The sequence below is a fragment of the Lepisma saccharinum genome, chromosome 5 (assembly GCF_977018435.1).
Source record: "Lepisma saccharinum chromosome 5, izLepSacc3.1, whole genome shotgun sequence".
Classification (NCBI taxonomy): domain Eukaryota; kingdom Metazoa; phylum Arthropoda; class Insecta; order Zygentoma; family Lepismatidae; genus Lepisma; species Lepisma saccharinum.
In genome coordinates, this window is record NC_139233.1 from 36,825,250 (window position 1) to 36,969,428 (window position 144,179).

At 38.3% G+C, this 144,179-nt stretch overlaps 4 protein-coding genes across 4 annotated transcripts in view; 3 read left to right on the forward strand and 1 right to left on the reverse strand.

Annotated features, from left to right (window-relative positions):
* Positions 1 to 30,706: 30,706 nt before the first annotated feature.
* LOC145987760 (acetylcholine receptor subunit alpha-type acr-16-like) lies at positions 30,707 to 60,411 on the forward strand. The gene is made up of 9 exons (XM_083122434.1): positions 30,707 to 30,942; positions 39,703 to 39,827; positions 44,743 to 44,787; positions 45,506 to 45,615; positions 47,200 to 47,416; positions 50,749 to 50,920; positions 52,543 to 52,695; positions 56,131 to 56,300; positions 58,657 to 60,411. Exons 1-9 carry the CDS (start codon positions 30,888 to 30,890, stop codon positions 58,855 to 58,857), a joined length of 1,248 nt encoding a protein of 415 aa, XP_082978560.1. The 5' UTR covers positions 30,707 to 30,887; the 3' UTR covers positions 58,858 to 60,411.
* An 895-nt stretch (positions 60,412 to 61,306) lies between these two features.
* On the forward strand, positions 61,307 to 65,728 carry LOC145988326 (uncharacterized). Its single transcript, XM_083123192.1, has 3 exons — positions 61,307 to 61,479; positions 62,972 to 63,179; positions 64,636 to 65,728. Exons 1-3 carry the CDS (start codon positions 61,315 to 61,317, stop codon positions 64,857 to 64,859), a joined length of 597 nt encoding a protein of 198 aa, XP_082979318.1. The 5' UTR covers positions 61,307 to 61,314; the 3' UTR covers positions 64,860 to 65,728.
* Positions 65,729 to 66,984: 1,256 nt separating this feature from the next.
* Positions 66,985 to 100,441, forward strand: LOC145987986 (uncharacterized). Its single transcript, XM_083122826.1, has 13 exons — positions 66,985 to 67,060; positions 67,960 to 68,047; positions 68,637 to 68,785; positions 72,837 to 73,100; positions 75,756 to 75,932; positions 79,313 to 79,472; positions 86,086 to 86,204; positions 91,642 to 91,759; positions 92,180 to 92,328; positions 94,305 to 94,553; positions 97,159 to 97,353; positions 98,730 to 98,886; positions 99,208 to 100,441. Exons 1-13 carry the CDS (start codon positions 67,018 to 67,020, stop codon positions 99,620 to 99,622), a joined length of 2,283 nt encoding a protein of 760 aa, XP_082978952.1. The 5' UTR covers positions 66,985 to 67,017; the 3' UTR covers positions 99,623 to 100,441.
* Positions 100,442 to 126,837: 26,396 nt separating this feature from the next.
* LOC145987988 (uncharacterized) overlaps positions 126,838 to 144,179 on the reverse strand; it is a 108,910-nt gene continuing 91,568 nt past the window's right edge. The window contains exons 11-15 of the mRNA XM_083122827.1: positions 138,903 to 139,051; positions 135,754 to 136,002; positions 133,643 to 133,867; positions 131,040 to 131,199; positions 126,838 to 127,289 (exon numbers count right to left, since the gene is read on the reverse strand). Of these exons, the coding sequence (XP_082978953.1) occupies positions 127,244 to 127,289; positions 131,040 to 131,199; positions 133,643 to 133,867; positions 135,754 to 136,002; positions 138,903 to 139,051 (829 nt within the window). The 3' untranslated portion in view covers positions 126,838 to 127,243. The remainder of the gene's footprint in view (positions 127,290 to 131,039; positions 131,200 to 133,642; positions 133,868 to 135,753; positions 136,003 to 138,902; positions 139,052 to 144,179) is intronic.

Sequence of the window (144,179 nt, forward strand, 5' to 3'; positions counted from 1 at the left end):
TCAAAACCTATGTTCACCCGAAAACACTAACTCTTACAGTGATAGAATTTATTACAAAGGCCCTTACAGTGATATAATTTATTACAAATGGTCAAAACGTGTGTTTTTGAAGCCAAGGAGAATTTTATTTTGTATTTCTCTGCATAGTTCAATAAGAGTGTAATGTGTGTCTGAATGTTTACATTCTATGAGCACTTTCTTGGAGTGTAAGACGTAACACAGATATCATAATGGAAATCCAGATGAGGAGGTGACAAGGGGAGTCACAACCCTCCCTGGAAAATTAATGTCAATTCAAAATTATATATTTCACATATTGTAACGGTATATTTTGTGCTTTTAAGCTGATTCTCAGCAACATACACATTATACACTACCATACATTTTTGAATCCTTGTCCCGAGGTTCAAAACTTGCAGTACCTGAAGTTCTGTGGATGCTAGTTTAGGCAATAGACACGTACCTCTTCAAATTACAACTTAACGCCCATTTCCTTTTAGATATATATAGGTTTATTCATAATATATTTACAGAAGTTAATTCTTGGCCGTTATTCGCAAAATTACATTCCGGTTTACCCTGTCCCCCCTTCCCGAAGAGAGTGTGTAGACTCGCGTAGCCACTGGCTCCACGAGTAAAAAAAAAATATAACCCTCAGTACCAAAAAAGGTGGCTGAAGGTATGTGTGCTGTGTACCCGGTTTCCCACATGAAATAAACTATTGAAATAATGTGAAAAGAGCAAGTGTGTGTATTAAAAGAAAGAAAGAAAGTTAAAATATCCGCCTATTCATATTATCAAGAGAAGTCTTCGTTTCGCCCCATAGAGAAGAGACACCTCTTTACCTCGCCGTATCGCACCAAAACATCTGAGGCCGACTGCTGCCTTCCCTTCCTTTTATAGGCCCCGCTAATGACCTAAACCGTTACTGGAAACTTACCGCTCCCCAACGGCCAAGAACTCAAACGTACAGGACATAGACATACACAATTTATAACATAAAAAAGGATCCAGTAATGATCGCATCATTACATAGTCCCCCCTTCCTGAAGAGAGAGATATCAAAGTTCTGTAACCTACAAAAAAAAATAATAATAATATACACAAAACACTTGTTCGCAGTTTCTGTTCACTTAACAGTTCACCCGAAATTCACAGTCAATGTTCACACGAAGCTTTCGGAAGTCCCACAGTTAATATATATCACTTGGTCCGACGCACAGCACATCACTTCACATACCTGGATGTCGTTCCTTCGTTGCTGAAGATCAGAACAGCTTCCTGCGGGCACTCACTGCAGTCTCTCCGTACTTCTGAAGCACTCCTATTTCTGTCCAAGGGATAGATTTTCCTGGAAATCCATCCAAGTCACCAAGGCTGCTGGTTCGACTCCCGGCAACGCCACTGCTCTGCGCTCCTGCCGAGATCGGAAGACACCGCTTCGACCGGCTTCCACATGAATGGGTCTAAATGGCTCTACATCCAGAGATGTCACTGCTATTCACTGGATTTTCTCACCACCGAACTGCGGCTTCTCGACGAAAATACGTGGTAAAAAAATACGCACTAACTTTGCGTTACTTTTGTTGACTGCGGAACGAAACGTTTGCAGGAGTAGTGTGTGAGGTATCAGAGAGAGAAAATAAATGAAAGATAAAAAATAAAGAAAAGATAGATAAATCCCTATATACAATATTTACAAAAATCCCCTTTTGAAATTAGATCAGAATCTGTTTCTCAGCTTGTAACGCATCTGGGGTACATCTTCATTCTCGTCTTCTGGAGAAGATACGTGCGCTCCCTTCGCTGAATTTTGCCCGGCTACTTTCTTCGCGAACTCAGGCGGCGAAGAATAAGGTTTTAACTGATCGCTGTTGGCTCTCAATATTCTTCCGTCCTCGCTGTGTTTTAGTTTGAAAGTATTTGCTGAAGTTTGCTCAACAATTGCGTGCGGTCCAGAGAACTTCCCAGAGAGTTTACTAGTTACTCCACGGGCCTTATCAGAGAGAGGATGTTCCTTAAGCCAAGCTTTTTCCCCCACCTTAAACGTGCACTTGCGGCGTTTCTTATCATATACTTTCTTCTGTGCATTATGCATGCGCTCTTGATTGTTGCAAGCTATCTTCTTGGCCTCTTCTATCCTGAATTTCGTTTCTTCCACGAATTCCAAGATGTCCTCCTGTCTGATTTCAGGTCCTTGAGGCAAAGCGTCCCTGGCCTTCTCGAAAGGACCCCTCACAGAACGTCCAAAATGCAAATATGCTGGACTGAATGTGGTCGTGTTGCAAACTTGGGAATTCAATGCAAACTGCACGTACGGTAACGATGACGCCCACTCGTTGTGCGACGAAATTAGTGTGGAAAGAGCACGTTTAGTTGCCTTTACGTAGCATTCTGCGAGATTGCCCTGCGGGCGATATGGAGAAATTCTGATCTGCTTGGAATCAAACATCTTCATCATCTGTTTCCACATTCTGGAATTGAAAATGCTTTGATTATCAGTGGAGATTCTCGGGTAGAATCCATGGATCGAGAATATATCCAGTAATTGTTCTAGCACAGATTTCGCAGTCACAACGCGAAGAGGGCGCAAGATAGTAAATCTGCTAAAACTATCAACGCATACTAGAACGTATTGGAAATTTCCCTTTTTCGAACGAACGACTGGTCCCAGAATGTCACAGTATAAGTTCTTGCCAACTTCTGTTTCCTTATTACTTGCCATGAAGCCTTGCTTCTTAGTAGTGTCCCCTTTAAATACACAGCATGGTTGGCACGACTTACAGTATTGAATAACGTCTTTTGTTAGGCCTAACCACGTGTATTGTTCTCTGACCTTTGCTAAAGTTTTTAATCTTCCAGGATGAGAAGCGAATGCACTATCATGCAAGGACATAAGAATTTGCGCACGTAGAGAAAGAGGTGCCCATATTTTGCCAGTTCCTTTCTCTTTGTACTTTTCTGCAGGCAAATTTCTCCTAAGGATTCCATCATCGTCGAAATACGAAGATTTGGCCAGTGTCTTCAACTTTTCCTTGTACATCTTCGTCCCTTCCACCTCCTCGTTCCTAACAGTCTTCGCTAAGTCTGCAAGAAAATTATCTTTCATTTGCTCTGAAATGATTGAAGTGGTGTCCAGAAGCCTGCTCGGATCCAGCGGTTCGTGTTCTTCATTCCCCTCGGCCACGGAGAAAGGCAACAATGAAAAGCCCTGCATCTTTTCACTTTTAGAGAGACGAACCTTGGGTAGTTTGATCCCTCGAAGCAAATTTTCTCGTCGTTTCTTCTTTATTTGCTTCGCGCTTTGTATAGTGCACAAAGCACTGAGGTCAGCAACTGGTTTCTGTGCAATATCTGACGAATCGATCACAACTCCGTCTTCCATCTCGAATTTTACGTAGCCTTCATCATTTTCATCTTCCAGGGGGAATGTTTCCTGCGCTGCGGGTAACCCGTCGTACTCAGACGGATGGGTGTTGCATACTTCATTTCTCGATAGAAAGTCTACCAGATTTAGCTCTCCTTTCACGTATTTGATGAGCAGAGGGTAGCGCGAGAGACGAGCTGTCCACCTTGACATCTTTGCGCTCTTGTTTTCAGTACTGAATATCGTGGTCAGAGCACTGTGGTCAGTGAAAACTTCCACTGCCGGAGCGTGGCAGATGTACTTGTCGAAAGTCTCGACTGCAAGGAGCAAAGCGAGGAATTCTTTGTGCGTTGTGCTGTAGTTCTTCTGGGCTTGTGAGAACTTTTTACTTCCAAAGGATACAACATGCAGTTTCCCCCCTTGGTCCCTCTGTCCTAGTAAGAAACCGGCGCAGTTATCGCTCGCGTCGCTGTAGATGACGAACGGCTCATTCAGTACGGGAATGTACAAAGAAACGTTATTCTTTACAGCTTCCTTCAGTTTGGTCAGGCACTCTTCGTGAACATCCGTCCACCGAAAGCGAATTCCCTTACGTAACATGTCAGTGAGAGGACTCGTCAACTCTGACATGTGGCTAATGTGACCTTTCAGAAATCCGAAGAATCCTAAAATGCTCTGGAGTTGCTTCACATTCTTCGGAGCCCTTATCTGGTCCAAATACTCAATCTTGGATGGGTGGCACATCACTTGCTTGTGAGAAATTCTGAAACCCAGGTAATCCACTTCCGAAGTAAAAAGTTGGGACTTCGATGGTGAAAGTGTTAAGTTCGCCTTGTGTATTCTCTCCAAAACTTCTTTCAGCGCGAGCAACAATTCTCCCTCCGTTTCTCCATAAACCAAAATGTCATCGTAAAATGCAATGCATGAGACACCCTGCAGCTCTCCAAGGACAATATTCATCAGTTTCGCCAGTGTGTTAGGAATCATGCTCAATCCATAGGGACATCTCAAATAGCGAAAGATTCCTCGTGAAGTGTTGAATGCCGTGTATTGGCGTGAGTTTTCTTCCAATAAAAGCTGGCCAAAAGCGTTTACCAAATCTAATTTACAGAAATATCTAGCCTTGCCTAATTTACTCAAAGATTCAAACATATCCGGGACTTCATTCCTAGATTTCTTTGTTACTGCGTTTGTCTTTCGAGGATCCAGGATCACCTTGTATTTATCCCCTTTCCTGATTAACAACGGTGAATTAATGTAATTAGATTTGCAGGGCTCAATGAAACCCCCAGCTAACAGCTCATCGATACAGTTATCCATTATTTCTTGCTTTTCTGGAGTCAAAATACGAAGCTTAGAATAGAATGGTGTCCTATCGGTTAGTTCTATTTTGTGCTGTAAGATGTGTGTAACGCCAGGTTTTTCAGAAAAGACGTTACTGTAGATGTTTAAAATATCTGCTAATTTCTTCTTTACTTCTGGTGAACATTCTGCACGCTCAATCAATTCTGCTATTTCGGGACGTCTTTGGCAATATCCCATCGTCGCGGTTGTTGCATCAGATGTTTCACTTTTTCCCATCGTCGCGGTTACCGTCGCGGTTGCCCCAGCTCCAGCCTCCACAGTCGACGTTATCCCCTGCAGAATCGGAAGACTCATCCCCGCTTCCCTCTCCTCCGCAGAAAACAAATAGATGACGTCACTGTCTGCAAAGCTGTAGCCTCCCTCTTTCAAGTGCAGAGATAATCCGGCTTGCCTTATGAACCCACGACCTGCGATGAATCCCTTGAAACAATCGCGCAAAACGACGAATTTATGCCTAAGTTTCACCCCATTCAAATGTACAGTAAGATACATTTCCCCACATGATTGTACAGAGCCTACTGCCAAAGAAATATTGATACGTTTATTGTTAATCTTATTTCCTTGTTTTTCCAGTTGTTTTGCTATCTCTAAATTTACAGTGCTCACAGAGGCCCCTGTGTCTACGAATAAGGAGAAGTCCTTTCCATTGATTTTACAGGGGACTAACGGCTCTTTGTCGCCAGAAGTGAAATTCCTGCAGTTGCGTATCTTCCTACTCCCCCCTTTGTTTTTCTTCCACGCAGCGCCTGCTACGATGGCGGTGTCGCTCTGTTCGGGCCTAACGAGTTTTTTGGAGCAGTACACATGGCGGCTTTGTGGTCAAGACCGTCACACCGAAAACAACGGATCCCCCTTCTCTTCGTCGGTTCTTCTGCTCTCGACGGGGTCCCAACATTCCCGGAAAAGCTTAGCCGGTTGACCAGTCCAGGATTTATGGCGCTCATTGATACTTCTGTTCCCACGCGGCCGAAAGTGTTCATTGTCCCCGCGGCTGCTAATTGCCTTGTGCCACTCGCTGAAGTCGGCATGGCAGACAGATGCGGCGAACTGTTGTCCCTCAGTTCTGGACAATAGTACAGGGCTTCTGAATACAATCTCTTTTGAATGTCCATAGAATGGGTTTCCAAATCTTTGATTGTTGCGAATGTTCTGTTGTACAAGTGTGTTCTGAATTTAGGATGGGAAAATTTCAAAACGTGCTGGATGACCTCGTCTTCTGTCCCCCGTTTCTCCCTCATTGCGAAAAGCTTCCTGGTGTGTCGAATAAATGCAAGAAGAGACTGGTCTGGTGACTGGTAATTGTTCTGAATGATCCTTGCTATTTCCGAGTCGTAATCGACACTAAAGAATTCTTCCAAGAACGCCTTCTCAAATTCCCTAAAAGTGCCGAATGGTCTCGAAAATCTGAACCAATCTGCAGCGATTTCCTTCAACGAAAGCGGCAAGATTCTATCTAAGAGAAAAGTATCCCCAATTTCCATGATTTCCTGATAACTGCGTAATTCATACAAATAATCGTGTGGACTTACATCGCCGACGTTTCCCTTAAAGATCGGAATGTTTATGTTGCTTTTTTCCAAGATTTTGTTCATTTTCTCCTCGCCCGTCCTTGCCGAAGTTCCTTGCGTAAGGTTTAGAGAAAGTCTCTCAAGTTCCCCAACAATATCTTCCTCAGGCCTTCCCTCCAAGTTCGCATTGCCTAGCAACTTGCCAATGAGCTCCCTGTCTATTTGAATTGCCATTTTGTCTTCTGTTACTTTCTTTCCACTTCGCAATAACATATGCCTTCAGTACTTCTTACAAAAAATATCCCGACTATGAGCCCCCAGTATGTAACGGTATATTTTGTGCTTTTAAGCTGATTCTCAGCAACATACACATTATACACTACCATACATTTTTGAATCCTTGTCCCGAGGTTCAAAACTTGCAGTACCTGAAGTTCTGTGGATGCTAGTTTAGGCAATAGACACGTACCTCTTCAAATTACAACTTAACGCCCATTTCCTTTTAGATATATATAGGTTTATTCATAATATATTTACAGAAGTTAATTCTTGGCCGTTATTCGCAAAATTACATTCCGGTTTACCCTGTCCCCCCTTCCCGAAGAGAGTGTGTAGACTCGCGTAGCCACTGGCTCCATGAGTAAAAAAAAAATATAACCCTCAGTACCAAAAAAGGTGGCTGAAGGTATGTGTGCTGTGTACCCGGTTTCCCACATGAAATAAACTATTGAAATAATGTGAAAAGAGCAAGTGTGTGTATTAAAAGAAAGAAAGAAAGTTAAAATATCCGCCTATTCATATTATCAAGAGAAGTCTTCGTTTCGCCCCATAGAGAAGAGACACCTCTTTACCTCGCCGTATCGCACCAAAACATCTGAGGCCGACTGCTGCCTTCCCTTCCTTTTATAGGCCCCGCTAATGACCTAAACCGTTACTGGAAACTTACCGCTCCCCAACGGCCAAGAACTCAAACGTACAGGACATAGACATACACAATTTATAACATAAAAAAGGATCCAGTAATGATCGCATCATTACAATATATAATTTCATTTCACAGTAATTTACGTTCATTATTATCAAAAGCAATGCAGGAACATTATAACTTCAAACTGAAGTAGTGTTTTTTTTTAAAGATCGACGCTATTAGGGGGGAAATCCTTGTTTCATCTCCCTGCAGAAAAAAATCCCGATCGTTCATGTATGCCATTGGCCCCCCTTGAACAAGCTGTTCCTTTCAAATTTCCAAACATGCCATTGTTGTGCAAAAAACAAGTAAAAATGAAGCAATTGGCATATTATCATTGGTGATTGGTATTTAATTTAGCCTAATGGTTAAAACATGCATGTATGTTTCATGTTTGCTTTATTATCAATATCGCACCCCCTAAATTTCATTCCGCACCCCATCAGCACCACTAGATAATTAATCCTGGCGCCGCCGATGCTCAGCTGAGGAAAAATTGTTGATTTCTTCTAGAATACAGTACAGCCTTTTCTTTTTAAATACGTGTAGTACTGTATGTAATTTTAAAGAAGTAGTCTACAATTGTATAATTTTTAAAATGTGTACATACTGTACAGAGTCAACGAAGTTAGTAATAAGATGTGTTTTATACAGCGTATATTGATACACTTGTAGGTTGGATTGTATATTCTGCAAATATGCTGTATAAAGAAGGAAACTGCCGGAGTACTAAGTAAGGTGAGTGTATAGTGATACATACATACACAATAGTTTTCTGTGCTTTTTCTCGGCTCATCTTGTGAAGTGAGGTTGTGATGTTTACTGTATTCCATTACATAATTAGGTTTAACCGGTAATTTCGATATACGGCCATGGGCCCGGTTCCGTGGTGGCCGATTAAGAGGGAGCGCACTATAATCATAAATTCGCTCATTATTCAGGAGAGTATTTGGTTCAAGGTGTTGCACAAATCTGACATGCAAAATAACTCTTAATTTCGGTACTTGTTACCTACCTAATCTACTCACATAAGTTTTGATACTGAAAATAAATATGTGAGTGTGTTAGCCAGAAGCGAGTCCCCAGAAAAGGCATAATAATTTTTCAGACAATGCCTTCAGAATTGCCCAGTTGATAAACCAAACAGATGTTCTTCGATAAGAATAAACTTTATTTTTGCATCTCAAAGCACTTACCTTGTGTACAGGAGGAAGGAGACTTCCTCCTGCATTGACTTCGCTTCTTGAGGCGTTCGGCTGATTTCGTAAACTCCGAAAGCTATCAGGGCACCAGTTGCTGCTATGAGCATACGGTCAGAAGTTTCACTGCGTCCTTCGTGTGGCTGAGCACAAGTTTTATTTCCTGACATAGAGCAAAAAAATGTTTGTTGATTTATTTATCCTAAGAGAGAGAGAGAGAGAGAGAGAGAGAGATGAAAGTATCATGGTTTTCAACATTTGCTTTCAGAATTTCCTTCCGTCAATGAAACATGCATTTTAAGACTGTTAGTAGCCAAATACAGGTAAAATGCTCGCCTTGTGCAAACTTTTACAGGGCATGTAAACAGGACAATCCCATAAAAACAGGACGTACGGCAACCCAAATTTGTCATAAACTGCAACATAAAATGTACAAATTTAAAATTTGGAATAGTTTGAAAATAATGTGTTGAAGAATTGTAGCGAGGCGAGAATGAAATTAAAATTGAGGCCAGAGGGAAAGGGAAGACAAGCAGATAAGAGGAACAAAAAAATCTCAGAAGTTCGAGAATTAATACAGAATACTTCGCATGGTAATGATGCTTCCTTCCATTATACATTGATAGTCATTATATTTTTGCTCTAAAAACTGACGGAGGTACCAGAAGCAGATGTAGTCATCCTGTCACCCTGTCCCAACCCCTAGGACCGCCACTGTTAGACACTGCAGTATACATACGGGATGGTCGAAATCAAGGATGACGGAAAGCTTCTAGGTTCTCACTCTAGGTATATTATTATTCACACGTTCACAAATTTTAAAGCAAAACACATTGTCAAATATGTAGCTATTGTGTATTAATTTTTACAATCAGTGTTCAAATTTGACAAAAATGTGCAGGAGGAGGGGACTTCAGAAACTTGTTTTTCCACAATTATACACACACACACACACACACACACACACACACACACACACACACACACACACACTAACACACACACACACACACACACACACACTAACACACACACAGACACACACAGACACGCACACACACACAAGCACATACATACATATGCACACACACATATACATAGTATACATATGTGTATATATACGAGTATATATATATAAAAGAGGTATGAGTTACCTAGTAAAAGTAATTTCAAATCATGGCATTACAATAGCAAGGAAGATTGCTATTTCAAGTATATTCTTTCAAATATGAAGAACATATTTGTTCATAAAATACAATTTTACACAAGTAAACTCACACTTACGGGATTTCCATTCTTTTCACAAAGATATGATACACCAATAGTTCAATTATCACTTTCTCACCTCTAAAATGTTTATAAAAGTGAAAATTAATAATGAATAATACAAAATAACTATTATGGTACATACATTTTCTGAGGGAAGGGAAAAAAGATTACATCCTTTCCGTTTGAAATGAATGGGATGCGAATTCACTGGATTCTTTCTCACTTTTCAGTTCAGTTCAGTTCGAAAACTACATCTGCTTTACTAACACAAAAGCCATTAGTGTAGAAAAACAATATTCCGACATTTTAATCATAGTTTAATTAATTTTGTGTAAAACGTATTTACTGCTAGAATAATACAATCATGTAATAATGAATTACTGAATACAACTGCTTTGTTAGCAAACAGTTTTGTTTTTTCCAAAACTGCAAGTATATCGAATATTATCCTTTTTTGAGTCAGCTTTACAGCTTGAAACTATTGACGGTTCTTACTTCCTTCGTCTGCTGAGGACGTCATCTTTTAAAAATTAATTACTCTGCCTCGTTCGCAACTTTCTTATCTACATGAACATCTTGTAATCTTCTCATAAATAGATGCAGCTTTTGTTGAAGAACACTGTTGGCGTGACTATCAGAAAAATCTCCCTCACGCAAGAGAAGGCCCAGGCACAGTCGCGTGTCAAATATGGCAAAATGCCCATCACCACGTTCATTCACTTTGCTTTACACAGCGCAAGGTTCGAGAACTGGAAGAAAAGAGCTAACAAATCGAAGACAGTCTTCGTAATGATACTTTTTGAAAGTTACTTAGCTACAGTTACTTAAGTCAAAACATAACTGTTAGGCCTACATTACTTTTAAAATTAACTTACAAACCTGGCAGAAAAATGTCAATATGGTATATATTTGAACATGGTAACGACGTAATAATGATGCACATGCTTTAAATACAATATAAGTATTATTTAATAATTGCGAACGAATGTCTATTTTCGGAGTGGTGTTGAGAGGGCGCTGTTCTGGTGAGCTGGTCCGATCCTTTGACAAAGAGGGAAGAACGAAAGCTTACTGTGAGGAAAGGTAGGATCTACCTTAGGATCTTAGCTTTGAATGGAGAAATTAGTTACTTTATTTTAGACAACATACGACCAGAATATCATGTTTCATTCATGAACTACAAGCAGTTCTTTTTACTGATATGACCGCATAAAATTAGCATTAACTTTCAGTAAATTATATTAACCTAGGAGAAATTGGCGATGAAATTCTGTTTTCCGTGATTAACAGCTCGCCTGAAAGAAATTACTTTTGATAGCAATTTTACGAGTAAAAGAACACACTGAACGTGCTTTATAAACGTGCACTATTTTGATCTTTGAACTTTGAAAATAAGATTTTTTTTTTTTTAAAAAAAAAAAATCCACATATATCAGGATAATATCACCCAACTGTAGGAATGAGTAGCGTAACCAGGTTACGGAAACATACAACAAAACAACGAATGGGGGTTCGTCGTGCTGACTACACATCACCCCGTAACTGGTTGGATGATCACCCATATCTGATGAGTAGACGTCGGATTTTTAGGTTCTAAAAAGTGTGCTTTTAGGTTCCTAGAATAGGCTCTAAAAATCCTAAAATAGGTTCTAGAAACCTTAAATTAGGCTGGAAAAATCCTAAAATAGGTTGCAAAAAGACTTCATTTGGTACACAAATCCTGAAAAATACTTATTAGATACATTCGTTATAAACAAAATTTTACAAGAACCGTAATAACTAAATATTAATTTTCTAAACAACTTTTCATTTTTTTATATCATTTTCAAAATTATTTATAAATTATTATAATACTGCACTTGTGCTGTTAGAAAAGTTACATTGATATGAAAAATGAGTTACGTATGTATAATTTGCTGCACAATATCAGGGGGACTACTAACTTGGAATTCCTTGAATTCCGGGAACTACAAGTGAATTATTGGCTTCCGAAATTAAACGTGAATTATTGTCTCTGGAAATTATTCATGAATTTTGGCAAAACATGAAAAAAGGTAAAAGCGGATATTTTCTCTATTCAAAATTTTCCTTCGTAACTAACTCTCTAGCCTCTTAAACCCGAAGGTTCATGGCTGCAGCAACACAGGCCTTCCATCTTTCCTATCTTGAGCAAGTTCTATATACTCTTTTCCATCCCTACCGATTTCCCTTAGGTCCATCTCAACGTTGTCCATCCGTCTTCGTCTTGGCCTTCCTACAGGTCTCTTACCATCAGGTTTCCCAACAAGAATCCTGTAAACTCCTCTTTCCTCTCCCATTCGTGCCACATAGCCTGCCCAACTAAGTCTTCTTGATTTAATCATTCTAATAATATCTGGACATGAATACAAATTATGTAGTTCTAAATTATGTAACCTTCTGCACTCATCTGTCTCCTCATCCCTTTTAGGTCCAAATATTTTCCTAAGGATCTTATTTTCAAATACTCTCAATTTATGTTCCTCTTTCAATGTCAAGTTTCGCATCCATATAATAATACAGGCAAAATTACTGTTTTGTATATTTTAATTTTTAGTTTCTTAGATATTAAACGAGAAGACAAAAGTTTATGAAGAGAAAAGTAACATGCATTTCCTGAATTAAGCCTGCTTTTATTTCCTCTTTACTATCATTTTCATTTGTTAGTATTATTACTAAGTACTTGAATTTGCAAACTGGTTCAATGAGTTGTTATCAATAATTAGATTTTGATTATTAACTAACACTTGATTTCGGCCTGTAAGCATATATTTAGTTTTCTCTTTGCTAACTTCCAAACCTATCTCTTTAGCTGGTTTGAAAAATATTTTAGCATTATTCTTAATTGTATTTATATCATCCCCTAATAAGTCTACATCATCTGCATATGCTAGCAACTGAGTCACACCATTAAATTTTAGTCCTTCGTTAGTTTCTTTTACCTTCCTAACAGCATATTATAAGGTAAAATTAAAGAACAATGGAGATAATGCATCTTCTGGCTTTAACCCATCATGAATTGTAAATTTGTCAAACATATTGATACCCACACAAATTTTACTTTCTGTTTCACTGGTGCATACTTCTATCATATTATCAAGCTTCTTAGGTATTCCAAACTCGACTAATATACTATTATATAATTTATCTCTTTTTGACTGAGTCATATGCTTTTTTGAAATCAATGAATAGCTGACGGACGTTTTGATTATATTCCCAATTTTTCTCAAGTGTCTGTCTGATGTGAAAAATTTTATCTGTAGTTGATCAGTTACGTTTAAATCCACATTGATAATCACATATAATTTCATTAGCATATGGGGTTAGTCTTGTTAAAATAATGTTAGATAATATTTTACATGTTTCTGAGAGTAGAGAAATTCCAAGGTAATTATTTCAGTTCATTTTATCACATTTTTTTAAAACACAGGAACAATTATAGATTATTTCCATTGTTGAGGGATTTCTTCTTTATTCCATATTAAACAAATTAATTTATGAATTTGACATATTAACGAATATCCACCATATTTAATTAACTCAGCTGGTATTAAATCAACGCCAGGTGCTTTGTTATTCTTTAGCCTTTTAATAGCATCTTTAACTTCAGTCAAGTTAGCTTCTGGAACTAAAGGTTCTGCTGTGGGTACTTCATTTACTTCTGATTTATCTCCTACATGGACATTTAAGAGGTCATGAAAGTAGTTCTTCCATCTATTTAAAATATCACTTGGATCAGCCAAAAAAATCACCATCTTTATCTTTTATCAAGTTTACTTTAGGTTGCCACCCCTTTCTAAATTCATTTACACCTTTATATAAATCTCGGATATTTTTGTTTTTGCTGTTTGTTTCAATTTCACTAATTTTGCTTTTCAAGTAATCTCTCTTTTTACTTCTAAACGTGCTGTTAACTTCTCGCTTTATTCTATTATAATTGCTTAGATTTGTATCATCAGAGTTATTTAACCACCTAAGTATAGCCTGATTTCTTATTTCTATTAGATTATGACATTCGTTATCAAACCATGGCTTACTTTTTCTTGGTTTATGGTATCCTATACTTTCTTTAGCTGCTGATTCTATTGCATTACGTATGTGCTCCCAATTCTTATTTACGTCTGTTTCATTTATATTTTCATCATCATTTAAATCCTGCAAAACATCAAATTTATTTGACAGTTTAATTTGGTAATGTTTCTTAATTCTTTCATCAGTAAATTTTCCTGTATGAAATTTTTGAACTTTTAGATTTTGTTGCTTATGATTTATCACTGCGAGTCTTTATCTTAATTTAGCAATTACTTAATAATGGTCACTGGCACAGTCAGCACCTCTATGTGAACGAACATCAATTATACTAGTATGCCTTCTTTTATCAATGAGAATATGTTCTATCTTGTTATGAGTTTTACCATCTGGAGAAGACCAGGTATATTTGTGGATTTCTTTATGTTTAAAAGTGGTACTTTTTACAATTAAATTCTTTGAGGTTGCAAAAGTAATTAATCTTATACTATTATCATTACTTAATTCATGAAGACTTTCTTTACCAATCGTGGGTTTAAATGTCTCTTCCTTACCAATCTGTGCATTACAGCACCTAAAAGAATTTTCATATCATACTGGGAAAATTTATCAAAGACCTGTTCTAACTCTGCATAAAAAACATATTTTAGTACTGTATTATCATTTTTATCTTCCGTTGGTGCATGTAAGTTTATTATAATTCTACACCACCTACCCTGTAAAACTGCATATGATATCCTATCATTAATAAATTCTACTGTTTTAAGAGCAGAGATAATTCTGTTATTTGTGAAGAAGCCTGTTCCAAAATTATGATTTTCAGCAGCATCATAGAAAAAGTATAATTTTTAGTTTTACAATTCTCCTCTCCTGGCCACATAACTTCCTGGACAGCTAATACATCTAATTTATACTTAACTATATCATTAACTGTACATTAAAATGCCCCAGGCCGGTAAAGGCTCAGAACATTCCAGGTGCCTAATTTAATATCCTTATTCCAAATGTAGATTTTATCCTTAGACCAGGGACCTCCCAAAGTAGTCCCCGCCCGGAGATCCGAATGGGAGACTATTTTACCTCCGGAATATTCTCGTACCTTGGAAACATCCATGGCCTCATATTGCTGTTTCTTGACATGTCTTTTTACAGTGCAGAGTTGTCAGCTCTTCGCCTAACCCCCAATATGAATGGAGGACCGCACCTGTCATTGGTCAGCGGATCCCTCGGATCTAGCTGGGAGGATCACATAGTAGTCCACCAACCGTACCTCACTTCTGCCAATTGTGGGACGCTCAAAGAGCCATGACAGGAGAGCTCTGTAAATCCCAACAGAGCAAAATGTTGAGCATTTCACTCTGTTGGTTGACTAACTGCAGTGAACAAGCCACTGGGCGATGAGGTCGTCACATCCCTACGCCACAATTATCATCTTATTTTAGATGTTAATACATTGTTTCCTTCGTAGACGTGAAAAATTGCAACTTCTATTAATCCAAATCCCATTAAATTTATACATGTTTATAAATGCGCTGAGGCAAGTTTCTCTCAGTTTAGCTTTTGTTAGGAAGAAAAAGAAAGCTACATGGAAAATAAAACACAATTTTCTCAATCCGTTTACTTTGTTAGTGTCTTTTGCAGAACAATCTATCTGACAGACGTAAGATTATTGCAAAATAATATATCTTGAAGTTGATTAGGTGGCACAAAAAGCAAAGTAAAATAAAGCAAATCAATCAATGAATCAATCAATTGATTAGGTAAATTTTTTGTTACATTGGAATCATACAAACCTTTTATATTATTAATATTTTGTGTGTGTGTGGAAGGTAGGGTGACAGTCGGTAATACGTAAGGTTGGAATAGAGAAAACATCTGCTTGTATCCTTGAATTTTTGGAAAGTTCGCCTTCAAAACCAGGAATTATACTTGAATTTTATCATGGTTCTAGTGACTACCATGAATCTTTTTTGCGTTATCCACACTCAAACTCCGCCTTTTGTCTGTGAGGATCATTTCATGTCCTGAAAATTATCTTTGAACAGAAACATAGTCAGTAGTGCAAATTTGAATGCTGAAACATTACTTCGCATGGCGTGAATGCCAAAAAGGACCAAACTGACACGGGAGTGTGCAAGGCCACACAGATCAGACGTTTGCACTTGGAACTATGCAGGCAGTAAAGACGATTTGATGCCAAAACTGAGAAGAAGCGGATCCAAGGACAGTTTACTTTATCTTAGTAGCCAAGGCTTAGCATTAAGAGTCTATAGTGCAGGCTAAAAAGTAGGAGAGAACTGTCCCCTTTTGCCGCCACTGTCTGCAGGTAACAGTGACGTCAAACATTTTTTGTTTTGTTTAAAGCTTTGATAAACATCATATACTTGGAGGGAGGGAAATCAACAGAAAACACATTTAAAATGCGCCAGTCATTGAATTATTTCGCCACCATACCACCTCTGTCATATAAAAATCCTGTAAAACCTAAAAAATCTAAAAATCTAAAAAAAGGTTTAATTTAGGCACATGAACCTAAAATAGGTTCTGACAAGCAAAATAGGTTATTTTATGCACTATAAAACTTCGCCAGTCGTTTCGTTTTTTAATGAAACGCTGATATAACTTGTTATTTCTTATTTACCTACAAAGGAATAAATAGGTTAAAAACCTAAAATCGGAGGTATACTGATGAATCATGTGAAGCCGGAAGTGGTAGGTCCTGGCTCTCACTGGCTGTTGCGCCACGGGTTATTTATTGTTACTTCTGTACGGAATTCGTCTGTACGTACTGGACTAGTTGCTGTCTAGAACTACGATCTGTTTGATAAAATTCTTGTGTAAGCTGCGAACATGCTTATCCTAATTAACATGTCTTCAAACAAACTAATACTTCACCTTTTAATTCGATATTCAAAGTAATGCTAGCAATTTAATTTAAACCCTCTATAATTATTACGAAGCGTGTTTAATCAATTGATCTGCCAGTTGACGAATACGAAGCTTTGTACAATTCTGTTTTATGCTCATAGTAATCTATCATACGATAACTACGTAAAACATTACGACAACTTACCGGACAGTTGTGCTAGAAAACACAACATGAGAGCCGATGTCATAGAATCATCCTCAGTTCCAAATCGACTATTCATGATCGCTGTACTGAGATTGGAGTACAGTGACGAATCCATTTTGACCACCAAGCAGAGCAATGAATCTCCACAACCTTCTCGAAATGCTATAAAACCCTCAAATTGAACAAAATGTACAAACCGATGACACTCAATCAGAGTGTATTCCTCGAAAGTCCACAATTCCATGCGACCACATACAACTTTATCACTGCGCTAATGGTTCGTAGGGAACATAGGAATGCTGCCAAGGGTATTCTTGCATACCTGACGACCTTAACTTTGACACACATGTTAGCAAGTCTTTGGCTTCAAATGATGTGTACTCTTCAAAACTTGAAATGCCTCTTTATCCTAATAACTTCAACGAGTTTAAACTCACACTGCCGCATTTTGTTCAAAACTTCCTTCCTAATATACATATGCCTTGAACCTTATACAAGACATACCACGAATGTAAGTTAACTAGATTGTAATCTGTCAGCGTTTTCAGACTTAGTTCGATGTTCTACCACCGAGGGCAATTGTGAGCGAGAAAAAGGGTCGAATGCAGTTAAGCTTATTGCTTGCACGAGATTTCTTGGCGTTGTTTTTCGCTCTAATTTAATGACAGTGAATAACAAGAATGTTTTTCTAGATAACAATCGGAAGGAATTTAGAAACTAGAATGCGAAAGTAAATCAGGCGGAAGGAAATCAGCCCAAATATAAGGTTTTGTCACTTTCTCCGTCCTTGTAATTTTGGTATATCGACCAATGAGACCAATGACTTTTTGTCTCAACAACAGGACAAAATCTAGTCTGCTTATCATTCTATAGCTAGCAGTTTCGAATCATTTGACCGATTTCTTTCAGTTGTATCTCTCAAAAGGAACTGCATGTCATTTTTAAAGTTTCTGTAGATCTGGATTGACTTATAGTATGTATGTACTGTGGGATCCATGAGTATTACCGCGCAAATTGTCCATCACCATGTTCGTGCACTTTATTTGACCCAATAAGAGCTTCAAGAATGGATGATATTCAGCGAACAACTTCTCCCACAATTCATTGCGCGAAAACACGCCCGCCACCATAATTCCGGCAAACGTTTCGGAGCGTGTTGAAAACACGTTTGATAACCATTGCGCTCACAGCATTTGTGGCAGTGATTCAAGGTACAAATATAACGATAATATGCCAAATGTAGTATTTCACATTTTGCTAAGACTCGTAACAATGAACAGAGTATCTAAAAGATGCTATTTGCCACAAAACAACGTTGTATAAAGCTACGTAACATACGAAAAAAATACAGGACTATGGAGCCTGTTTCTCATGGAATGAATCGGGCCTATCCGATAGTGCAGTGGCTAATGCTATCCCCTTGTAATCGAAGGATCCAAAATTCGATTCGCGGTGGAGCGATTTTTTTAAAAAAATATTTTTTTTAAGTGAATTAAGAACAAACTTTGTCTCGTGAAAATTATAATTTATAGAAATGTTCCGAAGTACAAAATTGTGTACTATATTTTTTAAGGCCGTAACGTATCATTGTCACTTTTCGTATGTGTATTGAGACAGGCATAGAAGATATGCTGAAAAGTGTATTCAAATATACGCATACTGCGACGCGGTGTTCCGACAAAACGTACCACTTGGGTTTTCGCAACGAAACGTACCACTCATAAAAAGCTATCTGTAAAGGATCCACTAATAACTTCAAAATATTTACTCCGCGACAAAACGTACCACTTCAAAGAAAACGCTTGAACTTGCCCTTGGCATGTCAGGCATTCCAATACAATGCGCTATCTGCCATCCGAATCAGCACCCAGCTAACTTGACCTTGAGTTATGTTAGGTTAGGCTAAGTTATAGGTTCATGCTTCCAAATTGGCAACCATATCTGCGATTCGCCAAGTGTTTCCTTCGACAGAAATCAGTGGGTGCTTCTTCTAAGATGGTGTCAAGTTAATGTGTAAGTGCTGCTGTGCTCCTGGAAAAACTCGAAATTAGTGGGAAAAAACTCTGAAAACCTGCCACAAATACCACACATACTTTCATAAATAACTCGGAAGATAGTGTAGTTGAAAAACAGGTAACAGTAAGGTGTAAGACAAGGAAAAATCGCAAAAATGGTGGTCTGCTATGATTGTGAAAAAGTTAAGTGGGAATTAGAAAAACTACAACTTGAACTGCAAACGAAAAGTGAAATTATAAGAATTCTCGAAGAAGATAAATTAGAACTGTTAGAAGAAAAAATATAAGAAATAAAAGAAAATGATAGTACATGGTCAGAAGTGGTAAAAAGAAGCATAAAGAGAAAATCTACCTCCACGAACTATGTAGGCAATCGTGGTGTACCAACTATTTTCTCCCATCAAAACCCGTATGAAGCGCTAATGGATGCAGAAGTAAGCCCCCAAACAAATGCATTGGTCCTTTTATCAAATTCATTTCCAAACGTAAATACACTGAAAACCAAACACAGAAGTAAGATTATCAGGACAAAACAAAGAAAAACGATGCTTGCAAAACCACAGTTTTAAACAAAAGTCATATAACGCTAGCCATAAACACAGTACTTGCACGATTCATACTTCACCCCGCATTGAAAAATATCACGCCCTCTTAACCACCGGGGAAACTGTATGAAGTGAAGGTATGATGTTCTCGCACAATTAATACATAAACAATGACACATACACACATATACGCAACACATTAATTCACCAAACGGAAACTTCATTTGAAAATATACAATAATACAATTAAAAATGTTAAACATCGGGTCATTTTCATGCACGTAGCATTTGCTTCGCTTCACGCTTGCTATGGCTTGCCGGATCATGCGGGTTTGGCCAGATTTTCCCATCATGCTGTGCGCCGCTGACGTCCATTAAAAGAAAACTCAAAACAAGCTGTTGCCAAATTCTGCACCAGCATACATAAAAATCCCATCACTTAAAAACACATAGGGTAAATAAAAAAAAATGAAAATAGTCATGGACAATTTGCACGGTAATACTAATGGATTCCACTGTACAGTTGGATATCACTGTATACCACTCTACATAGTATTATGGAATTATATTGATGGAAATGCAGACATTTTCCTTTGATTCGCTAGCATGTTGTTTTCAATTATGGAACATTGCTTTGCAAGAATCGAATTGAATAAATATGGAGATGGACATTTTTCCAACTCTCATATTTTTACACAACTGTATAGTCACAATTTAATGACGCATTATTGATTTGTTCCTTTCCACCTTCGTAAACCTCATTTTCTTTGTGAGTTTTTTAATTTTAAGCCCACTTTATTACATGCACAGATAGGATAATCGGAACTGAATCTACACAGTTTAAAGTGGGATCTGAACCCGGAACTCCTTGATTATGAGGCGACGATGTTACCAAAGAAATATTTCATGAAAACATTAGAAAATACGTGTTAATATAAATTCAATTGCATTTTTGGAAACATACTGTGCAAAAAGAGAGAAAACATAACCACTACATTTCTAAGTACGATACGTGTTTGTGAATGTAGTTTATATACGATTGTTATTGAGAATGATTATCCTTCTTTGTTCTATTAGTGACTGAAAGTAATGAGTTATTTGGTCGCCGAGAGAATCTGTTCATCATTCATAATCAGGAAGGCTTTAAGACTTGCTAATCGTAAAACAGTTGGAGTGAGTTGAGTTTGGCTTCTATCACATTATTATTCTTTTATGAAAATTATGCAATTAATTTACTACAAATACGTTAACTTAATTTGAAGTTGAAGTTGGAAAATGAAAGTAAGGAACTTCCAAATTGCCGTTTTATGCAAATCTGTGAGCCCCACCCCCACCAACACCCCTTCCCACGTCACAGGTAAATTCCCGAATCCATGAAGTGTTTTAAAAGACCATCCTGTATGTATCCACCTTGATTGCTACTAAAAAAAATAGCATTTCACGACTCACAACGGACCATTTGTGAAACATACAATTAGTAAATACGTATTATTGTTAATAACCTTCAAATTCAAGGAACTGCAGGAAAATTCTGCATAAATCCAAGACTTTCCTTGCGATACGTATGATTTATATATGTCGACAAAGATAAGTTCTTTAGCGTACATTCCAAGTATCTTGTCACCTTGTGACGTCAATACTACACGTGTGACACTCAACTATTTCCGCTCTGTTCTACCGGAAGCGAGAAAACTGACCAAGTGTCCTCTAGAAATAATTGCTTTACTTTTCCGGGTCCTTGTATCTGTACAATTATGCACTTACTGTAAAATTATGGCTGATTGACGAAACACAAGTTAGGTAGAAACTGGAACATATCATATTACCTAGGCAATAGAGTACTACAGCCGAGAAACGGGATGGTCAATCCAGGCGCTGAGACAAATGAGACGCCGAAGGAGGAAAATTGGAAAGGGGAAGGAATAAACGCCACGATTAACGGCCGACCTATTTAACTAATATCATAGTCAATTTAGAAGGAAATACATCTAAAGTTTTTCGTATAGTTTTGTTTTCAATGCAATATTTCCTGTAATAATGAATGAATTAATTAAAATTTTTGGTGCGTCGGTACATTAGGCCAGTGAATGTGAGGAGGAACCCCTTATCTAAAACCCTTACTTCAAAAGTATAAAAAAAGGGGTGGAAAAAGCTCCTTGAGAAAGGTTAAACATGCAAGTTGTAAATGGACCTGCATAGGACGAACATAACACATTAGATTAGGTAATAATAGTTTAAAACTACCTCTGAAACCGTGGAAAAGACCTGCTCTTCTAAAAAAACTAAAAACATTGGCTAAAACACTGTCATTTTCTCTTAACATAGAATATAAATTGTTGAGAAGACTAAAACCTTGTCTGAGGTTATGAAAATCGGCACATTCGACAAGAAAGTGTCGAACACTTAAAACAACGTTGCAAGTAGGGCACAACGGAGGGTCCAGTCCTAGACTGCTGTTGCCAATACGCAGTCGGGCAATAGCCCAGTCAATAAAGGTTTCCTGTCGGGAATAATTCCGTAAAAGCTGAATTTTGGTCAGTTGTTAGAACACTACTAGTAGCGCAAAATAACAAAAGTCCCAGCACCTCCTCGTGGTGCTTTCCCCCAGTGACCCCGCCCATCAATTTCGCAGACTCTCAGTTATTGACGCATATCTCCGTAACCAATGATCGTAGGCAGATAATCTTTCTTTAGTCTTAATCCTCATTAGATGGGCTACAAACAATATTCTGTTTAATTTTGCGATAATGTTGGTGATTTTGCCGTAATTTAAAAAATAATCTTCAAAAAGTGATTTTTTTTTCTAGTACTTTCTGAAGTTTTTGCCTTGTAACATTTGAACAAATTAAATGACAAAAAATTGTTTCAAATAAAAGTTGTAGCCCAATTTATAAGCTTTAAAACGATATTATTTTTAATATATTTTAACGAAAGATGGGGCATAAAATGTGTTTCCAAATGGAGGACAGCACGAGAAAAGTGCGTCTTCATCACAGACCGGCGGTTAAGTCCAGAATCATTGACTTTTCGATAAAAGCAGGACTTGATAGAATCAATTTATATACCACTTAAGACATGTTCAGTCGAGTAGCCAATCGCCATCTGCGTGCTGATGGCCGCCATCTTGAAAAGAGTCCGCCATATTGGGTATTTCTGATTTGATATATCTCGGGAACGGTGGCACCTGTCAACTTCAGGATTTTTCAGAAATGCTCCAAATAGTGTAAACGTTCATAATATATCAATAAATCTATTTTTGAAAAATAAAAATAATGGTCGTGTAGAAAAACTCACTATAATACTTTATGTGAATATCTCCGAGTTAAAAGTCTTAATAATTCTCGATCCATACATAGTTATTGTATATGGGGGGGGGGGGGGAGCACCGCGAGGAGGTGCTGGGACTTTTGTTATTTTGCACTACTAGTAGTGTTCTAACAACTGACGAAAATTCAGCTTTTACGGAATTATATCCGACATTAGCCTTTTTTTTTGTCCTTCATTGACTGGGCTATAAGAGCAAGAGAGACGGGACGAGGAACGCCATTCACCTATGGTGTGCTTAAGACTTGAAGCTTGTTCCCCTTTACCCCATCCCACTCTTTCTGCCAAGTGTTTATAAGGCAACGACGAAACACATTCTGTAAGATTCTTACCAAGTATACACTTATTATTTAAAAATTTAAAAGAAGTTAGTTATTGCATAGGAATTGTTCATGCTGATGTGATGTACAGTGAGATGCACAAGTATTGCTCCGCAAATTGTCCACGAATATTTTCATTAATATTTCTCTTGCATGATACATGTTCTTTTAGGATTGTATCTTTAAGTATGTAGGTGTAGAGGTTTTCAGCAAATTGTTTGGCCTTTTGTTTCAATTCCTGCAGCTCTCATTGCGTAAATCAAGGAGATTAAATATGGTGGGGGACAATTTGTTTGGTACTACTTATGCATCCCACTGTACAAAGCATCAAGTGACGATTAATGTAATAGCATGTAAAGCCTATCGGGGTTTGGGGAATCGGAAGAACTTAAAATCGGAAAGTGCGTATTACGAGAGGAAGTCAGAAAGTAAAGTTCCCTAATTGAGATCTAATATTCTATTCAGGATACTGATACTGAGATACCTTTTGTCTGAGATCAAGTTCAAACCTTGGCTGATAGATGGCAGCAGTTGCCAGTATCAATTCTACACGAATCCTTTAAAAATATGATCGAAACGGGGCCTCTCCGATGGCGCAGTGGTAGAGTCGTCGCCTTGTGTTCAAGGGGTCCCGGTTTCGATTCCCGGTGGATCGGATCCCACTTTAAACTGTTGGTGCAGTCCCGATTAGCCTTACTGTGCATAAAGTGGACTTAAAACACCAACTCAATCAATCAATATGTTCGAAATGACTACTGTAGAGCGATCACAAACATGATAACATTTGGCCAAAAGCTTTGGCATCTACCCCTCCATCCATTTAAATGAGGCCATAAAGAAGCGTAGTCCACTCTACTCCTCCTCTGTACGCGCGAGTGACGGGAGCCCATTGTTGCATATATTCAGGATACGCTTTGCGTGTGGGTTTGTAGCGTTGAAACGTGGTGTCAACCGAAAAAATAATATTAAGAAATGTTGTTTACCTTAATGATCTCTGTACGCCCCGAATGTTTTGTACGGTGACACACTGTTTATGTGGATTAATTAAGGAACTCGACACCAGCACACAAACACATACAACACTTCACTTAAAACCCATGGGGTGCCTGTCCTATCGAACCGCAAAGATACACATCTTTCCTCTCGCGCTTTATGTAAAATTACGTAAATTATTTTGGCAGGCAAAATTTTAGGGAAGAGGTGATTCAAATTGTTTTTACGTATACAAAAAATTGGAACTGCATCTGAAGTTTTACATGTCATCCGTTCATCCTCGTCGAAACGGCACGTAGAAAAACGTTGTCAAATGCCAAAACAATGAAAGTGTACTAAAATAATAATAACAATTTGATTTGCTTTATTTTACTTCGCTTTTCGCTTTTTGTGCCACTTTTGGCTAATTAGCGAAGATGGGGATGAGTGATGATATGATGAATGGACATTCACAAACATGGAAAGCGATGCGCTAACCACTCCACCACGGGGGCCGGCAATAATAATAAAAAATTAAATTAAATTAAAAAGTGAACTTCCCAAATTTTAGTGGGAAAATTAATAGAACGGATAGATAATCTATAAACATGTATTTATATTATGAAGGTTCAGTGTATTTGCTCCCCATAAAGTCCTACAACGCAGCGCGCCCTGAAGGCGAAGTAGCCGGCCAGGCATTAAGATAAGTATGTATGTCTTGTTCACATTTGCACTTACTAAAACGGACTGTCCCTTTCGGGTAAGGAAAACGAAGTTATGCAGGAACGGTAATGCCACAACAAATCTCCATCCTTGTTGACTATACTACACACTTGCTCAGAACTTAGGACTGAATAGTTGATTGATTGATTGATTTGGTGTTTTAAGTCCACTTTATGCACAGTAAGGCTAATCGGGACTGGACCTACAGTTTTAAAGTGGGATCCGAACCACTATGGGCGACGACGCTACCACTTCGCCATCGGGGAAGCCTCAGGACTGAATAGTAACAGGGGGAATGCCCTTCGTAAGCACTACTGTTTACTATAAAGCTTCTTTTCTATATTGTTGTCGCTACTAGCTGTGTTTTTCTAGCTGTTGGAATGATCTATGTGTAAAAATTTTTGCCTGCCACCAAATGTGGTTAGTTGGCTTATAAAGTTTATATATATTGTCGTGTTTCCCCTTTCATTCGTTAGAGTCACATATGCCACAAACACGTTAAAAAAAGTTTTCTGTTAATTCTTCAAATTACGTACTCAGTTATTTTGGTCTTTTGACGAATATCTTTCCAAACTTATTTAGAATATATTGTGCAAACATCAGTATTCTCTTGCAAACTCTCTTTATTACGCATGTTCTTAGTAACCTTTCATTTAGAACTAATAAGTTTTCATTATTCACTTTCGAATTAACATGTATAATGAAATAACTCAACACGTATTTACTAGTTGTGCAACCAGCTGCCATCTGCCGTTTGTTTCTGAACTAGGTCAGTGAGAGAATACAACTTTAGTGACATCTACCGACTAAGACTTAAACTACATGTAGTTGCCACGGATAATGATTTAGGAAAAATGAAGCTTGAATATAGCCAATGGCAAATCCATCCTCCTCTTGCACACTCAAATGGTATACATGACTGATAGAGAGGGAGAGGGAGAGAGAGAGAGAGAGGAGGGAAGAGATCAAAAGTGGGAGAAAGATTTGTACATGTTATTTACTTTCGTTTCATTCCCACTTTTTGCCAATCACGACGATGAGGGATACTAATAAAGAGCATCCATACCCAGGCAGGATTGATTGATTGATTGAGTTGGTGCTTTAAGTCCACTTTATTCACAGTAAGGCTAGTCGGGACTGGACCTACAGTTTAAAGTGGGATCCGAACCACTATGTACCTCCACTGGGTATCGCACCCGGGACCCCTTGATTAAAAGGAGACGACGCTACCACTACGACATCGGGGAGGCCCTTTACCCAGGCAGGAATCGAACCCGCGAACTCCGGTTCGTTCACTGAGCCTACAAGTGATGATTGCATGAACATAGAGTGACAAACCAACTCCCATACCCAAACCTGGACTCGAACCAGGATACAAATTCAGAAAATTCTTAATAATATCGATCTCAAATATATGTGTATGTGTGTCTGCTGGAGTAATGAAATGAAAAAAAAGTAACAAACAAGGTGGGGGGGGGGTGAAGTAACCAGAGGGGAGATTTGTCCCTCATCTCCACATCTCAATGTGAATCGATACAAAATCTTCAGGCATACGTCAGCAAGAGTATTATAAACATGAAATAATAATGAAGGACGTATTTAGGGGGTTCATGGGGTCCGGACCCCCCCGAAAGATTTACCAAGTACTAAAATAAAATAATGAAATTGTACTTTTCAGCATAATACTGTATTCCATTGTACGATGGTTATTCATTTCCTATGATCTTGGAAGACAAGGGTTATTGTTATATTTATTTATTACAATCATTATTATTATATTTTGATCATACTTCTTTGAAGGAAAGTTCCACTTCCTTAATACAAATTTTCTCAAGTACACGCAAGCTAGATAATAAATATATGATGTGATATCTGTATTCTTATAATATATTTTTTACGTATTTATGTAATAATGAAAATACAATATTAATAAATTTACATATTTCAATTGATATTTAATATAATTATAACTTAATCATTTTAATCTAAACCTTTATATTATTATTATCATTGTTGTTATTTAGGCACTTGGTACGGACCCCCAGAAATATATTTCTAGATATGTGCCTGACAGTGGCGTATACTGGGCTAAGAACCTGGGCTATCGCACCATATCATAGTGTTCGAATGGACAAAAATTTGCTGGTGGGGGTGTTTTTGTTTTTTAAACTCATTTGGGGTGGCGGGTTGAAGTGATGTGACTCTGTGATTAAAAATATATACCTCATAAATAAAACATGGAAATATACACTGTCAGTAAGGAAAGGATTTCAAGAATTTCATTCTTATATGCATAAATGAGAGGCCCATATTGTGAAATATTATGTAGGCCTATATACGAGAATAAAAATAAAATTTCAACCTACCTATTTTCACGATTTTAAATTCGGGTACTCCTTGTTGGCGCAGTAATAAAGTCGTTGCCTTGAAACTAAGGGGTCCCGGATTCGATGCATGATGGTTTAGATACCACTTTAACTGTAGGTCCGATCCCCATTAGCGTATCTGTTCATAAAGTGGACATTAAAAGAAAAATCCACAACGATTTGGAGCTTATCGTCATTCGTAAGCCGAAAAGACAGCTTGTTAATTATGTCCCTCATTTCAGTTCACTACACAACACACAGCACATATCATTCACAAAAAACAATCCACTCACTACTGTATTCACACGCTGCCTCTAAATAAATTCCACGCACCAAGACCACGCGACGCGATCTAGACTAGAACTGGTCCTTGTCATTTCGATAAACCATTCCCGCTCAGCCAACAATTTTCTACTCCCCACTGTATCTCTAGTTGTTTGAAGGTCAACTCCTCTGCAAGCGTTCAATTATGTTCTTGTCCCTGCCACATGACACTTTCCCCTTGCCCGCGATAATTTGGCTTCAAAATTCCCCATTCCTGGGAAGATTACGTGCTGGGAAAAATTGGTTTGCAACATTGACCCAGACTGTTGAGGAAGTTCAGAGGGTTTTTCCCCGCCATATGCAACCATGTTCTCTCTCCTGTAACAGTTTGACTCCACAATTCCCGATCCTGGGGAAATTACATGGTGGGAAAAATTGGTTTGCAACATTGATACAAGCCCTGTTAAGCTTACCCGTCACCCCCGTGGAATTGCTCGCCAGCTGGGCCAGCCGTCTCGCGAATTCAAAGAAAGCGGGCAATGTTTCCAACTTCTAAGAAATAGGTTCATCTTCTTATTGAAATGAAAAATTTAATGCACATTTTTTGATAGATATTTCTTATGTATATTATTCCCCGAGTCTGGGCTTCGCAGATAGCCTAGATAGCCCGGAATATACGCCTCTGCCTGATAATAATAATAATAATCACTGATTAAAACAATATTAAAATAATTTCACTCACCCTAAAAATGATATTCTCTGCTTTTCCTGGAGCCGAATTCACTCACAACCCTGTATGCTCAGATTTGAGTCGATGTCTGAAAATCTTCTTTCAGCGGATGCAGTGGTTACAGGAACACTACACGGACACACCTCATAAAGTTCTCTGTGCACAATATATATGTAAAAACTTCATTCGTGCCGCATATATTTGAAGGAACTACAGCAACAGCATTTGTAATTCTTAGAATAGTCAGTATAACTTGAGTGAAATCACACGGTATGGTTTCATTGTAATTTTTGCAGGGAAATTCTCTGTGAAAGTAAAACGTACCTACAGTTTTTGTCATTCGATGGTATGGCAAGACAACTCACGTGACCAGTTCCCCAGGAACAACAACAACGGCGATGCAGCAGCAAGAACTCGTACAACAGGTATGTGAAGAGGTTAAAGCAGTAGTACAAACCCCAGAACTTTTATCGTTCATTATCAAATCTGAGTCGGTGACTAAGGTAGTGGTAACTATATACAGTGAAGGAATGAAATTTCATTGTATTAGATGAAGCGGATAACCTAAGGAAGTAACTGTAAAGTAAAGATACTGAAAAAAGTACAGGATAAGATCGTTGAGTTGGGTATAAGTCAAACAAAACGCCAAAAGGTTGGCCTCAAACTGTTTTAAGTCCACTTTATGCTAATCTGGACTGGACCTACAGATTAAAATAAGATTCGATCCGAACCATTATGTGCCTCCACTATCGATCCCGGGACCATTGACTACAAGGCGAGGACGTTACCACTACGCCATCGGGGAGGTTTTCAATATCAAGAAAAAGCTCAAAGGACTTAAAATTACTATTAACAAAGTTATCTGTAACTCACGGATACAATTTCTGCGATCTGCAACAGAGACACTTGGAACGTTTTATTACGCCGAGAAATGAATTAAAGATACATTTTGCTTGGTTGTGAATAATAATTAAATAAGATAATGTACATAACAGCAACTTAGTATCCGAAGGTTATCAATGTTACTATGTTTTTTATAATTATTATTTCGTAAACTCCGTTTTTGGTGTACCAGTATATGTTTGTTAATCTTGGGATATGTTCCTCAAATTAAAGGGGCGCTAGTGGTGAGTTGTTGAGTTATGTATGTGTCATGGGCGGAGTTTGAGCTTTTGCTTTGGGGGGGCCAGACTCTGGGAGAAGCATATGATATTATAAACTAGGGGATATTCTATAACCCTCAGGTACTGAATATCCCCTAGTTTATAACGGGTCCGGAGGCCTTCCCCCGGAAATTAAAAAAACAACTTAAAAGCACTGAGTTTTATGCCTTTTAGATTTGAAAATGTTAAATTTCCTCGCATAAGTGAACAAATATTAATTAGTATATTGGTTTTCAGTTTTAAAAGAAGCAAAACAGTACGATTTTTTATTGATACAATACTCGTATTACTTTAAAAAAGTTACGGTACAATAGTAAGCTTCAGAAATTTTAGAAAAAATAAATTGAAAAGTTCCTTTGATGCCTCAGCAGTAACTGTTGACTCAAACCAAAGTCATTTTACGTTTTTCTTTCTTCAAACTGTACACATCAATCAAATCGTCTAAGACCCGCACATGTCATCATGCCAAACGTCAAGATTTGCCGTATGGCTTCATAACAAAAATGTAGTAACTGAACTTAATCACGTGTTATTTATTAGTCTTTTTTAAGTTTGGGGAGCCAGGCACCCCTGGCCCCTCCAGAACTCCGCCTATCGTATGTGTACGGGTGAGATAATTATTGATTTATTGATTGAGTGATCCAGTTGGTGTTTTAAGTCCACTTTGTGCACAGTAAGGCTGATCGGGACTGGACCTAAAGTTTAAAGTGGGATTCGAACCACTATGTGCCTCCACCGGGTATTGAACCCGGAACCAATTGATGAAAACTCGACGACGCCACTTCTGCGTCATCAGCGAGACCCCCGGGGATAGTTATGTAGCTGTATTGACAACTATATTTACACCTTCATCATGTTGGGGACTCCCCGATGGCGCAGTGGTAGCGTCGTCGCCTTGTAATGAAGAGGTCCTGAGTTCGATACCCAGTGGCCGGAGGAGTTTAGGTCCAGTCCCGATTAGCCTTTCTATGCATAAAGTGGACTTAAAAAAACCTTTATCATGTTAGAGTTGGATACAGTGTATGAACCTCCTCCTTCAGTGGATTCCATGTTCGGTTCACCTACGTCAGTGGACTCAAACACGATAACCTTTACGGAGAATAAACTGGCACCTTTCCCAAAATCAATGCGAGCAGCATCGTTTATCTATGGTTACATATACATGTAATTTGTTCATGAGGAACTTGGTTAGTTGACTCAATATCGAATAATGTAATTCACCAAATTACAAATTATATAGAAATGTCAGAGTGGAAAACATGATGGGTGCGTTCGCAACGATCTCAAGGTCAAATCTTATCAATGTCTCCTTCGTAATATATGGCACAAACTGAATACACGACCACCCGATTGACATTTTGAGAATTTTGAGGACGACGTCATTCAATTTCTTCCACAATATGATAATGTTCATGGTACTCGCTGATTGCCGGTCAACTTTTTTACGGTCCACACACCGTAAACTATGAAGGCCCACAGAGAGCAAGGAAGATGAGGGAAAAAGAACGCTGAACTTGAAAGATGATCACATAACGTATGCAGCTTCCTCTCTGGCATGATTTTATCCCGGAGTATAGAACACCACGTGACCTCCGTATCTCGAAGTGCTTCTAACATTCGGAGCCAGCCTCTGCTATCACTCGACGGGAGGCGTTGAAACGCGTGTCACCATGGCATCCACCTTCCTCCCCCTGCTGCTCTTCTCTGTGCTGGCAGCTGCAGCAAGTAAGTTTTCCTTGTGTATATATTATATATGTGTGATTTGATTTAGTTTATTTAACTTCGCTTGTCTGCCACTTTTGGCTATGAGGATGAGTGATGATATGAAATTGATGAAGGGACAATCACAGAACACCCGTGCCCAGGCCGGGATTCAAACCCGGAACCCCTGGTGTCGTATAACCCTGTGCTAACCAGTCTGTTATGGAGGTCGGTTGATTTCTGATACTTAGCGTTGCTTTTCTGCTAGTTTTTGCTAATCAAGAATGAGTTGAGTTGTTGCTTTAAGTCCACTTGATGCACAGGAAGGCTAACCGGGATTACAAGGCGACAACGGGCTAATATCGAAGATGAGGATGAGTGATGATATGCTGACATTGATGAACGGACACTCACAAAGAACACCCATGCACAGGCTGCTGGGATTCGAACCCGGGACCCCTGGCTTGGTACTCATGTCCGTTCATCAATTTTATCTAACTCCCTTTCATTACCAAAAGTAACAGATGAGTGACGCGAAAATAAGAAGAAAAAAACACATTAGAATATAAACATTTCAAGTCAATACGTCTGCATCTAAGAAAATTAATAACAAGTTCATGCCAATGCCTACTCTTGTGCCTTCGTGGTTATAAAACCGCTCCCTACATCTTATGTAGCCTATTTTGGTTAGTTTTGGCATTTCACTTCTACCTCTGAAACTTAATATTACTATATACGTATTACATACAGTTTACCAAAGTATCGAACGAGGCAATGTTCTTGGACATTAAGCCCACTCTTGCTTGCGTTTTGTAGAGGTCCTTGTAGGAACTCGAATCCAGAATCTCCGACCGTGAGTCGCTCTACAACTCACTCACCATAGCCCACCGTCAAATCATGGGCGTACCCAGATTTTTTCCAAAGTGGACAAACAACACTTTCCCATGGAGGGTGTTGATTCATTTTGATTTGTTTGAAAAGGAAATACTAACTGATTTTATTTTCCACGTTAAAAAGCACAATGAACAGAATGACATTTTCACCACTCGTTTTCCTTGGGGGTGGAAAGTACTCACCCTTCCTCAGCTGCATAAGCTCACACCTCCAGAAAACCTGCATGGGATATTTTCCAAACCTCTTGTAGCAGAGGTACAATCACGCGCAGGGCGATAAAGAAAGAGAGAGAAGAAAGGAGACAGAATGAGAAAGAGATGCAGAGTAAGAAAGTGAGAAATAGAAAGAAAAAGAGAGGAGAGGTGAAAGAAAGTAAGAGATGGAGGCAAAACAGAGGAGGAAAGTAATGTGGCCATGTAGAAGAAAGAGGAAGACAAACATAGTAAGGCATGAAGGGAGAAACGGAGTAGGAGAGAATGAGATAGGTAGAGAGAACAAGAAAGAAAGAGATGATGAAATAAGCAAAGGAAAATATATAGAAACAAGGGTACGAAGAAAGAAAGGGAAAGAACAGCAACCTTGACCACTGAAGCAGATAATATTTCGTCCATCTTGAGACGAATCCACAGTGTTGCGAAACAAAATGTAGCAATCCAAATAAAGACAATGAAGATTCAATGTGGTCGTTTTCCATAATGGTCATACCGTTTGAAGTGTTCCAATACTAGCTGCTGTATATTTTTGTGCGCTACAATGTCGGTGCGGCATTTCGCCACGTATACGTAAGTGATTGATGTGTTTGAAAACCTACAGTAGATAAGTTTATTAAGTTTACGTCGCTCCTTTCTGCCTTTAGGTTAATCACGACGACGAGAAGATACATTTACGGATGTGTCCCGTTCCCAAGCCGGGACTCGAACTTGGAACCTGGAACTTGGAACTTGGAACGTCACTAGTTGCTTGTACTCAAGGGAACCTCTGTTCGATTCCCTGCGGAGACACACTGCAAAGTGTTTCGGATCTTACTTCTACCTCATGGTCCAGTTTCGATTAGGCTATGTGAGTGGACTTGAACTTTGCCAAACACTGGATATTGTAGTTTCAATACGACTCCTTTTATTTATGATATTTTCTGATAGAATTTTTAAAACCATTTTTAAATTGGCACCGAAAAGGAAAAAAAAATGGAATCAATTCTCAATTCCCACCTCCTTTACTTATGTTCAAGATTTGTGTTTTAATGTATAAGAACGAAAATGTCTAATTGTATAGCTGCGTGTGCTTGAACGTGTCCTATAGTTGAACGATTTGCACAATAGATGGCAGAAATCTCATACTTTTTTATAATATATATTTAATTTCAAGTCTTCGTACTATTATTTTCATGTTTTCTGTATCAATATAGGGAATTAATTTTAAGTTCTAATGATGGTAGAATATTATATTTACATTGTGGGTATGAATAATGATTGATTTTAAAATAATATTCAATTTGTTAACAACAGTTTTAAAAAAAATATACTACTAATGTATCACGCTTTTTCTATACAATATTTATATAGCAAAAACCTCTTGCCCCAATGAAACCGAAGATCTTGAACGTACAGAACAAATTATTTAGCAGTGATCTTGTCTCTTCTAGAGCCACAGAGTTATTTCAAAGTACATTATGGCAGATTACAATATGTTTCATCGAAACTAATATTTCTAACCTACTAACAGAACCTGATATAATCAACACAGTTCCGAAATAGCGGGAAAATTGGCGAAGAAACAAACATGGCCACACACAAATAATAAAAAAAAAGGATCATTTTTTTCAACTACCAACAAACATAGCAGGATAACATCACACATAAAAACTAGAATGTTCAAAATCAATCGAGTTTCATACAGTGCCGTGGGGGAGAGGGAGTAAAGATTTATGAATACGTACATAACATAACGCAGCATGGAGGAAAATAGTTGACCTGGTTTCTCAGACCTTAGAAACTTCCCTCCTCATATCCTAAACAAAAAAGGAAAGATGGAAAATGGGTTTGACTGCAGAGAAATATAAACAAGTGCATTATGACTAAACGTCATGTTTACGTAAGAGATCAAGATAAACTATCGTTATATAAGTATTTAAAGGTCATGTCTTGGTCGATGACATCATGGCTATTTTTATGATATGTGTTCATTGGGCATCAGGCAATGCGCATCTCAAGGAGGGTCGACGGGTTTGTTCTTCCTTAGAAATTGAAAAATATAATTATGATAGTATAGAGCATAGATGATTAAAGCATAATAACTGAAGAACAAACAAATTAGTTAATGAAGCAAAGTGTAAAGTCCAGAAATCAAGTCAGAACTTTACGGTGTTTTCTTAAACATACCGGGGAATATTTATTTGATTATTTACACATAAATCGCATAATAACTTTATAAAACAAAATAAGACTCATGACGCAACAAGCTGCTTTCTCATTGGGTGACACGTGGTGAGCAAATCTGGTTGGGATCCCCTTCAAACTGTAGATTCAATCCCGATTAGCCTACCTGTGCATAAAGTGGACTTCAAACAAATACTCAAACAAACCGACTTCATCTTTTCAAATACCTCCCTAATTGTCCTCACGGTGCTGGGCCAATAGATAAATTCTAGGGGCTCCCACCGGGAATCGAACCAGAGGACGCTTACACCAAAGGTAGGAGCGCTAACAATTTTCCTACGAGAGAGACCCATATATTCTTTATAGTTATAAAATCAATTCATTAGTGGTAATTGTGAGCCTGTGCCGCAAGGTGGCATACATTCAGGATAAATTTCCGTTGTCTCGGTGGTTTGTAGCGTCGGAACAGAAAAAAATGTTATCAGGAAATTGTGGTTACTTTATGACCTCTAAACGTTGTAAACGTTTGTGGACTGATACGCTGTGTATGTTGTTTAAACTGCGTATTTCGAGAGGAGACCGAGACAGTACCAAGTCTGGTCTCTGTCATATTCTAAACTCTTCCAGAGACTCTAGCCCCATCCCTGTACTTTTGAAAGAAAGAGATTCGATGGTGAAAAACTACACAAGTCTCTCCCTACATTCCACTGACGACCATCAGGAAAGTCCTACGCTGGACGGTCTGAATTTTTTTTTTCTTCTACATTTGGCTAATCGCGACGATAAAGATAACATAAGACGCCAATATTTAGGAGGGTGAACAGCACCCCCAAAATCCTTCGATCGAAATGTACCCCTTGTACTGTTCCTGAAACAGTTTGATACGCAAGTTGCTGTCGTTCAAAGAATCTCGTTTTTAATTGCTAAACGCAAAATAGTTTCTTTGTCCACGGAATCTCCCCATCCAATAGAATTCAAATCACCAGGGTGTACGGAGGAAACCCTTTCTGAAGACACGCAAATGTCAACCTCTCGTCCACGTAGAACATCCTGCAGATTAACGAGGCTCTGGCGTCTGACTGTGTGCCAGTATAATCTTCTGTGGGATTTTTGTGTGCTGTCAATATTATCACCATTCATCCTCATCTTCGCGATTAGCCTAAAGTGACAGAAAAGCGAGGTAAAATAAATCATGCCAATCAATCGAACCACCGTGAACCTATTATACTACAGGGTGGCTCAAAAAGTCACTTAACACCCTCGGTACAAGGCCACTGCAGCGCGCAACATGGCCTGGCAACGATTGGTCATCACCATTTCCATGTTGCGCGCTGCAGTGGCCTTGTACCGAGGGTGTTAAGTGACTTTTTGAGCCACCCTGTAGTACATTGTGGTAATAGATACTTCACTTGATCTCTAGGGCCTCCCGGATAGCGCAGTGGTAGCGTCGTTGCCTTGTAATCAAGGAGTCCCGGGTTCGATACCAGGTGGAGGCACATAGTGGTTCGGATTCCACTTTAAAACTGTAGGTCCATTCCCGATTAACCTTACTGTGCATAAAGTTAACTTAAAATAGCAAATCAATCAATCATTCACTTGATCTCTCATCTCGGGAAACTTTATTGGGAAGACAACAACTGTTAAAATTGAGTGGAAGACGATGAAATGAGGCTTAGAACTTTAACTATTCCGTAATCGTACATTTCTAAAAACGTGTTACAAGCTATCTTGAAAATAGCCATAAAATTTTAAAATATATAAAATAATTCAAAATTGTTTTGTGAAAATTACTCTATTATTGACAGTTACATTTATATAGAGGTTGAACTTTGTACCCCCAAGTCAAAAACTTTCTTACGACACTGATGGGCGACACTACATGACAGAGCCTCGTTAGCCTGCAAGAGTGTGGGGAGAGGTTGGCATTTCGCTGCCTTACCAGAAGGTCACCTATTACGATAGAACAATGACAATTGAATAGTTAAAGTTACACAAAATGTCGCCTCTTTCACAAACGCACTCTAGCATCAATAACCCAACCTATTACAACACTAACACATAAGCTAATAGCTTTCCTAGAAAACAACCAACGAGCATTATATTTTGTGCATACGGCTGCGTGAGAATCCAATCCGTCGAGCCAATCTTCTCCCCCATTATTCTATCGCGGCTCTAACAAGTGCCTGAAAGGGTTGGGTTGTTTGATGTCCCATCATGCCCCATTATGAACCATAAGGCTGTTTCGCTAAGATCATGTGAAAGGGCGGCAGATGGCAGTGAGAAAGAACGCATTGCGGACGGTACGTGGTCGGAATGTCGACCGGGAAGGGATTGACCGATTGTTCAATAATAAAGTGTAGTCGTTCCCTTGTCGAGATTGCACGATTGCACACACTGGCGAATGTCGAGTAGTTTTCACTTGGTACTCAGGAAGTTTGTATCTCAATACAGTATTTGCACAACTCCACCTACATGATTGCATTTCGTTATGCGGTGCATGCTGCGCATGCGTCAATTGTGAGAAAAAGAACAGCTTGCTCTGCGACGATATTCATGAGCGTTTCTACATTCTAATTTCTTCATATATGAGAAGTATTTATTTTACACGAGAGCGTTGAACTAAGCTTATATTAAATTTCTTGGATCTGAAGTGACGCATGCATCAATTGTGGGGAAATAATTATTACTTTCTTTCACTTCAGATCCAAGAAATGTAATATAAGCTTAGTTCAGTGCTCTCATGTAAAATAAATACTTCTCCTATATGAAGAAATTAGAATGTAGAAATGCTCATGAATGTCGTCGCAGAGCAAGCTGTCCTTTTCCCCACAATTGATGCATGGGCAGCATGCACCGCATGCCTTCACGAGACGCCTCTGCGTTAAAGACATGACTTAAGTACGATACATACTGTATTTTCATTCTTGTTAATGATGATAAAAAAAAACGTGTGTCCAGGGGTACCAGGTTCGAATACAGGCCTGGTGCCTCTTCATCAACTTCATCATATCACCACTCATCCTTGGAGATTAGCCAAAAGCGCCAGAAATGCGATGTAAGATAAACCTAATCCATCAATCAATTCTAACCGAGTGTACAAAATATGTGTATCTAATCTATACATTCCTGTATAAATCACATGGCGTTACTAAATTGATTGACCATGTATAGTCAATGAATTTATATATTAGAACTGTGTATTTAATTTAACGCAATTGTAATGCACTGATTTTAATGTTTTGTAAAATGAAATAGAAAAGCACCGACCTTCCTGTTAGCACAGCGCGTTACGACGCCAGGGGCAGGGGGTTTAATCCAAACCTGTTCTGGAAGAGAAGCGAAGTAAAATAAACCAATCAATCAAGAAAATTCTTTCGATATTTCTGCAAAACATCACCATTCATCGAACACGTTGATATCAATTTAGAGCACATGGATTTCCATAGAAATGCAACCAAGATTCGAGCCCGGCCCTCTGGCATAACGTGCCATTTCTGTACCAACTGATCTACCATGTCAGCTGATTTCGCCTGATTTTTCGCTTTTGCTGTTTTACCCACGTGGGATTGGCTCTGTCAATATTACTGCGACGGAATCTGTTGCCTTTGAACATTAATGATTTTTCCATTTTTTAAAAATGTTATTTAGTCTGCCACTTTTGGCCAATCGTGAAGATGAGGATGAATGATGATATGATGAAATTGATGAATGGACACTCACAAAGAATATCCATGTTCAGGCCGGGATTCGAACCCTGGACCCCTGGTGTCGTAGCACGCTGTGATAACCACTCCCCCAAGGAGATCGGTGAAACACTAATGACGTCGACAATGCCTAGAATCCCCTAGCATAGAGTTGTACGTACAGTGGGATCCATAACTATTGCTCAGCAAATTGTCCATGACTATTTATGTTGGTTTTTATGTTCATCCTACGTAATTGTAAGGTCTGTATTTTTACGTCTACTGGTTCAGAGGTTGTAAGCAGATTGTTTGGTGTTTTGTGTCAGTTCTTGAAGCTCTCATTGCGTAAAACAAAGGGAGTAAACGTGGTGATGGACAATTTGCTTGGTAATACTTATGGATTCCACTGAAGTGTGTGTCAAATTGCAAGGTAAAGCTGAATTTTCATAAATGAAAAATAATAATAGTAATAAAGAAAGGATTTCATCCAGAAAAGATTGCTAACTCTCGCCCCAAATGCATCTACAACTCGCTTCTATTTTTGAACACGGATCTCAATTTATTGTTAGTTGGAAGAGGCGCTGGGCTTTCACCAGCGATAAGCTTATCTTGCAGTTCTTCCTGGTACTCTTGCGATTACAGCGTCAGTTGGGGAAGGGGGGGGGGGTGCTCGGTATTACCATTTCATCATGCCTCGCATTACTTTTAACAGAGAATAGTATATGTTGTTGGGGAAATGCCAGAAAATTGCAACTTTATTTTCTCAGAAAAATACATGTACGTATTTGTTGTGCTGTTACTGATCAAATGTTACTGCAAGAAAAACTACACAAATTACAGCATGCAGCAGTAGGAAGAACGATATTGTCAGCATTGTCAAATTTTATTAATAGAAACTATTATAATAATATTTTATTTTTTAAAATATACTTAACCATGATTACCAAATGCAAAGTTCTTAGAAAAGCGGGCATTAAAACTTACAGGAAGGGAGGGAGAAGCATCTTAAGAATAGCGAAGAATGCTAACAAGAAAAAGGAAAACAGAGAAGAGAAAGAGGAAGGGATTATCTACGAAGTGAAATGTAAAGAATGTCAGAGTGTGTACATAGGAGAAACGAAAAAGAGGCTGAAACACAGGTTGAAAGAACATAGGGATGATGTACGACTTAAGAAAGAGAGAAATGCGATATTTAAACACACGAGAGAAACAGGACATGACATAGAATGGGATGAGGCTAAGCAGATAGGATTGGAGAAGAGAATGCTAGTGAGAAAATGGAAAGAGGCCAAGGAAATAGAGAAGAAAGGTGAAGAAGATACAATGAACTGGAATGGGGGACTGATGTTAAACAAAGATTGGAAGAAGGTGTTAGAAAGAGTGGAAAGGACAAGAGAGAAAGAGAAGAGAAGAAGGAAGAAAAATGAAGGAAATAGAGCGTGAGATAAAGAGTCCAACCACATTCACTTTCAGGTGAAAGTAATTGACAAGGGAAAGCCACCTGCTAGAATGTTCCAGAAAAACTTTCTAATAGTCTGGATGGAAGTATTTTTGTGTATATATATCGTCCTATTCTTGTACCTTGTTACATTTGTTCTTGGTACATAGTCTGAAGAAGACCTTGCTAGAAGGTTGAAAGGTTACGTTTAGTTTATGTTTTATAATAAAATAAATTTCTGCCTTGGTCAGCATATTGAGTTTTTCATAACTAACAGTCATTTCGGAATCAGAAAAGATACATTTTTGAAATCCCTACTTTTTTATGAGTTTATAACACCGACCATTACCAAAATACACGTTCTAAGCTCTGATTTATTTGAGTTCATTTTCAGGTGACAAGTTTTACGACAACCTGAGGAAGGATCTGTTCCGCACTTACGACAAACTAGCGAGACCGGCGCAGCCCACGAATACCACAACAGTGAGCATTGGCATTAGTGTCAAACATATTGACGTTGTAAGTATCAGGATCAAACAAGATATTTAATTCTGGAGCCGTGAGGTTGTTGAAAATTATGTGGTTCAATAGAAGATATGTCTAACGTTTAAAATGTCGGGAAGAAACGTATACTTCCGGACAAACTTGAAGAAACTCGTACTTCACCTTCCTTACAATGTTCACGAGACGTGAAGAAGGGGCGTGGCCACACGCTTCTTCACGTCTCGTCAAGATTGTGAGGAAGATAAGGTTCGAGTTTTTATAAGTTTGTCCTGAAATACAAGCAAGCACGTATCTAAAACTGGAAGGGGGCTCCACGTTGTTTCACTTATACTACTACTGCTGCTGCTGCTACTACTACTACTACTACTACTACTATTACCACTACTACTACTACTACTAATAATAATAATAAATTATGGTGATAATGATGATATATAATTATAACATTAAATGTTACATTGAAGGTTATTTGATAATAATTGCACCGGCACTTACATATCATATAACGCATACTTATCACCCCCCATAATGTACTACTAATGACTTTTACTTATCTTTACTCCACAGTATACTAACTAATCAATTCAATGTATTATTACTTTATCATTGTATAATATTTATATTATCTTTATTGTATTATCATGATAATTATGTTTTTTCTTTCTTTGTTTTTTAATAATTCATTCTATCTCTGACAAGGATTGGTTGTGAGAACGGCCCATGAGACCGAAACAGGCCTGATTAAATAAAGACCATTCTATTCCATTCTATTCTAATAACAGATTTTAATTGTAAGGATAGATAGTAATAATACTGGTAACGACAATAACAATTATTATTGTTATTATATGGGCAGGTAAACAGACAGCGTGAGAATAAAGATTTGATTGGTTAATTGATTGATTGATGTTATTTATTTCACTTCGCTTTTCTGCCTCTTTCGGCTAATCGCGAGAGTGATGATATGACGAAATTGATGAAGGGACACTCACAAAGAACACCCAGGCTGGAATTCGAACGAGGGACCTCTGAATGAAGATTTGAAAATATAATTTCATTATCTGGCTCATGTGTAGTTAAGACCACTAAAATTAATATTAAATCAGGGTAGATATGTGTATGTATGTATGTATTATTAGAAGTAAGCAACAGTAGTAATAAGTACAAAAAACATTAAACTTGATCCTTTGAGCAGGACTCATTCTCCGGTAAGCCCTGGAAACCAGTTGGGTCAGAATGAGAAAGGGAGATAACTTAATACTTTCCTGCCCTCCACCTTTCTAGCCTGGATAGTTTCTTAAACTACCCGCTTCTGGTTTCAAATAGAAAACTTTAAAATTAGAACTCGCAGTTAATCACCTCTCACGGACTTCCTTCCCGAGTGTTCACAATCTATAGGCGTGTTTCAGCTACGTCACAAACATTGTGGCTTTGAGCAGTCTTGATTGAGGCCAGTTCTTGTAAGCATACGGAATTCAAGCGAGCGGGCGGGAATTATTAACACAGACATTCGTGATTTGAAACAAACCTGTAGCTAGAGCAGACGTAACGAACGCTACTTGGTGGATATATCCTTGCAAACGACAAATAAAATTGGCCGAAAACATGGCGGCTGTGCGCATCCTGACGTCACATGAAACCTACCTATTCTGATATTTTCATGAATTGTTATTTATTGTATTTCTTTTCTCTAGAAAAATTTTAATTTATTTTTTACGATCTCATATAAAAGCGATTATTGTTGTGAATTTGTACTTGAATTACCAGGAACAGATCACTAGCTCAATCTTGTACAGGAATTGAATGTGGCAAGAACGAACTAAGAGGATTTGAAATAGAGTAGATTTTCGCGTCTCGTAAAAGTCTTGAATTAACTTTATCAATAGTATTTTACCAACAATAACAGATACTTAAAATACTGTTGAGTATTTGTTAATAATAATCTGGGTACATACTGTGAGTTTCGTAATAATGGGTTGTGGTTTAGGCAACTCGTATTATTGACGTTTGAAACAATAAAGCAATACCCACATCATGAAGAAGCTAAAGTTATCATTCCTGCGAAGGAAGATAAATTATCTCTCTTGCCACCAATTCTTCCGCCTATTGAAGGGTAGAGGGGGGGGGGGAGAGGCGAGTCTTTGGCACTCCTCTTAATTTTTAATTCGTACCCTACAATTATCCCATGATTGCATTCCATGGGGAATTTGAAATATCGTATTTTCTTGGCTGAAGTGTCGACTGGAAGTAGTTTCAAGAGCTTTCGTGAGAGAACGCCACCAGGTACGAGCTAATAGAGTTTTCTACGGTCAAATTTCGAACTACGTAAGGTTGACGTGAATTTAATACGAAAACAGAAACGAAAGATCAAAGAAAGATTTAAGGATTCTTGAAAGAATAAAATGCTATTATTATTATTATTATTATTATTATTATTATTATTATATTATTATTATTATTATTATTATTAATTCAATTCATTTTATTTTTTGAAAAATTTAGGGAAATATTCCAATTATATAAAAGAAGTTGAATCTATGGAAATATGCATTTGAATTTTCCATAATTCTTTTATTTGATAAAATATATTTATCTGTGTTGTTTAACCTTAAAAAATATTTGCGTTTTTTACACCGTATTGGCTAATCCTTCAAGAAACATGATGTTATTGGATGTACGATTTTCATAGCTTCAAAATTGGTTCACATAGTAAATAGAGTAGTCAGTACCACAGCATCTCCCAGTGGCGTTCGGTGACATCGTACCTTTGGCAAGCAGTCCGAGAAAAATGAAGGAACTCAAGAATATTTAAGGTCTTTAACAAGTGGCTATTTGAAGGTGATTGATTGATTTGCTTTATTTTACTTCGACTTTTGTGCCAGTTTTGGCTAATTTGCGAATTGATGAATGGACACTCACAACCATCCATGCCCAGGCCGGGATTCGAGCCGGGGACCCCTGGCGTCGTAGCGCCACTGCACCACTCCACCAAAGGGGCCAGCCATTTGAAGGTGAAAAGTAGTTTTCTCTGTCTTGCAGACTCGTGTCATTTCTTGATTTCTTCTCCTATGCTTTCATTGTTAACAAAAGATTTTTTAAAAAAATCACGCTCATGCATAATATGTTACTCTTCTGTCAAAAATCACAGTTTCTCTACTGTGCTCCAAAGGTATTAGGCCTAATTATAATTTTAAAAAAAATGCTTCGGTGATCTGCCTCAATGCTGGCAATGGCATTGGTAGAAAAATCCCTGTACATAGATATTCAACCGTTCAGTTTACAACACTACGGTGGCTACAGCAGCAAGTACGCCCGCAGGTAGGGACCAGGAGGGCAAGTGCTCCCCTGAGATTTCTAGAAAGTGTTTAAGTAATTCGAATGGTGAAATTGTAGCGATATTTTACAAAAAATAAGTTTTTTGTGACTTACAGGCGAACGTTACAGCAACAATTATTATTATTATTATTGAAGTAGGGTTACATTTAAGCTTTCAGTCTAATATCTAACTATAAAAAACATCTTTTGTCCTTCATGAATTTGTATGTTAAGTAGGCTGTGCAGTTATGCAAATATGTATAGATATACAGAATATGAAAATTATAAATACATTTTTTAAAATAAATATTCAGTAAGTAGTAGTAGTAGTAGTAGTAGCAGCAGCAGCAGCAGCAGCAGCAGCAGTAATGATAGTAATAATAAAAGTTTCTATGACTCTGCCCCACCCCCGATAAAAATCCTGCGGTCACGGACACTTCTGGGTTATAACAATTCCATTAACTTTCAATGGAATCGTTACAATCCAGAAATGTCCATGACTGTACAGCCGTACACCTTACTGATGGCACTGCGATTGCATTTTAGCTCCTGCTGATTGGGGCTAAATGCATCTTGCATAGAAGCTGCCCTGTTATTGGATGGTTCGTCACAGTGTCCAATTTTAATTTCTTGCTTCTCCTGGGTCCGGAGTGTTGGGCGAAATACACAGATATTTGTTTTGTAAAATCGCCACAAGATGGTGCCTAGGTTGAAGTTCATTCCTTTCAGGTGGTGGAAATTAATTACAGAAACAAATTTAAGTAAAAATTGAGTATTTTGCAACTGAAATACTGTATGCCAGCACTGCTGGTCTTGCTGTACTACAATGCACGCACATGCTCATTTGCGCCATATCACTTACAGTTCTCTGATTAGAGCGACAGCCTGTGCAAGGGTCTTCATGCAAAATTCTTCTCTCCTTTACATGTGTAACACGAACTGGCAAAAGTGCAGAGGCGCGACGCTAAATAACAAAAATAATAATAAAAAAATCCATGCAAAAATCACTGAAGTCATACTTTCTAGGTTTTAATCCATGGTGGGCATGACACGAATATTTCTACGTATTGTTGTTTTTTGTGTCTGGTGTGGAAGGCACTGACAACCAACCACCGTTCACCAGTCGCTGTCTTCATACAACGCTGCTGAACTGCACCAATTTCAGCTAAAACCTAATAGTCTGTGTGTGATTCAGAAAATGTTGAAAGGTGCACATAATTATTCATACATTGATATTCGAACGTAGGAAGTCAGGAATCTTGCGTTTGAAACCCAAGTAAAGCATGGATATTTGTTCAAGACCCTTGAAAATTTATTTAATCGAACACTCATTTCATCGTCGCGATTAACCCACAAGTAGAAAAACAACGTTAGGTATCCAAAAATCAAGTAATTTCTGAGGGAAGATATGTATGGGAAGAGTAGATTGTTCATTGTTTGTTCTTGAAATCTTTTCTGAAGTCACTTGGATCGATAGCCCTAGATAACCTATTCTTCATAGATTGTTTATTATTTATTATATTCTCAAGGTGTGATAGCAGTAGTTCTGATAGAGTATATTTTTGCAATTGATCTTGAATGCTTGACTAATATTCTTTTTTTCCTTTATTCGCAGGACGAAATGAATTCTCTAGTAGCAATGGACTCTTGGATTATTTTGGTAAGTCTTGGCATTTCTGTATTAAATAAAGCTCACCAAATTTAACTCGAATATCAGATTAATTTACACCAATGCTAATAATATTTAAATATCCAATAATAGCACCTTTAATTTGGTCCTAATAAAATGAGAACCGAAAGAATACAAACGTTATCAGACAATCCTAGAAGGCTCTCGTACGTTGCATTGTGCCATGAAGGGACGCTGAGAATGTGAAAAAGGTCTCCTGCGTGACAGATGAGTTGTAGTCTTTTTACAAAATAATACTGAACTTTTCTTGATGATACTTCATAGTTATTTTCAGTCATTTTAATATCTTGCAAACACAAACTCAAAAGGTCTTACTCGGGATTCCAATCCCGGACTCTTAACTACACTACCCACTTCGTCACTTACCTTAATTTTAGCAATAAAACTCGTGTTTAAAGAAATGAATGTAAAAACTCGATCACTAAGTCATTATTTCATTATATTATATTTCTCCCACATTTTCTAATAGCTCATTTTTACCATTTATGGAGCTTTTCAAAGCAAATTTTTCCCTTAGAGGGAAGTGGGTCTGGGACTATAGCCCCCCAATAAATCTCGATCTGAATCTCGATTCATATGAACAAACAGAACTACCAGTTCAGTTAGGAGCAAATTGGTGCCTGTCTCTACAAGTTTCTTCATTGGATACGCTGATATCACTGAATCCAGGTGCTTCTCTTCTTTTCAGCGGTGGAATGACGACCATCTCAAGTGGAATTCGTCGCAGTACGGCAACATATCGAAGCTTCACGTCAGCGAGTCGGAAATCTGGAAACCGGACCTGGTTCCTTACAACAGGTAGGGCCAAATCACTAGCTACACTAGGCAAAGTACAACTTGTGAGATTACTAATGTTCACTGGGCACAGTTCACAACCCACCTTACAACTTTCCCTTGATACTTTGACTCCAAACGGGCTACAATGATTTCCCTCCGGTAGGAGTGGTGCCGAGAAAACTCTTGAACCTATGCTTGTCGAAACGAGATAGAGCTTCATAAAACAAAGCAGTGCCCGAAATTCTCGGTATAGATCGAGACATCGGAAAACTGTTATACAGGGTGCGGCAAAAATACTGAGACGATTTAAAATCCGCGTCACCAGAATCTTCCGACAGATGGCGCGCGAATTCGTGTGTAATTGTGTGCAACAGTGCACAGCCTTCAGTAGCCATGGAGCGTTGGTCGAATGAACATAGTGCATTCGAAGTGGAATATTACTTAAAGAATAACGATTCTGCCACTATAACGCAACGTACATTCAGGCGTCAGTTCAACAATGGCAGAAATGTGACACGACAGACAATTCTGAATTGGTTAAGAAACTTCAGAACGACTGTATCAGCAAAGGTCTACATGACCCGACCTGAAACGTTACGTGACTTAAAGAAGAGTATTCGCGCTGCAATACAGCAAATTCCTCTGGAGTTGCTGCACAAGGATATAACTGCTGTGCGTCGACGTGCAGAGGTTTGTTTGAGGGAGAATGGTGCCCACCTGAGTGACATTATTTTCAAGACAGGCATCACCACATTAAAAGCTTTTGCATGTACTTTTCAATTATTTAAGTGTTTTCATTGTTATTCTGAAGTGTAATATAGATTTTGCAAAATTAAATCGTCTCAATATTTCTGCCGCACCCTGTATTTGATATTTGAAAACCAATATTATTTTAATACGCGACTACTTTAGACATAGCAAACGGATTTGAGGCAATTGTGAACCTGTGTAGTTGGGGTTGTCTACATCCAGGATGAAAGTAAAGCTTTATGAGGACTCGTAGCGTCGAAAAGAGGTACTAATATAAGTTATACTCTGTATTTGGAGACTCGTAACGACACCATAACTTGCCCTTCGGGTCCTACACAAAAACGTGGCCTCATTTCTTACTCAAGACTGTCAAATCTCATCTAGTGTCGACATCATTCCGGTTTCCAGGCGCTGTTATCCAGAAAGGAAACTAATTGCATTCACTATTTAGTACATTACTTTGTACACCAAATGAACGAGTTATTTGTTCCAAGAAGCTGAGTTAGTTGCAACGTTTTGTCCTGATAACGTAATTGTGGTGTAAATTGAATTTATTCATGTAACCTGATAAGGAAATGAGTGCGAAAGATTAGACCTTTTAGCCGAAGGGTACTATATTTCATAGCATTAACATTAATATGTACACACACACACACACACACACACACACACACACACACACACACACACACACACACACACATATATATATATATATATATATATATATATATATATATATAATATCCATACAACCCATGAAATGCCGTTTTTGACTAATGTATCTATTTATACTTACAGAAATTCTGAATGTGTTGTATAGCAGTTGTAATGAAAATCATTTATGTTTTCCAGTGCCGATGGCTCCAACATAGATCCCTACGGCAACACCCACGCCCTGGTCTTCCCCAATGGGCTGCTCCTCTGGGTCCCTCCGGCCAGGATAAGGTTCTTCTGCGACCTGGACCTGAGACTGTGGCCCTTCGACGAGCAGAGCTGCACCATGATGATTGGTTCTTGGACGCACGACGGCAACGAGGTCGCGCTCACGTTGGCGGAGAACAATTCTGACGTACGTGACCTCTTGTCATTGTACTGAATAGAAAGTTAAGACTTATGCACCAGAAGGTTTATCCTGTTGTTTGCGGGTCTTTGTTGCTAAACTCAGTGGCCGCATTGGAAATAAATTACTATCGGTATGCTCGTATGCACAGCCCTGTCTTTAGATACAATCAATTCTTCTTGTGATTTCTTAAATACATCGATTCTCACACTCTCTCTTTTATCACCACACATTACGCTCGTTTTTTATTTGTGCCACGTATGAATTGTAATAAACCAATAATGTATTAGATCTTAAACCACTCACTACTGCAGAAGTTCCTTAGATTACAAAAATCACCCACAAAATTAACATGCATGATCACTGTGATTTATCCTTGAAACCTATACATTGTTTAAATCTGTAAAAAACCGTCCTTTCTTACCAATATTATGTACAATTCTTAACGCGTTACAGGTTGATTCTGTGTCTCTATTCATTAAGTATAATAAGTTATTCCTATATTTGGTTCGATTTAGAACTTTTAAGCACATTCCAGGCGTTATTGTTGCGTTTCTCATGACGTAAGGTTTGGTTTGGTTTGATTTGGTGTTTTAAGTCCACTTTGTGCACAGTAAGGCTAATCGGGACTGGACCTACAGTTTATAGTGGGATCCGAACCTCCACCGGGTATCGAACCCGGGACCCCTTGATTACAAGGCAACGACGCTATCATGACGGAAGGGAAAGGACCCGAATATCGTTCCTTTTTTAAAAACACAAAAATTTCAGTTGAAAAAGCTAAGTGAAAAAATGGAAAACAACACGGTTCAGTAGAATATTATATATATTTCTTACATATGTGGGCTGTATATAAATAATATACAAAATACCTGCGAAAAAAAAGTTTCTTAAAAGTGCTCAAATGCACGAAAGCAAGGAATCGGTTGCCTAATATTGTCCCCTGCAACCATAATGAGAAAAACTTAAGCTGATGGACATTGGACTGAAAAAAAATGCAAACGTTTATCTAGGCACTTAAGCAAACTGAACAGGTGAAGTGAATAGGTGGCTTCTGTCCTCCAGCACAGTTCTCGTGGCACCACTTTTTACAAGTTGAACATTGCACCCATTTTTCACCATTCCTGTCGGCAGAAAATAAACCATCGCAATACAAGCATACGGCATCTTCTTCACTGTCTTCACAATCCTCGTCTCCGTCTGGATAATCGTCATCGCTGTCGTCATCATCTGTGCTTACAAGTTCAGGTTCTTCCTCATTTTCCGATGACGAACTTGGATATTTGATGTTCTTCTTTCTGTTATTTCTTCAGGCCCATTTCTTTCTTGCGAACTGCTTCCACGGCTCGAACCATAGCTTCTTTATTCCACTGTTTTCTTCGTTTTGTTGGACCAGGAGGCATCTGAAACGATGAAAGCGCAATGTAAATGGGAGCCTAATATCGTCCCGGGGACGTTATTTAGCATACATAGGGGGACGATATTCGGATCTATCCTATAAGCACTATGGCGTCGTGATTCAGCATGACATGGTACGAGAAACGACCAATCAAATACATTCAACTATACTTCACAACCTCTATTTTGATGTACTAGATTAAGGTAAAGTGAAACACCTACCTTTCTGTGGTGCGGTGGTAATGAATACAGCACTCCTAAACTTTTGGAAACAGCAAACACTTATTTTCCACAACACAATTGCTAGCGTGCAAACAGCAACTTTTGTTCTCTCACTGCATACTAAACAGGCCACGTTTAAATAGTTATGCCTGTTTTCCGTAGTTGGGAGCACGTTACAACGCCAATACCATGGGGAACGGTATTGGGAGAGGGGGCGATAATCAGGTCCTTTCCGTTATGAGACGGAGAGGTGAGGAAAGAGTGCAGAGTGCTGTGTGGTACAACTCAAACTGGTGCAAGAAAAAGAGAGAGAGACAGAGAGAGAGAGAGAGAGAGAGAGAGCGACTGCATTGTTGGTCATTCTGTAGATAGCTTTGTGCGATCAGCTTCAATAAATGAGTGCCAAGTGGTAACTAAGGGTTCAAATTCCCCTCGCAAAGGGAACGGTGAACTCTGGTTTGCAGGGAACATAGCATGTGCTGTCCCCAGAGCTTCTCTTATTGGGTGGAAGCACACACGTGACGGCCGCCTAGGTCTTCCAGCAGACGACAGAGCACCCAGTGGAGGGAGCGGTATCAGAGGCGCCTCAAGTATCTGACCGATGCTCGCTGAGCAAAATTTTCGCTAGTTGAGCAGACAGATTACTTGACGCTGCGTGCTCACTGATCAAAATATCAGTGCCTTTGAATAATCTGTGATCAATGTGGCTGCGTCGAGTGGACAAGATTTCAGTGTTTGAAGAGCTGTTAATTATGGAAATTGTTAATGAGGACAAAACTGTCTAAATTTTTATTTTCATAATTTCAACAACTTTCCAAAACTACGGTGTGTGTATTTGGAATAAAGAACACTTTCATTTTAATATAATTACAAAAACTGGAATATTATATTACCTTCTTTTACTTGAACTTCCTCTGTAATTACACTATATCGCAAGCCGTTCATCGTAAATATTACCTCATTGGCCGCCAGGTCATCAACCTCACAAAGTTTTCCTCTTCTTTCTCTTTTCATCACGAGATCGAAACACAAAAACGCTATATTCTGTGGCTCAAACGCGTGGCGAGCAAGGTTCAAGTTCGTTCAGCAATCAAGTGAGCAGCGCTCGCGGAGCAACGCTTATTTGGCCGTCCAGTAGCTGAGCGACCACGTTGCTCGCTGAGCGCTGATACTTGATGCGCCCCTGGATAAACTTTCTCAAGCACAGTATATTGAATATGTAAATTGCATAATACAGAAAGTGAGATCCAGTCTGCTGTGTTGGATAAGTAAATTGAAATAATGAACTCACTTGATCTGCTAATACCAGGCCTGCGGTAGTTTATATGCTACCACTTAATACAAAGAATAAATAGTTTCACAATTTTCAATTTTACAAAAGTTAGAGTTTTATTTGAGAGATCAAACAGCATATATTTTATTGCTAAAATTTCCCCATCTCTTTTAAAGCGTTTTCTTGTACGAGGTGATAGATTAGATTAGATTAGCTATGCATTTCAAGATTAGCTATGCATTTCAGTACACTAACTGCATGAAATGTGAAAAAAGAAATAATTATAACAATGAATTTGGAATACAATTGGTTTCTTTTTTTATTTTATAATAGTTGTATTTATATAATAATTGTGATAATTATCTTTATTATTTCTTCAAAAATTTCCAAGTGACAGTTTTTTTTTTGTTGCACAATGTTACCTTATTTTATGCATTTTTTTTTTTAGATTTCTGAACTCTACATATCCAATGCAGAGTGGAGTATTGTTGGTGAGCACTTGGAGCACCAGGTGAAATACTACAATTGTTGCGCGGAGCCTTATGAATCCGTGAAGCTAACGCTCAAGTTGAGACGCACTGCTCCAGTGTACAGCGCGATTGTTATAACTCCTGCCTCCGGTAAGTCCGAATCTACCAAATGTACCGATTCTGTTGGGAAAATCTCTCTCTGGATGTAAAAATATCCCAGTTTTTTTATGTTTCTTACTTTACACAAAAAAATAAATGCATCAGCTGAAACAAAAAATGCATAAACTCTGTAGCTCAGATCAAATGTTAAGTGCATCATCGAAAAATATACAGGGTCTTGCATCAAAACAATGCAATTGGCAGAGCTTGATATAGAAAGAAATACTCACTTGCGTCATATAATGCACTAAGAACCATATACAAAAATGCATTAAATTGTGAACATGATTTTTGACAAAGGCCAAAAACACACATTTGTTAATGCAATCGATGCTTTTCTGGTGCATGAAGTAGCTGCATTTATGCATTTTGTTTTCTGTGTGTAAAGTGTCTCAGAAATTACCCTGTAACTTTTAAACATTCTGTGCGTACTCAAGGGCGCCCACAGGGGGGAGCACTTGCCCCCCTGAGATTTCTGGAAGTAAATGAAATTTGAATGGTAAAATTGTAGCGACATTTTACAACAAAATATATTGTTTTCTGTGACTTACAGGCTACAAGCTACAGCAATTATAATTATTCTTGTTGTTGTTGTTATTTGAAGTAGGGTTACATTTAAGTTTACAGTTCATTTTACACTGATTTAACTATAAAAAAGCTTTTCGTCCTCCAATAATTAATGTTAAGTGTACAGATATGCAATTACATGCAGATATACAGAATATGGAAATTTCAAATGAATATAATTAAAAAACATTAGTAGTAGTAGTAGTAATAATAATAGTAATAATAACAAAACTAATAGCAGTAATAATAATAATAGCAGCAATAAATAATAATAATAATTAATAAAAGTTTCTATGACTCCGCCCCCTGAGAAAAAAATCCTGCGGGCGCCCTTGTGGGTACTAAATACTATCAATTTATATTTTTAAATATAATGGGAAAGGCCTGGTTCTCATTATACCCCCTTAAAACTGTAATTTTCGTTGACATGGTTTATTGAATTTTACCAGTTCAACTGAAGGGTCAAGGGAAGAAAGCAGGTAAGCCAACTCTCGCCAAACTCCAGAAATATGGATTTTAATATCAAGACGTTACTCGACATAAAAATGAAACGGTTCAAAAAGTACATGCTTTGATGAATCTGTGAGAGACGAAGGAAAGGATGTTGTGAAACATCAATATGGCAGGAAATGAAACCACCACCTCGCTTTGGACAGAAAATTGACTTACCAGTTTTGTTTTCCCAACTGTTTTCATATGGTTTTGATTGATTCATTTGATTTTTCAAGTCCACTTTATGCACAGTAAGGCTAATCGGGACTGGACCTACAGTTTAAATTTGGATCCGTACCCTATGTATCGAACCCGGGACCCCTTGATTACAAGACGACGACGCTACCACTGCGTCATCGGGATGTCAATCATATGGTTTTGTTGACAAGCATTGTTATCCTGTGTTTATTAATGACATTTGACTTTCATGTGCACAGCTAAAACGTTGCTAATAATAAAATATATAGAAGGCGATTTTGCTTCAGAACGCATTAAATTCGTAAAATATGCAGAAAGTTTGTTCTGATTTTCATAATCTTTGCTCTGCTTTTCAGTTGTGGTTCTTATGACGCTGATAACCTTCTGGCTGCCCCCTCAGGCGAAGGAGAAACTTCTCATCAGCAGCTGCACTTCGATCTTCATCTGCGTTTTTCTTTTGTTCTTTGGGTCCAAGCTTCCAGCTCTCTCGAGCACTGTGCCGCTAGTGGGTAAGTGTGCAGTAGAGTGGCACCTACTTCAAATACATTGGAGAAAAGGAACTTTTCATGTATCCATATCTCTCTCTCTGCTAATCTCCATCTCTCTCTCCTACCTCTCTCCTTCTCCTTCTTCTTATTATTCATTTCTCTCTCTTCCTTTCTTTTTAATTTCTTCTGTCTTTCTTATGCATGTCAGTACACTAACAAATCAGCCAAGAGGCACAAAACGCGAAGTAAAATAAAATCAATCTATCTCTGTCTCTCTCTCTCTCTCCGAGAGAAGGAAAGTGACAGATAGAGAGAGAGAGAGAGAGATGGAAAAGGAGAAGAAAGAGGGAGAGACAGAAGGACACAGAGCGACTTATTATGAAGTGAATAATAAAACTGATACAGGCTGAGCCGTTTAATTTGATATTTCGAAATATCTCAGAAACTAAGCGTTTTCGAAAGAAATGTTTCAAATAAAAGTTATCTGGCTGTAAAGGGGATAGCGAATGTCATTATGCATGTATGTTTTAATGGGAGGGGGAATTTTTAAGGCCAATTGAAGAACCCTCAATTTTTAAAAAATAACCCATTTTTTTTGTTTCATATATTTATTTCTCTTACAACTTTCCCAACAACCATTTTTCTACAAATTCCGTGTCAAATATCTGTTAAACTACGCGCTCAATAGAAAAATGTTTGTTGGAAAACTTGTTTAATATTAAACAAAAAATTTACGTTCTATTTTTAAAAAATTGAGCTTCCTTCAAATGCCTTGAAGATGTCCCCGTACTAAAGTGTGAATAATGACATTCGCTTTTCCCTTTATAGCAAAATAACTTTTAATTGAAGCATTTTTTTCGAAAAAACTTCGTTTGCGAGATATTTCGATTTATCAACTTAAATGGTCCACCTTTATATTTAAGTAACTATATCACGTAATAAATCAGTCATATTATTATTATTATTATGAAGGGCAGTTTAGCATTGTGAAATCAGCGCTAGATTAATTTAAATTATTATGGTTTGCAGATGGCAGAATTTAAACTTATATACGGTATATTTTTCGCATCCTTTATGGTGAATATATTAGCGATTTTATTTGCCGTGCATACATATAGAGAACTTAATATTAAGACTCGCGCACTTTCGACGTGGCCTGTGGCCACGTCTCGTGCGCTCGCCGACGTGGTTCGCTTATTTGGAAAGTTTTGAACGTAAATTTATGTGTGTATGCGCTGTAATATGTACAAATAATCAAAATATTATTGGTTTCTTTCTTAATAATAAGCTGGGTAAGTAATAACAGTTTCAGGATAGTTAGTTAGATGTTTTATGTAAACGAATTCAATAGCGACACTAAATTGGAAAAGTAACATTTTACTTCTGTAGTCAGTTTTACATTTTTAAACATAATTGAAATAAAGAAATGTTTTCCTTCATTCTTCGCAAATTTCTATCTCTCCTCTGCAATGAATTCTGATGCTCACATTTTAAAATTCGAAAACTCTAATACTGTGGACAAAGTGGACCTAAAACACCAAATCAATCAATCAATCAATCAATCGAAAACTCTAGCATAATTCCCTTACAGTAGCATTCGGGGTGAAAATAAACTTTCTTTAAGTTCCCTAGCAACGTCCGTTTCCATGGTGAACAACAAGCACGGCAAGCTCTAAGGAATTGCATGTCATTATACCCCCTAAACATTTAGTTGAAACAAGCACGATGCAGATATTTACGCATTGTGTATAACAATATATACGTAATTGTATCTGGGCTGAAACTCCTTATTATGTAGATTTCACCCTTGTTTCAGGCACCTTTTCAAAGCCAGGAGTTGATTCATCTGTGTGTTACTTATCTGTGAGAAATATAATGTAGCTGGACAATTAAGAATTGAAGGAAACAATGTGTGCAAAAGAAATGCCCGTGGCAACGGTTGCTAAGGACGTGAGAAATTTTTGAATTTTCTCGGCCTTTTGGGACGATTTCATGGGGGGTCGTAATCGGGCGTTTTTCGCCTCCGGGGCTTCCTTAATGGAGAACATTTATGTCAGTGAGTGAGTGAGTGGTGGGATTGGGGCTATATATATATTGGATTTATGTAACATTTTATGTACCAATATAACCAAATCACAGAAAATGACCAAGAACAGAATGTGAAACAACACATAAATATAATTTTGTATTTAAATTATATAGAAGAGGCTACATAATAGAGAAATAAATCATTTGTGACTACTTTAAAATTAATTGTTTTTGGGTCACAATTGAATAGCAGTACTTGTATAGTAGATAGTTTCGGAGTGAACTACATTTATCTGAAAAATTATTCGCTTTTGTTGACTCATTTAATTTAGTCGTCTTCTTTTGATATTTAATCAGCCTCTTATAAATTATTGAACGAAGCAGCGGGGTTGCTTCTAAGAATGGCCAATCTTATGTAGATATAATTTTAATTTTAAGTCATACATACTAACTACATGTTAACATTGTTTTATTTATGTTTGATTAATTTGGTGCTTTAAGTCCACTTTATGCACAGCAAGGCTAATCGGGACTGGACCTACAGTTTAAAGTGGGATCCGAACCACTATGTGCCTCTACCGGGTATCGAACCCGGGACCCCTTCATTACAAAGTTTACATTAATTAATTTGTGCTCCACAGAGGACTATCACATAGAATAGTCAATAAATTAACTTCAGTATTTTTTAAAAAATAAGGTGCAAATCAAATAAGTGTCATTGAAATTCATTCAAAACTGTAAAAAAAATATTCCTGGGCCATTGGAATCACCCAATTGGTATTCGTGTCATGACGATATTGTTTAACGATTTGTTCTCAGTTTTTAAAATATTAGCCTGAAACTGAAACTGCAATAAATAAATAAATAAATAAAAACTTAAAAATAAGAAAAGTAAGAAGTTGAACGCCTATTCTCTTTTCTAAAAATGGACTAAACACAAAATATTTCTTACAAAAGTCTTTTGAAATTAAGAGACCTATCAAACAAGGTCTTATTCAATCCCGACCCCTTTACCATTCAAAATTTTCTAGGAAACCTCGGGTAGCACCCTGGTGGAGCACCACATATATTCCAAATATCGCCCTACAAGAATTTTGGTGAGGAAACGTTAACAGTTCGTTTAGAAGGTATTACCGAGTTAAATTACACCAATATCGTGGTGGATTTTGAACTAGTGTTCCAACTCAGCACTTATTATGGGTGAATTTATATATTGTTACTATTGTTATCAGTAGCGGCGATTGGGTGTCAAAACTGGTGGGAGGAGCCAATTTACCCTTTACTTTCTCTTGGTAGACAAGGCTTAGCATTAAGAGGCCATAGTGCGGAGGCCAAAGTGGCAAGAAATGGGGCCACTGCCACCCCATGCCTCCCTAGTAGCCGTCACTGATTGTCATTATGGTATAGTAATCTATTATTTTCTTTCAGTTCTCTTTTATAGCAGCAGCTTGGTGATGGTGGCAGTCAGCATGGTGTTTTCAGTGGTTGTAATCAACCTGGCGACAACGAAAAGACAGACCCATGTTCCTTGGCCCATTCTCAATATTCTCCTGGGGTGTCCTGGTCGTCTGCTGGGCCTAGGCCATTTGATAACACTGGTAGGAGACCTGCACTAGTTATATATCGCTTCTGCTTATAAATCAAATTATAATTTTGTGTATCCACGTACACAGAATTCTGTGTAAACATGCCTTGTATATAACACCACTATTAGAAACAGGACTTTCACTTTTATGTCATTTCGCTCAAATTCGGCTCAAATTTCGAAAAAATATAGTACTCAAAAATTATAAATCAAATTTATGTTTCAACTAATTTTTGGATCACACAGCAAAAAAAAAAAAAAATAGACTTTAAAGCAATCCGAATCGATTAATTCACTTTTGCGTTGTGACATGCGTTGAGAATTGGAGAACTCTCTTTTTTGAAACTCTACTTTGAAACAGAGTAGCTATAAGAATGTGCAAAACCAGCATTTTCGTCATGAGTAACTTTTTAAAAGCATTATAATAATATAATATCTACAATATAATATATAATATATACAGGGTGACTGGTAATTAGATGTATTCCCTTAAAGGGGTTAAAGTAGAGACAATTTGCAATAAATTTGACCATATGATACCCCGTCCGAAAATTAGTAGTTTTCGAGATAATCGAATTTCTATTGTTATTTTAAAAAATGACAATTTTCCACATAAAAAGAAGAATTGAGAAAAAACTGCTCCTTGTATGGAACTTATTTCAGCGTTTTCTGATAGCTAACAAATAAGTGGTTCGTTGAAAAAAAAGTTTTGACCAAATAACAATCACATGTAAGTAACGGGTGGGTCTAAACTTACAAGTGATGATAAAAAATTGCACACTTAGTTTACTTGGCAACGTATTAATAACAAAAATGGTATGGCACGAAGCCTACAAATTACTTAAATTACTTCCTTGTCACATCTGCTATCCAACAAGGTACAAATGTTGCTGACATTCACATTTGTGTACAAGAAATAATACTTCATTTATCTTGATGTGAATGGAATCAATGAACAATACAATTAAAGAACATTACACGTCTTGCTCAAAGTGGGCACCTTCGTTACGAATGCGGGCACGCATGTTTTTACGGACATTTGGTAAAAAAAAAAAGGCCTTAATGTTTTTAATAAAATAAATTACTGCCTTGGTCAGCATATTTAGTTTTTCATAATCATGGAAACAAGGCTTAATGGAGTTATAATTGGACATTTGGTGTCTTAACTCGTGATGTGATGGTGTCCTTGATGTGTTGACCAGCTGATAGGATCCTCTCCCTGAGCACTTCTTGCCAGTTTACCGATGTCTTGTCATGTGGCTCCAAATGTAAAAGTCATCAGTCATCATGCTGATAAATCATGTCACGTCTTGTAGCTAGAGGCACATCCTCCAACAACATTGCCATCCCGTTCCTCAGGAAATGTTCATAAGTGATGACTTTTAAGATTTGGGGCAGGAAAAATGGCTCGATCAAATGATTGTTGATTACGCCCATCCATACTTCTGCCTGGGCGTGCGACTGTGGCTGGATGAAAATTACCCAAAGAATGGATTGGCCGAGGCGGCTCGATTCCCTAGCCGGCTCGATCCCCCGATTTGAAGCCTTGCGACTTTTACATTTGGAGCCACATGACAAGACACCGGTAAACTGGCAAGAAGTGCTCAGGGAGAGGATCTTATCAGCTGGTCAACACATCAAGGACACCATCACATCACGAGTTAAGACACCAAATGTCTGTAAAAACCTGCGTGCCTGCATTCGTAACGGAGGTGCCCACTTTGAGCAAGACGTGTAATGTTCTTTAATTGTATTGTTCATTGATTCCATTCACATGAAGATGAATGAAGTATTATTTGTTGTACAGAAATGTGAATGTTAGCAACATTTGTACCTTGTTGGATAGCAGATGACACAAGGAAGTAATTTAAGTAATTTGTACGCTTCGTGTCATACCATTTTTTTTATTAATACGTTGCCAAGTAAACTAAGAGTACAATTTTTTGTCATCACTTGTAAGTTTAGACCCACCCGTAACTTACATGTGATTGTTATTTGGTCAAAACTTTTTTTTTCAACGAACCACTTATTTGTTAGCTATCAGAAAACGCTGAAATAAGTTCCATACAAGGAGCAGTTTTTTCTCAATTCTTCTTTTTATGTGGAAAATTGTCATTTTTTAAAATAACAATAGAAATTCGATTATCTCGAAAACTACTAATTTTCGGACGGGGTATCATATGGTCAAATTTATTGCAAATTGTCTCTACTTTAACCCCTTTAAGGGAATACATCTAATTACCAGTCACCCTGTATATAATATATATGTATATATATTATATATGTGTATATGTTATATATATATATATATAAATGCAAAAGTATCCTATAATAACAGTTATTAAAATTGCCTTACCTTTCTCACACAGGCCACGATCAAGCATGTAACCACAGGTGTTGACTTGAAAGAAGACGTTGATGACCATGTGATAACTGATGATCGCAGAATGATCAGCGAAAGCCCTGCTTCCACACAATACGAATGGGTGCTCTTGGCAGCTGCAATAGACAGAATACTTTTCCTCGTCTACTGCTTCCTGTTCATCATATTGGCTGGTGTGTATATATGAACATTGTAACATTTTGTACAAAAATAATGCAATGAATAAATTGTGATTCATGTTGGATAGTGCTGTGCAAGGACTAATAATTACCATGCATTCAGAACTTGCAAATTTAAGCTTAATTTACAGTATAAGTTTGCATATTATTCATATTGTGAATTTGCTTGTGGGTGTGACGTACACTGTTCAGCTTCAAATCTGCGAAATGGCTCATGTTTGCAATTTCAAACTTAAAAAAGGTAAAGAATTGTAAGACGACATACGTTAGAATTAATAAATAAAGTATTTTGAGTAATACGTCCAATTCTTTTGACAAATTTGTTGAACTGAATCGCATATCATTTCACGCGAAACAAATTATGTTAATAGTGTATAAACTGTGCCAAAATTTGTGATACTGCATTAGCATTGCATCCTATATTCTTGTAATACATTATGTAAATAAATACATAGTTTCATACTTCAAAGACATGCCTCCTTTGTGACATGTTTAAGCTGATAAAATAATTCTGCTCAAATAATTTTCTTAGTAATTTTAGTATGTACCTTAGGAATTTATGTCGTAATGCTGTGTAAATTAGATAACCTACAAATAGTTCACTTCCATATAATGGAGAACACATCCGTGAGGAAATCACAAAAATATAATCTTGCATATATTTCAGTTGAATTTCAATACTTAAGTTGACTGTATGGGGTAGATGTGTTGGTGCTTCTATTGGTTGTATAGAGTGTCTACAACCAATGGAACCTACATAAAATCAGACTAGAAGTTACCAAATAACTTTAGCGAGGTATAAAGTTGAAAGAACACACTTGAAATAGCAAAATATACTACATACAACCTCACAATGAAGGAAAGACAGAATTTCAAAATAGTTGTTCTTAAGAAAACCTAAAGCAATGTCGTGTGTGTATTTCAGAAACAAAAGATCTTAAGCCAAAATGTATTAATACAATGCCTGGGTGAGAAAAAATAGATATAATTTACAACCCGTCCTTAGAAAAACACCTTTAGGAGATGAAAAATAATATATAAACTTATTTTAGGGAGCCTAGAACCAACGTAGTTGCATTATTAGTTTGTATATGCACGCAATGAAAGAACTTTTCCTTTCTTGGATTGTATATTAGTTAATGTTTGTACAAATATAAATCTGTCAGTTAACTAATATATCTATGTGAATATTTGAAATTAATGTGTTTTAGAAGTGTTTCTCAGCTGTAATATTTGAAGATGTTCATATTCTTGTTTATAGATAAAGCTAATAAAATATCCAAATGTTGAACAGTTAATGACTTTTGTACAATTTTAGACATTGTACACCTATTGTGAGAATAGCATGTTTCTTATTTTTACTTGTAAATATTGGTTATTAATTTACTAAATAGATCTTAAACCAATATTTATCAAGACTACAAGAAATAACTATTTCTCGTTTATTATTTCAAATCACATCCTATTAAGATGCTAATATATTGGTTACCACTCCTTCTATTTCTGTTCATAACAGTAAATACTTTCTACTTGTAAAAAATTATATCGTTGCTGAAATAAATGTGTAATTGTTATGAACATGCATTTTATTACGAATTAATAATAATGTTTAACTGTTAAGAAATAAATGCTCCAGACTTATGGATCTTCCTTGTTCTAGAACTAAAATAGTAGATCCAAGTTAAAGACTTAACCTGTTTTTCCTTGTGCCAATGTTTCCTTGTAAATTGAATCAGGTCAATTGTTTTGTTTGAATCATTTACATTTTAAAGCACTAATCACTTCCTGAACGATGCGTCTTTATAAGTCAATTGTCAGGCTGTCTGTCTGTCTACCAATGTGTCAGAAACATACAAAATAGACTCATTAAATGGTAGTCTAGTAGTTAAGCATTTAAATAATACTATTTTTTTCCGTCAGACTTTCCGTGAGATCCTAACAAGAATGCTAATATACATAACCAGTACATTTTGAATCTAGCCTATTATATTTTACTTTAAAAATGACACACACATATTTACAAAAAATATTATATAAATTAATTTTGAATGTGTATAATATAAAATTATTTTATATTATTGTCGACTTGAAATAATTATTCTTGTGGTAAGATTAACAAAACAATATTATATTTATATAATATCTGCTAGGGGACAGAAATTGCTACCCCTTTAAGTAAGCACTTATGCATATAAGGAACAATTTCCAACTCAAAATTTTAAGTTAATTTCTATTGGCTTGCGTTAAACAATAGTGCTTGATTATTTCTGACTCGGTGTGCGAGTTCGTATGTGCCGTATGTGCGTCTATTTTCCACAGCCACGTGAGTTAGGAGGATAAACAATACCGTCGGTTGTCTTGTTATTCACATCTTACTACAAAATTAGTGGCTATTAGTAGGTAAGTGTGAGAATTTGCAAGGACGATTCCTTCGTTGTTGTCCACCGGTGCTTATACACTGGGGAATGATGCGTTTTAAGGATGTTGTGGTGATTCTATGTGCGACTCTAGGAATTGCAGAGTCTCTGGTGTTCCTTCGTCAGATTCAACAACTGGGAGGTTATGAGGACATACGGAGGGCACCACGATGCGTACCCTACACGCGGATTCACAATGTTTCCGTGCAGGAAGTAAGTACTATAATAGTTTTGTTTTTTAGTGCTTAATTCTGAAGTTAGTTTACTTATGGACTTTATATTCTTTCTTGGCGCGAAAAGTTACATTTTCCCAATCATTTCTCCATTAAAATTCTGTTTTCTTCTTTCTCTTCTGTTCTTTTGAACGTTCTCTTCACTTATCTTCTTTTTACTTCACCTTTCTTCTCTTTTCTTTCCCTCTCCTCATTTCGCATATCTTCTCTCCTCTTCACTTCTTTTCGCCTTCTTCATCTCTCTTCATGTCTCTTACCTTCTCTCCATTTTACCTGTCTTCTCTTTTCTTGTCCTTTCTTCCTCTTCTGTTTTTCGTCCTATCCTCTTTTCTCTAATCCTCTCCTTGCTTAACTTTTTCTGTCTTTTCTTTTCTTCTATTTTCTGTATCCTTGTAAATGTAATTGTGACATTTTTATGATTTATTCATCTTATTTTGTTCTTACCTTTTTCTGTCTTCAGTTTCATCTGTGGTTTTCTCCTACTGGCAGTTTGTTTATTTGTTTTGGTACGCCTAGACCTACCAACGAGTTACCCCTTAGACCAGTGGTTTTCAAACTGTGGTACGCATACAGCCAGGGCTACATGAACTACTTGAAGGGGGTACACGATCAGCTCGGAAGAGAAATGTCGAGAATACCCAAACGACATGTTTGCTGCAGGTGTGTAGAGCAGACTTCATTGTTTCAGACTTCATAGCTTCAACACTCAACAGGAAAATAAGTCTGATTTTGTCATTGACACTCTTATCTTTGTTTCATTAGTTTTGAAATAAAATACTCGTTCGAAATCTATAATAAACTAAATTTGGAGCCGAATCTCCGTTTGAAAGTTTCAAGTGCACAACCGACATTAAGAAATTGTGTCAGGCTACATCCTTCTCACTAAAACTCTGAGGATTTCGTACAATAAAAACTCCAAAATTGTGCTTAACAGTTTCTTTACAAACTTATTTTTTATCTTTACTTTTCTTCAATATCTCTGGAAAAAATATGTGAAAAATTAAGTTTTATACATACTTATTAGCACACATGGGTCTCACATTTTTATTTTTGTAACTAATCGTAAAGATTGTAGACGTAGGAACACCCAATAAAATAATAAAATTAGGATTCTAATGTTTGTTTACCATCTTTCCACATACAGCCTGAATGCCATATTGCTCTATTGCAGATACACACCTCCAACATATCAGGCAGCCAAAAATATCCCCAAAACCCACTTTTCGAAGAAAACCTATGGTAGGGCGTACATTAGACTTTAGTTACGACTAAAGGGAACAATGAGAAAAAAGTTCGAGAACCGCTGCCTTAGATCATGCAACGGTCGAGATTGGTGTATGTGAGGTAAACCTGAGCTCGGATTTCACTATGGCATATTTTTCCTTGAAATGTACAACAATACCAAAAAAATATATTATGATCATTATCCTGTCCTTCCCCTTTTAACAAGCTGGCGTTTGTTAACATTGCAGTTGGAAGGACAATGGATTCAGAGAAAAATAAACATGCCATCAGACCAGTTCTTGATGGAATGCAGTACCCTGGATCTTCAATTGCAAAGTGACGACTTCATCGATGTGTCTTTCGTCAACACCGTCAACTGCACAAGAATAAACTACGTAGAGAACTACGAAGTAATTGAGGATGGAGTTTGGAGACATGAGGATGACAAGGATGGTGGTAAGTACCTTATTTTTTTAAAAAATAAGATAATATATTATTTCATGATTTTGTCAGAAAGTGCATTGTTCTATTGGCTGGTAGATATGTGTAGAAGACATGATCGTTGAGGCCTTGTTTCGATGCTACAGGCCCTCAGAAAAAGTGGATATCACATAGCTGCTTGCTAGGCAGAGTCGGGATAGGCCTAAGCTATAAAATATTTTGCATTCATCGTTTCTAACTTTGGTTTTAAGAGTTGTTCAAACACAAAAATGCTAACCCGAGGTAATTTTAAGGGGAGTTTGCATTACCTCTTTGGTTTTTCCCGAGTTCTTTACTCCTTTCATTTGGAAATGTAGATTTTCTCAAAGTTCGGGAGGGGTTGTAGCCTCATCAGCTAATCCCTGCCTACGCCACTTTTAAAAAAAGCATCATGTTCTATCCTGTATGTGTGTAGTGCAGGTATTCAGCAAAGATTCACTGTTGCTACTGACATTTATTTTTTCTGTTCGCAAATGACAAAATTTATAGTAAGGCAAGAGCAGACTGTGTAAGCCATAAATGGAAAGGTTGTCATGTGGAGTGAAAATATATCTGGACAACAAAACCTTCTTCAATTCAAATGAAAAAAGAAAATAGAATATTCCTGCTGCGATCTGCCGTGTGTAGGATGTTTCATGCCAGAAAAAATATAAATGAGAGTGACAATCATTCATCTGTATACATACATATGGTGTATGTGAGGTTGTATGGTTACATACATACAGGATAGATAGTACCTATTACCGTTTGGACTCGTCGAGTCGAAACGAAGACTTATGGAGCAAGAGGTTAGAAAAGAAATTGATTGATTGTTTTTTGTTTTTTTTTTGCTTTTCGGCCGCTTTTGACTAATCTCGAGGATGAGGATGAGGGATGATATGATGAAATTGATGAAGAGACACTCACAAAGAACACCCACGCTCAGGTCGGGATTCGAACCCGGGGCATGTACCGTCGAAGCGTTGTGTGCTAACCACTCCGCCACGGACAAAATAAACTTGCTCGACTTGATGTTCTCTCTACACGCTGAGCGTTTGTTGCTGTCGTGCGGCATAAGTGAAGTTTAATAACCATATAAAACATTCGATCGCTCTAGGCAATACCATCCTATAAAAATGCCATATTTATTTGTATTTGTACTTTTGTTTTTCTCCGTCGCTTTTGGCTAATCGCAACGATGTGGAGGATGAGTGATTAGATGAAATTGATGAGGGAAGACTCTTCAAGAACCCTCTTGTTGGTGCGTATGCCTTCTTGGATGTTCACTTGCTCGTTCGATCGGGTTCATTCTCACCGTTCAATCGATCAGCTACATTAGCGCCGTGCGTTGATCTGGTGTTTAACCACAACATCTTCGCACAATTTTTTTAAAAATAACCGTTTTTTGGAAATTGCTGGTGAAAATTAAAATTCTATTGTTTATTCTTTTCAGATTCCGAGCTTCACGTTGCCAAAGCAGAACCGGCAAAATATCTGATTCTGTATGAATGTCTTGCGTGGCAAGGGCACGATAGTTTTATCTCAGCGTTGCACCTTTACACGAAAAGTACCTTGGACGATACTGCGGAAGAAATTTTTGACCATGTTGCTGCAGTGCTTGGCCTGGCTTCTCGCCACACGTTCACCATGGCAGACCCTATATGTTCAATGTGTTAATCTTTGTTTACTCTGTGTTCTAACCATTAAATACGAATGTACCAGGTGGTTATAATTAAAGTGACGGTGTTCAGAGTGGTACAGCACGGGCTGTAATGAGAGTAGCAGTCTGAAACTTCGTAGATATGCTAATGAAGCAATGCGCTCGCGAATCATGAAAAAAAAAAAAAAAAAATAGTTCCAATTCTCGCCACCAGGGTAAAAAATGGCGCTGTAAGCGGTCGAAACGTGGAATTTTCCGTAACTCTGACGTCAAAGTCGGTGACATTGCCTAACCATTGTGTGAGCTCCCTGGTTGTCATTGGTGACGCTTGTTGCTTTTTCCTTTAGTAATGTTCATGTAATTCGAATAGTGAAATTGTAGCGATATTTTATTACAAAGAGTATTGTTTTCTGCGATTTATAGTGTTTTTCCTGTAACTATACCACGTTTTGACTGCTTACAGCGCCATTTTTTACCCTGGTCGCGATAATTGGAACTATTTTTTTTTTTGCATAATTCGCGAGCGCATTGCTTCATTAGCATATCAACGAAGTTTAAGACTGCTACTCTCATTACAGCCCGTGCTGTACTACTCTGAACACCGTCACTTTAATTATAACCACCTGGTATTTCAGGGATAGTATGTAAGGGGTCTATGAACAAAATCGACCAAAATTTTGAAATTAGTTCCTATTCCCCTCGTGCATTATTAACAATAAACTTCACTACTATTCCTATGGCAGCGGTTACTTTCGATCATTCAATCACTGTTTGTATCATAATCACTATGTTTATGTACCAGCACTTGTTACAGAAAATTGTTCCTTTGTATGTAAACTTATATTTTCATATCATGGTTTCTTCAATACAATCAATGCACCACTTTTGTTCCGAGTTTGATTTCCGTAATTTATATATTTTAAAAGTGTGACAAAACAGCTTCGCCTTTGTGCTCTTGGTTAATTTGCGAAGATGGGGATGAGTGATGAAATTATGAAACTGATGAATGGACTCTATGCCTAATATATACCAACACTTACATATAGCAGTGAAAATTGGACATTGACTGGAAAACACCTGCAAAGTGTACAAACAATGGAAATGAGGTACCTTCGAAGAATAAGTGGGAAAACCAGGAAAGATCGGATAAGGAATCAAACCATTCGGCAATCTTTAAATGCTCAGCTACTACAAGAAACAGTTGAACGTAATCAACTCAGATGGTTCGGCCATTTGAGCAGAATGAGTAAGACGAGACTGCCAAAGCAGATATGGGAAGCACGTCCACAAGGAACAAGACCAAAAGGAAGACCAAGAAAGACATGAAATATGAGTGTCAAAGAGATTTTGGAGAAGCGAAGCATAAGATGAAAAGAGGCACAGGAAAAGGCGTTAGACAGAAACGTCTGGAGAGCTCTCTGTAACCCCTCGACACCGGCAGGTAGAAGAGGACGCGACTAAGTAAGTAAGTAAAAATGAATGGACATTCACAAACAACCATGCCCGAGTGGGATTCGAACCCGGAACCCTTGACGTCGCAGCGCGATGTGATAACCACTTAGCCACAGGGTATGGCAGCTCTTTTTTTTTGAGATTTTCCCCTAAAGAACGAAATAATCTCTTTCATGTGTACGTATGGGGTACCATGGGTAAGTGCCCTGTTTTGTACAGCCACTGGGGTCCGCTCTAGGATATGACTAGCAGATCAGAAATACAGTGAAGACGAAAGAAAAAATGGCCATGGAGGTAAAGGGGGAGGGAATCCTGGACAAAAACTTAGCAGCAAAAGGAACATATGTGATATGGATACAGTGCGTAAGTTGAAATTACCAATTGTGATTATGAGGACGCAAGCGAGGTAAAAACTTTCCCAACTATGTTATTCAAAGCGGAAATGCTGGATCCTTTTCAAAAGTTGTCAAGCTTGTTGTATATATTTAGGTGACAAATTACAGCACGGTTGATGGTTTTGCCTTCATCGGTTGTACCGGATGCCAAATTCACGTGTGAAAATATTTCACACTCGTTTCCCAGATCTTTTTGTCGTAAAGAATATTACGAATATTGCAAATTACTATTTTTTTTAAGGTCTTCCCCTTGTACTTTTTGGTATTTATAAATTCATCGAAGTGTCATTTTGTACTTTCTTCTAGGGGAGAAGAGATTGACGGTAAAATGCACGTGTCAGTGCAAGGGTACATTTTCATGTTATTAGCAGGTAAACAATCGCTATATTTCTTGTAACGTGTTAATATTAGAAGAAAATCTTGTGTCTCCTTCAGACGTGGCCATTGAGTGGCATCACAAAGTGGCGCGTTTGTGGTTGTTTTGGGGAGAAACTTTGGTAAGATATGCTGGGTGTTGGATCAGACGTCTAAGGCTGTACAAAGTCGTTAGAGCTCAGTTGTTTCTCATCTTCTATTTGGGTACATTGTGAGGTATCTTACTTCATTATTCACGATATATTTTCAAGGACAGTACCTTATGTACAAAATTATTTTAGAAAACTTAAATGGGCATGCCATGTGGAACGAATGGGAGAGGAAATAAGAGTTTACAGGGTTCTTGTTGGGAAACCTGATGGCAAGAGACCAGTAGAAAGGCCAAGACGAAGATGGAGGGATAACGTTGAGATGGACCTAAAGGAAATCGGTAAGGATGGAAAAGATTGGATTGATCTTGCCCAGGGTAAGGACAGATAGAAGGCTTGTGTAGCTGCACCAACAAACCTTCAGGTTTAAGAAGGCTAGAGAGTTCGTTAGTTAGAGTTTCTTCTTTCCTGTAAATAGGTTGATCTAACTGCATTAATCATTCCAGATACTGATTCTTAATAATTCCTATTATCGTGATGTAAGATAAATTTTTTCTCTGTAGTTTTCAGTGATCTCCAAACTGAAATGATGATGATGGTGATATCAATATAATCTCACAGCTTCTCTGATGTGATTTCCTAGATTTTGTTCCCATGAATGATAATTACACATAATAAGCATTGTGCTTCCAAGATGAAATGCAGTAGGATATTAAATTAGACAAAAAATCCTCACCCATACTGGGAGGTGACGTAATAAATTCCCAATCAAGTATTTCATAAAATTCTCACCATATATGTTCCAGGAGCAACTCTGCTAACCTTCAGCTTTGCCGAAGAGGAGAGTGGTGTAAAGAATGAAGATGATGCAGTGAAGTTTTTCCTTTTAACCAGGTAATGGATACCAAAAGTCTTTGGTAGCAAGGGAGCTAAAATAACTCATTTTGGACTGAATCTTTTCATTAGTTGATTGATTGAGTTGGTGTTTTAAGTCCACTTTATGCACAGTAAGGCTAATCGGGACTGGGCCTATAGTTTAAGGTGGGATCCGAACCACTTGTGCCTTCACCGGCCATCGAACCCGGGACCGCTTATTTACAAGGCGACGAAGCTACCACTGCGCCATAGGAGAGGCCCTTTCCTTAGCATCTGTATGTAATGATGTACTGTTGTGATTAACGCGCTTACGCCATGAGATGTAAGTTTTAATATATTTTACAAAATATTTCGGGGCGAATCCGATAAAAGTGTCTCAGCACCTCCATCCACCATACACTAGCATTTGCTTACCTTTTTAGACCAACCATTGCTCTCTGCTGGTAGATTTCAAACCAAATTTTAACTGATATGAAAATTACCCACATTGTCAATGAATGTTACTGGAATATAGCAATATTTTCAGACTTTCAATAACATTATAAAAGTGCAAGAAAAATCATAAAATGCAACGCTAATCCTTTTTTCTATTATTTTCAAACTTAAGGGAAAATTCCGAGGAATACCAGGTTCTAAATGTAAACGACAGGGAGAAACTGAAAAATTCAAATTTCAACAAATCTAGCTGTACCGTTGTTATGATCCATGGCTTCACTGAAAATATTAATAAACCAGAGATTCTTCTTATTTTGAACGGTAAGTTGTGAGGAATTTTGTTATATGTATTGACGTTGCTGAATAATGAAAAGTAAGAAGGTGGGACCGGGAAATTTAATAATAGGTTAGAGTACTTACACTGAATAGCCAAAACTAGCCGAAATACAGTACATACTTTGTACAAAGATACACATGATTGATATGTAATGGTCACAGTCATAGGCGTGCGCACGTGGGGTGGGGGGACAAACGTATTTTCAATGGGGCATATTACCGCGATAATAGTGTTGCCCCCTGAAAAAACACCACTTTAATTTTAAATTATCGCAAAATAATTAATGTAAATTACTATGACTGAAATCAAGTTATACGTGTAAAATAGGTTGACATTTGTTCTCGAAGGGGAAGATGTGGCCTTCTTTCCTAACCCCCTTCCAGACGTTCCATTCCACTATATTATTATACTTTCACTTAGAAATTTAATGTAGAGGAATGTTATTGCTGATATTAAACGATATTATACTCTTAAAGAAAATGAAGTATTTTCAAGCCGATGGAAGTTCGAAGCAACTACGGGGGAAGGGGGTTCAGTGGCACAACCACAATGGGACAGGAGGGCATTGTCTTTTCCCAACCTTGGACGTAAATCAATTCTAGTGGGGGGGGGGGCAAACATTGAAGTAAAATAATGCAAGACTAGCAGAATCTAAGAGTAGCAGGACAAAAGAATATTGAAGATGGAATTAGTTTTCGAGTCTCTCTTAAATTATTTCTTCCAGGCGGCCAGGAGCACCTGCAGGGGGACACAGAGGGCCAATTGCACCCTCGACTTCAAATTTTATACAAATAAAAATTCATTTCGTAAAATTTTCTTGCTCGCCTCGCTCGCAATATCTGCTTTTCTTACAGCCTTGTCAAGTTCAGAGCAGTGTTAGCTAGGGGTCTGCGAGAGTTGTCCCTCTACGGCGAACGATCTGAATGAGAAAAATTGTAAACGAGAATGCCATGACATCCCATGATTTTTTTGCGCGCTATTAAATCAATACTGTTTTCAATTATATAAATTTGGATCGAAAAATTTATATCATTTTTGCATTTGGCTTTGTTATGGGGCGGATGAATTGATTATGTAATGTATTTAAGTATGTTATGTATGTATACTATACACACACACACACACACACACACACACACACACACATATATATATATATATATATATATATATATATATATATATATATATATACAGTATCCATCAGATTTTTCTTTCCCGACTGAACTTTCATCAAGGCTTTTGCACACCTCCCTCCCTAATCAGAGGGTCTGCGCACGCCTATGGTCACAGCTACAGTACATTTTCAATATGGGCACCATTTGCTTGAATGCATGATTTAATTCCAGGCTTCCAGTTACATAAGACGTCTGCTAGTGTGGCGGGACTGATTTGGAAGATGGCGCCTGAGATCCTTTCTTTGAGGTAGTCCAGGTTCTTCACCTTTAGCGTACACGATACCATTTACGTTTTCGTAAACAGCTTTCACCTCATCTGTCTCCACAAGTAAAAACCATGGGTTTTAGGTCTGGTGACAGTGGTGGTCATCAGTTCCTTAGCTAGATAAAAGTTAATTTGTTTTTGGCGTCCTAGGCAGGATTGTGGTTTTGCGATCCGCTAGATAAACAAAGAGCGACGAAGAGACGTCTTCGTCTACGCGGCTGGTCCGGGGATCTGTGCCTCCAGGTTACGTTGCCTCTAACAGGATAGGTGAACCTAACCTACTCACCAACTTTGGGCTTGAATGAATTTACAACCTGGCTATGTAACCTGGACGTACTTATCCCCGTGCAGCTCTACGCTGTCCTCCTGAGACCATATACATGGAGGATGTCCCCAGTTGACCGGCATCCATTCCGAGGAATGATTGCTGGTTTATCATAGGGACATTCAGCCTATTTAATCCGGAGCGAGAAGCACGCTTCCCGGACTTATCCACCCAAATATGAATTAATAAATCAAGATGTTGGAAAGACACATTTAATATTCTTGGATCTCACATTTAATTAAATACAAGCACTGAACAAACTTATAGGTTTGTTTTTACACAGATAACCAAAACATATATAACAAGAGCATGGTACTTACATAGTCTGCTTCCACTCCATCACACATGGGCCTTGGGACACTTCACCTAACACTCCAACTTTGAATGGGGGGGGGGGGGGGTTTCTGCGAATTTATACTAAAAAATGTGGTCAGGTCTTAAGGCAGATGGTTATTTACTTGCAAATGCACTGTTCCAGGGAGATCTAAGACAAAGGATGTGCTGAATAAATGTGGATGCCTTTGGATACAAATCCCCGTGGTTTTCAGAAGGCCCTTTGTCCTCACCATGTGGTTTGGAATTGTTCCGATTTTTCATGGATTCTGGTTCCATGCACTTTAGGACACTTTGAAAACTGTAATTTGTCCATTTTATACACTATTGGACTATCTATGCACTTAGTAGGTCTTCCACACTATTGGACACAATGGCCGCTCCATTGTTCCTCTCTCCAATGGCCTACACTGGCCCAAACTGCTATAGCGATGTATACTGCTTTAGATCTGAACAACAAGTAAGCTCAAGATGGCGTCTTCTCATGATAAATAATACCACAGTTCTATTGTCTGGAAGCCACACCCAGGAAGCCATCTGATTGGTCCACAGCACCTTGGGTTACTTGTCTTCATCAAGTACCTTAAGGAATCCACTAGATGGCAGTCTAGTCGGGGCTATTTCCACTGGCTCTCACCAGATGGCACTGGTGCTGTGAGACCGATTGTCTTTTGTCAAAAACATCGATTTTTTATGTTTTTGGGGTCTATTTGTGCTAACTTTGGGTTATTTTCAGGGAAAGCAAGTTAATTTGTGCTTGCACAAATGTTATCCCGAAAATATATCTATTAATAAAAAAAAATGCATGAAAAGGAACATGTGCTCATTGGATTGTGGCCATACACAAAATGTTGTCATTTTGATAACCAATGAATTTTGGTCAGGGACTTATTATTTACTTAATATTTTGATGTTTTATCATACTTTTACTACTTAGGCCAAATTCCTGCTAATCTTAATATATCTGGGAATGTCTACTCCTGTTAATTTTATAAGGAGTGAATTAGTCTTGTACTTTTGTTGAAGTGGAGTGGTGCCTGTATGTATTGGGGATGTATGCCCAACCTTTGGTTGGTTATAGTTTAGCGTCTTCCCGGACCCCCTCCAACCACACTACCAAGAACAGACTTTTCACGTGCGTCCTTCGAAGTTTTCTTCTTATGTCATGGCATGTGTTATTTACATCCTGCAAATTTTGAAACGAGAAAACATAGAAGAACTCAATAAAAATAATATAGGTTAGTAGACATTTCTTGATTTTAAAAGTTTAGCATATAAAATAATATTTCAGTTACGTCTAAGTGTCTGAAGAACGTAATATTCAGCGCTTGAAGTGGGAAATGTTAGCATGGTTTAACATGGTGACAGTCAGACGGCAGGGGGATGCTTTGTAAGAATTTTGCTAGCTGGGGATCCCACCCCCCGCAACTCCCTTCACTTAGACCACTGATATTACTACCACTTTGGGAAACAAAATCCCAGCAGTGTGTTACCAGCCCTCAAGAAAAGGAAGGGTGGTTTAAGGTTGACGGAGCTTGGTGCTGATCACATCACTTCCAAAAATGTCCGTGATCTTGACTGTGTGAGGTCCTAACTCCACATTCCCCTTTGTAGCACGGTGCAATGACACGGGAAACTTTTCAAATGGAAATAAATTAAAAGAAGGAACAGAAATAAACGAGATAGAGTGATGTAGAGAATAAAGAAGACAAGGTAGAAAAGGGAAGGGTTAAGGTAGTCAAAGATATAATGAACAAGAGACAGTGAGAGAATTTAATGTAGTGAGCATTTTTTTCATATTCCAAAGGGCTATCAAATTACCCCTACCATGGCTTCTTGTAGTCTCTAACGATTGTCAACGACTTAGCATGATCCACCATAATGATATTTCATCAAGACATTCATGGATTAATGGACACATTGTTTTTTGACAGCGTTTGTGAACCACACCGACTGCAACGTGATAGGAGTAGACTGGGAGGAGATGGCCGCTGCCAAACCGACCTTTGCCCTGGGCTACAAGAAGGCAATACACAACATAAGGGTCGTGGGCAAGTGCACCGCCGAGTTGATAGACTTCCTGGTAAGCGAAGGGTGCCCGTTGGAAAACTTCCATGTTGTTGGATTCAGTCTTGGAGCACATGCAGCAGGATTCACGGCCAAGTATCTCCGATCAGGCACTCTTAAATGGATCACTGGTATGTAAATATTCGTTCTGAAACACGTTCTACAAACAATAGTCAACTACGATCAGAGGCGTCTCGTGAACGCATGCGGTGCATGCTGTGCATGCGTCAATTGTGGGATAAAGGACAGCTTGCTCTGCGACGACATTCATGAGCGTTTCTACATTCTAATGTCTTCATATAGGAGAAGTATTTATTTTACACGAGAGCGCTCAACTAAGCTTATATTACATTTCTTGGATCTGAAGTGACGCATGCGTCAATTGTGGGAAAAGAATTATTACTTTCTTTCACTTCAGATCCAAGAAATGTAATATAAGCTTAGTTGAGCGCTCTCGTGTAAAACAAATACTTCTCCTATATGAAGAAATTAGAATGTAAAAATGTTCATGACTGTCGTCGCAGAGCAAGCTGTATTTTTTCCCACAATTGACGCATGCGCAGCATACACCACATGCATTCACGAGACGCCTCTGACTACGATAAAGTAAAGATAAAGAACTATAAGCAGTGGGGCTGACTTCACGTGACTTTAGGGAAGGACAAGGTTGGTAGGTAAACTATGCATACATAAGTACACACGCATATATATATATATATAAACACTGGTCAAAACAATTAGGGGAGCAAGCAAGAAATCCCAAAACCAAAGTTGGAAAGTCAAAAGTAGCAATGTATGTTGATGAAGTGAGTGTGTCCTCAACCAGTACAATTCATCTGTGATGAATCATCAGCATGAAGAGCTCTCTAGTGACATCATAAAGCACGTGGCAGAATTTGTGATATGAGGAGCAATCACGAGGTCACTTGGGAACACCGGTTGTTTGGTGCTGGCAGACCGTAAGTGCAGGTGGGATTCAGTTGAGTAGTGTTGAATAAGAACGATGGCAGAACAACACGATTTAGGGGAATCTAGCACATGGAGAGCCATTGGGAGGATGGAAGCAGGGCAAACACAACGTGAGGTGGCTGCAGCCCTTGGTGTGTTACGCAGTGTCATTTCCAGGTTGTGGACACGATTTCAACAGACAGGTACAGTACGAAGGAGGCCTGGGCAAGGTGGCCCACGGTCAACAACAGTTAGGGAAGACCGGTACTTAGCATTGTCGGCTCGCAGGACGAAGAGTCTCGGGCCAAACTATACGAAATCGCCTGCGAGAAAGGGGTCTTTATGCAAGAAGACCAATGGTGTGTGTCCCTCTGAATGCCCAACACCGTAGGGCCCGCAGACAGTGGGCTGTGGAACATCGTGAGTGGGGACATGGAGAGTGGAGTTCAGTTCTCTTCTCGGATGTGTCGCGTTTCAGTCTCCAGTCAGATAATCGACGCATTCTCATCTGGAGGGAACGTGGGACTCGCAATTATCCCGCACATGTGCGCGAAGTGTCTCAGTATGGTGGCGGTGGCTTAATGGTATGGGCAGGGATCAGTGTTGGTCGAGGTACTCCCCTGCACATTATCCGGAACGGTACTTTGACAGCCTTACGGTACCGGGATGAGATCCTCAGGCCTCATGTTGTCCCAATGGCTGCAGATTTCGGTGATCATTTCATTTTTGTGGACGATAATGCCCGACCTCACCGAGCACGTCTGGTTGACGCCATGCTACGGGATGAGGGCATCGAACAAGTGGTATGGCCAGCGTCCTCCCCAGACTTGAATCCCATTGAACATGTGTGGGACACACTCGGAAGACGCATTGCTGCTCGGCCAGCGCCGTCTACAACTCTGTAACAGTTGGAAATGGCCCTTCTGGAGGAATGGGTGAATATCCCGCAGGCTGTCGTTGATAACCTTATTGGTTCCATGCAAAACAGATGTGCAGCTGTCATAGCAGTTCATGGGGACCACACACCTTATTAGAGGTATGGATCTGTTGCGTATCTGTCCATTTCTGTTGTCTTATCACCGTGCTGTTCTCCTGATTTTGTGCAGTACCTTGCAGAAATCACCCCTAGAACTCTGTTGTGCTAATGACTCAATAGACATGTATTGTACTGGTTGAGGACACACTCACCTAATCAAAATACATTGCTACTTTTGACTTACCAACTTTGGTTTTGGGATTTTTTGCTTGCTCCCCTAATTTTTTTGACCAGTGTATATCCAGGGTGGTCTAAAAATATGGAGACACAAGAATAAAATTTGAATGAAATACTGTTCCACAAAACTAATACTGCAGCTTTGTATTGGGGGTGGGAGGTAATGTTATATGGCATATGACGATGACAGCCGCCATCTTGAAACCCACCATCTTGCTCAGCTCTAATATGCATGTGTGTACGTGTGTGTGCATGTGTGTAAGTATGTATGTATGTATGGATGTGTGAATACATAGGCTATATATGGGGGCCTATGTATGTATGTATGTATACATCCACCCACATCCACCCCGGAAGGGGGTGGGGCACGTCCTCCTTGGAAAATGAATGTCAACCTTGAAATTATATATTTCACACATAATTTCATTTCAGTCACTGTAATTTATGTCGTTTTATTAGTGTGTTGAAGGAACATGAAAATTTCAGACTGAAACGGTGTTTTTTGAGGGGGTATCACTATTACGTCGGAAAATATGCCTCCTTTGCTCCCCCCCTAGAAAAAGTTATCTTGCTTGCCCCTCCCTGGAAAGAATTCTGCGAACGTTCATGCACCCAATTTTTGTAGGTCTGGACCCTGCAGGTCCTGGCTTTAAGACCGCTGGCGACGATGCAAGGCTTGATCCGAGTGATGCTGAGTACGTGGAAACTGTGAACACAGGCGGAGAACGGCTTGGCATATTTGACCCCCTCGGCCACGTGAATTACTACCCCAACGGAGGCAGAAAGCAACCTGGATGCAGCGGTAAGCACTGCACTGTGGGAAGGTCACGACGAAGATGGAATGACAATATTAAAGATTAACCTCAAGGAAACTAAAATTTCAGGTTTAGGAATGCCAGTGATGATAGTGACTAATGAACTGAAATATTCGGTGTTACATTTCTCACACTTTGAAATTTCTTTACCCAAAATTTGCGTTCAAGATTAAAATTGTAAAATATTTCTGTCCATGATTATTCATGGCATAGTATTAGGCCAATATCAAAATACTTAATATTAGGACCAGGACATTCCTGAAATATATATTGCGTCCATTTCGATCTTCAGCCGAGAGATCGGGAGAAGCGTGGCGGGCGGCGCTGGCGGAGATGACAACATTTGCGGCCTGTAATGTCCGCTTATTTTTATGGACATATGCAGACATTTATATAAATATTGCAAAACGAGCACTAACCTGTGTTATAAGAGTACGGTTTTAATTTTAGTACCTTAGTAGCTGTATGTGCCGATGATTTTGACACGCCCACCTCTTGTGAAACACGGCGTAGAGATTTGTTTGGAGAACGTTCTAACGCTGCACCAATATCATCGAGTTTTGCTTCGGTTAGAATCAGTCGTTTTTGCTTAGGTGTTTTAAAATTCAACGATCCAGTTTCTCGTAATTTAAGGACAAGATATCTAACCGTATCTCTATGTGGAGTTGAAACGCCTGGGAATTTCTGTACAAATTGCCTACACACGTCTCGACACAAGTCTGTTTTCACGTACGTGTCATACATAAAAAATCTTTGTTCTAACGTGAACCTTGCGGCTGACATTCCAATCGTCTCACTGACACAACACACATACACAGTGCAATAACACAAACAAGTAACTGCAAGTAACCAAGAATAACACTCTTGCGCACAGTACGAAATTAACACACTCTTGGTTTACATTGCTCGCCACTATATTCACAACTCTGTCTTCATCTAGTCGCGAAGGAACAAAAACACTCGAGCTCGGATATTTCGGATTGCAAGGAAGCTCACGAAAACCATTCACTTTTAACGGTTTCGTCTGCAGCGTAATCTTGATACAGTGTTGCACATTCGAAACCTCCAAACGATTCCCATGGCCACAAAACTCTTTCAAGGATATAAACTTAAGCAGGACGTTACTGGTCAAAACTGATTAAAATGCTTTATTATCTGTGGCTCTTAACATCGTTTCTATAGCGTATTTATTTGTGTATATAAGAGCAGAACTTGGATGTATTACAGAAAAACTTTTGCGTGTTATAACACAGGTTAGTGCTCGTTTTGCAATATTTATATAAATGTCTGCATATATCTATAAAAATAAGCGGGCATTACAGGCCGCAAATGTCGGCATCTCCATCAGCGCCTCCCGCCACGCTTCTCCCGATCTCTCTGCTGAAGATCGAAATGGACGCACGTAGTAATTCACGTTATGAAAAAACGAAGTGAATATAAGGGATATTTGTAGGTATATTTATTAAACTCAAGTGATTGAGCATATTCTAAAAATATTTTGGTCATATTAAGGATATTTTCCATTTTTCTTGGTTACTTTCACATTTAGATATTACAAAGCGATTTAAATTTGCTCGTCTTGAGTCAGACGAAGCATGAAGAAGCTTCTCTTGTTGCTTGGTTTAGTTTATTTTACTTCGCGTTTTGTGCCTCTTGGCTAATTTGCGAAGATGGGGATGAGTGATGAAATGATGAAATTGATGAATGGACATTCACAAACAACCAAGCCCGAGCGGGATTCGAACCCGGGACACTTGGCGTCGCAGCGCGATGTGATAACCACTCGGCATGCTCTTGTTGCTTGACATCATGCATTATTTACATTTGAAAATTTCCACAAGGAAGTCATTGTACCCTACAACACCAGGATCATAAAGTAAACGAAAAACAAACAAAAAAAAATGTGAATATATACCTGCAGATGGCACTAATATTCAAATTATTGTTTCTCTTCTATTTTTTAATATTACATAAATCTTACACAAAAAGTAATTTTATTAATTCGAAAAAATAATGTTGTTGAGACATTTCCTCTATGTCACAGAAATTTTAGCATTAATTTGTTATTTTCTAATAAGTTGGGTACATAAGGGAGAAAGGAATAAATCATTTATGATAACTGCTGCACAGGTTGGTGAAATTTGTATAGTTGTAAGTTAATTACTACTATTATTATTAATAAATATTTTTAAATTATAAGTAATAATAACTTCTCTTTAAGCAGTCTAGATGTATTTTCTCTTTAACTGATGATACCCTCCTCCACCCGTATACATTCAGTGGTCTGCGCTTATTGCCTAGCTTCTATACTCCATGAGGCCTTAAAAAGATCGCTTCGTGGGCTTGCAGCAGACGACAAAATGGGGGTGTGTCTGCGAGAACCAATCAGGTCCGCGAATGAGCGAGTCCGGTTGCCACAGCTAGATCGCTGCACCCTTCTGGAAGGGTGAGTGACCTCTGCCTCTTGCTACTTCGGCCTGTTTGTTCGGCTGAGGAGCAGACGACACGAGAGTATCGGCAACAGTGTGCGAGTGGCGTCTGCTGTTAGCCCGTGAAGCGCTCTTTCTAAGGCCTCCTGCAGTATAATATGATATGCTAGGACGTCTGTTTGCATTTTCTTTTCTTGTGTTATGCGTTGCTTTTTTATTTTATTTCTTTAGTATACAAATGTAAAATTATAATAAAGAATACAACATAGAATTACATACATGAAGTAAACACATAACATATTAGCATTCCAGCAGCCTTAAGGGTTGCTGGCTCTTCTGTGCAGTTCCAAATAGGAGCTGCTCTCGAAGTCTGAATGACTGCAAGTTTAAACTACATGAGTACAAGTCTAGATGTGAATATTGGCTTGATATACATAAATATGTTAACCATAAAAATGTTGTTTCTACATTTTATCGTTATTGGTTAGCACAGCGCGCTACAATGTCAAGGTTCCGTGGTTCGAATCCTGGCCTGGGCACGGGTGCTCTTTCTTTTTTAATCTTACCATCCCTCATCCTAATCTTCGCGATTAGCCAAAAGTAATAGAAAATAGAAGCTAAATAACACAAATGAAATCAAACATTTATCGCTAATAGAGTTAGATTTTTATTTGTGATGAGTGTGTGTGATTTTAAACAAACCTTCAAAATCATACCAACCAGTGTTGGAATATTGTTTACTTGATTGCACAATTAGTACAAAATGTTTACTAAACAAATGGGAGAGGTTTAAACCCATTCAACACTCTTCTTACATGCGAGCATGCTGAACGTGGGAAGTATTTTACCTTTTCTGTGGTTCTTAGGTATAGTCAGAAGGGAGGAGGTTATGCATGAGTGAATAATGTAATAATCAATAAATATTCCGTTACCAACAGGTGTAATGGTATTCATTTGCTACCATCAAAGAGCCCTTGAAGTATATGCAGCGTCTCTTGAATCAGAGATTTGGGCAGTCCAGTGCGCCAAAGAAGTGTTCAGCAAGGAGGAGTGCACCTCGAAGAAAAGGTGCCGCATAGGGCAACGTTGTACAAAAATGTAAGTAATATTTATTGCATTCTTAGAGAAAGCGTAAGTGGTAGAGCTGCATAGATCTAGATTTTGATAGATTTATATATATATACACAGGGCGTCATTTTAATGGACACGAAAACGTATAGAGGACATCAAAACAAACAACTTTTCTCAGTAACATTTTTCTCGTTGGTGCATCGTTTCGGCGCTACAGTCGTTCAAAAAGTGCCCTTTTGCCGCCTCAATGCTGGCAACCACACACAACATTTGATTGCATTTGTGACGTCATATCACGTCGTGAAGCGATGCGTTCCAGGGTTGCCAGGAAAACACATATTCTGCGAAATAGTGACATAGCTACAATCAGCCACATTATGTACCGTAAAACAAAACGAGAAAACACGTTCTGTAATCTAACAGGAAGTAAACAAACGATAAGAAAAATGGCAGAAAGAAAATAGAATTCAAGTGGAAGTGATCATATCGAATTTTGTCTCAGCTTACATGTCAAATATTTGTAAATCTAGTTACCAAGTTGGCATCTACAATTTAGTCTATCTACTTTGTCCTTCTGATACTAGTTATCTGTGTGACCCACTGACTAGATGACAAAATAGAAATGAAAGAACTCAAAATTCCAAAGGTAAGCAACACATAATATAATGTACATATATTCAGAGCATTATGAGGCAAGTGGCAAAAATGGTTGAACATACAGGGATATAAGTAGTAGTAAAACAAACTCTCCGACGACTGTGTTTATCTATGCACCGATGGTTTGCAACTGTGAACAGGGCAGTATATTCGCTACTGATTCATAATTACATTGTTACTGTTGTTGTATACGTGTTTTAGCCGTAATGTAACAACGTGAACCTCGGATACTTCCGTTATCAGCACAAAAGTACCACAAGGCATCTGGACACAAACCTGAAGATATCAACCTTGCAACGAGATTTGCAAAGTAAAGTAAGTTCCACTGATGAATACCGTGGCGCTGCAAGCGGGGCAGTGTGAATACGCATGCGCCTTGTGTAGCCGCACCACAACCTTGATGAAGTGCAGACGTCAGTCTGAGGCAAGTTGGTCAGGTGAGTAGTGCGTATTGCGTTTTTGTTTTGTTTCGGACAATCCGAACTCCCGCCACGTGTGAGGTGCGGTCTGTGTTGTGAGGTGTATGGAGAAGGAATAATGAGTGCTTCAATGGTAAGAAGATGGGTGAGACAGTTTCGTGGTGGACAGGTTAGTGTTCATGATGAAGAACGAAGTGGTCGATCTTCTGTTGTGAATCCCAATTTGGTTCGTTTAGTGGAAGAGCAGATTAGGGAGAACAGATGAATCACTTTGTCTGAGCTGTCATTAGAGTTTTCACAAATCTCTAGAACTGTACTGTATGAAATTGTAACAGTGAATTTGAAATTTCGAAAATTGTGTAACAGTTGGGTTCCTCACTACTCTCCGAAAATGCCCAAAAGGAAAGAATGGGAAGTGCATTAGAGTTTTTGAAACGGTATAGTGAGTAGGGGGAAGAGTTGTTGGATCGGATTGTGACTGAAGACGAGATATGGGTTTTGCATGAAACCCCAGAACAGAAACGAGGCACCAAGGAGTGGAGGCACTTCGCGTCACCGCGGAAAATGCAACCAAAACCAAAATCTTACGAACAAAAAAATCATATGCACTGTGTTTTGGGATAGGCATGGAGTATTGCTTGTGGAATTTATGGAACGTGGACAGCACATCAATGCCGAAACCTATTGTATGACACTTCCAAACCTGCGTCGTGGAATCCAAAACAAACGACGTGGCATGCTCAGTCGGGGTGTCATTCTCCTCCACGACAATGCTCGTCCACATGTGGCAAATGCAACTCAGGAACTCCTGACGACCTCCCATTGGGAAAACTACCACACACCCCTTACAGTCCTGATCTTGCCCCATCTGATTTTCATTTCTTTCTTGCTGGAAAACATTATGGTACTGACGAAGAACTGAAACGTGCAGTTTTCCAATGGTTCTCCATTCAGGTGGAAACATTCTATGATTGGGGTATAACGAACTTGGTATTTCGCTGTGATACGTGCTTGAATTCTTATGGCGATTATGTGTGAATGTTGTACCATGTATATGTTCTCACCCCTATAAAGGTCATGCATGATATTACTATTTATATTTTTCATTTTATTGCATGATGGAACTTAATTTCCGAACGACGCATTTGACATGTAGCTGGGCTTAAACAGCCACATGTAAGCTATAAGTCCAATAAAATTTATTGTTGTTGATATTTGATATGTAGGCTGAGACAAAATCCAATATTGACACTTCATTTTCAATACGTTTTTACCATTTCTCATATCGTTGGTTCACTTCCCCCTTCCCCTGAGATGAGTGCTGATCTTCTGGCTGGTAGGCTATGATGTTCGGTCTACTGGACGCGTTTCTCGCTTCGTTTTACAGCTAATAATGTGGTTGGTAGTTTGTCATTTTTCACAAAATTTGTGTGTTCCTTGCAACCCTGCCGTGCGCTGTTTCGCCGCAGGAAATGACGTCACAGATACGATAAAAATGTTGTGTTGGGTTGCCAGCATCCAGGCGGCAAAACTGTCTATTTTGAACGGCTGTAGCGTCGAATCGATGCTCCAACGAGAAAAATGTTACTGATAAAAGTGGTTTGTTTTGAGGTCCTCTATACGATTGATGAGGGAAAATGGGTGAACCTCAAAAATCATGACATACATCACCATCACTGTACAGTAAACTGACCCATTCAAACAAACAACATCATGCATGCCGCTGGTTAAACAAGGAAATTCCTTCGACACTGCCGGGTTCGTCTTCCTGATAGAGTAGTGCAACCCGGTAGTAGCGAAGGAGACAAAACTGCAAGTGTCGTTTGTAATTGTAAATAAAAGACCCAGTTCTTGGGAAAACGGACAGTCTCGCTCCAGCCGCATTAAAGACACGTGGTGTGTCATTCAGACTTACGATCAACGAGTCAAGGCCATCAGTGAACCAGTCAGCCAGCGGCAGTTTGGGCCAGGTAAGTAATAGAGAGAGTGTTCACCCATCATCCAATTTACCTCGTACTTCATTCCGCTGGCACGACCCGCGGCGCCGTTCTGTTTCCAAATCGCTGTACCTTTGAGCTACATTCCTTGGTGACCGGCAATCTCAGTTGGCATCTGCAGGTCACGCTTCTATATGTGTGTGTGTGTGTGTGTGTGTGTGTGTGTGTATTCATATATATATATATATATATATATATATATACACACACACACACAATACCTAAGAAGCTTGTTAACATGATAAAAGTATGCACCAGTGAAACAGAAAGTAAAATTCGTGTGGGTATTAATGTGTCTGACAAATTTGCAATTCATGATGGGTTAAAACAAGGAGATGCATTATCCCCATTGCTCTTTAATTTTGCCTTAGAATATGCTGTTAGGAAGGTAAAAGAAACTAAAGAAGGACTAAAATTAAATGGTATGACTCAGTTGTTAGCATATGCAGATGATGTATACTTATTAGGGGATGATATAAATACAATTAAGAATAATGCTAAAATATTTTTCAAAACTGCTAAAGAGATAGGTTCAGAAGTTAACAAAGCGAAAACTAAATATATGCTTACAGGCCGAAACCAAGTGTTAGGTAATAATCAAAATCTAATTATTGATAACAACTCGTTTGAACCAGTTTCCAAATTCAAATTCTTAGGAGCAATATTAACAAATGAAAATCATATTAAGGAGGAAATAAAAAGTAGGCTTAATTCAGGAAATACATGTTACTTCTCTCTTCATAAACTTTTGTCTTCTCGTTTAATATCTAAGAAACTAAAAGTTAAAATATACAAAACAGTAATTTTGCCTGTAGTATTATATGGGTGTGAAACTTGGTCCCTTACATTGAAAGAGGAACATAAATTGAGAGTATTTGAAAATAAGATCCTTAGGAAAATATTTGGACCTAAAAGGGATGAGGAGACAGGTGAGTGGAGAAGGTTACATAATTTGTATTCATGTCCAGATATTTATTAGAATAATTAAATCAAGAAGACTTAGGTGGGCAGGCCATGTGGCACGAATGGGAGAGGAAAGAGGAGTTTACAGGAATCTTGTTGGGAAACCTGATGGTAAGTGACCTGTAAGAAGGCCAAGACGAAGATGGAGGGACAACGTTGAGATGGACCTAAGGGAAATCGGTAGGGATGGAAAAGAGTATATAGATGTTGCTCAAGATAGGGACAGATGGAAGGCCTATGTTGCTGCAGCCATGAACCTTCGGGTTTAAGAAGGCTAATGAGTAAGTTAGTTAGTTTTTTTTAATATATATACACACATACACATATAATTATGTATATCAGTGGCGTATGCTAATTCAAGATCTGGACTATTTCACTATGACACAGTCCTTGACTATGGGGGAAGGTAGAAGACTACGTCCTAGTAAATCCGTGTAGAAGTGGTTACACACATCCATTTTGCTCGTTCCGGCGTCTTCAAGGAAGCCACGTTGCCATGCGAACGGCAGTCAAATTGCAAACTTTTAAGAACTCAGTTTGTCAATTCTTCACGCATCATCACACGCATGATCACACGCAAAATCATCATCATTTTCTTATTGCAATCAACAATTTTATTTACATTTTCTTCTGTATTCTAGCCTAGACTAGAAGACAAGTTCCCGATATATATATATATTGTGGAAGGAACAAGCGAGACATGAAAAATCATAATTTCCAAGCCATCGGAACTCGGTCAGTCGGAACAAAAAACATTCCACTACAATATCAGCAGTGACGTAGGAAACGCACAACATTCCTAATTCACTGCGGGGTCTCACGGCTGAAATAAACAAGTAAACAGCCGCCGACCCGGAACGATAAATGAACAAAACGTCACGCCGCCAAAGGCGAATGAAAACCTAAATGGTTTTCGAGAAGGGACCAGTCGCCTGAAAAGTAGCCGAGGAGAATCCGAGAACCACGGGAGGCTCTACGCATCTACGAGCGTCGAAGGAGACCTTGGGTAACCGCAACGCACCGCCATCATCGCACGTCGCCAGCCTTGCTTCTCTGGATTGGTCCGGTTAGCCGTCTCCTGTCCCTCGCTTTACGGGACCGACGCTCATCATCTTCGCCGCCGCGAGTTCCGTAGGGACCCAGTCATAAAGGTCCGGAGCCCGACCGCTCTGCTCGGACGTCCATTGCAACGGCAGAGTCTCGAAGTCCGAATGCGAGACGAGGGAGCCGCAACAGAATCAGAAGACTGTGGGCTGCCCAGGGCGACGGAGGGCGACATTGAACAGAACCTGAATCAGGAAGGTTCACCGCTGGATCGCTGTCAGTAATCTGAAGAACCACCAGCATTGATAAAGTAATTAAATAATTTAGCTCGTTCCAGTGCCCTACACGAAATGTACACGAACAGTATTGCCAACCACTACCAAGTGTTATTTGGAGCAACTTGCTACCCGTTCGATATATCGCAATGACCTCCTGCGTGGAATGTGTTCAAACTGTATCAATATAGGAAGTGAAGGTGCAGTGAATGTATCAATATATACATAAAAAAACACACACACAGATATGTTAATATAACTTTTGGTGTTATGAGATGAGATAATGTGAATACTTTATAAATAGTCTGTAGTTATACAATAATTAAACGAACTAGTGTGAATTCTTTTATTTTCAGAAAACAAGGGAACTTCTTCCTGGAGACTAATGAGCAATCGCCATTTGCAAAGAAGTCGGATATTTAGGCCGATATTCTTCGGGGGCGTCTCCTATTCTATTTCGAGGAAATATGTTATGAATCATGTATATTATACACATCACAAAAAAATAATGGATAGCATTCATAGCATGTGGATATTTTTACATTATTTTCTACCTCCATGCATCCTTTCCTTAAACTTACCAAAGGTCTCATCAGGTACGAGACTTCAAACGATTAAAGTGAACTTCCCTTAATTCAAAATTTATTTTCAATGCAATTTATTCAGACATATCGAGTGGGTAATCTGTCTGATTATTAGTTACGTGTGTTGTTCGAAGCTGAAAACAGCATGTTAAGTATTTAAACATTTTGTGTTACTGCTACACTCGCTCGAGGTCAACTGAAATCTATTCCACCCTTGTCAAGAGGACTAGTGTCCTTAAAACGATATCACGTGGCATGTCGGGTGATAGTCTTTTGTTTAATTTGGTTACTTTTCTGCCTCTCTTGGCTAATCGTAACTAGGAGGAAGTGCGATGAAATTATGAACTTGATGAAGGGACACTCACACAGAACACTCATGACCGGAGGAGTTTATAGTGGATAATAGCATACTGGATAATATTCTGAAAATGCTGTTCCTCTTTTATTAACCGTATTAACTAAATTGTTCCCCCAATCATTTAAGGGGGGGTGCAGCGCCACAAGCCCCTCTCTTCAGTACACCCTTCCATCCACCTGAATGAGCCATAATTACGGTTTACAAAGGAAGTATGAGGTATCCAACACGACCCACTCAATCGCGTGCAATTTCGTTTGTGGAAAAGTAGACCACATGGTACACAATGGAAGCAAAGAATGCAAGGCCATTCGTCAACAAGGGCGATTAGTCTTTGAATGAACAGCACGCCAGTGTGTCATACAACAGTACAGGATCTGGTGTGTGTAGGCAAATGTGATGCGGTTGTGAAAAATTTCTTGCTTAACATGAAGATTCTGTTCGTCGTTTTCATTGGTTTTTATGGTAAATATTGTTTGTCTTTTTGTTGTTGTTGTTGTTGTTGTTGTTATTACTGAACGTACGGTAAACATTAACTAGAAAGTATTGTTTCAATTGTTTCAATTCATTCTTGTATGCAATATATCTTCACGAATCACGATTAGATGTAAGTGAGTTATTTGTAAGTAAAAATGACCGTGTGAAACATATGAAAGCATAATGTAAGAGAAACTGTTGTATGAGTATTCTGTTTAGATTTTAATATTAATATCGATTGCATTCACTTTTGTTTAGGTATTTCTAATGGAAAATTGGTTTATGGTTCAAAAGAGCTACTGCTGCCATCTAGGAAACAGCCCACGATAAATCTAAATATAATTGTGCAGATTTCAAAAATAGTTTATACGTATTTACGTATTCTTTAAAGTCCATGCAAGCCTCTTAAAATAATTACCAGGGAAAAATGGAAGGACAGGAGTCCGTCAGTTACATTTCGTGGGTAAAGTTTTTGTTGTTATTATTATTATTATTATTATAACAGCTACAAAATGTATGTGTTATAATTTTTGTTCCGAGTTAGGCGTAATGTAATGTTGATGTAATGAACACTAATAGATGGCATCCCTTGAAGGCTCTTTAAAATAACTAAGTTACGGTTACATTCAAGGGCGTATCCAGGGGGTAGGTCAAGGGGGTCCGGACCCCCTCCAAATTCCTTTTTTTTTTTTTTTTTTTTTTGAAAGACTATGGTGGATTCAGCATACTTTCCGATGAGGCACTGGATGTAGCAGGTATAGAAAATTCTTAAGTGTGTGCACGGTTTGTGGATTCTGAAAATAACATCCACTAATTTGTTTTTTTTTTTTTTTAGTTTCACACTGGGTAGTGGTATATCAGCTGAAAATTTGACTTCAGTGAGAAACTGTTTTGGTACAGTAAGTGAAGTTTGTGTGTTCTTTTTTAGAAATATTACATGCAGAGGTGAAATACTAAAAACAAATAGCTATATTGCATTATGTACCAGACAGTAAAAACAAACTATTGTCAGTGTGTGAAACTCGATTTCTAGAAAAACATGCTTCGCTTTACATTTTTGTTGAATTTCTTCAACCTTGTCAGTTAAGTGGAGCTGTCCGAGTGAACCATTCCAAGCAAGTGATCTTGTAGCTGCAGCTGAAAAGAGGACTTTCTTAATTGTGCTCTTTATCTGTGAAAAGGTTTTCAGTTTTACTGTACAGTTGTCAAAGTATTTAGAGCAATCATCACAATTTAGCTTCTGCTCTTCTTACCCAAGAGACGTCTCAGAACTGCTTAAGAAACTTCGAAAGATTTCAGATGAAGAGTACAGCCAAATATTTCAAACTGCTTCTGAAAAGTGTCAACAGACATTCTATTCTGAAACTGCGATTCCAAGAATAATAAACCACCAAAACAAAAAAGACAACGAGATAACTCTCCTCGTACTATTATAGAGGGGGAGGGGCGGCATGCGCCATTAACCTTGGGGGATAGGCACCCCTAGCTGGATCCCCAAATTTTCTTTCGGGATACGCCCCTGGTTACATTTATATATTTTATAAAGTAATACAGTTAAAAAAAACTGTAGGACATTCTTTAATTTCATTAAATTATAATTAACCATTGAGGTGACGTACTACCTCAACTGGATAACCCATGCTTTCCAGTTTCTCTTTGATTTCGTCCATATATTTTTACACGTAAAAATAAAGAGGTGACAAAATTCAAAGCAAACTTTTGCACTTGAAAAACTTAGGACTGAGCCGATACCACCATTTGCTGATACCGATACCTTGACTGAAGGCCGATTCCAACCAATACCGATGCCTAAACCGAAACTTACATAATTCAAGTTCAAAATAACAAAGGCTAGTTACTGAGTCATAGCAACTCATCACATCATATTGTATTAATGACATTAAATAACTGGAAATTATTCTCATGGAGCATTATAGTACAGTGGGATCCATGAGCATTATCGTGCAAATTGTCCATCACCATGTTCTTGCACTTTATTTGACTCAATAAGAGCTTCAAGAATTAAAAGAAAACTCGAAACAAGCTGTTGAGAACTTCTGCACCAACATACATAAAAATCCATCGCTTAAAAATACATAGGATGTAAGAGAAAAATTCATAAAAATAGTCATGGACAATTTGCACGGTAATACTCATGGATCCCACTGTACTTTAAAATGTCTTGCGACATTTTATGTGAACTTCTTTCTCGACCCAGAGGATGCAAAACGAAGAAGAAGAAGAAGTTTTTTTAAATGTTGCAAGTATTTTTAAAGTGTTGCAATTATATCGAACAATCGGCGGATTATTATGAGTGTCCCTGCTTTAATTTAATGTAAACAACATTCATGTCGTTTGGGTTAACTTAGAGAAGGGAGGAGAACGGCATAAAAATATATGCAAAAACAGATACTCCCTCTGTCCCATAATTATAGTCCGATATGCCAAAATGGTAACTTTTTATTTATTATCTTTTGGATACTTGATCGGCCAATTTGTACTGATCCTTGAGTAATAACGTTGTATGACTCATTCCCGTGTTTCATTGTCTTCTTCTGTATACACAAGTGTCACAGTTTGAATATCGGACAAGTATTTTGTGACCACAATCAAAAGTGTACCGGACAATAATTATGGGACAGAGGGAGTATATAATAATGCTCAGTTGGCTGGCTCTGTTTATGCCCTGCTGTCCATTATTCTCTATCATTTGCAATAAAAACAAGTCGATGCAGTGTCGATATTGACCAGCAGTCACCCAATAGACTTATACAGAAGGGTAGGAACCCACAACCACCCATCCTCACAGTGGCATTCATATCTTTCAAGAACTCCGGAATCAGTCCAGCATGATAATAATGCTGGTTTTGAAAACGTCCAAGTTCTTATCCCACGAGTTTGCGAGCAAGAATTGGTAATGAACGTTTTATATTATTTCCACATAGCGTTGACCACCAGGAAGTTATATGCCTTTAATGTCACATTTCGGTGCAGCGCTTTAGTCCTGCCTTTGATCTTGCCATCTGCTTTCCAGGAGTGTACAGCACTTCTCGGAAATCTACAAGGAACTTCCTGTGTTCGTCCCCCAAGTCACAAGGAAGGATGAACGAACCTTTGAGAAGGACAAATCTTGACAAATGAGCTGTTTCTCTTGGTCGCTCTTCTAGAGCCACTCAAGATCATTGGTATCGGATGGTATCTGCGAAGAAAATTCAGCCGATACTTACCGACTCACCCATACAAAAAATACGTCACACAAACATTTGCTCGCAAAGAATGTGTACATATGACGACTATTATCTTAATATTATTTTTAATGAGACATAACATACAAGAGTTGCAGCTGTGACACAGACCAAAATATAGAAGCAATATTTCAGGTAGAATGTATAACAACACGTTAAATGCTGAAACCACCACCACTACTCGACACGATGATTTTGCGAGATAAACACAATTTACATGCGATTTTGCTAGAATTTTAAAATGTTAGTTGGCGTGAAGGCTTCAAATGCGCAATTTTTTAAATACGTATAATTTTTATGCGTTGCTATCATTAGTACGACCTCGCTCGTTTCCCTTTCTTATGAAATCGCTGTACACAGCAGGTGCGTTATTATTGTATGCAGAAGAGACTGGATCTCTCATCGAACATCGTTGCACTCAATATATCTGTTTAAATGTGCGACATAAAATAATACTGGGAAAATGACGTTCATATAAAGCTGAGTGGAGTTGTTATCTCTCTCTTTAAGTTCACTTTATGCACAGGTAGGTTAATCGGGTCTGGACTTACAATTTAAAATGGAATCCGAACCACTATGTATCTCCACCTAGTATCGAAGGAGTAGACGTTCATATGAAGTTAACAGCTAAAAGAAATAACCCCCTAAAAAAAACCTGCAGTACAGCAGTACTCGATTTGCAATATGAGAAATATTTCATTCATTATTTGATGCTGCGACAATACAGCGAAGTGCAGCGAAATGGCAACGCTGTGGAAGTCGCCTGCAGCCCGCGGAGTCTGAGATTGACCGCACCCGGCCTACGTCATGCACCCGTTTACTATATTAGGAGTCCGAAAGAATAATTAATATCTGGAACCATATTTGAGGTACACACGCCAAACTTCTGGAATTTGATCAAATGCGTTATATCAAGAGTTTTTTGCAATTCCATTGAATTTGTAATTATGCATTTCGAGTTTGCACGTTTCCCTAAAATGCCAATTTTTTAAGTATCTAGTAAAATTATGCATTTGATTTTTCCTATAGAGGTGAAAAAATAATCGAACTTCAAGTACACAAAATCTCAAAATTATATGTACAGTCGATTATGAACTGTATGATGTTAAGTTCCCCGTTCGTGAAAATGTGAAGAAAAAACTACACATTTTAGTGATTTTTATTAGAGTAAGAAAACAAAGTTAAGATTAATTTTCAGATAACTCTTATTAAAAAAAAAGTAGATACTTGAAGCTTTCCAATGAGGTATATTTGACTTTTTTCCTCCCACGGAGTACAATTTTACAAGCGCGTAAACCGAGGGCTCAATATTTTTGTCACGGATATTCCAGAATGTAAAAGAAGTTATGACCTTAAAGACAGTACGAAATAATGAAACTAAGTGTGAACTTGGTAAATCTCTAGACTTATCTACTTTGACTTTCTTTAAATATAGCTATTTTGACTTTGTTGATCATTAATTGTATCAGTTCTGTTAATTTTCAATTTCAGAACTTAGATAATAATATTAACTGATTTTGGTTTATACGTCTGAAATGTTCTTGTAGCACTTGATCATATTTCGAAAGCAATTTCACCAAATCTATGAAAATTCTTGAATCATCTGTTGTTCCTCCTGTTGATAATATTTCTCTATGTCCTAGAATCGCCAAGTTATGAGAAACAAAGAATTATATTACACTTATCAATATTTCTAAGAGATTCTTTTGCTTCCGGAATATCCTAAAAGCAGGCAGTTATCGCCTGGTTTATTCAAAATACTAAATATTTGACGTATTGATTAAAATCGAAACGTTTAACTAGAATTTAAAGCCCGATAAAACAGAATGTTTTAGTTTTATTGCCAAGAATAGTCCTTTCCATCTATTTTTTATGATGTTTTAAATGATTTTTTTAAAAACAATAAGCCCTATGTGGTGCGGGGCCCGGGAAGTTGTCCACTACGCCCACTCATTACTACGCCTCTGCTCAGAAATATAGTGCGTGAGGGCCAAAAAGACAAGGCACAAATTAGTAACCATGTTAACAGCCGTTATTATACATTTTGAAATAAAAAATAGATACCTCCAATTACGTCAGAATGAAAAGAACAAGACAATTGCGAATGCTATCATTTGAATTGCGTCTCCATTAAAACCTTTGGATTGTGACCTATTTGTGACAAAACTCACTTTTTTCAGGCAGGTCGCATTGCGCAGACCCAGTCACGCAAGAGGAAGAGACAACCCTGACTCCATGGGCAGACACTACCACTAACATACCAGTGACGTCACACATTTCCTTCAAACTCTATACCAGGTAAAGGGTTATTTTAAGAAAATATGTGGAGTACACAGTTATAAATAGAGTGAAATTATTGTGTAATGAAACTCCTAGCAAATCAATTCCAGCGCAAGGGAAATTGACCGACCTGTATGTATTTGCTCCACGGTACTGTACTAATTGCATTTTCACAACGCCATATACCCAGTTAATTGGTTGTAACCTAATAAACGGTCTAATGGGAATAATTTATGTCACAATATCGTAAATCACAACTGTCCTTGGGTTCTTCAAAATTATTGTTTAATAATTTCAGATTAGCATTACGTAAAGTGTAGAAATATCGTGGAAAATATATCTTCAACACACTTACTTTAAGTCATAAGTTAACACTATTCTTAGTGCCAATTCTAGCAAAACAGTTAATATCTCTTTAATGTTTGTCTCAAACTATAGGGGAAACCTAAGAAACAATCAACACCTAGAGGTTGGCAACGATGTTTTGCTTTCCTCATCAAACTTTAACAAGAGTAACCCCACAGCGTTTTTAAGTCATGGATTTGGAGGGTCATACCAATCGAATAGCGTCTTGAAGATTAAGGATGGTGAGTAAATGAAACGTTGCAAACTTGCGTGGTTATCTTCGAATAGAGTTACAGTCAGGGCCTTGTGTGCTTGTGTCCCCATCTTGAGGCTGGAATATATCGGCGAACGAATTGCACGGGTTCTACTGGCTGTCCCATAAGTCTGAAACCGTAGGTATATTTCATAATACCCCTTTTTCAGTTACAGGTAAACCATGGCACTGACTGACGTCTTCAACTGTGTATGATTCACAATGGTGAACACTTTGAACCAAGATGAATTGATTTGAGTCAGGTTGATTTAAATCAAGATTTATATCAGCTGTTTTTTTTTAAATCACTGATTCAAATCACTTTAAATAAGTAATTCATAGAATAATGTACATAAGGATTTTGTAGATATCAGAATCACTTTTGTGGAAAGTACATTAATCTTATAATCATTTAATGGTGTTTATTAGGCACTAAGAATGGAAAAGAAAGGAAACAAAATATATGTACTGATGGGGTGAAGCTCACATGAAAGACACTTATATTTTTCTTGATTTAAAATTCAATCATTTTATAGGTAAAAATAGCAAATAATTTGTGTAGAAAAATATATAAAATACTAATCATGTAAAATGGTACATAGTGTCATTATTATTAAACTGTAAATAAACATGGCAGCTGATATTTTGCAAACTATTATTATAGAAATTCAGTTTCAAAGAGAATAACATTATTTAAGTTACAATTATTAAGTACATCCAGAATGTTGTATTCTCACTACTGTAGTTTCATTAACACACTCAACAAACATTAGTAGGTTCGTATATACAGTATCAGAAACCTAAAAATGTATATTTACATGTATTGTTTTATTTGCATTAGTCAAACTGTTCAAATATTTTACAGGGCCGTTTACTAGAAAAGCCTTTCTACAAAATACATGTATCTATATGTATGGTGTCAAATACCATACCAGTAATTTTAAGCGTGTTTTTTAAAATCGATTTATATTTTAAAAGATCTGATTTAATTTTTTTTAAAATTATATCAAAAATGATTTATTTTAATAAAAATCATGATCTTTATCCAATCCTGCTTTGAACACATTCTTTAACTGTGCTGTACAATAATAAGTTCCTAACATTAACTTGTTTTGTTATTCTCCTATGGTTTCAGACTTATGGGACACCTTGTATTGTAGGGAAATGTCGCAAGGAAATCGAAATAACAAAGTTGGTACTTGAACAACCGGCAAGTATGTACCTAATTTTGTATAAAACCAGCACCAGCCATCTTATACCAACTTGTTTTGTCATGTTTTTGGGTTATCTAGTAAATTCATATTAATCTTTGCAGTTAAAATAATAAGTCTGGGTTATTTATGATAGAAACCATACATTCAAAATCTGGGTTATTTTGCAAGAATTCTAGTTTATGATCGTTTAAGAAACGTAGTGACATCTTCCATCGACTTACCCAATATTATTCTTCATGGATCAACGGCTCTCCCCCATTCGGTGGCCTTGTCATCAATAGTAAACCCACATTATGCTAAAGTTGAAAAAATAAACACTGTATATGCTTATGTTTTTTTAAAAGTTGAATCCACCTGATTTATCTTACATATCCGCTATAGAAACTCTGAAGGTACGTGGAGAACAATTTCAATACAATTCACTGAATATGCTTACAATTCTGAAAAAGAAACTAATTTATCCTTTGGAATATATAACTTGTTGGTCATTAAGTGATTACATTACTTAATGGCTCATTACAAGGATGAGTAATAACCCTTCCATTAGGTATTCTAATGTGAGCAGGTTGTATACATGTTGCGCGTGTGGAAAAAATTAAAGCTTTTATTTCGTTTAAATGAGATTTTAAATTTTTTTTGTGTATCTTTACTTCGAGACTCAAGAACAGATCCAGGTGGAAACGGATCTCGTCTCTCCCTTGCATGAAAGTATAGAGAAATCGCTGAATTATTTTGAACTATTATTTTCCAGCATACCTGTACGTGGACGACTACAATGTTGTGATAACAGACTGGAAGACGTTGGCACGGATGCCTCAGTACACGAACGCTGCTGGCAACGTTGTGAAGGTAGGAAAGAGGCTGGCGGAATTCATGGAGTACTTAGAGTCGCAGGGTGCCAACTCGTCAGCCTTTGAAGCGATTGGATTCAGCCTTGGCGCACACGTCGTGGGGTTTGCTGGGAAGTTCCTGAAGTCATTCAAACTCCCGAAAATTGTTGGTGAGTTATCAGAATACGTTTCTGCCACTTTTCTGAAATTTACGTTCTAAAAGCAGTGCTAATAGTGGTTTGTGGTGTTTGCATGCCAACCACAAATAAATTGACACGACTGCTACTACCATTACTACTTCTACTCTTATTACTACTAGGGCCTCCCCGATGGTTGCGTAGCGATGATGATGGCGCAATGGTAGCGTTCTCGGCTTGTAATCGAAGGACCCCGGGTTCGATACCCAGTGGAGGCACATAGTGGTTCGAATCTAACTTTAAACTGTACGACCAGTCCCGATTTGCCAGACTGTGGACTTAAAACGCCAACTCAATCAATCCTATTACTACTACTACAACAACTACTACTGCTGCTATTATCAAAATAACAATGGTGTTTATTGTTGTTACTACCAGGTGGTTATAATTAAAGTGACGGTGTTCAGAGTGGTACAGCACGGGCTGTAATGAGAGTAGCAGTCTGAAACTTCGTAGATATGCTAATGAAGCAATGCGCTCGCGAATTATGCCAAAAAAATAGTTCCAATTCTCGCCACCAGGGTAAAAAACGGCGCTGTAAGCAGTCAAAACGTGGAATTTTCCATAACTCTGACGTCAAAGTCGGTGAAATTGCCTTACCATTGTGTGAGCTCCCTGGTTGTTGTTGGTGACGCTTGTTGCTTTTTCCTTTAGTAATGTTCATGTAATTCGAATAGTGAAATTGTAGCGATATTTTATTACAAAGAGTATTGTTTTCTGCGATTTATAGTGTTTTTCCTGTAACTATACCAAGTTTTGACTGCTTACAGCGCCATTTTTTACCCTGGTGGCGAGAATTGGAACTATTTTTTTTTTTTTTTCATAATTCGCGAGCGCATTGCTTCATTAGCATATCTACGAAGTTTCAGACTGCTACTCTCATTACAGCCCGTGCTGTACCACTCTGAACACTGTCACTTTAATTATAACCACCTGATATCATTATTACTAGTATTCCATCCAAAGTAAATATATAAACACAAGATCTGTCACGTCTGCCATTTCAAAAATTATGTTCTCATTTACATATTAAACTAAAATATATAATTTCTTCTAAATTTCGGGAAATACTGAATAATTATAACTCGTAAATAAGATAATTCTAACTGTAAATATTTTACTTCCATTAAACAAAATATCTGGAATTTAAATAAATAAAATCACGTAGAAACAAGTACAATATTTAAAACTTTAAACATAGTATAAATAAGAGAAAAGTCTCCGTTTTCCACGTTTTCAGCTTATTTTATTAAACGCAATCTATATGTAACAAACGAAGATAGTAATGTAACAAAGGGTGGACTTTAGTTTAGTTCATTAAATAAATAAAATGAACATCGAATGTCACAGCAGAAACTGAGTTCCGGCGGGTTCCGACTCACTTTAAGCCCAAAAGAAACTGAAGTACAGTTACTGTTCCTCTTACTTAAAGTAAAATTAATCTAATGTGTTCTAGCAATGTAAAGTTAATTCTGTTAGACCGCGGAAAATGAAGGGGACAATCTACACGCGATACGGGAAGTAAATGTAAAGATGCAGGAAACAACGTTGTAGTGTTTGTGTCGGCTTCAAAATCTTTCCTTGCCGGCGATGTTACTATCTGTGAAACATCAATGTTCGTTCTGCTGCAGACGAACCTGTTTCCGTTATTCTTGTGTCTGGTTTGATTACAGTGACGGGGCAATAGAGGCAAGGTACGACCAGCTTACTTGGTAAATGAGCGTTTGGTCCAAGTATGGAGTTTTGTATGGTAATTAGGTGTGTACTAAATGTGAGCCATTCCGGCTTGAAAATATTCTTGTCCCCGTCTGCCTTGTCACTGTTTTCTTACTGTAAACTTAACAATGTAAAATAAACTAGCGATGACAAGGGCCAGGCAGAAGAAAAATATAGAAAAAGGGGAAGAAAAACACACAACGAAAGTAATAGAATAGGAAGAGAAAGAAAAGCAGAGGAAGAAAGAGAGAGAGAAATAAAAAGGGATGGACAAGGCAAACAGAGGATGAAAGAGGGAAATAGGAAAAACGCAGAGAGAGAGAGAGAGAGAGAGAGAGAGAGCAATAGAAAGTGATAGACAAACGGAGGGGAAAAGGCATAAGTAGAAGAGAAAGAGAGATTGAAATATAGGAAGAACAAAACAGATTATTGCTGAAAAAGACCAAAAAATGGAAAGACAGGTAATGATAATGTTAGAAACAAAGGGAAAGGAGTGGAGAAGAGAGAAGATAAAGGAAAGAACATGTTAGTAGTCATAAACACGGAAGCAAAGCCCACTTGCTTCAGGTTCAGTTTATGATCACGTGGGCTAATCGGGACTGCACGTACAGTTCAAGGTGAGATCCAAATCGCTATATTCCTACACCGGATATGGAGACCGGAAATTTTTTATTACAAGGCGTCAATGCTACCACTACGCTATCGGGAACGAAACATCCTGGCGACGTCAGTCTGATCTGTCCTGCATCTTAATCCATGAGCATGGACCGGGTTTGAATCCTCGTCCATGTAAAGTTATCGCAAACTCTACAACTCATTAACTTCTTCTGTGTCCGAAGTAACACTCTCGTATACATTTCAGGCTTGGACCCCGCAGGGCCCCTGTTTTACAACAAACCCGAGGGGGAGAGGCTACATTCGACGGACGCAGTCTTCGTCCAGGTGATCCACTCCTCCGGTGACCTCGTGGGGGTGCTGAAGAAGACTGGCCACGCAGACTTCTACCCCAACGGGGGCAAATCTCCGCAACCAGGCTGCGAGAAAACCCAATTCCCAAGTAAGTACGCTCGACAGATTGATGTAAAACCATATTATGCACAGATCGGCTAGCCGGGGCTGTACCTTTACAATTTAAGGTAATCGTCTAGTAACCGAGGTGTCCCGGATTCGATTCCCGCTGGAGACACACAGTGGACCAGCGGGAATCGAATTCGGGACACCTCGGTTACTAGGGACTACGTTATTTGGGAGGCCAATGTGGAATTTAAGAAATTCCTAGGAGTAAGGGTAATTTTAATGAATTGGAGTTTGTAGATACTTCTAGCAAGAATTTCAGACAAATCTTACATTTTTAAAACCAAAATTCTGTTTTTAATGTACACCGTGTCCACAAATTATAATTATTAGATAATTTTAGACTACTACAGTTAGTTTCACTAATATTGAACAGACATGATATTACCACCATGTGAAAGAGGAAGTCTGAAGGTTTATAATGCATTCTAGTGTGACCCACGCCTCGTGTGACACGGCAGATGTCCAGGCACTACTCCCATTCTTGCCAAACCCTCTCAACGTCTTGTGTGACGTTACCGATGGATGTTCCCGATGTCGATGCACCTTTGCAATTCTGCCAGTGTCTGTGGAAGTAGAGGAACGTAAACATTGTCTTTGATGAAACCGCACAGGAAGGAATCGCTCACTGTGAGGTCCGGTGACCGAGGAAACCGCCATCGGAGACGTCACACACAACATGCTCGAGAAGGTTTCGTGAAAATGGGAGTCCTGGCTGGACATCTGCCCTGCCACACGTTGGGACCACATCGAATGTATTTAAGGTCTGTGTGTGCAAAGACGAAGATTAAAGGGGGGGGGGTGTCCCCCGATGGCGCCTTGTATTCGAGGGGTCCCGAGTTCTATACCCAGTAGAGGCACATAGTGGTTCAGATTCTATTTCAAACTGTAGGTCCAGTCCCGATAAGCCAGACTGTCCAAGAAGTGAACTTAAAACAACAATTCAACAACAACGAATATAGAGTGATAAAGTTGAGATGGACCCAATGAAAATCGATAGGGACAGAAAGGATTGGATTAATCTTGCCCAGGATAAGGACGGATGGAAGGCTTGTGTTCCTGCAGCCATAAACCTTCGTGTTTAAGGAGGGTAGAGAGTTAGTTAGTTAAACTCCAAATATTCCTCTTTCAAATGATACTAGTATTTCTGTTCATTGTTGGTGAAAATATAGTCTTACAAAATCGACCAATAATTTGTGGACAAAGTTTATTGGGGTGTATATCTTTGGAAAACTCATGATATGCCGCTGTTATTGCTACCTTTAACCCCACCACTGATACTGACAAATTTTCTTTTCCTATTTTATTTAGTTTTTCTAAATGTTACTCAGTGTTTTGTTTTTCCCCCGATTTCTCAAGGAGTTTGCAGCCACAATCGAGCAGTGTGGTATTTCGTGGAGTCCGTTTATCACCCTGAAGCCTTCGCAAGTACCCGCTGCAGTAGCTGGAAAAAGTTTCTTAACGATTCGTGTCCGAATGAGGATCCTGTCGTGATGGGATACGGAACCCCAGTGAGGTGAGGCAAAAATAACATTCAATATACAATCTAAGCATCAATTACTTTTTATTTTAAAATGCAAGAGATTCTCCACAAGAAGTAACTTATATTCTTCTTAAGCTTTGTCTTGTAGCTTACATCCATCGAATTTTACGTTCATAGCCCTACATGTTCTTTTTGTAGAGTTCATTTCACGGCTTTACTGATTATAACCCCAAAATTGTGTTTTCAAAGATTGAAAAACTTGTAGAGAATAATTTCCCTGCTTGCAGTGAAATGACAAAAGAAATTCTCTAACAAAAATATAATTTCTTAAAGAAGAACCTTTTTTCATTTCAGTGCAAGGGGAAAATATTACTTCAGAACTAGTGACAAAAAGCCCTACTACACGTTCAATGGAACTAGAACTGAAGCTTCTGAAGAATCGACGGACAAAAAAATTCCAGAATTAGATTATCCACTGACGACAAACACTCCCAGAGAGACAACAATGCAACACTGGGAGTATATTACAACAGGCGCACCTGACAACAATGAATCATATACTGGACATTTCCCAGAAGCAACCACGGCGCCACATTTCTTAACCACCGAACAGTTACCACTCCCATTAGACTGTTACACAGCAAAATACCCAACACCATTCTATGGAAGAGACACGTACATAAGATACAAAAATATGTATGTTCAAAAAATTTTAAAGGGATTTCCAATTAAAAATTTTTCTTCTTTGCTTCAAGCCACACTAACGTAAGTTAGGCATTTGCCAGAGTTGGGAGAAAAGTAGTAACTTCGTCAGACAAGAATTCTTCTTTTGCTGAAATGCATTCTCCACATAAGATGGTCATGTGCATGCAGTGGCGGCGACTGTGTTCCAAAACTGGGGGGGGGGGGAGTTTACTTTCCATTGGTAGATAAGGTTCAGCATAGTGCGGGGGCAAAAGTGGCAAGAAGTGGGGGGTAACTGCCCCTGACGACCCCTTAATTGCCGCCACTGTGAGCAAGGGCAATATAATAACATTGAACAGAAATAAAATTACCTTGACTTGCAGTTTCCGTTTTAGATATTGGGAACGAGATATATTATAACATTTCGAAATCATATCGTATTCAAATAAACCGAGTACTGTATGCGTTTGAAAACCACAAAATAATTTCAAAATTTTACATTTTGGACATTACACATCACTCATATGACCTTTTCATACTTTTATAATCGTTAGTTTTTCAAGACTCGAAATAAGTACATTCGATCATATTTAAGCTTCCATCAGTATTTATTGAATCTCAAAAATATTTATTTCGTTATATTTAATCTTATCAAGATATAATTGATATCAATAATCACAGTGGTCATTATTTTCTTTATTGCGAAGTTGCACTTCAAAATAAACTAGGTAATGAAATAGATCCCGTAAAGTTTTGTTTATTATAAACATTCTTGAATAAAGTGTATTTGAACGTTTTACGTATCACACTTTTTGCTGTCTGGTGACAAATGACTCGTGTTACTTTCAGTGCAAGAGGACGCTACTATCTGGAAACTTACCCTTCAAGCCCATATTCCAAGACAGAAGTAGTCACAAGCCCATATTCCAAGACAGAAGTAGTCACAAGCCCATATTCCAAGACAGAAATACCAGTAGAAGTAGTCACAGTTACTGATAGTTCATCTGCCTCAATTCACTGTATTTCAGCACTTCTTTTACTATTTATGTATGTAATTTTCAGAAAAGCACCATCTTTAAATATGTAATAAAGTTTGTTATTTCTCCTTTGAACCCTTATTAAACTATAAAAACCTTCCACTCTACAGTTCATTCAGTGACGTGCTCAGGGCAGAAAAGTTGTAATGATGTAAGGTAGTTGCTATTGTTAAAACCATAGTTTGCTTGTTTTAAATCATTCCTAAGAAGTTATTTTTATATATAAACAACTTTATTTCTAATGAAAATTTAATACGCTATGTATATTGTTCATGCTAAATAGAATATATGACAAATAAGTAACAAAGTTCCAGAATACTGGAAGTAGTTCTCCATATTGAATTGATCTTGCTTTCGAAAGTACAGGTACCGACAGATAGAGCTGACGGTTTGGAAAAGAATTAATGTAACGCAAGGTTTAATAATCAAAATTGCTACAAACATAATTGCCATTTTCAGTGCTTACATTAATTTTTCTTTGTTTTTAAAATTGTGTCCGATAAACGTCGGACATCAGGATGATTGCATCATCATTCAAGATTATCAAAATGGACTGTGCACACTCCCTTCGGGTTTGGAAGTCACGTTCACTCAAGTCTTGCATTGTTACCATTGCCGGATCTACAAGCATTGCCCCCCCCCCCCCGCAAAATATTACCAAAGCCCCCTTCTACCTATACCCACCCAACTCAAAAATTTTAAATGGGAAGGGGGTTGGCTATGTGATATATATATATAGTACACTGTTTTCTCACAACTGGAAAATGATAGGTACATTTGTTACAATCACGCAGTCGGAACTTTTTCCTGATTAAAGATTGGTTGAAGGAATCTTTACCCCGGCATTTCTCGTGAAATTCAAGTCAGATTTGATTTTAGTCTGACTGCCACGTGGGAAATCTGGGGTGAATGATCTAAGGTAGAATTTTTTCCGGCTTTACCCGCGCATAAAGCGGCTATAGGGCTCACCCAGCCTCAAATCAAATGGTATGGGGGGGGGCTAAAGGTGGTCGCAGCGTGGTGCTGATCACATTTCACCTCCAACATGGCCGACATCAAAAATATGTGGGGATCTACCCTCCCCCCCAATTCCCTAAATGTGCCTTCATGGCACGGTGCTATATGCATAGGGAACTTTAACTTTACCTGTAGATATTAGATTCATTCCTGTACTCTTGAGTAACTACGTTTATTTTTTTACATACGCGAACCCTCTACTATGTCAATGGCTGAGGACCCCCGAAAAGCTTACTTGTCTCCGGACTCCCTCCGCATGGAGGGGTTTTGCGGATTGTAGATCCGGCATTGATTGTTACCATTTTGTATGGGTGAAGATCCAAGTGCAGCATCCTTCTAACACTACGGTCTCACATGCCCAAAGCAGGGCAACGTGGACTCCTGATAACTGACCGACGCAAAGCGTCCACTTTTTCTGGTGTACGAACAGTACGAGGACGGTCTGTGGGTTTCTTTTTCAGTCTTAACCCTCTCTCTCGATTCTGACCCGAAGCAGTATCGTATTCCAACTGAAAGACCTCACACAACAATCCAATTGTGTCAAAGGTAAACACCATTTTTGAACATTTGAACCATTTGAACAACAATTGGTGATCTCAAGTTAGCTATTCGGAACGAAATAGCGGCAATTCCGAGTGAAATGCTCGTGAGGGAGACGTCCGACTTAAAGGCAAGGCTACATGAATGTGTAAGGAATGGAGGTCATCATTTATCGGACACAATTTTCAAAACAAAGAAAAATTAATTTAAGCACTTAAAATGGAAATTATTTTTGTAGCAATTTTGATTATTAAACCTTGCATTACATTAATTATTTTATTTATGAAAAACTCAATATGCTGACCAAGGCAGTAATTTATTTTATTATATAACATAAACTAAAAGTAACGTTTCAACCTTCTAGCAAGGTCTTCTTCAGACTCTGCACCAAGTACAAATGTAACAAGGTACAAAACAGGACCTTATATATACACACAAATATTACTCCCCTCCAGACTATTAGAAAGTTGTTCTGGAACATTCTAGCAGGTGGCTTTAACTTGTCAACTGTACTTTCACCTAAAAGGCTAAACATATTTACATCCATCTAGATTGTGGTTGGACTCTTTATCTCACGCTCTTTTTCCTTAATTCTTCTTCCTTCTTCTCTCCTCTTTCTCTCTTGTCCTTTCCACTCTTTCTAACACCTTCTTCCATTCTTTGTTTAACTTCAATCCCCCATTCTAGTTCATTGTGTCTTCTTCACCTTTCTTCTCTATTTCCTTGGCTTCCTTCCATTTTCTCACTAGCATTCTCTTCTCCCTTCCTATCTGCTTAGCCTCATCCCACTCTATGTCATGTCCTGTTTCTCTCGTGTGTTTAAATATAGCATTTTTCTCTCTCTCTCTTAAGTCGTACATCATCCCTATGTTGTTTCAACTTGTGTTTCAGCCTCTTTTTCGTTTCTCCTATGTACACACTCTGACATTCTTTACATTTTTTACATTTCACTTGTGTATGAAAAGTGTATATATATCGTTCTGTTTTGTACCTTGTTACATTTGTACTTGGTGCAGAGTCTGAAGAAGACCTTGCTAGAAGGTTGAAACGTTACGTTTAGTTTATGTTTTATAATAAAATAAATTACTGCTTTGGTCAGCATATTGAGTTTTCATATCATGGAAACAATTCTTAATGGTGTTATAACCTTTATTTATATACACATTTCAAAACCGTGAGATTTTTCTGCCGAACCCTACCTGAAATTCCATCGTTCGCCTCTGTTAACTAGACTATGATCACATAACCATAACTAGTATGCGAATTAACCTTTTTAATTTGGAGCGGGAGGACCAATCAGTCGTGTATTTGTGATTTCATTTCAGGGAGTTTTTTTTTCTTCGATGCAAGTTTTTATATGCTACCAGTTAGTAAACTAAACTATTGCCTTGCAGTACTAAGTACCTTAGAACAGTGATTCTATACTAGTATCTTATGATCTTATCTTGTCTTACACGAAATTTAGAAAGACATAGTATATTTACATTCTAAGTGAATCCATACACAAGAAGATCTACTAAACTAGTATCACAGAGGAAACTTGACCAAATTTATCTTACCCGTTCAACACAATGATGTTGTGTGGCGAGAGATAGTAACGAATGAAGCTGACGAAATCAACTGTACTTTCGATGGCGACAGGTTTTCGTAACTTATTTAACAATATACCGAGCAACGGAGCTGTTAGTATAGTCTAGAGGCTTTTTCTAAAACCAATGACGCGAAGTAGGATGCATTTGTTTTTAAAGTTTAAACAGCTGATTTCGCGAATGATTTTTCAATAGAGTTTGATCCATAGTTCAGAAATAGTATACTATACAGTAAAACCTCGTTAATCCGGACTAATGGGGGGATAAGTTGACCGGTATAACGAAAGTCCGAAATACCTGAAATAACCTAAAATAAAAGTATAAAGTGCATTAAAACTCCGTTTATAGCAACAGAACATATTTATTATGGTGTGAGTAGAGAGGCAGCACTTCGTTCCTACGCGTCAGCAAAAATTCGATGCGACTGGTGTTATGTTACATCCGGTCGTAGCGGTGTACGAGCGATTTTATTGTTGAGTCAGCAGAACGTGTCTGATCACGTTGAAGACATCGGAAGCGGTGGGGGAGGGGGTCAATGGATTTGTCACGTTGTTTCTTGATGTATGCTAACCTAACACGTGCTTATGTTTGTGTGTGTGTGTGTGTGTGTGTGTGTGTGTGTGTGTGTGTGTGTGTGTGTGTGTGTGTGTGTGTGTGTGTGTGTGTGTCTGTGGAGGAAATGCGCGCGCAACCATTGCGTATGATGCAAACACATGAAGAAATGATTTAAAGATAGCGCCGAAGGTGCTATACCCCGAAAGTTTAGCGGCTAAGGTTATTTATTGCTCTGTAAAACAAGAGGCGTCGATGGTTCGATTCCTGGTAGAGTCAATATTGATTGATTCATAGATTGAGTTAGTTTTTTTAAGTCCGTTTTATGCACGGTAAAACTAATCAGGATTGGACCTACAGTTGAAAAGTGGTGATTCGGACCACTATGTGCCTCCACCGAGTATCGAACCTGGGACCCTTTGATTACAAGGCGACGATGTCAATATTGAATGGTCTCGATTAGCCTGTGTGTAAATAAAGGCAACAAAATGGTTGAGTTCGAAAATCGAGTTGGGTTAGTGGTTAATGTTGTCACCTGGCAATGAAGAGGTCGCGGGTTCGATTCTCTAGGTAGTTAAATTAGGCCAATTGTTTAGTCCCGCCATTATAGGTCCCCCGATTAGTCCATCTGTGCATAAATAGTGTTTGAATAAAATCAATATGGCGGCCTTGGGTTAGTGGATAATGTTGTCGCCTGGTAATGAAGAGGTCGCGGGTTCGATTTTCTAGGTAGTTAAATGAGGCCAATTGTTTTGTCCCGCCATTATAGGTCCCGATTAGTCCATCTGTGCATAAATAGTATTTGAATAAAATCAATATGGCGGCCGCGTTTTGTATTTAGCGGCGCGGGGCGGAGCGGGGCGCGGCTCGGCGCGGCTCGGCGCGGCTCGGCGCGGGGGGTGTTTTTTATTCCGCGAGATGTTTTAACCAAGTGGTTGAGGGTTCGATTCCCAATGTTGGTGAAAATTGGATATTCAATTGTATTTGTTTAAAAGTTCCGATTAGCTTTTTGTGCACAAAGAGAAAATGAACTAATTGGAAATAGGATGTTTATGCTGTAATGAAAAGGTCCCCGGGTTCGATTCACAATGTCAAATTGGTTGATAATGATGTTGTTTTTAAAATAAAAAAAAAGAAGTGTGGTGAGTCCCCATTAGTATTTATGCAGGGACAGATATTAAAAATCAAAACAAAATGCCTTTTGATTACAACGCAAAGATTTTACCGCTAATGTATAAAGATAAATTAGAATCTGTTGTTTTGCCGTGTGGGGCCCCCCAGTACCGATTAGCTTAAATGCATAAAGAGTAGGTAAAATAAGCAAGATGGCCGTCACTATTGTTTTGTGATCAAAGAGGAGTCACAAGTTCGATTCAATCAAAGGAGGCAACATTCTATGTTTCAATTCCATGTAAAAGTCTAAAGTTTTGTTTCGATTAACCTCAATGCATAAAGAGGAATTAAACAAAAAACAAAGCAAAATGGCGACAGACGTGATAAAAGAAAAATTGAATTAGTTTTTTTTATAGTGACAAGAAAAAATAGCGAATCACTGTTAGAAATAGAATAAAAATAAAGATACTTGCCTTTGCGTGTCCAGCGCTGTGCAGAAAAGCTCTCATGCTTTATCTCCGACAAGTCCACAATACACAATATTTTTTTATTGTATAGTTAATTATTAATGTTGTTATTAACACAGATTCTTACCAGTGTGAAGAAAAGCTCTCATGCTTTATCTCCGACAAGTCCACAATACACACTTTTTCATTATATAGTTAATTATTAATGTTGTTATTAACACCGATTTTTACCAGTGTGAAGGAAAGCTCTCATGCTTTATCTTCGACAAGTCCACAATACACACTTTTTCATTATATAGTTAATTATTAATGTTGTTATTAACGATTGTTACCAGTAAAACTATAAACCATGAGGATTTTTAAAGGGGTGATAAGTGAAAAAAAAAGCCAAGACATATATTTTATCCCTGTTTATTACCAATATTTACAAAATTCAAAAGAGCCGCACACACACACATACATAAAAAAATGTTTATATTGTGTCACCAGTTTATCAGCATGTTATTTAACAAGTTTTTATTCTTCAAGTTTGTTCACTCACCCACATAAGGAATTGTGTCACTATCATATCCATTTTCTGCTGCAACCACTGAATTAAAATGTTTCACTATTCTTTCCACAAGCATGTTCTCGCAAAAAAACAAACACTTCTTTGGAAAGTCTTTTTCCGTCGATGTTTTGTATAGACAAAGGCTCAGGTTTTGTACATCCATGTAGATGGGAAAGCACAAACTTCTCCTTATTACATGCATGGACAGGGGAAATATCTGTGCAACCGAAACATTGTTCGCGAAGGTCGAGAATGCAAGATTCCACACAGTTTCCAAAATATGATTTCAGATACGGCGACACTGTTTCACACATAACTTTCGCATGCTCGATGCACACAAATATCTTCATAAAGTTCCGCCACGAACTTTCTGCGATGAACACTATCTCCAGGGAACCGTAAGCTGGTTTCATCCTTATAATGATCTGACGGCGATTGTACAGTGTGGTTATCAGCAATTCATGTTGCTCACTTAGTGGGTAGGAAACACGAGGCTGCTCACCTGGAATAGCGATGTAATTGTCGATTACTGGAAACAATTCCTGAAGAGCGAGCCACTCCTGCAACTGTAGTTCAACACCGGCCGCCCCGCTTCTGTGTAGCCTGACCACAGGTTGGAAATCCAGATGAGAGGAAAGTCCGATTGAGATAACCTTTGTTTTCGAAGCATTCAAATAGTAGACGTGATCAAATAATATCGACTGGCGTATAAGACTAGTTACTTGTTTTTGTTCTTCAGGTAAATGCTGATCGCTCTCTTTCTGAAGAACCCCCTTGAAATTAGTGTACGGTTGAAATCTTTTTTTCAGCGGCATCGAAATAGAGGATTCCATGACTAAGAACTGCGAGATACTGCATGTCGCAGCGTGCAGGTATACATTTCAAGAAATGCGTGGGTGTGTTTTGGAGACGCATGCGCGCGTAGCAAACCAAGCATGTGCTGGACAAAAAAGGTGGAGGGGGCGGGGCCTTACAAAGATCAATGGTGAGAGAAAAATCAGCAGAATATCATAAACGTCATATTGAGGAAATATTGGATAACAAATATTAATTAATTTAATTAAAGCATCAACCGCATTGTCGATCTGAAATTAGGTTTATAGACAGGGGGCAAAATGGAAAATATCGACGATGTTCTAGTATTGGATTGTTTCTGTATTTCCATCGGTATAATCCTCCACCACATTTGAAGCATACTGTTTTATCCTCTTTTTGAATGTAAAATAATCCTGCTTCGGACAGAGCTTCTACAAACGGGAATTCTTTTGATTGCCAGTTTCTGAAAGAGGACAATCTAGCATTGAAAGATCCCATCTCTGGATATTGCGTCATTGTTCTGTAAAGACACAAAACAAGATAAAGATTATAAGTAAGCTGTTGTAAACTGTAACGCTACAAAATTATTAATATACTATTAGGACTATATGTAACTTGTATAAAATTTCAAACAGTATTTACTGTCAATATTTTCTAGTATACGTACCGAGTATTATAAATTTAATTTACGAGTCAGCAAATAAGTTGTTATAATATTGTCGTTTTTTATCGGTACTGGGAATAAAATTTGAAATTTATGCATGGGTTTACCAGAGGCTCTATGGAATAAATACAGAAAACAGTAATGCCCACAGTACACAGACCCGTAACTTTGTATCTGATGAGTGTTGTACGTATAGAATTTAGAGTTATTTTCCAAAAATCGCAAATGGTTATGCACATGTGGAGGTTTTCCGTAACTATCAAAAAATTCCCCCCGGGAGTTACTGTCTATGTAAATTGCTACCCAGTGCTTCTCGGGGCTATCTTTGGGGTCTGTATTTACAATCAACGCTGCTGGTAGTTCCACATGTACAGGTAATTCATTAGCTGCGAAAACCCCAACATGATGATTGTCAAAGGCTCTATTTGATATTAACCCGTGAAGCAAATTTAAAGTCGACAGCATTGCTGGACACTAAATAGTAATATTGTGCAACTCACCTTGTTATACAATTAATCCAGATGAATATCTCTTTGATTATTAATTTTCATGAGAGCGTCAAATTCAGAGTAGATAACACAAGTCACAGTAGATTCCAAAGCCGATTTGAAGTGGACTTCCAAGCTAACAGCCCCTTGCCGTTGAAGACTGCAGTGGGATATGGCACTTGCAGCTGCGTCTGGTGTTATATCGAAAACAAGTAATGCGTATCCCTGGGGGTATTCCTCACGCGATATATTGTTTCCTTCATCCATATAGTGTATCCCTGTTCCAGAGAATAATGTGTGATATGCTGTTATGTACTTGTTGTTTTCAAAGTCTGGTTGAAGTGGTTTGCCGGGAATTTGGACTCCATCAACATATAAAGTAAAGAAGTTGTAATTGAAATGTTGAAAATTGAATGTGTTTGTAGACAGAGTGCCGTTGAGTGCATCGTTGGTAACAAACCCCACAACTAATCGTTTCGGAAGACGTCCAAGTATCACATTGTCAATTGTTTTTGAAACAATATCTTTTGGAATAGTTACAGCTTTAAGTTGTACTCTTGTTAGAGGGTATTTTGCTGTATGTTTTTGCAATATGCGATTGTGACTAAGTTTGATGGATGAACTGACCGATACTTTTCTCACATATAGTGTAGCATCCAGAATTTCCACTTTGCCTTCACTGTCATCTACTCCCATCAAGCAGAAAGTGTTTTTCGAAGGAATCAGTTTTATTCGCATTTCCACTCCATTGATCAAAAATTTCTCTTGACTGAAAATATCAGAATGCAAGTAACCAAACATATCAAATGTTTTACTCTGTTTTGTTAGTTGGTTACGTTTTGTAAAGCCTTTGTTGTCTTCCGAAACGTTATCAAAAGCGCCTGCTGTATCCTTGTACCACAATGCACTTTGGAGATGAGATGATTTTGCAGATATGTCATAGTTCAGTGCTTTTTCAAAATAAGACCTGTATGGGTTCATGTGAGATTGAAACGAGATGAGTTTGTTATTTAAGTAGATTTGTACTTCGCTGAACATTGCATTGAGAAAATCATTGACAGGCCCAATTGTTTTATCTGTGGGTAGCAATAACTGACCATTCGCTTTTACAATTCTGGCATCTATATTCAACATTGTGTGTGCTAAATCCATATAATCATCACCATGTCCAGGTATTACAAACTCGGTGGGGGCATTATCTGCCAGAGAACTAACAGGTTTGTATCCGATGGTGTGGTGTTCTAAGATGCTTGTCTGAGTATGTTTTACCGAGAAAATATCCAATTCACTTTTAAAACACTCACATGATTTCTCCCTAATTAGCGCCATATCTAATCAAAAATATCTGATGTTATTTGAATTTTCTTACGGTTGCGTATGGTTGTTTTCTTGGTGTTTGTATTGGCACTGGATCTCTTCTTTCTCTGAGCGGTCCTTCCAGTTCGCTGTCCCGAAGCAGAGTGATTCCTTTTGGAATGTTTATGCCCCTGATAACCTGAACCAATCATTTCCTTTAGCTTTGTTTCAGCTTTTCTTTTAAGATTTGATCTGGCATCCGAAATTCTGGATTGTAGTGACTGTTTTAGGGGTGTTTTGCCTACAACATCACCTAACACATTTACCCCTGTTTTTAACATTTCTTTCCCTACAGCTTTCGCTCCTTTCTTGATAAGAGGCAAAGCTGAGCGAAAAAGTCCTCCAAGAAAACTTCCAATGCCATGTCCTCTTTGATAGGCAGCACCGTAATATATGTTACCCACACCAGATCCAGCTTGTTGATGGTAGTATTGAAAATATGGGTCATTCATAATCAGAGCTTTTCACCACAACATCTAAAATGAAGTTTCAAACACACTAGTCCGAAGGAAAATGGGATGTGTGCACCAGTGCTGTCCCTTAAGTCAATTTCTATTTGATCGAAATTATGTTTCTGCACTGGGATGTAATGTGGTGAATCGAAAATTTGCACACCATCCCTTCCAAAAGTATGTTCCATAGGATTAATGTTTATAATACGTAATAGAGGGGCGATAGCAACTCCCACCATATGTGATTCCACAATATCTGTGTAAATATACATCTGGGAAGGAATCTCTCTCACAACATTTGGAGGCGATCGTCCAATTTTTACTTCTGATAGATCATCGGTCGGTTTAAAACCTAATATCCGTGCCAGTTGAGGTGACAATCGTACATTTATGTTTCTTTGCTTGGTAGATATATCAACAGTCACATGTTTGTACGCAGGATGATTTCGGAGACTAAAATTTAATGTTTCAGAATATTTATTGATTTCTGCAACAATGCTGTTTATAGATGCGTAATAGCCTTCGGATATTCGAAGTTCGTTCCATTTGACATCATCCATAGATTTATATTGAATATAGTTGTTAAATCTTGTAATGTTTAGTATTGAATAAGGATAATGCACTTCTACCAATGCCATCTCCCATTTGTTGGTGTCCAACTCCACACGGTTCTGAAGCTTTGTGGTGTAATTAGTTAGACTATTACTTGGGAAATATTTAATGGAACTGTTACTAGGCAAAGTAAGGTATAAAGCGTTTGCTTTTCTCATGATGTGTTATGAAGGTTATTTGTACCACTGATGAGAATACCTACAAAAATATATGCCTCTCTCTCTTTTTTTTTACTCCAAAAACGATGCGCTAATCCAACTGTCAAATAATCTGGAGTAACCTTTCCAATGAACTAACAACTTTTTACTGGCTCCTTTACCTTTGGTCGCAAGGATTTTATCAATTTCATGCATATCCGGTAAGCGGACCAGTTGCAACTCTTCCGTATAAAATGTTCCATCGATTTTATGTTCTTGTAGATCTTTTAATTCATACACTTGAGGATTTCTTTTCAAAATACGTTCCACCACAAATATTTCTCTTGTCCAATTTTCCATGTAACCTTTGTCAAAGCGTTTTTTGGTTTTTGTTATTCTCACTGTATTTTCTTTTTTTGAATGGCATCTTCAATGACAATAGTGGAGATGAATCAGATTTGAGTTTTTTGTCATACATATTGTGCCATACTTTCAAAACCTTCTCAGGAGTAACATCTGCTGGTGCCATTTTAATACTGGAGTGAATTTTATGATTATAAGCTTTCAAAAGCTTTGGGAGTACATTAACATAATAGCTGGTTCTTTGCTTAGTAAAATACTTCCACATGCGTTCCTTTAAAGTTCTGTTGAATCTTTCAACAATACTAGCTTTAATATCAGGATTCTTTGTTGTAAAATAAATTACATTTTGTTTTTTGAGATATTCCTGCACAATACTGTTGGTAAACTCACGGCCTTTGTCAGTTTGTAATTTCAAAGGTTTTCTTTTGCTTTGTTTGAAAATTTGCTGGAAAGCTTTTTTTATACATACACCAGTCTTATTTTTTACAGGGACAGCCCAAGCATGCCTGCTAAAAATATCGATAACTGTGAGTATATATCTGTACCCTTTGTTGTGATTCCGAAAACTCTGCATGTCATTCAAGTCAGCCTGCCATTGGTCATCGATATTATGCACAAAATAAAGGTTTCTCGGAAATCGACGCTTTACAGGTCTATGCAAAGTGTATGCAGTTTGCTTTGTCAACCAATGTTTGATTGTTGACAATGGTATGGATTTTTTTACAGCTTTCCATAGTGTTGAAGCTGTAGAATAGGATGCTGGATGAGATGGATTGTACCAGATATTCTCTAATATTTTTTCGCTCATGGTTTGTATCTTGACCAAACTGGAACAGTACGTTTACGTTTGTAATGATGCGATCATTACTGGATCCTTTTTTATGTTATAAATTGTGTATGTCTATGTCCTGTACGTTTGAGTTCTTGGCCGTTGGGGAGCGGTAAGTTTCCAGTAACGGTTTAGGTCATTAGCGGGGCCTATAAAAGGAAGGGAAGGCAGCAGTCGGGCTCAGATGTTTTGGTGCGATACGGCGAGGTAAAGAGGTGTCTCTTCTCTATGGGGCGAAACGAAGACTTCTCTTGATAATATGAATAGGCGGATATTTTAACTTTCTTTCTTTCTTTTAATACACACACTTGCTCTTTTCACATTATTTCAATAGTTTATTTCATGTGGGAAACCGGGTACACAACACACATACCTTCAGCCACCTTTTTTGGTACTGAGGGTTATATTTTTTTTTACTCGTGGAGCCAGTGGCTACGCGAGTCTACACACTCTCTTCGGGAAGGGGGGACAGGGTACACCGGAATGTAATTTTGCGAATAACGGCCAAGAATTAACTTCTGTAAATATATTATGAATAAACCTATATATATCTAAAAGGAAATGGGCGTTAAGTTGTAATTTGAAGAGGTACGTGTCTATTGCCTAAACTAGCATCCACAGAACTTCAGGTACTGCAAGTTTTGAACCTCGGGACAAGGATTCAAAAATGTATGGTAGTGTATAATGTGTATGTTGCTGAGAATCAGCTTAAAAGCACAAAATATACCGTTACATACTGGGGGCTCATAGTCGGGATATTTTTTGTAAGAAGTACTGAAGGCATATGTTATTGCGAAGTGGAAAGAAAGTAACAGAAGACAAAATGGCAATTCAAATAGACAGGGAGCTCATTGGCAAGTTGCTAGGCAATGCGAACTTGGAGGGAAGGCCTGAGGAAGATATTGTTGGGGAACTTGAGAGACTTTCTCTAAACCTTACGCAAGGAACTTCGGCAAGGACGGGCGAGGAGAAAATGAACAAAATCTTGGAAAAAAGCAACATTAACATTCCGATCTTTAAGGGAAACGTCGGCGATTTAAGTCCACACGATTATTTGTATGAATTACGCAATTATCAGGAAATCATGGAAATTGGGGATACTTTTCTCTTAGATAGAATCTTGCCGCTTTCGTTGAAGGAAATCGCTGCAGATTGGTTCAGATTTTCGAGACCATTCGGCACTTTTAGGGAATTTGAGAAGGCGTTCTTGGAAGAATTCTTTAGTGTCGATTACGACTCGGAAATAGCAAGGATCATTCAGAACAATTACCAGTCACCAGACCAGTCTCTTCTTGCATTTATTCGACACACCAGGAAGCTTTTCGCAATGAGGGAGAAACGGAGGACAGAAGACGAGGTCATCCAGCACGTTTTGAAGTTTTCCCACCCTAAATTCAGAACGCACTTGTACGATAGAACCTTTGCAACCTTGAAAGATCTGGAGATTCGCGCTATGGACATTCAAAAGAGATTGTATTCAGAAGCCCTGTACTATTGTCCAGAACTGAGGGACAACAGTTCGCCGCATCTGTCTGCCATGCCGACTTCAGCGAGTGGCACAAGGCAATTAGCAGCCGCGGGGACAATGAACACTTTCGGCCGCGTGGGAACAGAAGTATCAATGAGCGCCATAAATCCTGGACTGGTCAACCGGCTAAGCTTTTCCGGGAATGTTGGGACCCCGTCGAGAGCAGAAGAACCGACGAAGAGAAGGGGGATCCGTTGTTTTCGGTGTGACGGTCTTGACCACAAAGCCGCCATGTGTACTGCTCCAAAAAACTCGTTAGGCCCGAACAGAGCGACACCGCCATCGTAGCAGGCGCTGCGTGGAAGAAAAACAAAGGGGGGAGTAGGAAGATACGCAACTGCAGGAATTTCACTTCTGGCGACAAAGAGCCGTTGGACCCCTGTAAAATCAATGGAAAGGACTTCTCCTTATTCGTAGACACAGGGGCCTCTGTGAGCACTGTAAATTTAGAGTTTGCAAAACGACTGGAAAAACAAGGAAATAAGATTAACAATAAACGTATCAATATTTCTTTGGCAGTAGGCTCTGTACAATCATGTGGGGAAATGTATCTTACTGTACATTTGAATGGGGTGAAACTTAGGCATAAATTCGTCGTTTTGCGCGATTGTTTCAAGGGATTCATCGCAGGTCGTGGGTTCATAAGGCAAGCCGGATTATCTCTGCACTTGAAAGAGGGAGGCTACAGCTTTGCAGACAGTGACGTCATCTATTTGTTTTCTGCAGAGAAGAGGGAAGCGGGGATGAGTCTTCCGATTCTGCAGGGGATAACGTCGACTGTGGAGGCTGGAGCTGGGGCAACCGCGACGGTAACCGCGACGATGGGAAAAAGTGAAACATCTGATGCAACAACCGCGACGATGGGATATTGCCAAAGACGTCCCGAAATAGCAGAATTGATTGAGCGTGCAGAATGTTCACCAGAAGTAAAGAAGAAATTAGCAGATATTTTAAACATCTACAGTAACGTCTTTTCTGAAAAACCTGGCGTTACACACATCTTACAGCACAAAATAGAACTAACCGATAGGACACCATTCTATTCTAAGCTTCGTATTTTGACTCCAGAAAAGCAAGAAATAATGGATAACTGTATAGATGAGCTGTTAGCTGGGGGTTTCATTGAGCCCTGCAAATCTAATTACATTAATTCACCGTTGTTAATCAGGAAAGGGGATAAATACAAGGTGATCCTGGATCCTCGAAAGACAAACGCAGTAACAAAGAAATCTAGGAATGAAGTCCCGGATATGTTTGAATCTTTGAGTAAATTAGGCAAGGCTAGATATTTCTGTAAATTAGATTTGGTAAACGCTTTTGGCCAGCTTTTATTGGAAGAAAACTCACGCCAATACACGGCATTCAACACTTCACGAGGAATCTTTCGCTATTTGAGATGTCCCTATGGATTGAGCATGATTCCTAACACACTGGCGAAACTGATGAATATTGTCCTTGGAGAGCTGCAGGGTGTCTCATGCATTGCTTTTTACGATGACATTTTGGTTTATGGAGAAACGGAGGGAGAATTGTTGCTCGCGCTGAAAGAAGTTTTGGAGAGAATGCACAAGGCGAACTTAACACTTTCACCATCGAAGTCCCAACTTTTTACTTCGGAAGTGGATTACCTGGGTTTCAGAATTTCTCACAAGCAAGTGATGTGCCACCCATCCAAGATTGAGTATTTGGACCAGATAAGGGCTCCGAAGAATGTGAAGCAACTCCAGAGCATTTTAGGATTCTTCGGATTTCTGAAAGGTCACATTAGCCACATGTCAGAGTTGACGAGTCCTCTCACTGACATGTTACGTAAGGGAATTCGCTTTCGGTGGACGGATGTTCACGAAGAGTGCCTGACCAAACTGAAGGAAGCTGTAAAGAATAACGTTTCTTTGTACATTCCCGTACTGAATGAGCCGTTCGTCATCTACAGCGACGCGAGCGATAACTGCGCCGGTTTCTTACTAGGACAGAGGGACCAAGGGGGGAAACTGCATGTTGTATCCTTTGGAAGTAAAAAGTTCTCACAAGCCCAGAAGAACTACAGCACAACGCACAAAGAATTCCTCGCTTTGCTCCTTGCAGTCGAGACTTTCGACAAGTACATCTGCCACGCTCCGGCAGTGGAAGTTTTCACTGACCACAGTGCTCTGACCACGATATTCAGTACTGAAAACAAGAGCGCAAAGATGTCAAGGTGGACAGCTCGTCTCTCGCGCTACCCTCTGCTCATCAAATACGTGAAAGGAGAGCTAAATCTGGTAGACTTTCTATCGAGAAATGAAGTATGCAACACCCATCCGTCTGAGTACGACGGGTTACCCGCAGCGCAGGAAACATTCCCCCTGGAAGATGAAAATGATGAAGGCTACGTAAAATTCGAGATGGAAGACGGAGTTGTGATCGATTCGTCAGATATTGCACAGAAACCAGTTGCTGACCTCAGTGCTTTGTGCACTATACAAAGCGCGAAGCAAATAAAGAAGAAACGACGAGAAAATTTGCTTCGAGGGATCAAACTACCCAAGGTTCGTCTCTCTAAAAGTGAAAAGATGCAGGGCTTTTCATTGTTGCCTTTCTCCGTGGCCGAGGGGAATGAAGAACACGAACCGCTGGATCCGAGCAGGCTTCTGGACACCACTTCAATCATTTCAGAGCAAATGAAAGATAATTTTCTTGCAGACTTAGCGAAGACTGTTAGGAACGAGGAGGTGGAAGGGACGAAGATGTACAAGGAAAAGTTGAAGACACTGGCCAAATCTTCGTATTTCGACGATGATGGAATCCTTAGGAGAAATTTGCCTGCAGAAAAGTACAAAGAGAAAGGAACTGGCAAAATATGGGCACCTCTTTCTCTACGTGCGCAAATTCTTATGTCATTGCATGATAGTGCATTCGCTTCTCATCCTGGAAGATTAAAAACTTTAGCAAAGGTCAGAGAACAATACACGTGGTTAGGCCTAACAAAAGACGTTATTCAATACTGTAAGTCGTGCCAACCATGCTGTGTATTTAAAGGGGACACTACTAAGAAGCAATTCTTCATGGCAAGTAATAAGGAAACAGAAGTTGGCAAGAACTTATACTGTGACATTCTGGGACCAGTCGTTCGTTCGAAAAAGGGAAATTTCCAATACGTTCTAGTATGCGTTGATAGTTTTAGCAGATTTACTATCTTGCGCCCTCTTCGCGTTGTGACTGCGAAATCTGTGCTAGAACAATTACTGGATATATTCTCGATCCATGGATTCTACCCGAGAATCTCCACTGATAATCAAAGCATTTTCAATTCCAGAATGTGGAAACAGATGATGAAGATGTTTGATTCCAAGCAGATCAGAATTTCTCCATATCGCCCGCAGGGCAATCTCGCAGAATGCTACGTAAAGGCAACTAAACGTGCTCTTTCCACACTAATTTCGTCGCACAACGAGTGGGCGTCATCGTTACCGTACGTGCAGTTTGCATTGAATTCCCAAGTTTGCAACACGACCACATTCAGTCCAGCATATTTGCATTTTGGACGTTCTGTGAGGGGTCCTTTCGAGAAGGCCAGGGACGCTTTGCCTCAAGGACCTGAAATCAGACAGGAGGACATCTTGGAATTCGTGGAGGAAACGAAATTCAGGATAGAAGAGGCCAAGAAGATAGCTTGCAACAATCAAGAGCGCATGCATAATGCACAGAAGAAAGTATATGATAAGAAACGCCGCAAGTGCACGTTTAAGGTGGGGGAAAAAGCTTGGCTTAAGGAACATCCTCTCTCTGATAAGGCCCGTGGAGTAACTAGTAAACTCTCGGGGAAGTTCTCTGGACCGCACGCAATTGTTGAGCAAACTTCGGCAAATACTTTCAAACTAAAACACAGCGAGGACGGAAGAATATTGAGAGCCAACAGCGATCAGTTAAAACCTTATTCTTCGCCGCCTGAGTTCGCGAAGAAAGTAGCCGGGCAAAATTCAGCGAAGGGAGCGCACGTATCTTCTCCAGAAGACGAGAATGAAGATGTACCCCAGATGCGTTACAAGCTGAGAAACAGATTCTGATCTAATTTCAAAAGGGGATTTTTGTAAATATTGTATATAGGGATTTATCTATCTTTTCTTTATTTTTTATCTTTCATTTATTTTCTCTCTCTGATACCTCGCACCTACTCGTGCAAACGTTTCGTTCCGCAGTCAACAAAAGTAACGCAAAGTTAGTGCGTATTTTTTTACCGCGTATTTTCGTCGAGAAGCCGCAGTTCGGTGGTGAGAAAATCCAGTGAATAGCAGTGACATCTCTGGATGTAGAGCCATTTAGACCCATTCATGTGGAAGCCGGTCGAAGCGGTGTCTTCCGATCTCGGCAGGAGCGCAGAGCAGTGGCGTTGCCGGGAGTCGAACCAGCAGCCTTGGTGACTTGGATGGATTTCCAGGAGACTGTCCCTAATTGGTCCAGGAGGAAGGATGGAAGAGATGCTGAGTGGGTAAGAATCGACGTGGGTTAACCAGCTCCAGTGCTGAGGGAAGAACGCAGATCTCGAAGTACACTTGTGGACAAAATTAGAGTGAACATTGACTGTCAGTGTCGTGTGACCTAATGAAAGTGTGTTTGTAGTGAACAGAAACTGCGGACAAGTGTATTGTGTATATTATTATTATTTTTGTAGGTTACAGAACTTTGATATCTCTCTCTTCAGGAAGGGGGGACTATGTAATGATGCGATCATTACTGGATCCTTTTTTATGTTATAAATTGTGTATGTCTATGTCCTGTACGTTTGAGTTCTTGGCCGTTGGGGAGCGGTAAGTTTCCAGTAACGGTTTAGGTCATTAGCGGGGCCTATAAAAGGAAGGGAAGGCAGCAGTCGGGCTCAGATGTTTTGGTGCGATACGGCGAGGTAAAGAGGTGTCTCTTCTCTATGGGGCGAAACGAAGACTTCTCTTGATAATATGAATAGGCGGATATTTTAACTTTCTTTCTTTCTTTTAATACACACACTTGCTCTTTTCACATTATTTCAATAGTTTATTTCATGTGGGAAACCGGGTACACAACACACATACCTTCAGCCACCTTTTTTGGTACTGAGGGTTATATTTTTTTTTACTCGTGGAGCCAGTGGCTACGCGAGTCTACACACTCTCTTCGGGAAGGGGGGACAGGGTACACCGGAATGTAATTTTGCGAATAACGGCCAAGAATTAACTTCTGTAAATATATTATGAATAAACCTATATATATCTAAAAGGAAATGGGCGTTAAGTTGTAATTTGAAGAGGTACGTGTCTATTGCCTAAACTAGCATCCACAGAACTTCAGGTACTGCAAGTTTTGAACCTCGGGACAAGGATTCAAAAATGTATGGTAGTGTATAATGTGTATGTTGCTGAGAATCAGCTTAAAAGCACAAAATATACCGTTACACGTTTGTGCCCTGGAAATGATGATACAAAAGAAATTGGTTCCTTTTCTTCTTCTTCTTCTTCTGCTTCTGTTAATTCTTGTGCCTCTTCTTGGTTAGCTCCGGACAGCGGAACATGGCGTCCGGGGTTGCAAAAAACAATCTGTTGAATAAACTCCTGTCTCCGGGGGTTTCCAATATATTCTTGAGGAATATTAGATAACGCCAGAGCTCTATTGAACAGTTGCCACCCAACAGGATTGCTTGTTTTTCGTGGTCGAATTATATCCGATACTAGATCGACAATATTTGAGCCTTCAATTTTATTATTGTTAATAAAAGCTGCCCCATATTTATCCCAATCAATATTACTATTATGTAAAAGACGTTCATACAACAGTTCGGCTTTTCTACGATACATGCTAGGTGTAGCAGCTAGAATTTCTTCTTTCATATCAGTCAACTTCTCAGTAGATTCTGTAATCGGTAGCGACACAGGTTCTCTTTGTTTTCAAGTAATAGACAGAAATTTTTGGAGCACAATGCTGTAACGATTCCATTTTTCATCATCCGAAAGACCTTTGAGATTCAAAATTACTTGCATATCCTGATCCAATTGCGATAAGGATGTAGACGGTGCAGACATAACAGGATATCTCATGTTATCCATAAATTCTTGAGGTATTATAACCATTTTTTTGGCATGCTCCATGTTCAGATTTTTTTTTCACTTAAATAAACTTGATAACACACCTCCTATTAAAGGGGCTAATAACGCAGGTAAAAATCCTCCGTGTTGCACTAGTATCTGTTTCTTCTGCTTTGTAGAGTGTCCTTTGGCAGAGAGATTACGTATCACCTTCTTGTACCGGCTCAATCTTGTTTTCTGAGGTGTTGAAAGAGGAACATTCCCTTTTAGAACATTGTAACAACACTCACAACTAAGGAAGAATCAGCAGCTTGTAATATCGCTGTGCGAAGAGCTGATTTAGCATCCGACAAAACTTGGAGCACTTTAGCGTGTTTCACTCTTGGAGCCATGATGACAGAATAAACGACTAGTGATTATGCTTGCTTTTTTTGTAGGAATATATACATAATTGATATCATCGTCGGGAAATATCCGCGACCGAAAACGTACTTCTTCCGGAGTGTTCTGCTTCAGATCAAACAGCAAATATCCATGGGGTTCAGCGGTGGCATTGTAATATGCATCTTTTATAAAATTTGGATTCTCCGGGTATACTTGTCTAGATAAATAATTAATTTGGGCTCTGTCTCTTGGATTTTTGAAGCATACAATATAATGACTATTTAAAGATATATCCCTATTCCCTTTCCCCTGATGGAATAGATTTTGAGTGATAAAGAAAAGACTAATATCACGATGATTACACCCTTTTGTGAATAAATCTGTGACTCTTTGATCGCATTCCCTCATCTGATCATCGATAATAATATGATGAGGTCCAGAATTTGGCACAAATTGGTCAATATTAGGCATTCCTTCCCGAAATTGTACAAAACCAGGGAAATCATTGTATGCAGATTGCCATTCCCCGTAGCACACCAAAATATTGTTGAATTTTACATTTACCATTTGGGGTAAACACTGGAGAAAATGCTTCACAAAATATGTCTTTCCGCATCCTGATGGACCAGCCAATATTGCAGAGAACGGGTGTTTCCACAAGCACTCCATTTCTCAAACTGTGAAGAATGTTTTAAATTACATATAATATAAAAGTCGAATGTTATGAATATTTTTCTAGTTGTTAGATTTTACTGATATGTTGTATCTTCAAATTACATATATATATATATTATATTGTATTGTATTATATATATATATATATATATATATATATATATATATACACACACACACACACACACACACATTCTTCTTATAGTACAGAATTCACTTTACAACAGCACAACAAATGCCAGGTAGCATTAACACTGTACGCATGCGCGTTTGTAAAACCACGCCTACATATTCCGAGCATCAGCGTTGTGTCAGATAGCTCGCCATTGTTTCAACAACGATAAACAGCTTGGTGGTCCAGATCAAATTGGTTCTGGAATCTACTGTGACGTGTACCGTCTACTTTGAAGTATAAAAAAGTGAGTTGCACAATATTACTATTTAGTGTCCAGCAATGCTGTCGACTTTAAATTTGCTTCACGGGTTAATATCAAATAGAGCCTTTGACAATCATCATGTTGGGGTTTTCGCAGCTAATGAATTACCTGTACATGTGGAACTACCAGCAGCGTTGATTGTAAATACAGACCCCAAAGATAGCCCCGAGAAGCACTGGGTAGCAATTTACATAGACAGTAACTCCCGGGGGGAAGTTTTTGATAGTTACGGAAAACCTCCACATGTGCATAACCATTTGCGATTTTTGGAAAGTAACTCTAAATTCTATACGTACAACACTCATCAGATACAAAGTTACGGGTCTGTGTACTGTGGGCATTACTGTTTTCTGTATTTATTCCATAGAGCCTCTGGTAAACCCATGCATAAATTTCAAATTTTATTCCCAGTACCGATAAAAAACGACAATATTATAACAACTTATTTGCTGACTCGTAAATTAAATTTATAATACTCGGTACGTATACTAGAAAATATTGACAGTAAATACTGTTTGAAATTTTATACAAGTTACATATAGTCCTAATAGTATATTAATAATTTTGTAGCGTTACAGTTTACAACAGCTTACTTATAACCTTTATCTTGTTTTGTGTCTTTACAGAACAATGACGCAATATCCAGAGATGGGATCTTTCAATGCTAGATTGTCCTCTTTCAGAAACTGGCAATCAAAAGAATTCCCGTTTGTAGAAGCTCTGTCCGAAGCAGGATTATTTTACATTCAAAAAGAGGATAAAACAGTATGCTTCAAATGTGGTGGAGGATTATACCGATGGAAATACAGAAACAATCCAATACTAGAACATCGTCGATATTTTCCATTTTGCCCCCTGTCTATAAACCTAATTTCAGATCGACAATGCGGTTGATGCTTTAATTAAATTAATTAATATTTGTTATCCAATATTTCCTCAATATGACGTTTATGATATTCTGCTGATTTTTCTCTCACCATTGATCTTTGTAAGGCCCCGCCCCCTCCACCTTTTTTGTCCAGCACATGCTTGGTTTGCTACGCGCGCATGCGTCTCCAAAACACACCCACGCATTTCTTGAAATGTATACCTGCACGCTGCGACATGCAGTATCTCGCAGTTCTTAGTCATGGAATCCTCTATTTCGATGCCGCTGAAAAAAAGATTTCAACCGTACACTAATTTCAAGGGGGTTCTTCAGAAAGAGAGCGATCAGCATTTACCTGAAGAACAAAAACAAGTAACTAGTCTTATACGCCAGTCGATATTATTTGATCACGTCTACTATTTGAATGCTTCGAAAACAAAGGTTATCTCAATCGGACTTTCCTCTCATCTGGATTTCCAACCTGTGGTCAGGCTACACAGAAGCGGGGCGGCCGGTGTTGAACTACAGTTGCAGGAGTGGCTCGCTCTTCAGGAATTGTTTCCAGTAATCGACAATTACATCGCTATTCCAGGTGAGCAGCCTCGTGTTTCCTACCCACTAAGTGAGCAACATGAATTGCTGATAACCACACTGTACAATCGCCGTCAGATCATTATAAGGATGAAACCAGCTTACGGTTCCCTGGAGATAGTGTTCATCGCAGAAAGTTCGTGGCGGAACTTTATGAAGATATTTGTGTGCATCGAGCATGCGAAAGTTATGTGTGAAACAGTGTCGCCGTATCTGAAATCATATTTTGGAAACTGTGTGGAATCTTGCATTCTCGACCTTCGCGAACAATGTTTCGGTTGCACAGATATTTCCCCTGTCCATGCATGTAATAAGGAGAAGTTTGTGCTTTCCCATCTACATGGATGTACAAAACCTGAGCCTTTGTCTATACAAAACATCGACGGAAAAAGACTTTCCAAAGAAGTGTTTGTTTTTTGCGAGAACATGCTTGTGGAAAGAATAGTGAAACATTTTAATTCAGTGGTTGCAGCAGAAAATGGATATGATAGTGACACAATTCCTTATGTGGGTGAGTGAACAAACTTGAAGAATAAAAACTTGTTAAATAACATGCTGATAAACTGGTGACACAATATAAACATTTTTTTATGTATGTGTGTGTGTGCGGCTCTTTTGAATTTTGTAAATATTGGTAATAAACAGGGATAAAATATATGTCTTGGCTTTTTTTTTCACTTATCACCCCTTTAAAAATCCTCATGGTTTATAGTTTTACTGGTAACAATCGTTAATAACAACATTAATAATTAACTATATAATGAAAAAGTGTGTATTGTGGACTTGTCGAAGATAAAGCATGAGAGCTTTTCTTCACACTGGTAAAAATCGGTGTTAATAACAACATTAATAATTAACTATATAATGAAAAAGTGTGTATTGTGGACTTGTCGGAGATAAAGCATGAGAGCTTTTCTTCACACTGGTAAGAATCTGTGTTAATAACAACATTAATAATTAACTATACAATAAAAAAAAATTGTGTATTGTGGACTTGTCGGAGATAAAGCATGAGAGCTTTTCTGCACAGCGCTGGACACGCAAAGGCAAGTATCTTTATTTTTATTCTATTTCTAACAGTGATTCGCTATTTTTTCTTGTCACTATAAAAAAAACTAATTCAATTTTTCTTTTATCACGTCTGTCGCCATTTTGCTTTGTTTTTTGTTTAATTCCTCTTTATGCATTGAGGTTAATCGAAACATAACTTTAGACTTTTACATGGAATTGAAACATAGAATGTTGCCTCCTTTGATTGAATCGAACCTGTGACTCCTCTTTGATCACAAAACAATAGTGACGGCCATCTTGCTTATTTTACCTACTCTTTATGCATTTAAGCTAATCGGTACTGGGGGGCCCCACACGGCAAAACAACAGATTCTAATTTATCTTTATACATTAGCGGTAAAGTCTTTGCGTTGTAATCAAAAGGCATTTTGTTTTGATTTTTAATATCTGTCCCTGCATAAATACTAATGGGGACTCACCACACTTCTTTTTTTTTATTTTAAAAACAACATCATTATCAACCAATTTGACATTGTGAATCGAACCCGGGGACCTTTTCATTACAGCATAAACATCCTATTTCCAATTAGTTCATTTTCTCTTTGTGCACAAAAAGCTAATCGGAACTTTTAAACAAATACAATTGAATATCCAATTTTCACCAACATTGGGAATCGAACCCTCAACCACTTGGTTAAAACATCTCGCGGAACGTGATCAGACACGTTCTGCTGACTCAACAATAAAACAGCTCGTACCCCGCTACACCGGATAACATAACACCAGTCGCATCGAATTTTTGCTGACGCGTAGGAACGAAGTGCTGCCTCTCTACTGTGTGTGTAAAGGGAACAGGCCTAAATACACTATACAGTACAGTACAAAGTCTGCGAGAAAGAGAATTTCATCAGTGGTTGACTGCCTTTTCTTTGGGAAGTTCTCTTGTTGTCTTCTAGCCACATTTAAAACCTTGCATTCTGCTTTTTTTGAGCCTTTATCCTGTCCAGATTAAGCGAAGTCCGGCTTATCGGGGTCAGGATTAATTAGGTTTTACTGTATGTTTTAATTACATTCTCCTTGAGGGAATAAAACCATCCCTGGTAGGGATTAATACTTCATTCTTCTGCCGGGCGCATGCACGCGCGCGAGCGCACCCGCCCACACACACACACACACACACACACACACACACACACACACACACACACACACATATATATATATATATATATATATATATATATATATATATATATATATATGTGTGTGTGTGTGTGTATATATATTTGTGGGGTAATATTCAGCATCCCCCCTTTAATTCGCACACTGACCGCACCAAGACCGAGCGTGATAAGTGGTGGAGTCACGATCTCGTCCGGGTTCGAATCTCGTTTGGATTGTGGTTGTGATTGACCTTCATCAAACGACATGCAATCTTCATGCTTCCACATCTTCGCAATTAGCCGACAGGGACCAACAAAGTCACTAAAATAACAAAAGAATACCGAATAAAGAATCTAGGCCACTGCCTAGATCCTGGAAACATTATGGATATCTTGTTTCATTTTATCTACAAAATTATTGATATAAAGTTAAAGTTCATTTTACGAATTTGTCCATAAGGCCAGGTTTGTTAGATCTTCTAGGACAATGGTTCCCAAATGACAGTTACCTGTTAGTCTACACATGGTTTTAGAATTGTAAATTCAATCAGTAGTATGATTGTTCCACATATGTGCTTATTTAGTCCTTTTTACATGCAAAATGTTATGAATTTGAAATATGTGTTGCAAGTGTTAAGCCTACATTCTGACTTGGGTTCCATGGAAAAATCTTTAAACACTATGAGAGTCGTAGAACGAAAAAGTTTGGGAATTTATCATTTTCTCGCTGAGTGATTTGGGCAGTTTCAATGTCGAAGGTTCTCTCTACGATTCATGGCTATAGTATGTTTGTTTGATCTGATCAGTACAATATACATCATTTGAAACCCTCTACTATGAAGGACGGAATACAAGTATAGTACTGTTGTATTGCTGAATTTATGGTCTGATTGATTATATGTCAAGTTGTTAAATTATTATATTATTGGAGCTAATAAGAAAACTTACATCTAATTAGATTTGCACAATTCAACTACTAATAATAAAAGTAAATTGCAAATAGAAAATAATACGCAATTATTTTCTTAACATACAAGCTTCATCTTCAAAACATTTTTCCATAGCATCAAAGTGCGACATCTATTCTTTTTCTTAAATTTGCAATTTACTCATGAAGTTAAATATCCCCGGCCGGTTCAAATCCGGGAACTTTTCTAACGGTGGAAGCGGCCCCGGCGCCCACCCAGCGTCGAATAACATGGGTACCTGGGGGAAACCCTGGGGGGTAAAGGCGGTCAGGGGCGTGATGCTGATCACATCACCCCCACTCACGACCGGATCAAGAAAGTGTGGGGCGTTACCCCCACACCCCCTATACGCCTTCATGGCGTGGTGCTATGCACAGGGGAACACTTTACCTTCTTCTTCATGAAGTTAAATACATGAAGGGTCTACCAATTTGAAAGTCAGAATTTTGAAAGAGTATTGCGGCAACACTGACTGGAATGACGAGATGGAACTGTGACATCTGTGTGCAGTAGTCTTGACATCAACAATGTGTTTTTCCAACAGGATGGTGCAACTTGCCACACAGCTCGCCAAACAATGGAATTATTGCAGGAAAAGTTCCCCGGACGAGTTCTGTCCAGAAAGGGTGATGTGAACTGGCCACCAAGATCATGTGACTTAATCCCCCTGGATTATTTTCTATGGGGTTATGTCAAATCTAAGGTCCATGAGACTAAGCCACGCACAGTTCGTGACCTGAAACGGAACATTGAACGAACCATTGAGGCTATATCGCTCAATGTGTGCGCAGACGTGCTGGAAAATTGGACATTCAGAATCCATTTCACCCACCGAAGCAGAGGAGGACATTTGAACGACATATTGTTCAAAACATAATGCCATTGTTTGCTCTTCAAAATAAATTTAAAAAACGTCATTATCACTTGTGGTTCTATCTAATTTAAAGATCTGACGTTCAAATTGGTAGACCCTACAAAATATATTTTGGTAAGAGGCAACTGTTTTGGTATTACTGGCACATTTTGTCTTGTGATCAGTACTTAATAATAACGTATAATACCTATAGTTGTAATGTATTTATATCCACTAACGTATTCAAAGCAATTCAGGAACGATTACATGGTTGAACCATGATTCACTTCATAATAAAATTATCCTGTAAAAAATCAGAACAATACTACTTTGAGTTCATAAATTCTCTCATTGTTATTCCACTTCATAAAGTATAGAAAACTTCACATGTACCTAATTTTTGAATCACTGAGGATCACCAGTTATATTTCTCGTGACTAAACCTTCATATTTAGTTGAACTGAAACGAATTGACTTTATTGTTGCGTAAGGGAAGGTATATCCCCTAGATTCAAACAGTACATGCTCAAACTTCAGGACAAGCTCACTGTGGAGGCACTGAAAATATATTGTGTTTCTTCCCGCAACTTCTGTCTTCATCTAGCTTCCAATTATTCTGGATTTTCTGTGATGTCCAAATAGAACTCGCCACTCGCCCTGAAAATAAGTATGAAAAAAGTTAAAGGAATTAAATTGGTATACACACAAGCTACCTGTTCCATATACATAAATACGACCCACTGTCCCACTTTCACACTGGTCGAACATCTTCAAATAACTTTCATATAGCACCGTGGCCAATTCTGACTGATTTTATTGGGATTTTCTTCAGTAAGCCGAGACGAATGCTGGGATTGTATCTTGAACGATAGAATTGTCCTCCCATCCCTTGCTCCCTAATTTCTACCTTCCTCTCTCCACCACACCAGGGTGCCAAACTGGGAATACATTTGGTATATGTCTTTCTACTGTTACGGCGGGCGCTCCATATTTTGGGAAGGGAAGTGGGGAGCTGTGAATACGCACCAAACCAACCAGGCAACAGAGGTGGCGCCGAGAGTTACGACGTCGAGGGGAGGAACTACTACGTGCACCTCATTCTACAGTAGGGTGTATCGAAAAAAACTTTTTTTCGAAATGTTAAGGTGGCTAGTGCGGAAAAGTGGCCATTTGTGACCAAAAACATGTCTGATTTTTTTCAGATTTTTTGGAGGTCGTTTAGGTGGCGCGCATCGACCTTGAAGTTTTGATAGTGATTTGGTTATGCAACACGCACAACAATTACACAAAAATGTCATTATTTGGCTATTTCATGTCTTTTTTCTGCATTATTGTCATTTATTGTTTTGTTTATGGCAAATATGTTACATTCGTGCCTCAGGGGTGGTTTCCTATGCTGTTTACGTATGCTTTTGGTCAAAAATTTTAATTTTTAGCTTCAAATTGACATTTTTTCTATTGATGGTCCAATTGGTTTCGACTTTGTGTTTTATTCGAAAGTTTTCCGATATAAAAGACTAAATAAAATATTTTGTCTTTCTAATTGCTAACAGTTCCTCAATTACTGTCCAGCGCTTCGCTTATTTTCATAGCTTATTATGCTTTGAAAATAACCCAGAGCTCACCACGAGGAGGTGGCTGGACGGCGAGCTCCACCCAAACACCCACCCAAATTATGTTGCCAAACATAATTTTACTAAGGGGCAGGCCAAGGGTTTCTTCTAGTTTTCTCTTTGAACTTTATAGTCACTTTTTGTTCGAAATGTCGGCATATGTTCTCTAGATTCAATTTCGCTTTGATGTAGCCATCACGTGAGCTGGCGTCGAAAACGGAAGAAGCAGCCTCTGTGATGATTTTCACAAGTCGCTCCACTCCTTGTGTGTGGCAGGGGAAGTCTTGAATTTCCGCTATTTTTTGGTTTTTAATGTAGTCATCTACTTCTTCATTTGTAATATTATTGGTCAACGGAGGCTCGTGGAGGGAGCATGAAGCCCAATCTATCATGTCATAGTATTGGTCTGCATTAAAATTGATGGTTCGTAAAACAAAAGTGCGAATTATTTTGCCTTTTTTCAATCATCTTGCTTTCTTAATTCTTTGCCAACCAAGACTTCTTATTTCTGGGTTTTGGTCGGTTATTAAAGCCAGCAGGAGATTTTCAGGATGGGCGAAGAATACGTTTTGTTGAATGACCATATTAATCAGATCTCGCAAGTGGTGTGGGAGAAATCGGTCCGTCAGTTATCGATGGTTCCTTTTTGATCCGAGAATTGTAAAAAGGCAAAATAATTGGCACTTTTGTTTTACCAACCATCAATTTTAATGCAGGCCAATACTATGACATGGTTGATTGGGCTTCATGCTCCCTCCACGAGCCTCCGTTGACCAATAATATTACAAATGAAGAAGTGGATGACTACATTAAAAACCAAAAAATAGCGGAAATTCAAGACTTCCCCTGCCACACACAAGGAGTGGAGCGACTTGTGAAAATCATCACAGAGGCTGCTTCTTCCGTTTTCGGCGCCAGCTCACGTGATGGCTACATCAAAGCGAAATTGGAATCTAGAGAACATATGCCGACATTTCGAACAAAAAGTGACTATAAAGTTCAAGGAGAAAACTAGAAGAAACCCTTGGCCTGCCCCTTAGTAAAATTATGTTTGCCAACATAATTTGGATGGGTGTTTGGGTGGAGCTCGCAGTCCAGCCACCTCCTCGTGGTGAGCTCTGGGTTATTTTCAAAGCATAATAAGCTATGAAAATAAGCGAAGCGCTGGACAGTAATTGAGGAACTGTTAGCAATTAGAAAGACAAAATATTTTATTTAGTCTTTTATATCGGAAAACTTTCGAATAAAACACAAAGTCGAAACCAATTGGACCATCAATAGAAAAAATGTCAATTTGAAGCTAAAAATTCCAATTTTTGACCAAAAGCATACGTAAACAGCATAGGAAACCACCCCTGAGGCACGAATGTAACATATTTGCCATAAACAAAACAATAAATGACAATAATGCAGAAAAAAGACATGAAATAGCCAAATAATGACATTTTTGTGTAATTGTTGTGCGTGTTGCATAACCAAATCACTATCAAAACTTCAAGGTCGATGCGCGCCACCTAAACGACCTCCAAAAAATCTGAAAAAAATCAGACATGTTTTTGGTCACAAATGGCCACTTTTCCGCACTAGCCACCTTAACATTTCGAAAAAAAGTTTTTTTCGATACACCCTATTCTACAGGCTGCTGCGTTTCTTATCGCGCTGGATTGGTCGCTTCACCGCTTCTCACTTCCCTTGTCAGCATATAGAGCGTCCGCCGTAAGACTGGAAAAGAGCTTTAATTTATATGGAAATTTTTAGAGGGGCACAGAAAACTCTGTAGCCTACATATCCATTCTGTTTCATTCTTTACCATTTCAGAAATCTATCCTAACGACGAAAATATGAGCATTTACAGGAAGTATTACAATCCACCTTCAAACAATCAACAACAACAGAACATGTAATTGGATATCGTACAGTGCCCCCTTCCCATATTAAGAGGACACCAGCTTGCAACTTGAGGAGCAGAAATTTTAAGAGGCGTAACATCATACGAGGCGTCACAAAACTAGAGGGGACACGATTGGAACAAAGTACACCCTGGGCTGCATTTTGCAGTGTAATGAGGCTCTGGCGTTTGGACTCACAGCCAGTATAAATCCTTTTTGGAGCTCGTGTTGCGTTTTGTCCATGTGTGTTTGGGATTGACCTTTCATCAATTTCATCTTATTACTTTTCATCTTCACCTTCACGATTAGCTAAAAGTAGCAGAAATGTGACGTAAATAAAGTCAAAACAAAATCAATTTAGTAAGCAATAACATTTTTCATCACGTAGAAATGTGGAGAAAACGAAAGGAAAAGAAAAACGAAGAAGCGCAAGAGAGAGAGAGAGAGAAGAAAATAATTTAGAAAAAGAGAGAAAGAGATAGACAAACAAGAAAATAAAAGGAGAAAGAGGAAAGGAGAATGTGGAAAGAGATAATGAAAAAGAAATAAAGAGGGAGAAGGGGTGGAAAGGAATATTAAGAGGCGTTAGAAAGAGATGGGGAGAGAGAAAAGAAGCAAATAGAAGAAAAAGAGAAGATAAAGAGAGAAAGCATTTGAAAGAGACATAATAAAATAAAGAACAGAATAAAACAGAAAACGGATGAAAATACAACGACTAAGAAAAGAAGCAAAAGAGAAGATTAAAGAAAAGAAAAAGGGAAAGCGGATAAGCAACACCAATGATAAGGAAAGGATAAAAACCATTCAATATTTATTTATCTCGGGACCTCTTGACCCTACATACGGCAGCACGATTGTGCCACTGAGAATGATATCATTCAAAGTCTCTCTACATGTGTACTTACGTAGGCGGAACGTTGATCCCCATGGGTAGTGAGTTCCTATTGTGTAAACACAATCCAGATTTATACTTCTGCCAATCAGAACACGGGGTTGCCAGGTACCTTTTTTCCTCAGTAACGGTTCGAGCGTAGTACATATAGGAACGCCAATGACTGCAGAATACTTTAGGGAGAGAGAGAAAAACATATATGATATTAACAACTTAGAAAAATTAACTTTGACCACTCTACCTTGTCAAATTATTTCGTACCTGAATTAATGACATTAAATTTCTACAAACTATTATTTTTTCCCCCCTAAATTCACTAAATGTTAAAACATTCGTTTCAAAATAAACTTAACAGTAAATATGGTAAAGTTCCTAGTGCACTTTTTACCGTGTCTGAAGGCACATAGGTTGAGCCCGCAGACCAGCATTAAGCTTCGGCCGCCTTTACTAGCCAGGATTGTTCTTAATAGATGCTGAGTGAACCCTAGAGCCTCTATATGCAGGGGCAGGGTCGGAAAAATTAACACCTTAGATCAGCCATCCCGGCAATCGAACCTAGCTCTTCAGTGTGGGGAAGGTGAAATGCACGGGCTTTTGCTACCTCTATAACCCCTTTGTGCCTTTATGGCATGATTTAATTTGATTTGATTTGCTTTAGTTTACTTCGCTTTTTGTGCCACTTTTGGCTAATTTACCAAGATGGGGATGAGCGGTGATATGATCAAATTCATGAATGGACACTCACAAATATCCATGCCCAGGTCAGGATTCGAACGCGGAACCCCTGGCGTCTTAGCTAAAAGTGCTAATCACTCCGCCTTTATGGCATGATGCCATAAACATGAGGAACATTATGTTCATCATATTTATTGTTTTAATTATTGTCTAAACAAATATAGAACAATTCTTGAAATTCTATTTTTTTATTTTAATTTTCTTCTAAAAATTACAATAAATTTAACTTTACCACCACATCACTCAATTATTATATTACTTCCAAATTTCTTCAAAATAGCACTAAGTTTTAATTGTTTAATCCATTCTATACTTTCTGACTACTGTCTGCAAGGGTACGTAAATCAATTGTGTGTTGTGCAAGTGTAACATTTTCTCTAAATGCCTTAGTATCGTGGCAAACGATGAACTGTGTTGCCTAGGAGTGTTTTAAGCACATACGTTGACAGTGAAATTGGAAATTTTATAACTATGCCAGAACAAAATCAATCATCAATATGTAATGTGAAAATAACTTTTTGACATTAAGTCTGGCCAAAAAAAGTATAATTTTTTTACATTATGCAAAAAAGTATTCCTATTGTTTAAATTATGGCATTACGCCGTATTTTTTAAAAAACAATCTTGTTAAAATTACGGTATATTACCTTTTAATATACAGGTATCTGTAAAAAAAATACGGTCATTGTAATTTTTACGGTATCTGGATGGCAGCGAGAATTGACCGTTTTTTCTACTGTCAACTTTTTACAGTGTAGCTCGATAGATGTAGCTGTTTACTTTCTCCGTTGCTATCAAATACTATATGCATATTCGATTCTTCACAGAGACACATTTTAGTAGTTATTACCTGAATTTAAACTCTGGTTGTGGTTTGGATGAACCTATAGGAACATATAGTGGAAGTAAATATTACCAAACTTTCAAGCATCCTGAAATTACAAATTAATATGTTTTGCATTTTCCAATGTTCTTTGTGTTTATTTGTACAAAGTTTACCTGTAGCGATTAATTTACGAACTAACTTACGTTTAAGTAATACTTAATTAGCTACAGTTCATTGTGTTTTATTCATATTATTCAATTCCCTTTTCCTCCAAAATACCAATACATTTAACATCTTCCTTACATTCTTCATATACGAGTTCTCGTATTTCGATTTCAATGTTTCGAATATTGGATACAGAACAAATGTAGGCCTGAAAGAATGGGCGAGTTGGAACGTTAGAAAACGTTCTACTTTACCGTCCAAAATTGAAACTACACGTATACCTTAAGCAGTGCCACCGATTAGGGGGTGCGAGGGATGGCATTTGCCCCCCCCCCGCCAACTTTTTGCCACTTTTGCCCCAGCAGTATGCTAAACCTTATTTATGTACCAAGGGAAAGTAAATTATCCTTGCCCCCCACAGTTTTGGAAGCCAATCGCCGCCACTCGCCTTAAGTAATGTAAATTGTTCATAATCATCAGTGAAAAACGTTTGCTCTAAATTGAAGCATGAAACATGTTATATGAGTTAAAATCTTAACTAGAATAAAGTAACTCTAAAAGTGATTGTTTTTTTTCTAGCAAATAGGTTCCTTTTCTTAATGAGTAAATCAGATCAGTGGCGTGCCCAAGGGTGGGGTTGGTAAGGGCCATAACCTCTCATTTGGCCCAGTGTTCCTAAAAATGGAACTTCAAAGGCAGAGAAAGATGTCACAAGAAAAAAGTAACCGAGCCCCCTTTTCGAAAATCCTGGACACGCCACTGACTCAGATTGAACTACTATTTGAGTAAAGTAAATGTAACTAGGTTACTTTTGAAGAAGTAACATCAAAAAACACTGTTCGATTTCAGTTGGCCTTCACAAAATTTCAGATAATCTTCGTTAACAGTACCTCTTGCGGAAATCCCATGTTGCCTTAATATGATGTCTGAAACCCGACACCCTGGCTGCGGGGCTCGCCCTGCATTGGGGTAGAAGTCAACGTGACCTGCACGCCGCCCTATCCCGAATATCCCAGCATCCGTGTGGATGACGTCAACAAACTCTGCATCGGACGCGTCCAGAGTTTCAGTGTTGGAGCTAGGGTTTCGGAAACCAGGCAACGCAGGATCTAGCCCTGAAAAAGAAAAGAAAGACTGTAGCTATATTCATTGATGACATATGAACAATTTCCTAAAAACCTAATGATAATTACAAAATAGACATCAAGTAATGAATAAACTGTGTTATACCAAAACAATAGCCATGTCCGAATCAGCAGCTGCTGACGCCTCTTCCTCCCACCCGCCCAAACCCCGTACGGTTAGAACTTAGTCTAGGCATTTAGGGTTAAATCTAGAAGTAATTGAAGACTAAAATTGGTAAACGCTGTAAATGCCACAATAATTCAAACACCGCTTTCCACGTTAAATTGTGAAATGTAGCATGCTTTATAATGTGGTAAAGGTGAAATGTGACTGGTAGCCCTCTAAGTAGTTCAAAGGGCGTGTAAAGAGGTCACTAGTGTGAACGTTCTTACAGGCTGATGTGCTGAACGATGCAATTTCCCAACACTTTCGCTTTTGGCACTTACAACGTTTACCACTTTTAGCCCTCAATTATAAAGCAATTCCTTTAAACGGTATCTTATAGACAAATGTTTGCTAGCAGTGACGAAGAGTCTATCAGTCTACGAGTTGGGGTACGTCCACTATGGTGGATTTTCCAATATGGCCACTATATATATTCCTATACGCATCATGAGCCAACATTTTGGCTTATATCTTCCTAGATTTCGCATATACGAAAATTTTTCTTCTTAGATTAAATATTACTAACAACATTTTCTTTCTTACAAGATAAGAGTCATTATTATAGGATTAATATTACATCTCCCAGGCCAACTTCCTTCTCATAAGTTGCGAAATTTTCAATCGTGTCATTATTTCGTTACTTATCATTATTACTTTTCGACTTGGTCAAAACTCTTCTAATTTAAGGTTTTCCTTAAACAATTAGCTTTAAAATGAGATATGTTTCACGATCTGGCACAAAGGCGTCGCCATTCGGGATCCGATAATAGACACTAGCCAACCTGCCTGCTTATCAGAATAGCTACATGCAACTCTGTTCAGATAACGCAAACATGTATTTTTAATAACGTAAATAAGAGCATATAGTAAGATATAATTGTACAGTGCAACCAACGCAGAGTCCAGCGTGTCGCGCCGACCTATAGAGGTCGCGCTTGTGCAGCAAATGCTTCTTTACTATCATTTCGATCTGAATGCAAGGCAGAGAAAATAGATTTACTTGATTTAACAAAACACTTTTAGTTAAGTTGCTCGGTAATCATAAAGAGAAAACCTTATGACTGAAAGGATTTGATTCGTGGTGAACAATCATGGTGTACAAATATAGAAATCAAATATAATTCAATAAATTTTACAAAATCGATATGTTTAATAAAATATAAAACAATTTTATCAAACAATAGAAAATTACAAGAATCATAATACAACGCAAGCAATAGGAAACAAGAAACACTTTATTATTGAATAAACTTACGATAGTGAATTACGCAGATAGGAGTTTGTATTATTGATAGACATTCGGAGAAAAGATTCGACTAAATATCAATTTATGATTGCACACGAGAAATTTCCTTACTTCATCTGCTTATCAAGGAGGATACATACAGGCATAGGCGTAACTGGCCTGGAGCAAGGGGAGCAGCTGCCCCCCAAAATTTTCAGGTTTGTTAAAATTTGCAAGTGACTTTTGTTAACATCCTAAGACCTGAGGAGCTAAGTAATAAATACTATTATTTATTATTTTGCAAATGTAACAGTTATTTGGCAAATAATCCTGGACACAATTTTTATGGGATGAAAAACTTTTCGACTCTGCCCCCCCTAACAAATTAAGCCTCACGTTCGTACCTGCCTCCCCAAAGTTAAGTACCAAGTTATACATGTGAGTCAATTAGTCACTGACGTCAACCAATATAAATGTTGCTGTTACCTGTAATCCTTGGAATTTTGCCAGAAGTGATGTAGTCCCCGACAGATCCTGCCACTTGACCTCCCAGACTGTGGCCAATGACGTGGAAACTGCTGAGAGGTGCTCCGATCGACACCAGATAGTCTATCAACCTCGCCGTATGCTTTCCAACCTCTTTGGTGTTCCTCACACCATTGGTGTACCAAGGGCCGGCTGCGAGCTCACTCCAATCCACAACTATCACATTTGAACCTCCTCGTTTTACATAAGCTTAAAAGGAGGAAGAAAATGAGTTGGAAATTGGATTAAATGTTAAAATAATGAACGAATTTAAACTATTGTCCGTCTTGATAACAACTAAACTAAGAAATATTATGGATCGGGATACGTTGAAACTTGTGTGAATGTGTCATCTGAGGGGGAAGAGGAACCCAAAGAAAATTTAATTGATGACGTCATCCACATATATGCTGTAGAAAGCCTAGACGCCTTAACTTGCCGTAAATGTAAATTATTGGACGATATATTATTATTTTATTGATTCTCATAATCCTATTTTTAAAGTGATAGTTAATATATCCTAATTACACTTAATTTAATTTATTTACATATCAGAAGTAAGGAGTAAATTAAAAATATTATTGTCTTGTCGGTATTATAATTTGATGCCTATGTCCCCCCCGGACGTATTAGTGGGGTCCAGGTGGACCGGACCCCCGAAAGACTTTCTAAGTTCTCAAATTAATAATGAAATAATAAAATAACTAAAATGAAGATTCATGCAAGATTTATTACTACTTATAATAATATGCATGATATATTACCAGGAAATTTACTTTTCGTCAACTGGATCTAAAATCCTTTCTTTGATATTCAATAAATATTCAATTATTTATGTATTTGACATTAGTTTACTTCCCAGGCAGTTGCTTTATTTGTTACAAATTTTACAGAACTTAACTATACGGAATACCTGCTGTTATATCACTATCCTTATGTTGTCTTTTTACCTATTCATGTAATAAAAATATATTAATTTCAATATTTTAATTAATTTTGTTTTTAATTACAATTATTTCAATTTTAACTAATTTAATTTATTATAATCAATTTAATATATTTAATAATAATAAAATAATAATAATTATTATTATTTTGAGACACTTGGTTCAGACCAAACCGATATATATTTCTAGATACGTGCCTGCCCCCACCCCCCTTAAGTTTGATGTCGCCCGTCGGAGGAAAGTGGCTGGATTGAACACTGGAAACAATATTGTTATGCTTAATTTACGACTCAGGATTAATGTTAGTAATTTGACTGCTTTGAACCATAACATAACTTTGATATTTTTTTTTTGTTTGGTACCTTTTGTGACGTTCACTAGTCAATCATTTGTACGATTACATTTCGTTCATAAATATTTGAAACTAAAACGCGAAGGTGAAGATACAACTTCTATGGGTCTATATATTAGTGAAATAACTGACCAATATGCAGTTTACTATTACCTATATTGCGTATAGCGCAATAAATAACAAAAATAATTAACGTTGTACAAAGTAATTATTATACATTTTTTGAACCGTTAATATAAAGTGATTTGTATAATATGAAATTAATAATTTCAATAAACATACAATTATATTGTGCGGATTCACAGGACCGTCACACTTTCGAACGCTGTTTGCTGTTCTGACTGTCCTTGTCAACTATATTGGAAAACTAGATTTACAAAGACAAAATAAAGACCTACCAAAAAATCACAACATAGTAGACAAATAATAAGATATTCAACTACCTTCGTGGCGGCGCCAGTCCTTCTGGGGTGGGTGGGTCACTGCATGATGAAACTGGGACTTTCAATATTAATTTCAGCATAAATTTTATTAATTATTATGGAAACCACCGTAGCCTAACACACCATCGTGTTTCTCGTGAATTTCTAGCCCATTTTGATATGTCACATGACTTCTTAATTTTTGTTATTTAGCCTCGCTTTTCTGTCACTTTTGTCTCATATGATGCAATTGATGAAGGGACACAAATCACACCCATTCGTATTCCTGAATTCGAAATCTGGACCTCTGGTGTAGTAGCGTACATGTTCCATGATTACCATTACATTTAAGAAAATGAAGTTTATTTCATGATGGCGTCATTCAAGATGGCGGCCATCTTGGTAGCATGGCTTGCGCCGTTTTTTAAATCAGCCATGCACATCATGTGTCAGGAAACTGGATTGGTGTGTGTCAGCCCGTTTGCCTTGTTACCCACGACACGAAATGACCAATTACGTGAAAAGTGGCGGTGATTGGGTTCCAAAACCAGGGGGGCAAGGTGCAAACTGGGGCGGGGGGGGCAGAGAGAGTATATTTCCCTTTGTAGATAAGGTCTAGCATAGTGCGTGGGCTAAATAAATGTATTCTATGAATTGTATTACAACCATCCATATGCTTATCTTGCTATGTGGTTTTAAATTTTACACCTATTTAATCATTTAAAGGGATTAATAAGAAACGGACATATCTCACTCTAAGGCCCAAAGTGAGATAAGGGTGATATCGCTTATGCAGCGCCATCTCTGATGACATAAAACAAACTAGCAGTGAGTATATAAAATATAGGTAGAAAAGGATTCACCATCTTTATTTAAACATAGAAGAAAGGCATATTCTACTCTGACCCGAACTGAAGTCTTGCGACTTTTGTGATAGGTGCTCGTTTTGCGTCTCCGCCAATAGGAGGATTTCTACCGAAAGATGTACTTCAGACATCATGGCTGACGTTTTTATTGGGTGACAGTGAAACTGAAAAAAAAATCAAAGGAGAAAGGCCAAGAAAAAACGCAGAAGAATGGGAGAGAGGAAAGCAATAGAAATACAAGTGAAAGTGCGAAGACACGAGACAAATGGAAAAGGTAAGAGAAAGAGACAGGAGGATTCGAGAGAAAGAGAGAAAGCGAGGATGTCGAGGTAGACAAAAAGGGCGAAAGAAAGAGAGAGAAACAAGGAAAGGTTTGGAAGAGAAACGCGCACAAATAGAGGGGAAGAACAAGTAAAACAGGAAGATATAATTAAGAGAAAGAAAACTAGAAAAGAGATATACAACTTACCCAGAAAACTTAGTGACACTATTAGCAAGCCAGAGAATTAAGATTGTGACTCACCATTTTTAATATACCTCGCACTGTTTGATCTTTCTCCCGGCTCCAGAAACCCGTGTAAGAATACGACTGTAGGTCTCCGGAAATCGAAGGAGGAGCTTCTGACACTATTCTCGTCCCCAATTTTAATCACCTCGTAATTGTCAGGATCACTGCAGGATTAAGAAAAGAAGCGAAAAGTTAAAATATAATTACTGAAACGCAGTGGCGGGATTGGGTTCCAAATCTGGAGGGGAGGAAGCAAGGTGCAAAAACTGGAGTGGTAAGGATAGTTTAATTCCCCTTGGTACATAAGGTTAGCATAGTGCGGGGGCAAAAGTGGCAAAAAGTGGTGGGCAACTGCCTCCCGCATCCTCCATAATCGCCGCCACTGCTGAAACGTTTAGACATCAAGTACAAAATATCATACCTAGGCTTCTGCAATCGTAAATATGATTAGAATTTGGATTTTATTCCCATAATATATATATCCCGGAATTACTGTGTTATCCCTGGTCCAGGAATTTAGAATTGAATTGAATTGTTTTCTTAAGTGCACTTCATGCACAGATAGGCTAATCGGGACTGGACCTACAGTTTAAAGTGGGACCCGAACCACTGTGCCTTCAAAGGCTATCGGACCCGGGATCCCTTGATTACAAGGCAACGACGTTACCACCGCGCCATCGGTGAGCCCTTATAGGCAGTGGTGAGATAGGGGATTTGGTGAGATGTATGATTGAGGTGTTATATTTACTTATTTTCCATGTACCTTGTACCCTCCAGGGATCTAGCAAAAATATTGTAATTTTCCATACTTTCAATGTAATCAAGAAACGTTCCATGAAGTTAAACTAATATTACATCCAGGGCATAGTATATTTTATAGACTGACATCACTGGGTATAGATATATAAATTCAATGGCTCTACCCCATCCATTTGATCAATCATTCTCCCTTACAGCCAATCCTCTCATGAAAATGCTGGTACGCCATTGATGAATTTATAAAAAAATTATACAATAAGCATGAAGTGGCAATGAGCTCCTAAACCAGCCTGCTTTACTCTTTCAGCTCACGTAGTTCGCATTTTTGCCATGGAAGTCTCTGCCTGCCGCTGCCCACAACGCCCTCTCACGAGAATTCTTTGGACTACTTTCAGGCTGTTCAAAGGTAGCCAGCTCTCGGCCATCGAGGGTGTTGTAACTCACAAAGGGAGATTTCACACCGAAGCGACCAGCTGCAAGCGACACTTCGCATGATGTTGGTATCAGCTGACGATGACGATATAATTGCACTAATAAGTTTATTTGTCACCAAAATAAAATATTAGAGAAGACATACTTGTATGTAAATCACGTTGTAAAATTTATGCAAGTTATTGAAACTCGGGAGAGACATATCTATGAGATACCGAAGGAATCATAAGCACCAACCTCCAACTTTATACGCTTGACTTTTCGTTTTCCTGTTGACTCTGAATAAAACAAAGTTCTAAACACTAGAGTACCTCCAACTTCTTCCTCCACCCTTTCCTTTGTCACACAGATAGGTAAAAAAAATTAAGCGATTGTATAGTTGTATTAGAAGTAACTTTTGTACAAAGTAAATAACAATAATAATAATCACCCGTGGCTTGACAGCCCTGTACGGTCCTTGGCCTGTCTCCCGACTGCCAGTCTCCCTCCAACAATACTACCTAGAGGTGTGGAGATCTTCAACCGGTAATGGGTTGACGTGGGGTCAGCCCGTCGAACCCTCAGCCGTTTTAAGAGATTTCCCACACAGGGTTCTGCTACTCACTAGTAGCGCCCCAATTTCCTCATGATGGTGGGTAGCCACCGGCTCTATAGGTACACAGGCCGAAAATCCAGTGACCGAACCCATGCCGTCCCACAGTCGGAGTCCTAAGCACAGCACCTTAGACCGCACAGCCACAGAGGAGGACTTTTGTACAAATTAGCTAATTGAAAACGGGCTAACAGTTTTAGGCAATGATTTGTTTGAATTTCTTAGTAAATCGGTTATAGTTATTTCAATTTATACTATAATGAAAATGCTTCATGATTATTAGTAGAGTAGTACACCCTGGATTGAATTTTTGCAGACTAACGAGGCTCTGGCGTCTGGATCTACAGCCAGTATAATCATCTATAGGGCTGTGTGTGTGTGTGTCTTGTCCTTATGTGTGTTGAGTGCCCCTGCTTTCAACCCAGGTAAGAATATTTAGTCCTCGGACATTACAGTTATGTTACTTTAGTTATGATAAGGGGCTCGATCCCGTATAATGTGACGAGTGCGAAATAGCCTAAGTGCTGACGCACCCAGGATTTCAAATTCAATCAATCAATTATTAGTAGTATTATTGTGTGAAGAATTGGAGCATGTACAAGCTACCCCATCGTATCATTCTAATACATTTATGCAAAGTGCAATATAAACTTATATCCTGCAATTGTATATCAATTACTTCACGTCTGGTTACTGCATCTTTAGGCTAATCACTACAAAGAAGATGAATGATGATTTGAGGAAGGATCATACCCTGGCCAGAACTCGAGTCTGAAACTTTCTTGGGCCTGAAGTTCCGACAATGCTCGTGTCTCTCCGATAACATGGTAAAGGTGTCTCCTTGTAATTTGTGGTACAAATCGCACTTAGATGCATTTCCGATATGCATGTCTGATTGTTGTTAGGGAAAAAGCAGACTCAACATCAACTTTTAAAAACAAAATATCCTCACTGTATTTAATCCTATTGCCAATTCTCTTGCATACAACTCTCTTTTGTATTCTTGTTATCCAGAAATGATCAAATATTTTCTCCTGCTCGTCTTTTGTTTTATCATTGGTGTGCTCAGGTAGATGGAGGTTAGTGAGGAGCAACTCCTCATAATTGTATATACTCCTTGCCCACCAACTAATTCACTTCTAATCAACAACCCTAATATATGTCCCACCTATGATAAATGGACAAGTATAAATAAATGGGTAAATAAGGAACGAACCACATTGATGAGGGTTGGCAGTCGCCCTTGTATTCTACAATTTGTTTCCTGTGAAAGTTTATATTATATATTATTTTGATGTAATTGATTTATTTATTTGGTGTTTCAAGTTCACTTTATGACAAGTAAGGCTAATCGGGACTAGACCTACAGTTTAAAGTGGGATCCGAACACTATGTGCTTCCACCAGGTATCGAACCCGGGACCCCTTAATTACAAGGCGACGACGCTACCACTGCGTCATCAGGGAGGCTATTTTGATGTAATAGACCTATATAACGTAATGTGTATCAGATATGTAAAATACCTATATCACTATCGTATGTTAGTGGTTCGTGTCCTGTATTGGCAAGAGATAAATATGGGAACCCTGGCAATGACCCCAACCCTTACGCATCAAAAATGCAAAATACAAGACTCACAGGCTAGCTTATAAGTAAAAGAATGACAAAATAACCTTTACGATCATATACCTTCATTATGAAATTACGTTACTGTGTTTTATCGCTAATGTTCTTTCTAAACATATAACGCAGTGAGCGATATATGTTTCATTTATGTGCCCATACTTCTAACCTTAACAATTACATTACACCCTGCATACTACTATTATAACATATGTTATAAGTAGACTTCGGATTTTTAGGTTCTAAAAAGTGTGCCTTTAGGTTCCTGAAATAGGTTCTAAAAACCCTAAAATAGATTCTAAAAACCTTAAATTAGGTTCTAAAAATCTTAAATTAGGCTGGAAAAATCCTGAAATAGGTTGCAAAAAGACTTCATTTGGTACAAAATTCCTGAAAAATACTGATTAGATACAATCGTTAAAACCAAATTTCACAAGTACCGTAATAACCTAATATTAATTTTCTAAACAAATTTTCATTTCTTTATATCATTTTCAAAATTATCTACAAATTATTAAAATACTGCACTTGCGCTGTTATAAAAACTTACTTGTTGATATGAAAAATGAATTACGTATGTATAATTTGCTGCACAATATCACTGTGGCTACTCACTTGGAATTCCTTGAATTCCGGGAAATACACGTGAATTATTGGCTCAGGAAATTATACGTGAATTATTTTCTCTGCAAATTATTCATGAATTTTGGCAAAACATGAAAAAAGGTACAAGCGGATGTTTTCTCTATTCCAATTTTTTCTCTGTACACGTGAAAAATTGCAACTTTTATTAATCCAAATCCCATTAAATTTATATATGTTTATAAATGTCCTGAGGCAAGTTTATCTCAGTTTAGATTTTATTTTTTTATTTTTTGAGGAAGAAAATGCTACATGGAAAATAAAGCAACATTTTCTCAATCCGTTTACTTCGTTAGTGTCTTTGGCAGAACAATCTATCTGACAGACGGAAGATTATTACAAATTAATATATCTTGAAGTGAATTAGTACATTGGAATCATACAAACCCTTTATATTGTTAGTATTTTTGTGTGTGGAAGGTAGGGTGAGAGTCGGTAATACGGAAGGTTGGAATAGAGAAAACATCTGTTTGTATCCTTGAATTTTTGGAAAGTTCGTCTTGAAAACCAGGAATTATACTTGAATTTTATCATGGTCCTAGTGACCACCATGAATCTTTTAACGTTATCTACACTCAAACTTCACCTTTTGTCTGTCAGGATCATTTCATGTGCTGAAAATTATCTTTCAAACAGAAACACAGTCAGTGGTGAACATTTGAATGCTGAAACATTCCTTCGCAAGGCGTGAATGCCACAAAAGGACCGAACTGACGCGAAAGTGAGCAAGACCACACGGATCAGAAGTTTGCACTTTGGACTGTGCAGGCAATAGAGACGATTGGGTGCCAAAACTGAGAATGGGGTGGGGACAGGGGGAGGGGGCAAGGACAGTTTACTTTATCTTAGTAGCCAAGGCTTAGCATTAAGAGTCTATATGGCAGGGGTAAAAAGTAGTGGAGAACTGTCCCCTTTCGCCTGCACTCTCTGCAGGTAACAGTGACGTCAGACATTTTTTATTTTGTTTAAAGCTTTGATAAACATCATATTCTTTGGAGCACTGTTAAGCCATGCTTCCATGTTAATATAACATTAAAATACTGACCAAGGCAGAATTTATTGTATAAAAAATATATACACACTAAAAACGTAACGTTTCCACCCTTTAACAGGGTCTTCTTCAGACGAATATTCATTCCAGTCTGAATATTCGTCTGAAGAAGACCCTGTTAGAGGGTGGAAACGTTACCTTTTTAGTGTATATATATTTTTTATACAATAAATTCTGCCTTGGTCAGTATTTT

What these genes read in the sequence shown, in the direction of transcription:
- LOC145987760 (XM_083122434.1), top strand. Translation starts at nt 30,888, where the DNA reads ATGGCATCCACCTTCCTCCCCCTGCTGCTCTTCTCTGTGCTGGCAGCT. An exon ending in TGGCGGAGAACAATTCTGAC is followed by an intron (nt 47,417 to 50,748) that starts GTACGTGACCTC and finishes TTTTTTTTTTAG; the next exon opens with ATTTCTGAACTCTACATATC. An exon ending in GAGCACTGTGCCGCTAGTGG is followed by an intron (nt 52,696 to 56,130) that starts GTAAGTGTGCAG and finishes ATTTTCTTTCAG; the next exon opens with TTCTCTTTTATAGCAGCAGC.
- LOC145988326 (XM_083123192.1), top strand. Translation starts at nt 61,315, where the DNA reads ATGATGCGTTTTAAGGATGTTGTGGTGATTCTATGTGCGACTCTAGGA. An exon ending in ACAATGTTTCCGTGCAGGAA is followed by an intron (nt 61,480 to 62,971) that starts GTAAGTACTATA and finishes TTAACATTGCAG; the next exon opens with TTGGAAGGACAATGGATTCA. An exon ending in TGAGGATGACAAGGATGGTG is followed by an intron (nt 63,180 to 64,635) that starts GTAAGTACCTTA and finishes TATTCTTTTCAG; the next exon opens with ATTCCGAGCTTCACGTTGCC.
- LOC145987986 (XM_083122826.1), top strand. Translation starts at nt 67,018, where the DNA reads ATGCACGTGTCAGTGCAAGGGTACATTTTCATGTTATTAGCAG. An exon ending in AAGTTTTTCCTTTTAACCAG is followed by an intron (nt 68,048 to 68,636) that starts GTAATGGATACC and finishes TTCAAACTTAAG; the next exon opens with GGAAAATTCCGAGGAATACC. An exon ending in CGTCTTGAAGATTAAGGATG is followed by an intron (nt 92,329 to 94,304) that starts GTGAGTAAATGA and finishes ATTATTTTCCAG; the next exon opens with CATACCTGTACGTGGACGAC.